General features: G+C 50.5%; 5 protein-coding genes and 3 non-coding genes across 11 annotated transcripts; 3 read left to right on the top strand and 5 right to left on the bottom strand.

The window, feature by feature from the left end:
* Window positions 1-17335: 17335 nt before the first annotated feature.
* On the bottom strand, window positions 17336-35081 carry DUOX2 (dual oxidase 2). Its single transcript, XM_087814682.1, has 33 exons — window positions 35012-35081; window positions 34650-34739; window positions 34285-34449; window positions 33577-33764; window positions 33211-33412; window positions 32902-33068; window positions 32450-32510; window positions 32207-32303; window positions 31674-31764; window positions 31289-31391; window positions 30576-30739; window positions 29859-30034; window positions 29529-29647; window positions 29032-29169; window positions 28702-28815; window positions 28322-28524; window positions 27854-28039; window positions 26757-26982; window positions 26584-26677; window positions 24512-24693; window positions 23588-23657; window positions 23068-23148; window positions 22378-22556; window positions 22059-22289; window positions 21781-21880; window positions 21035-21084; window positions 20612-20739; window positions 20230-20383; window positions 18876-19105; window positions 18488-18646; window positions 17990-18145; window positions 17754-17882; window positions 17336-17458 (listed from the first exon to the last, which is right to left on the bottom strand). The coding sequence occupies exons 1-33, from the start codon at window positions 35079-35081 to the stop codon at window positions 17336-17338; spliced, it is 4626 nt and encodes a 1541-aa protein (XP_087670808.1).
* A 1155-nt stretch (window positions 35082-36236) lies between these two features.
* Window positions 36237-39275, top strand: DUOXA2 (dual oxidase maturation factor 2). The gene is made up of 6 exons (XM_016211795.2): window positions 36237-36383; window positions 37325-37382; window positions 37665-37799; window positions 38049-38262; window positions 38572-38786; window positions 39082-39275. The coding sequence occupies exons 1-6, from the start codon at window positions 36237-36239 to the stop codon at window positions 39273-39275; spliced, it is 963 nt and encodes a 320-aa protein (XP_016067281.2).
* A 1435-nt stretch (window positions 39276-40710) lies between these two features.
* On the bottom strand, window positions 40711-43944 carry DUOXA1 (dual oxidase maturation factor 1). 2 transcript variants are annotated; one of them, XM_087814686.1, is made up of 6 exons: window positions 43798-43944; window positions 43308-43468; window positions 42604-42740; window positions 42139-42352; window positions 41677-41894; window positions 40711-40967 (listed from the first exon to the last, which is right to left on the bottom strand). In XM_087814686.1, exons 1-6 carry the CDS (start codon window positions 43942-43944, stop codon window positions 40711-40713), a joined length of 1134 nt encoding a protein of 377 aa, XP_087670812.1. The 2 variants fall into 2 exon arrangements, with proteins under 2 accessions (XP_087670812.1, XP_016067381.2); XM_016211895.2 differs by having other exon boundaries at window positions 42604-42738; window positions 43411-43468.
* Window positions 43945-53489: 9545 nt separating this feature from the next.
* DUOX1 (dual oxidase 1) lies at window positions 53490-83931 on the top strand. The gene is made up of 33 exons (XM_087814258.1): window positions 53490-53547; window positions 55892-55975; window positions 56173-56337; window positions 57112-57299; window positions 57464-57665; window positions 57810-57976; window positions 58368-58428; window positions 58575-58671; window positions 59587-59677; window positions 60935-61037; window positions 61296-61468; window positions 62590-62765; window positions 62972-63090; window positions 63688-63825; window positions 64480-64593; window positions 65318-65517; window positions 66128-66313; window positions 68407-68632; window positions 68903-68996; window positions 69263-69438; window positions 71585-71654; window positions 72049-72174; window positions 72759-72937; window positions 73191-73421; window positions 73948-74047; window positions 74290-74339; window positions 75755-75882; window positions 79759-79912; window positions 80323-80552; window positions 80799-80957; window positions 82046-82201; window positions 82309-82437; window positions 83115-83931. The coding sequence occupies exons 1-33, from the start codon at window positions 53490-53492 to the stop codon at window positions 83235-83237; spliced, it is 4653 nt and encodes a 1550-aa protein (XP_087670384.1). The 3' UTR covers window positions 83238-83931.
* A 1259-nt stretch (window positions 83932-85190) lies between these two features.
* On the bottom strand, window positions 85191-105097 carry SHF (Src homology 2 domain containing F). 3 transcript variants are annotated; one of them, XM_016211370.2, is made up of 6 exons: window positions 104600-105097; window positions 95679-95820; window positions 93261-93467; window positions 90078-90249; window positions 89814-89933; window positions 85191-86318 (listed from the first exon to the last, which is right to left on the bottom strand). In XM_016211370.2, exons 1-6 carry the CDS (start codon window positions 105095-105097, stop codon window positions 86132-86134), a joined length of 1326 nt encoding a protein of 441 aa, XP_016066856.2. In that variant the 3' UTR covers window positions 85191-86131. The 3 variants fall into 3 exon arrangements, with proteins under 3 accessions (XP_016066856.2, XP_087677886.1, XP_087677883.1); XM_087821760.1 differs by lacking the exon at window positions 90078-90249 and having other exon boundaries at window positions 85219-86318; window positions 89814-90009; XM_087821757.1 differs by lacking the exons at window positions 85191-86318; window positions 89814-89933; window positions 90078-90249 and adding an exon at window positions 92193-92430.
* Window positions 105098-109771: 4674 nt separating this feature from the next.
* Window positions 109772-109843, bottom strand: TRNAH-GUG (transfer RNA histidin (anticodon GUG)). The gene has a single exon. It is a non-coding gene; the product is annotated as a tRNA-His (tRNA).
* Window positions 109844-111293: 1450 nt separating this feature from the next.
* TRNAH-GUG (transfer RNA histidin (anticodon GUG)) lies at window positions 111294-111365 on the bottom strand. Its single transcript has one exon. It is a non-coding gene; the product is annotated as a tRNA-His (tRNA).
* Window positions 111366-111998: 633 nt separating this feature from the next.
* On the top strand, window positions 111999-112070 carry TRNAH-GUG (transfer RNA histidin (anticodon GUG)). Its single transcript has one exon. It is a non-coding gene; the product is annotated as a tRNA-His (tRNA).
* Window positions 112071-131212: the final 19142 nt, after the last annotated feature.

Raw genomic sequence — 131212 nt, 5'->3', positions numbered from 1 at the left:
GTTACAGTTCTCCCTCCATTTTAGTTAAAATACCATTACCATGTTGAAGAAACTGGGTCATCTGTCCTCCACATACGGTTTTGCATTTGCTTTCATTTAATAAAGTCTTAAATTTGGATGCCAATAGTTACAGGATGGGGAAAATGTAGGTTTACAGTTGTTCCTATAGGAAATAATACAATAATAAATAATAATACAAGAATTAATTCTGTATTTTGTGTACTCACAACTGTAAGTCTACTTTTGCCCCCTGTATATACACTATCACTTTTAACTACTACATCCTATGTACTATCATTTTAAAAATATATATATATCTTTATTAATTTCAGAGAGAGGAAGGGAGAGGGGGAGAGAGAGAGAAACATCAATGATGAGAGAGTCATTGGTCGGCTGCCTCTTGCACGCCCTGGACTGGGGATTGAGCCCGCAACCCCGGCATGTGCCCTGACCGGGAATTGAACCCCGATCATCTGGATCCTAGGTCGATGCTCAACCGCTGAGCCACGCCTGGCTGGGCTATGTACTATCATTTATAAAGCAAATAAAAATATTTGGTTATTTGGATAGTGTACAGGCCTTGGTCTTACGATAAAGTTGTGATGACTGTCCTTGTGCATACATCTTTGTATTCCTGACTTCCTATTTCCTCAAGCTTTGTTTTAGAATGAAAATAGTTGGATTGAAGGATATACATATTTTTTTTAAGTGACCTAGTTAGACAAGAAAACAAAATATTGATATTGAGGCTATGTAAGAAAATCTGAGATTGTGGGTGCCCCATGACATGTACAATATGGGAGGACTCTGGAGTCCAGGCCACCTTTCAGGGGTGCCATGAAGCCACTGACTCTCTGGCTTTGGGCCAACCTTGGGAGGGCTGGAGTCTTGGGCCTCACCACCTATAAACTTGGGCAGGTCACCACTTCTTCAGGCCTCAGTTTCCCTATCAGTAAACTCAGTAGTCCCTTCCAGCTCTTGGACTACTACCAGGACATGACAACAAACATCCCTCGTTAAGGGTGGCATAGGATTCATAGGGAACTGTGGCTCGGGTACTGTGGAGCAGTGAACCCCATTAATGAACTTGTACTGAAAGAAATGAACTTTTGTATTGGAAGAAATGAACTTGTACTAGAAGACTCTCCCCACTGTGCCAAACCTCAATGCCAGGGGACTTTGGGTACCATTCACCAAACTTTAATAAGTCACTAAGGAAGTGAAGGTGGCGCGTGTAGAATGTTCCTTTTTGGCTCTGCCCTCTCAAGTAGATGCAAATCCATGTGGCATAGAATAAATTGGAGTAGTTATTAAGATGCAAATTTTGGATTCTCCCGGACCTCAAGAGATTGGCAACTTGTAGGACTATTGAGGAATTTTGTCTTCTGAGTGAGTGATTCAACTACAATGGTTAGGTTCTTTTTATTTATTTATTTATTTATTTATTTATTTATTTATTTATTTATTAAATATATATTTATTGATTTCAAAGAGAGGAAAGGAGAGGGAGAGAGAGAGATAGAAACACCAATGATGAGAGAGTCATTGATCAGCTGCAGCCCGCACCCCGGGCATGTGCCCTAACTGGGAATCGAACCCCAATCTCCTGGATCCTAGGTCGACGCTCAACCGCTGAGCCACGCCCGGCTGGGCTGGTTAGGTTCTTTTTAAATCTCTTGTCACATATATATTAATGCTGTGCTTATGTAGCCTGACAATATAGCTTTTGAGAGTGTTTGCATATCTGTGCTGTGTGCTTTCAGGAACCCTAAAGTAAATTATCTCCTTTGTCACCTATTTATTATGTGGGATGGAATGAGACTGCCAGCATCAACAGCATCAATGGTGATTCTAAAGAACTTTTGGAAAAAACTGTTATCAGTAATCAGAATGAAGGACAACACATTACCTGAGAGAGAGGAATACGGAAAAGCCAAAAAGAAAAGGAACTAGGAGCGTATTCAGGGCAAGGTGAAGAAAGCGACTCAGCTAGGGCCTTTGGAGACTGGAGACTGGTTCTGGGAAGCAGCTGGGGTTTCAGCACAGGAACAGAGAGGCTTTACCAGAGCTCTTCTTGGCTTACCCCAGGCTTGGCTTCTCCTGGTACTACATACAAAAGTCCCACACCTTGCCCTGACTGCTGTGGCTCAGTTGATTGAGCATCATTTCATGCACCAGAAAGTCGCTGGTTCGATTCCTGGTCAAGGCACATACCTAGGTTGCGTTTTCAATCCCCAGTCAGAGAGCATACGGGAGACAACTGATTGATGTTTCTCTCTCCCTCTCTGTTTCAAATCAATAAAAACATATATTTTTAAGAAGTCCCACCTGAAACTAGAGCCTGGGGAACACGTATTGCCCTGTTCAGTGGTCCCTTAGAACCATGCTGCCTCCTCCCAGAACAGGGCTCCAGGGGGAGGTGAGCTTCCAAGGGGAAGTCAGACGTTGCTGGGGTGGTTGGCTGCAGAAGAGTTTGTGCCATCCCATACACGTCTTGTCATGCGCCAGACTACAGGAAAAGCTTTCCTGCATTTGGAAGAGGCGGTGAAGAGGCCAATGGGGGGTTTGGATGTCTTGGGCAGCCTCTAGTAGGAAAGCAGTAGGTACACATGAGGCTACTCTATTTCCTTATGGCCTTGAGCAACTCAAGTTCTTCAAACCTCAGGTTCCTCAGCCTTTAAGTGGGAAAAATAATACCTACCTCAGGGTTGTCATAGGCACAGAACGAAGCAGTTTTGAAGTCCTTAGCTTAGTGAATGGCACCATGATTGTGCTTAATGAGTGCATGTGTCTCTGCCTCCCCACCCAAACCTTATCTCTTCATCTGGTAAAAGAGCAGGGTGGGTGATCCCCAAGACTTTTCCAGCTCTGAGCCTGGAGTCTGCAGAGGTGCTTGGAAATATGTGAGAAGTTCCCAGGGTGGCAGAAAAGGCCTCGGCCTGGCCATGACCCAGCATCCCCTACTCTCCCGTAAACCTGCCAGGCAAGGAAGGGCACTAGAAGTAGATCTGGAGGCCAGGCAGGCAGGAAGAGTGAGAACCAGGTAACTGCATTCAGGAGCTGCCTCCTACCTGCCTGCCCTGTTCTGCCTCTGTGACCACCCGGAGGAGCCCCTGTGCCTAGGAGCGCAGAGGACAGGGACTCCCAGAAGCCATGGCCCTGCCTCACACCCACATTATGGCGGCATCTCTCACTGGCTGCTCCAGCACTTAGCATACACAGAGGAGCTCTGGAAATGTCTGTAGCCTGATAAGCAGCCAGACCTCACTCTTAACTCTGAGCCATTGCCATCCTGATAATTAGCCTGAGCTCACCCCAGGGTGATGAGCGTCCTCAGGGTGACTTATTGAGTAGAAGGGAAAACCAAGCCCCATGGACCAGGAGGGACATGTCCAGAGACCACAGCAAGGGGAGAGCTCACCTAGGCCTAAAGCCCCCCTTGCCCCAGAGACCTATCAAAGACGGTCGGGGGTCTAAATAAGAGGTGCAACTGAGCTAGATCTACTGAGGGACAAGGAGTGGGACCAGCTGCCCCCTCCAGACCTCTTTGGCTTTAAAGGAGGCTGTGGGGGACCCTGTGGTGTCATAAGAACAATCGTAAGCAGAGTCTGGGGTTCTGGACTCAGTCCCCCACTAGTTTTAGGAGAGCCATTTAATTTTCGTATGTGTTCTGGGGCATCTGTGATGCGGTCAGTAAAACCTCTCTGGGTATCGTCACCTATGCAATAGAATACTAAGCTGCTGTGAAAAACTGAGGAAATAATAACAGCTAACCCCAGGTGCTCACTATGGGCCAGACGCTTTTCTAAGAATGTCAGACATCTTGACACATTTTACCCTCACAATAACCTTATGGGGTTAATATTCCCCCATTTTAAAGCTGAGGAAACTGAGGTACAGAGATTAAAGAATTTGCCAAGATTCCTACCCATACATACATACATACATATGTGTGAGGGGAAATGCCTAGAAGGATAGACACCAAGCTGTTACTAGTAGTTAATTCTGGAGATTTGGGGATTTTGTGTTGTCTGAGGAGAAGGTAAGAGGAGGCCTTTCATTTTTTAAAATTATTTTTTCTTTTTTATTGAATTTATTGGGGGGACATTGGTTAATAAAATTATGTAGGTTTCAGGTACACAATTCTGTAATGCATCATCTGTATACTGTATTGTGTGTTCACCACCCCAAGTCAAGCCTCTTTCCATCACCATTTACCCCCCCTCTTCTTCCTCCCCACCCCCCTTTTCTTCTGATAATGATCATACTGTTGTCTGTGGGACTTTTTTTTTTTTACTGTATAAATTCCTCTATTGATTATTACTATTTTATTTTATTTTTTTTACCATGATCCTATATCACTTTTGGAATTTAAGAAAATGACTAAAGATGTCACAACTCACTGTGACTTTCATTTAGACCCAAACACCGAAGAGCATAAGTGGTGGCCGGGCGCCCAGGGCAGAGCACACTCTCCATCACCGGAAAGACTTCGGCTGCAGCCCATTCGCAGGAGCAAGGAGACAGAGGGGCCAGCCACTTTCAAGCAATCACAGCCTCACCCCCTGACCCCTAGCAGGCCCCTGGGCAGCCTGGGCAGGGTGGTGTGTTACATCACGGGCCCAAGGGTCACTGTGAGGCCTGAAGGACTGTGGCGTGAAACCGCTGGTTCTGAGATGTCAGCTGTTTTCATGCTTCAACCCAGAAACTGCATTCTTATGCTGTTTTTTGGTCTTTTAAATGAATCATCTCCTTTATCTGATGACAAGCTGAGTAACTGCCCAGAGCGGGGGCCAGTCCTTGGTACCTCCCTTTAGTTCTTGCACGCTAGCATCTTTGGTCTTAGCCATGTTTGTAAACTCCACGGCACTGGGCTTTAGTTTTGAATGAGTTAATGACCCTCCCATTTTCAGAGGAACTGAGTTAGTGCTCCTTTATGGCTGCAATTATGGTTCTGTGTTTCTCTCATGCCTCAGGCTTGCCTTGGTTGCTTCCTTCTTTTGTTCCACAACCTTGTGGTTTCTGTGGACTTTGGGTTTCCTGAGTCTTTTTAAATTAAAGAGAACATTACTTCATCTTTCTAGTTTTTTAAATTTATTTTTACCCTAAGAAGCTCCAACAATATTTTTATTGTTCTATGAACAATTAAGTCATATTTTAGTCTTGCTATTAAGAAATGTGAATTTAAGTGTTTCCTCTGGCCTTACTCAGCCTTTGGTAGTATATTACTATCTAAAAAGCCCTGTCAAATATTTATTACCCAGTAGTTCTCCCACTATTGTACCCAATACACGGTTTACTTAGACCTCATGCCATTAGATGTGACTTCTTTCAGACTTCTCTTTGTCCACGTCTCCACTGTTTCTAATGATTGCTTCTACAGCTGGCCACCTCTCTTTAAAATGTTTTTAATGTGTTTTTTAGAGAGAGAGGAAGAACGAGGGAAACATCGATGACAGAGAAACATGGATGGGCTGCCTCCTGCACTCCCCCACCAGGGACCGAGCCCGCTGAGCCACGCTGGCCAGGCTGGCCATCTCTCTTGATGAATTCTCTCGAGGCTTCCTTTTCTTAAAATCTTCTATCAAAGGGGGAAAGTTGATTGAGATCCTCACCTGAAATTGCTCATTCCTTTTCCTTTAGGTTGCGAGTCCTTTCCTTCAGGCCCTTTTCTTTCCCCAGGTTGAAAAATGAGGTTCACAAATATTTCATTCTAACTTTTTTCAAAAATCTTTTCCCAGAGTCCGCTCACTACTCACCAAGTACTGCATCCACATTTATATAGTCTTATTTGTTCTCATCTCTGAATTTACAGATTTGGCAAGTTGACAACTTAGGGAAATGTCATGAAGGGTCATATTGCTCTGAGCTTTACCACATTATCTCATTTCACTTTCACATTTGGCAGAAAATTGAAACTCAGGGCAGTGACTGGAACCTCAATGCACGTAACTGACACATGGGGGTTTGAGGTCCAAAGACAATTATTCCCTAACCACAGTGATGCTGCATTTTCTTCATGGTACTCATGGTAACAGTGTGGCCCTTGTACTTTGTTATTTTCTTTGTTTAGTCCCTAAGCTGATCAACTGGTTATTTAATTTGGCCGTATTTAGGCTTTCCACGCTAGTGTTCTTGGCATTGCTGATGATTTGCTCTCCCGTGTAATGGAGATTTAACTCAGCTGATAAACAAATGTCCCTTCCTTACCCCAGCCCCCATTTTCCTAGAAGCCTCCGTGGTTAATGATTTGGAGTAATCCTTGCAGATACATATCCACTATAGATATTATACACATGTAGATTTAATTTCACAAAAGTGGGATCACATCCTGGTTATAGACATTGTCATGTCAGTACATGTGGATCATGTTCAATCTTTTTAATGCCAAGATTATTCCACACATGGACGTATGATGTATCAGCATATATCCTTATCATTCTCCTGTTAGTGGGCGTTTAGGTTTCTTCTAACACGTTGCTATTCTAAACACAACTAATTTCCTGTACACATATCTTTCCACATAAATACATAAAATATTTCTGTAGGATTCTCAGAATTAGAGTTTCCAGGCAGAAGCACATTAACACCTTTTTAAGGCATCACCCTCAGGGAGGCAGACATATTTTCCTCTTTTCTTTCTTTCAGAATAAATACTGTCTAATCAATTGGATATTTGTAACTCTTCAGCATTTCTCCCATTATTTCTTTCTTCTTCGGGTTCCTATTAATCACCTTTTCCCTTTTGGTGGTGAAGCATTTACTTTTTTTTTTTTTAACTAAGCATTCTTCTATTCCAGTAATCATAGAAATAGATAAGATGGACATAGGGGTCACATTTAGTTGAGGGTGCTGACTGGGAGGAAAGAGATGATAAACTTGGCCCTTGCAGATTGAGATGTTACATAAAGTAAATTAAATAGCACGTACAGGAGGCAACTGGTCAATGTTTCTCACATTGATATTTCTCTCTCTCTCTCTCCACCCCCCTTCCTTTCTCTAAAATCAATAAAAGTAAAATAAAATAATAAAATAAACAGGATAATGTGTTAGAGGGTGTTCCAGTTTTCTGTTGCTGCACAAAAAAACCAACCCACAATTAGTGAGTTAAAACAGAAACATCGAAATTTTTAAAATTTTCTTTTGACACCATCAGCTATAATAATAATTTTGATTTGACAACAATCACTGTAACACATCAGCTTTGAATGTTTCTGTGCTGGCTGCCAGTCCTTGCATATAAGGGGTGGTCAAAAGTAGGTTTACAGTTGTAATACAAATAAATAATACAATAATTAGTAAATAATAGTACAAGAATAAATGCTGTTTCACATACAACTGTAAACCTACTTTTGACCACTCCTGTAAGTAATTATGATGTTAAAATATTTCTATTTTTATGATTATGAAAGTAATATACACTTGTTATAAAAAATCACAGAAATGTGAAGATAGGAAATGAAAATCACTCTTAGTTCAATTCCATCCCCAAGAATAATCGCTGTCAACAATTTATAAATAAATATTTTCATAGTCACCATAAAAGAGCAGCTACAATTTACTTTCACTTAATAAATCTTAACCACTTTATATGTTTAGCAAATCTTTATAATTGTAGTTTTTCCAAAAATACTTTTGTCTGGATTGGTTTTCTTAAATTTTCTTAATGGTTAATTTTTAATGTTTCTTCCCCTCTTATTACAAATATTTTGCATTTTTGAACAATGCACACAATTATAAGGAAAAAAATAAGATCAATCATAATGTCCTCACCTAGAAATAACCACTGTTAATGTTTTGGTGCATTTTCCTCTATAAAATGTAAACCTTTGTCCATATTTCTAATTATTTTCCTGGGATAGGTTCGTATAAGAGAAATTAATGAAAAAGGGGGCTTAAATATTTTAAAATTCTTGAGCTATTTTGCCAAATTTCCTCATTATGAGATTGCCCATCTAATAACTTTCACAGAAAATGGTTCATAATATTCTATGTGGCTGGGTAGTTTGCTTAACTGTTCTCTTACTGTTGGGCATCCTGGTGATTCTGGCTGCCTCATAGTGCTGCCGAGAGAATTAAATGACAGAGCATGTTAGGGAACCCAGCCCTGGGCCTGACTCAGAGGGAACTCCATTACTTGGTATGCCTAGTTTCCCCTTCAAACACTTCAGGTGATGGCATTCTTGTCCCCTAAAACTCAGCCCTAAACTGCCTCCCCTCCCATTTTAGGGTCACTCCAGTTCATTCCCTAAGGACTGTACCTTTCAAAGGTGCCAACCTCTCCTGCACCTGGACTGGGCAAGCCTCTTGTTTTCCCTAACGTGACGTGCTAAGGTGACAACCCTCCGTCGAAGTCACCAACAATCACACTGGGTGTCGGGAGATCCAAAGGTAGTAGGAATTCTGAGATGTTCTTTCCTTCCGAGGCACTTTAGGGCTGAGTTTTCTGGGGGGCAGGAATGCTGTCTTCAGGTTGTGGAAGAAGAACACAGCTAAGGTCTGAACAGGTAGAATGTGGGCTCCAACCCAGAATGAGTTTGTACAGTTGACCTTAATCCCTCAGGTTTAGTTCGCAATCTCCCTTCTCCAGAGACCTTTCTGAATTCCTTGGGTCCTCACAGCTCTCTGATTCATCTTGGTGCTTAATCAATCACTTATTGTGTAATGTAGTTCATTCATCAAATACCCCATGAGAATCTCCTCTGTGCCCAGCACTGTGCTAGGCAGCTGGTTAACGACAGTAATCAGCAAAAGCATAAGTCCTACCCTCTAGGAGCTCACAGCGTAGCAGAAAAGAGGGACCCTGAACCAGCACTGTGCTTGCAAGTGTGATGAAGGGCTGAGCTTTCTTCCCAGAGATGGGCTGAGTCCTCCCGGAGGGCTGGGAGTGGGCCTTGCATTCCTTTTGGGTTCCGTGGGTCTATGATCCGTGTTCACTGTAGTTGCTCAATAGATATCATTTGAACAATTAACAATGGGAAACAATGAAAACATTTGTCTGCTTCTTGATTATCTCCTCTTTCTATACATTTAGAGGCATCAGGATGGAAAGAGGGAGCAGAGATTCTGAGATTTCATGGGACTTGGGTTCAGATCCTGATTTTGCCTGTTACTAGCTGGATGGTTGTGGGAAATTTTCTCTCTGATCCTCAGGTGCCTCCTCTGTAAAATGGGGGCAAGCAAATATACCTGCTCCAAAGAGTTATCGTGATGATTAAATGAGGCAATTTGCATAAATGTGGTATAAGATCTAACACATATAAACCCTGACATGTTAGTTCCCTTCCCCTAGCTAATTGAACCTCAGATGAGAGACAGAGAAAGCTGTTTCCTTAATATAGACCTTTCATTCATTTGGGACAATGAGTGCAGAAGAACACAGTGAAATTTTGGGTCTGGGAGGAGTCTTATTTATCCCTTTATTTTTTTGATGAAAAGATTGAGGCCCAGAGAACTCAGGTAACTTACCTAAGGTCACACAGTGATTTTGCTTATTTATTTATTTATTTATTTGTTTGTTTGTTTATTTATTTATTTATATTTTTCTCTTACAACTAGACAATTAAAATAATAATGTTTTAAATTGGGAAAAGGATTTTTGTTTTGTTTTGTTTATTTTTGTTTAAAATATTACAGATGTCCCTTTTTCTCCCCAATGGCCCATTCCACCTGGTCCCTTCCCCCTCCCCAGTCCCTCTCCCCACCATTGTCCGTGTCCTTGGGTTGTGCATATGTGCATATAAGTTCTTTGGTTACTCTCTCCCCCTCCACCCACCTGCCCTCCTCCATCCCTTTGACATTCGTCAGTCTCATCTATGCTTCCATGTCATTGAATCTATTCTGTTCAGGTTATTAAGTTCTTTAGATTCCACATATAAGCAAGATCATGTGATGTTTGTCTTTCTCTGCCTGGCTTTTTTCACTTAGCATAATTTTCTCCAGGTCCATCCATACTGTCCCAAAGGTACGAGGTCCTTCTTCTTTACAGCTGCGTAGTATTCCATGGTGTGAATGTCCCACAGCTTTTTATCCACTCATCTGCTGCTGGGCACTTGGGCTGTTTCCAGACCTTAGCTATTGTAAACTGTGCTGCTATGAATATGGGGGTGCATATATTCTTTCTGATTAGTGTTTCAGGATTCTTAGGATACATTCCTAGGAGTGGGATCACTGGGTCAAACGGCAGCTCCATTTTTAATTTTTTGAGGAACCTCCATACTGTTTTCCATAGTGGCTGCACCAGTCTGCGTTCCCACCAGCAGTGTACTAGGGTTCCCCTTTCTCCACATCTTCGCCAGCACAAGTCATTTGTTGATTTGTTGATGGCAGCCATTCTCACAGGCGTGAAGTGAGACCTCACTGTGGTTTTAATTTGCATCTCTCTGATGATTAGCGATGTTGAGCATTTTCTCATGTGTCTCTTGGCCATCTGTGTGTCCTCTTTGGAGAAGTGTCTATTCAGGTCCTTTGCCCATTTTTTAATTGGGTTGTTTGTCTTCCTCTTGCTAATTACTATGGGTTCTTTTTATACTTTGGAAATTAGCCCCTTATCAGATACATCCTTGGCAAATATGTTTTCCCAGACCGTGGGGTTCCTTTGTATTTTCAGGCTGTTTTCTTTTGCTGTGCAGAAGCTTTTTAGTTTGATGTAGTCCCATATGTTTATCTTTTCTTTTGTTTCTCTTGCCCTAGGAGATGTATCAGTGAACATTCCACTACATGGGATAGGGGGAAAGGATTTTAAAGAAATTTTTGATTTATTAATATTGTTTTAGAGAGAGAGAAACATCGATTTGTTGTTCCACTTATTTATACATTCATTGATTGACTCTTGTATGTGCTCTAATGGGATCGAAATGCAACCTTGGTGTATCAGGACAATGCTCTAACCAACTCAGCTACCTGGCCATATTTGCCAAGGATGTATCTGATAAGGGGCTAATTTCCAAAGTGTAAAAAGAACTCATAGTAATTAAATAGGAAAAATATTTGAAAAGGCCAATTTGTATATATTGACCAAGATATACAAATGGCCAATAAATACATAAAAGAACACTCAACATTATTTTATGGAAATGCAAATCAGTAGCACAATGAGATATCACTTCACAGTGCCTGGGACAGCTATAGTGAAAAAAACTGTTGACAAGGATGTGGAGAAACTGGAACACTCGTACATTGTTGGTAGGAATACAAACTAGTATAATGACCTTGGAAAATTTTTTCAGTTCCTCAAAAAAGTTAAACATAAAGTTACCATATGACCCAACAATTCCATTCCTAGATCTATACCCAAAAGAAATGAAAACTCATGTCCATAGAAATATTTGTACATGAATGTCCATAGCAGTATTGTTCATAATAGCCCAAAAGGTGGAAACAACCCAAATTTCCAACAATTGATGAAAGGGTAAACAAAATATAGTACATCCATACAAGGGAATATTATTCAGTGGTAAAAAGAAATGAAGTATTGATACATGCTACAACACGAACTTGAAAAACATTATGCTTAGTGAAAAAAATCTACAGAGATAAAAAGTAGATTAGTGGCTGCCTAGGGGAAGGGGACAGGAGTGATTGCTAATGAATCTGGATTTTCTTTTTGGAGTGATAAAAATGTTCTAAAATTGATTGTTGTGAAGGTTACACAATTCTGTGCATATATTAAAAGCCATTGAAGCCCTGGCCAGTATAGTCAGTGGTTAGAGAATCGACCCTGGGCACCAAAGGGTCTTGGGTTTGATTCCTGGTTAAGGGCACATGCCTGGGTTGCAGGTTAGATCCCCGGCCCCAGTGGGGGAGCGTGTGGGAGGCAACCAACAGATGTGTCTTTCTCACATCGATGTCTCTCTCTCCCCCCTCCCCTACCTCCCTTCCACTCTAAAAATCAATGGAAAAAATATCCTCAGGTGAGGATTAACAAAAGAAAAAAATTAATACAATAAATAAAAGACATTGAATTGTACACTTTAAAAGGTCAATTTTGTCAAGGACAATGGTGTGAAGAGGGACTGGGGAGGGGGGATGGGACAGAGTGGAATGGGTCATTGGGGAGAAAAATGGATATCTGTAATATTTTGAACCAAAAAAATTAATTAAAAAAATAAAAGGTCAATTTTATAGTATGTGAGTTACATCTCAATATAGCTATTTTAAAAAAGGAAGTAACACAAATTCTCGTTTCACCTGGTAAATACCTAGGAATAAGAATGCTGGGTTGTCTGGTAAGTTCATGCTTGTTTGCCCTTATAAAGAACTGCCAAATGTTTTTCCAAAGTCACTATACCACCTGCATTGCCATCAGCAATGGAAGAAAGCACCAACTGCTCCACATTCTCATTAGCATTTGGTATTGTCATTTTTCTCTTTTCTCTTCTTTTTTCTTAATTTATTAATTAATTTTCTTGCTAGGTATACAGGTCACACAGTGATTTTAGTAGTAGGGCTGGGAACAGAACCCAGTTTCCCATTCTAGCATGCATGTTGAACAGCTGCTCCTAGAACCTTTCTGCCAACCTGTCACTCTCAGGAAAGGGAGGGCTTAGTGTTAGAGTTCATCTGAGATTGTTCTCCAGGGAAGTTAAGGATTCCTGTGAAGTCAGCTGGAGAGATTCTCTGGCCTTTTACAGCTTCCTGGAATCTGGGTGGGGAACTTATGGCTTGCCTGTCAGAGTCCAATCCAGGCAAGGCCAAGATGGAGTGTCTTCCAGGTGTCTGGGGGCTTGGTGTTTCCCTAGACTAGAGGGGAGGGCAGGTCTCCTTTCCTTCTTCTCGGGAAGTGAGAAGGGGAGAGTGTTGTGATCAGCAGAGGGCAGGGCTGGACTAGGAACAAGTCACTTAACATCAAGGCCCACATACTCCAAACTCCTTAGAATATGGAGCTCTGCCTTCCAGAGCCTCAACGTCTGTTAGTAGTAGGAATAATGATAATAATATTACTAGGTGCCAGGCACAGTTAAGGACTCTCCATACATTATCTGCCTGAACACTTGCAACCTGCTTTTGAGAGGCAAGATAAACCGCTAGTTAAGGACGTGGTGTTAAAACTTTCTGGGCTCAGGTCTAGTCATCTCACTTTCTGGTGTCTTTGAGCAAGTTGTTTAAGACTCTTTGTCCTGCAGCTTCTGAGATATTGTGATATGTAATAAGAAACAGATATTTGGTCTTCATCCCAGGTTTGGGTTCTGGCTAATAGATCCCAAAACCTTGGAATTTACGGTCATGACAGCAACAATGGTGTCTTACTATGTTAATGAAGTGACTTTTGGACCCCACCTACCTGTAGGGCTGGTTTCCAGGAGAACCATCTTGTGATTAGAAGTTTGGAACATATAGTTTCACTCCCCACTTCTGATTCCTGACCTCCAGGGATGGGAGAAGGGCTGAAGATTGAGTTCAATGACCAATGGTCAATAACTTAATCAATTATGACGATGTAATGAAGCTTTCATAAAAACCAAGGAGGACAATTCATCACTGCCCCTTTTTATTAGAGAGCTTCCACGTTCGCCAATGAGAATGATTCCAGTGTCACCTTGCTGGCCCAAGTTCCATGAAGACAGCCAATCTTTTTTTTTTTTTTTAATCCTCACACGAGGATATATATTTTTTCCATTGCTTTTCAGAGAGAGTGGAAGGCAGAAACAGAGAGAGAGAGAGAGAGAGAGAGAGATCAATGTGAAAGAGCCACATCAATTGTTTGCCTGCCTCACAAGCCCCAATCAGGGCCAGGGATAGAACCCACAACCCAGGCTCATGCCCTTGACCCTTTGGTTCAAGGGCCGATGCTCTAACCACTGAGCTAAACCGGTGAGGGCAATAGTCCTTACTTTTAACTACTATGTTAGATTGGCTCCTTCTACTAAAAAAATTCTTAGCAATGGGTGGGAAGATTGACACATCTTGTCAACTTCCTCCCTTCTCATTTGGTACCGAAGCTGGATCTGGAAAGTTGGAAAAAAAGGCAGAAAGGTAGCCTTTATTCCTCTCCTACAGAGCTCAGCCTCAGCACCTCCCTGTCCTTGCCCACAGCCTTCCCACCCATTCATCGAAGCCCTTCCACCCAGTCTCATCTTCACCTTCTCCATCCCCAAACCCGTCACCATCCAATCCCACGTCATCTCCTCTCCACCCCTGTTCCATTGTCATCTTCCTCCCTATCTCTGTGAGGCAGGTCTTGGGTTGGGCTTGGTCCCAGGACCTGAGACCAACATCTGTGAACTGAGGTAGGGAAAGTTTGTTTTCTCTTATAGTGTCAATATAAAAATACCCATGAATTTCCTGAGTCATTCTTTCCCAATCCTCTTTCTCTGACATATTTTGGAGTCTCACTTGTTTACATACTTTCCAGAGTCTAACTAACCTCTCCCCTACACCCACTTGTGCAGTCAGTGACCTCATATTCTCAACTCCCAAACACATCATTTGACCCTGCAGTCTAGTTCACTTCCCAAGAAGAGTTAGTCACAAAGGGTGGGGCCAGGAGATGGTCCTGGTGTATGCCCAGTCTGAAGATAATTTTACTCTCTCTGCAAGTCCTTGACTTTCATCCCAGCAACGAGTGGGAATGTGGGCAAGGTTAGATAGAGCAGCCAGATAGCATGAATAAATGCCTCCATCTAGAACCTGGCTGGCGTGTGGAGTCAGGACTGAGTCAGGCAGGCCAAGTGCCACCTGAGGCTACTCAAGATTGTGATGGCACATCCCTCTCTCCAACTGGAATGCACTTGGCATTGTCTGGCATCTGGGCAAGAGTGATCATGGAGTCTTTAAGAGACTCTCACTCAGGCCCTAGCAGGGCAGAGAGGGGAGAGTTGAGTAGAGCGTGTTACAGATAATCATTACAGTCATGGTAACAATATCCTCTAGCCTAACACGGAGAGATGAATTAGGATGGGGCAGATAAATATTTTAAGTGGTCTTTAGAAGGAATAAGGAAGGCACTGATGGGCCAGATTTGGGCCACTTGTTTTTTCTCTTCCAGTGTTTTAAATTCTCCCTCTCCCTTCCTCTTTCTCTAAAATCAATAAAAACATGTACAATAAATTAATTAATAAATTCCTACTCTTTAAAGTTCACCAAATGTGAGCCTGTGAAACCCTGAGCTTTCTCCTCCCACACTCCCCCAACCCTAATAAAAACAACCCCAGGCCCTCCTCTCTCTACCCATGACGTCACCGGGTGGCCCCAAGTGTGCCATGTAATTTCCAGGGCCTGTAAGTACTGACCGTTGTTTCTTTCAAAGTTTCCTGATAGTTATTGCTGAGGGCATCTTACAATCACAGTAAGAACCACGAGAGCTGGTCCAGCCACAACAGTGATTATCAATAGGCTGAGATCAGCACACAACACATACATTTTCTCATCTGTATAATTTCCTGGGCCAGTATCATTATCTGACTTTCTAATACCCACACAGACAATTTAATAGATGAGGAAACAGACTCCAAGAAGGTAAGGAATTTTTCTCTGTAGCTACATAGAGGTAAAATTGACACTAGAATCCAGGTGTCTTAGCTCCTGATCCAGTGCCCTTTCAGTTCTGGCAGAGATTCCTTCAATACAGAGGGTTGGGAGCCAAAGGTGTTTGGCTGGTCAGAAGAGGTAGGGTAAGACCAACAAGGAGGGGGCCCGGAGCAGGGATGTGGAGATGGCCTGAAACTCCCTGCCACAGGTTTTGTTGGCTGGAGAACTCCATGACTCAGCAATTTCACTCTTAGATATAGACCCAAGAGGAATGAGTGCATCATTTTCACCAAAAGACAGGTACAAGAATGTACATAGCAACTTTATTCTTAATTTTAAAGAATGAAAAACCACCCAGATGTCCAGCAACAGAAGAATGGATAAACAAACTGTGGTATATCTCTAGAATGGAATACAACTAGGCGGTAAAAATGAACAAACTATGGATACATACAACGACATGGGTGAATCACAAAGACACTGTGTTGTGTGAAATGAGCCAGTCTCAAAAGAGTACATTCAGTATGAGCAAAACTAACCTGGAGAAATCACAGCAGTGATTGCTTCTAGGGGCTGAGGGAGACTGACTGGAAGGGGGACTTACGAGGGAAGTTTCTGGGATGATGTCAATGTGGTAACACATATACATGGTAACTTTGAGATTTATACACTTTGCTGAATGCAAATTATACTTATATTTAAAAAAATTTGAAGCTCGGCTTTTTAGGAAAGAGCCAGTTGAAGAAGGGAAAGGAAGGGTCTTAAAGAGCCAAAATTGTAGGTGACATCCCAGGTTGACTACTGTGTTAGGTGACCAACTGTCCTGATTTGCCTGGGAGTAAGGGGTTTCCTAAGACAAGAGACTTTCGGTGCTAAAACTGGGAGAGTCCTGGGTAAACCAAGACCGCTGGTCACCCAGCTGCTGTGGAAGTGGGGAACTGAGAAGAAGTTTTGGATGTTTGGCCCACAACCTGAACTCTCTTGGTCTCAGAGTCCCAGGTCAGGACAGTGGGCACTGCTAGCTGACACCGGGGACATCAGGTTGAGGAGGCATCTTTGTTCCCGGGAGACACTCTAGGAACAGCTTCCTGACCCTCTGTGGGGGGAGGGAAAAGGCCTCAGAGCTTGAGTCGAGGCACTTGCACTGACCAGGCTCTAAGCTTCACAGCTGCACTGGGCTCTCAGGAGATTCTCACTCAGCCCCATTTTCACGCCCTCATTCCTCAAATGCCTTGGCCAAGAAAATACCGCAGCAATACATTGCTTCTGTGGAAGATAACCAAGCTTGGGAACCTAGCAGAGGCAAATGCTATTGCATCTCTTCACCTCCACGGCTGTCGCAAGGCAGGGGCTCTCCCCTCCCCACTTGGTCTGCCACAGCCTGTGGTGACGTGAGCTGGAAGGGTCTCCTCTAACTTCTTTTTTAAAAAACAAACTCAAACTCAGGTCACAAAAATAGTAAATAGTAAAGCAGACAAGTTTGAATCTAGGTGTATCGTGATTCTACAGATGATTTTTTTTAAAAATATGCTTTTATTAATTTTGAGAGAGAGAGGAAAGGAGAAGGGGAGAGAGAGAGAACCATCCATGGGCTGCCTCCTGCACACCCCGTACTGGGGATGGAGCCTGCAACCCAGGCACGTGCCCTGACCGGAATCCAACCAGCAACCTTTCGGTGTTCAGGATGACGCTCAGCCAACGGAGCCACACAGGCCAGGACTCCTCTGCCTTCTCAGACCATGGGACATGGGGGTAATGAGGGAGAGGCTCTTCCAGCTCTCTAACTGAGGCCAGAGGTGAATTCTGACAAAGAAACTGCCAACAGGGCTGGTCCACAGGGGGGAAGCAGGCACCAGGGTGGGCGGGCTCAGAAGTTCTCGTAGTGGTGCATGAAGAGGGCCTGGTCCTGCCTGTTGATGAGCTGACAGGCCTTCTCTACATTCTTGGTCATTCCTGGAGGGCCGCAGCTGAATACTCCAAACTTTCGTACCTGTCAAGTGTGTGTGGGGAGAGCGGTTGCAGAGAAGAGGCCTGCAGACTTGAGAGGCTCTCTTCTCAAGCCTGGCTGGAATGACCAGGGCATCAATCCCAGACCCCAAGGAGGAGACTTGAGCTGGGGGTGGGAAAGTGGATAGGGGTTGAAGCCTTCCTCCAACACTTGACCTTATCCTGGGGCCAGGTCTGGGGGGGTGGTTCTCCACTCAAGACAGAGCCACAGGGTGCTTGCAGGCCAGAGTCCTGGTGGGGAAGGCCAGAGTCCCAAGATGGGTGGGGGTGGGACTAACCTTTGGGTGAACCTCCTGCAGGGAGTTAAAGAAGGGCTCGAAAGGGGGGCGACCAAAGTGGGTGACAGAGCGCAGGCCTGTGAACAGACTCCTGTTCAGCACCTTCTGGAAGTGCCGCTCGCAGATGTACTGGTGGAGAAACAAATGGAGGAGGAAGGTCAGAGCCAGCCAGAGCCAGGGTCGGCTCCTAGCCTAGGTGGTGACCTACCCACCCTGCTTAGCCAGCCCTGGCGTACCAGCATGGTGGTCCTGAGGTCGAACTTCTCAGCCAGCTGGGTGATGTAGATGTGCACGGACACCAGGTCCTGGTGGTCATTCTCCTCCACCTCCCGGATGATGTCAGCCAGCCACTCGAACTGCCGCTGGGTCCGTGTCACCCAGATGAAGTAGATCTGGGGAGGGAGCTGAGCTCAGGACCCAGCTCAAGGTTCCTCCACTCCAGATGCCTTCACTTGAGAGGCTGGGGAGCTAGACCACCCACAGACACTGACCCTCTGTCAGGACCCACAAGCTTGATCCAAGGCTCCTAACTGACAGGTCCCAGCAGAGGTCTTTCTGGCTACACTTCTAACCCTCCTTCAAAACATTTGGCATCTGGAAAAGTGGGTATAAGTCGCCTTGGCAGACTTAGTGCCTATGAGCCAGGGGCTTTTTCTAACAGAATTCTGTTGTGATGTGGGAACACAATTAGTCCATCTATTCCCATTCCTTTGAGGAATGGGAAAGACACGCACCTTTTTACAGAGCATTTGGCTGCCCAAGGATGACTTGAAGACCAGGTCTTTGAGGATAGAAGCAAAGGGGGTGACCCCAATGCCTCCTCCCACCAGCACTGACACCTCAAACTTATGCCACTCCTGGTGGCCCTCTCCAAATGGTCCATCGAGGTACAGCTGCCAACAGAAGGGGGGATAGATGAGACTGGCCCTGCCCCAGCTCTGAAGCTAGAAATGGGGGGTGGACAAGAAGAAGGAGACAGGTACACCCTAGCCTCTTCCAAGTCGCCAGGCCCCCTCCCAGCCTGGCCTTGAGGTGTCTGGTGCTTCTAGTTTCAGAGTGGGGTAGGGTAGAGAAACTTCTGCTAATGCCAGAGCCCCAAAAGTGGTTCCCAATGATGGGTACCTTCGGGTATTTGGCACAGCTGTCAGCTGGGGGTGAGTAGATCTCCCTGAGGCGAATGGTCCAGGGCCCGGCCGCCCGGATGTGCAGGCTGAGCGTGTCCTCATGGGGCGCGGAAGTCAGTGTGAAGGGGTGGTACTCGTTGGTGCCCAGAGCCAGGCAGGCGATCCGCACCCACTGTCCTGACTTGTACTCAAAGCCTTGGGGTCGTTGGAACTGCAGGTGAGTTACTCCTGGGGGTCACGGACAGAGAAAGGCAGGGATCAGAAGGCTTGCTTCTGTTACCTGAAGGCTGGCAGGTACCCTGCCTTTTCCACACGCCTGAGGCACAGGGAACAGTCACATGGTCTGAAGAAGTTGGGCTCCTGGGGCTGGGAGTTGGAGGACTCCTTCCCCTGTTTCCTGGGTAACCTGAGAGCTAGACTTTTCTGCTCTCCTGTTCTAGCCTCTCTCCTCTCCGCTCTCTTCCCACAAAGGGTCCAAGTCCCATACCACTGTCCTAGATACAAACCTACATGGTCAAGGAACCTCGGGTTCCCCAGGGACCATCTCAGCTCTTACCAAACCTCCACTCATAGCCATATCTGCACACCTCCTGCACTAACATTTATGTTTTTCTTTGAATTGACTTACTTTTTCAGTTTGATCTACCTTAACAAGAAGCTTTAGATCACTAAAGTAGGTGGGAAACCAGTATCATGTGCTCTAAATAGAAGGCATCATGTTTTATCAAATTTTTTCTGGATACTCTTTGGGGCCTGACTACAGATGAGTTTCAGGCCTGTTCTCTCTGTTGAAAAAGGAAATTTGCAAGTATTAGAGAGTGCAAAAGCCATATGACACTATGCTGAGACTTTGTCCTTAAGTAATCTTGATTGAAATAAAGTGGAAATGAGGTTAATATTCTTACTATGTGAGTCTTAAAGGTTGGATGGTTCCTGGACACCTAAAATCATCTATCACCTTCTACAGTGATGCAAATGCCCACTTTAGCAAGCACTGGCTCTCAACAACACTCTCGTAATCAGGCCATTGGCCTGTCTCTGAAAGGGGGTTGTTCTGCAAAATGGGGAAGAAGAGGGATATATGGTTCTCTACCCTGCCCCCAGGCCACCCATGTGGGGGTCTTTCTTGTCCTTAAACCCTTTAGTCTGCACTTTCAGCTGTATCTTCTCATAGTTACTTCTCACTGTCTACGAGTCCTCCTGGGGCTGTATTTGTATCAGGAAAGCTGCAGGGGTTCCAGAGAGGCTGTCAGGAGCCAAGACGGGGGTCAGGAGGCCAGGGACGCTGTCTCCCCATGGCCCCTGAGTTGACTTCCAGTGCTCCCCGGCCAGGGTCAGGCCAGGCCTGGTACCTGAGGGCAGCAGCTCCGCCTTCACCACGCTGATCTCCACCTTCTTCCGGCTCAGGCTCACCAGCTTGTCCCCGCCATAGATTAGTGCCGGGACCAGGAAGTAGATGTGGAAACGGGGCAGCTGGATCAGGCCGAAGCTGCCGTGGATGATGATCTGGAGACATGGCCAGTTAGTCTAGCTCGGGCCCAGTCGGGCCCCCTCCCTGCCCGCCCCTGGCCCAGACGTTTTCTGCCAGGGCTCCGGGCCTGAGCTGGGGAATGGGGATGGCATTAGCTTCAGAGACTGGGGTCTCAGACCTCAAGGTCTCAGTTTGAGATCTTGTGTCCAGTGCAGCCTGCTCATCCCTGCCCCATGGCCCGGCCCGCCTGGAGAAGCCCTCACCAGGATGTAGAGCAGGATGTAGAGGTGGTGGGTCAGCCAGAAGCCCCGGAAGCTGCGGCGCCGGAAGTGGTGGGAGGCGAAGACGTACATGATGGCCAGGACCAGGAGCAGAAGCACCCCTGTCATACCTGGGGGCACGGCATGCAGGGAGAGCGAAGCGTGTCAGGACCTCGGCCTGGACTAAGAATACAACAGAACATTCCCCCCATTCTGCCCTCCTTCCCTGGCTGCCCTCATCCCCCCCCCCCCCCCCCGGCCCCCAGGACAGCCTGCCGGAGAGGGTTGAGGCTGGGGCTTGTCCCGGAGGCTAGAAATCCCTTCCTATGACCATTATGCACAAGTGTGTATTCACGAGAAGATGATGACAAAAGTGGAAGTCCTCAGACACTACCCTCAGACCCCTCGCACGGCCCTGCTCCCTACCTGGGACTGTCTGAAAGAACCACCAGTAGAACTTCTGGGGAAACTGCGACCTGTGGGGCAAAAGCACGTGGAGCCTCTGGCTGGGGCAGGAGGGGCTCCACCACTGTCACAACGTAATTCTGTTCCTGCCAGCCCTGGTGGGTGAGCTCACTGGGCCTCCACCCAGATGGCCCGCCATCCTTCCAAGGAACATGACACCCAGCCTCCCACAGTTCTAGTCTCTGTTCTCTCAGGAATTCTTCCTCCTGTGTTGTCCTGAACCCTCCTACTGTGGCTGATCTTTGCTTCCTTCAGTGCTTGGTTCATGTTCTATAAACTCCATGTGGGCAGGGATATGTTTTGCTCAGTGCCCTATCCCTATGCTCAAACAGTACCCAACACATAGTAAGTGCCCAGTAAGTATTCGCTGAGTGATTGCATGTATCTTGGCATCCCTACTCTCTGGCTCTTGGATGGACACATAAAATGTGCTCCATAAGTGTTTGCCCAGTGAATGGATAATAGGCTGACATGTGTGTCAGGTACATGTGGGAAAGAGTCTCCAACTTCATCTCCCAAGCTCCTTTCCTGACCAGTCATGGCCAGTTTCCTTCCTGAGGGTGAGGAAGACACCTCTCAGCTTCCCCAAGGAGGCTGGCATCTCACCCTCACTCAGTGAGGGAGAGTGTCTAGGACCATCTATTTCTTTTCTGTTATATCCTTAGACTTGCCCAGGTGTCCCTAGGGGGACCCTCCCCAGAACTGACCCATCATTCACAAAGACGCTGGGGAAGATGCAGGCCAGCAGGCTGAGGGGACTGACTGAGAAGATGTAGACATTGACCGCGTGGCCAGCACTGTGCAGAACTGAAAGAGGCAGACCGTTAGAGATGCCACCACCCGGGGCCCACCCTATGTCCAACCCCAATGGAGAGAGGAAAAGGGGGAATGATGGAAGTAAAAGTAGCTCAGTCACCTCATTATGTTTCCCACAGCTAGTCCCAGGGGGCTGCAGAAATGAGGAGATCCCCCGGGAGCCACATACTAGCCAGGATAACAGCAGCCATGGCGATCCAGCGATGGAAGTCCACGGCCGCGTCGAAGGGCACGTAGCGGTTGAGGAAGGTCTCGCGCAGGAAGGTGATGAGGTTGCGGCACATGGTGAGCAGGATGTAGGAGAACATGAAGGAGATGCTGGCGGCCGTGCCCCGCGACAGGATGATGCCCACATAGGTGGTCTGGGCAATGCCCGAGGATGGCGAGGCAAAGGCATAGACTGGGGACAGAGTAGGACTGTGAGGAGCGGAACACAACCAGAGGGCTTCCCTTTGCCCTTCCCACTGCCCCAAACCCAGAGCTCGTACAGTAAGCACGCTCTGCAAACAGGCCTGCACAGATGGCCGAGAAGACCGCGATGCACACGATGTGGCGCCGGTAGTTCTCCACGAAGCGCTTGTACTGCCGCAGCTTCTGCGCCAGGAGGCCCCGACGCATCTTCTCCTGCAGCGCCTCCGTGTACAGCCGGGGAGGGGTCACCACTACCCTGCAGCCGTGGGAGGCAAGGTGGCTGTAAGCTCAAGGCACCCTAGCCTCCCCTAAATGCCACCCTGTGAAGGAGATCTGATGACTTCCTGGGGGTCAGGATGGGCCACAACAGAGAAAGGAAAAAGCATTTGGGGGACAGACTCTCAATCTCCCAAAACTTTACCTTTCATCTTTATTTGTTTCATCCACCCATCCTCTGCCTCCCCACTACTCTACTTCCCCTTCCTCCTGTCTATTCTGTCCTTCCTTCTCCCTGCTCCCTGAATAGGCCCCACTGCTGTGCCCATAGCGGGCAGGAGCCAGGAGACTTAGGGTGGCATCGGAGTGCCATACTCTAGCTCAAAGATTAGGATGTTGATCACTTGACTCTACAACCGCCAGTCATGTTAGGTACAAGTGGAATGAGACTCGGGATGGTCTCTTGTGTGTCAAGGTGGTGTGGGCAGGGCCCAGAGACCCTGAGATCTCTCCCCACGTACCCTGGGTCCAGGGGTCTAGGAAACACTCACTTTTTGCCAAACCTCTTCTTCAGCACAGGGCCTCCCAGTTCTGGGGCTTCTAAGGCAGGAACCCCCACCCCTTGGGAGGAGCTGAAAAAGGAAAATGGGGCTAGTTCTTCCCCTTGTCCTTGCAGCCAGGAGAAGAACTGCCAGGTCAGAGCTTGAGGGGTGGGGGGGATGGGATAGGGAAGGGGTGAATCCTAGGAGCTGTCCCTGCCCACACAGCCTGCCCATAAAGCTGGTCAGAGAGGAGCAGGCAGAGGCAAGGCAGAACGAATAATATGATCTGGTCATCTGTTTTGTGGGGTGGCTCTTGGTTCCGTCCTGGAGTGGCAGGGAGAGAGCCAGGCTCCTGAACAGCATGGGGCGTGGGAGGCAGCTGGAATTCGGGCTAGGACTGGCCACCCACTAAGTGCAACTTTCAGAGGTCAGTGTCTGACCCCAGGGTCTGATTCAGCCAGCCCTACTTTTTCATTCCTTTGCAGCAGACCTGGCCAAAGGGATTTCCCAATGCTTCTTTCCTTCTCACCGTTCCCTAGGAGTCCGAGCAATGAATGAGACTCGACAGTTGATTTGTGGTTTAAAGATGTCTTCAACACCTGGAGGGGAGAACAAAACACTGGACAGGCTTCCCCATGAGGGCAACAGCGTGGGGTGGGGGATTGGAGACTGCCTGCCCCCCCCGCAGCCCTCTGGGAAGGCTGCCGTGGCACTTGCCGGTGACTTTGTCATGTCCTCATCTCCTGCTTCAGCTTTGTTTCCCTCACTCCCCACACTGAGTGCCCACTGCACAGGGCAGCAACTGCCAGACACTGCGGTAATCCTGTGCAGTGTAGAAAAAGGAACCCACTCCAGGTAGACGCCTGCCTGGGCCTGCAGATACTTTGTGTAAAGAAAGTAGTGTAATCTTTTCCTCTTAACCTGCACCTGACACTAAGCTGGGTGGGGTGGCCACGGGCTCAAAAGGCAGAACAAAACTGAAAATGACCTTGACCGATTAAAGATAGCAACCTTCAAACAGGGGGACATCTACAGCTGGGTTGAGTGTCCCCTTAGTGTGGGGACTTGTCCAGGTATGCCATGGTCTTCTCGCATGACAGGGTCTCTGCCCACTCTCTTGTGTTGATGTCTCCCACGCCAGTGCTGGGCTCCCCTTTCACAGCCCAGTGGATGTATAGACAGTGGGGAGGTGGGAGTAGCACAGACCAATGCACATGGCTTGGTGAGGAGAATGTCAGCTGGATTTCAGCTCACTCTGAAACCCTTAGTGGACATTTTTGTGCAGCATGCAAATTGCACAGCTGTGTGTGATGCCCTTGATTACACATGCCTGGCTCCGTGCTATGTGCCAAGAATTAAGACAGAAATGAGATCTGGGTCTTATCCACCAGGAACTCTCATTTCGAGGGCACACCCTTCCTTGACTCTGACCATTCCTTACATACTCACACACCTCCACCTTTGATGCAGAGCTGCGTGCGACGAAGCTCACTGTCATGGTCCCTCAACATAAAGTGGAAGTCCTCCCATGTCAGCTCCTCCTTGTTCTGGAAGCCTGACTCCCGGAACATGGACTCCACCACCTCGGCCAACTGGGCCTTGGACAGGCAGTTGTTGGAGATCTCGATGAAGGACCTGAGGGAGGACCAGAGACAGAGCAGCCTGTCACCCGGTGAGGTCAGGCTCAGGCAGGTGCAGAGTGGGCAGGCCCTGGATGATCTAATGCTCTTACCAGTGACCCGGGAAATAACACTGAGAAGGTGTTCATCCAGCCTGCACCTGACACTAAGCTGGGTGGGGTGGCCACGGGCTTAAAAGGGAGAACAAAACTGAAAATGACCTTGACCTATTAAAGATAGCAACCCTCAAACAGCGGGACATCTACAGCTGGGATGAGTGTCCCCTTAGTGTGGGGACGTGTCCAGGTATGCCATGGTCTTCTCGCATGACAGGGTCTCTGCCCACTCTCTTGTGTTGATGTCTCCCACACCAGTGCTGGGCTCCCCTTTCACAGCCCAGTGGCTGTACAGACAGCGGGGGGGGGGGGGGGGGGGGATGTAGCTGCAATGCCTTGTGCCAGAACCCCAGGGCACGGCCAGGAGTGTTTCCACACCCAATCTGATAGCACTCGTAGTGGCAGCAGCAGTGGCCAGACTCTTTTCTTAGGCTGTGCTTTGGGGTGAAACAAACTAACTATGCAAGTTTGTGTGAGTCCAGAAGAAAAGGAGCTTTTCCCACACGGCACAGAAAGGACTGCCATCGTATTAAAAAAGTACATCAGCCCTAGCCAGGTTAGCTCAGTGGTTAGAGCATCGGCCTGTGCACGGAAGGGTTGTAGGCTCAGTCCCTGGCCCTGGTCAGGGTGAGTGCATGAGGCAACCGATCAATGTCTCTCTCTCTCTCTCTCACATCAATGTTTCTCTCTCTCTCTCTCTCCCACTCTCTCTGAAAAACAATGGAAAAAATATCCTCAGGTGAGGATATTTAAAAAATGTCAACACATATTTTAAAATATCAATATTTTAAAAACAACAACACATCATCCACTGAGACTGAGGAAGCCACTCACTGAGTATTGGATCAGAAGGTAGAAGCTCGTGCCTTGGATACAGGGACCCTCTCGTAAATTCCCTAGGCCCTGATGGGCCTGCGACAGCACACCCAGTGAGATGCAGACTACAGTCAGCTCACTTCACCCTACCTCTTCTAGAAGCCCATGTTCAGTTGTGGTATGTGGATTGTAAGAGGGATGTGGCAGTCAAGGGGAATGCAGAAGTCAATGGAGAGGCTTAAAGGAGCAGAAGAGTTGAAAGGATCTGGGCTGCGTAGGCATTCTATTCACTCGTTTGTTTATTTACCTCGTCTTAGTTAACTATGTGTTGAATGCCTGTTATGTGCCGGTCACAGTGTGGGGGAGGTGCCTTCCGCAGGAAACAGAGAAGATGTGAACCCTGTCTTTATGGACCTGAAGGGGCCTGTGTGGCTTGAGGATCACTGTCTTCAGAAATAAGAAGTCTCAAAGCTGAGACTGTCATTATCAGGACACTACAACCTGAAATGGCTTACGAAGCAGTAAGAGAGAAGGGTTGGAAAATAGAGGAAAACTTTCCGTGTTTCTCCTGCCTATCATCGTGATTAATATTGGAAGAGTGACCAAGGCCATTGGTCCTCCATCCGTCCAGGATTTCACTGTGTAGAGCAGTGTTAGGCATGCTGTAGACGTCACAAAAATCCAAAGGCATCTGGAAGGGGTTAGTGGACTTTTGTTAGTGGTCATATTGGTGTTGGTTGTGGTTTTGTTGTTGTTTTAATTAGGGAGGGGGGGATTTTCTGGCTGGTATTGACCCTCCTGGAGACAGGGGCCTGGCCAGGTAAACGTTTGAAGCTGGCTGCTGTGAGAGGCTAGGATGCACTGAGGGTCATCTCTCAGTGCAGACTGCTTCCTCACCTACCCTCCTCTGACCTGACTTGTTTTCTTGTTAAAAACATCAGAAAGTCTCAGGACTGGAAGGGCCCAGCTCGTACCGCATCATGGTGAAGAATTCCTCCTTGGAGAGAAAGCCATTTCCATCAAGGTCGTACATGTTGAACATCAAGCGGGACTTGTCCTCTGGGGAGCCTGGGAAGAGAAAGGGGAATTCAGGTCACCTCTCTACTGAAAGACCCCTGGCTCCTGGGATGGCCCACCATCTCCCTACCTTTCATAAAGACCACAAGGATGTCCAGGAACTCCCGGAAGGACAGGTAGCCATTGCCATCTTTGTCAGCCAGAGAGAACATGTACTCCACAAACATGTCCTGGGGCTTGAGGCCAAGGGACTCAGCAAACTCAGCCCTACTCAGCTCACACGTCAGGGCCTCTCGCACCTTCTGTGATGAGTCCAGGGGCATGGCTCCTGCATCTGCCTGGTTGATGTCCAGCACCTGCACCCGGGCAGCAGTAGAAGGAGGGAGAAAAGAAAGTGAGGCCTGGCTGGACCCAGTAAAGTGACCCTTGACATCTCTCCAAAGTCCAACTCAGAAAAGGTAAGCCCCAGGGTCTACTCCTGGTCCTCAGATATACTTCTGATTTGGACCTCTGCTCTCTTAGAGGGGGTGACTTGAATCTCTAGCATTCAGCCCATTTTCTCCCTGGACCCAAGATTCAGGAAATTTATACAGTGGGAACAGTGCTGGGGGCAGAGGGTGGGAGCGGGAGGAGCAAAGTTTGGGAATGTTAAGTGAGAGAGCCTATACTGGGGACAGAGGTGTAGTAGACAGGGGTGGACAGGCAGGAAGAGGCTAGGGGTATGTTCTCTTTCCAATTCAGACAGGCTGCCATGTGCCTGATGTGGTCTCTGCACATTATGCAAAGATTTTAAAAGTCATAAACATGCAACAACCATTTGTTAAATGCCTACAATGTCCAGTTAAGTCCTCACTTAATGCTGTCAATAGGTTCTGTGACTTTCAGCAAAATGAGGTATAATGAAACCAGTTTTACCATATGCTCGTTGATATAAGCTTGAGTTAAGTCCTATGTCATCTCATCGATGTTATGTTATTAGAAGACCTGCTGTAGCAAGCATTTGGACTAAACACTACATAGAACAGTGATGGGGGAGCTAAAATCCAGAGCAAGGTGATGCGATTTGCCTAAGGTCACACAGATAGTGAGTGGCAGGCTAGGATTCAAACAAGGCTGTCTCCAGCCTGCAGAGCAGAAGCTTAGTTCACCCCACAAAGCGTCCTGTCAAGCCAAGGTTCCCTCCAGCTCCTGGGTTGGTTCTATCTTCAAAAAGCACAGCCATGGCACCTGGGCAAAAAGGTGCCTGAAGAAGATCTCCAGGATGCGTCCCCGCTGCTGCTTGGTCACAGCCTTCCTGAACAGCTCATTCTCGCCCATCTCAGCTGTGGGGAGGCTGAGATTCCAGCGCACACAGAAGTCTCGCAGCTGCTGCACAAAGGTGTTTCGCTCCTCCTCAGAGTTAAACAGCAGCACCTGGGTGGGAGGAAGGCTGAGCCAATGCTCAGAGCTCAAGCTTCTGATTCGGCCTCCCTCAAAGGCCCTTAGGTTGGGGGAAGGAGAAAAAAGCTGCCCCTATCTGTCCAGGTTGGGGACAGCTGAGTGGCCCAAGAGGGTCAGAAGGAGGGTCAGGTTGAGTCTGGGGACCTCTGAAAGGAGTGCCTCTCCCAGCATCAGCCTTCACAGGTGAGCTCTGTAGCTAAGAGGAGGGGGACCTGAGAGGACTCGCTGTGAGAGGGGAGGCAGGATGGGCCATACCAGGTCATACTCCTTGGGGATCTTGAGCAGCAGGGTGCGACGTCTGCGGTTGCTGGACAGAATGAGGTTGACCTGCTGCAGGGGCTGCAGCTGGATGGTGCGGAGCACAGAGAGATGCCCATCCAGAATCTGGAGACACCTGTCTGGCAGCAGCTGAATGGTGATGGGGTAGCTCCCCTCTCTAGGGCCTGGCCACTCCATTGCTGTGGAGGAGATGATTGGGCAGCGCAGTTCAGCAGAGGTCCTCAGGCCCCTGCCCTCAGGCCCATTCTGTTCTACTGGTCTGAGCAGGCATCCCCAAGCCAGGCTTTCTCCCCACATCTGGAGCCCGGTTCTTTCTTCCAGGGCCCCCCTCTCCTTTCCCCTCAGCCCCAACCTACCTGGAACTCCGACTTTGGCTGCCTCCTTCTTCATACTCTCTTTGTTTTTCTTTTGTAACTTCTTGCGTTCTCGGCTCCGGAAATGGGCCACCACCCCAGAGATAAGCAGACTCACTGAAAGGGATCAGGAAACAGTGGGTAGGGGAGCTCCTCACCTGAAATTTTACTGAGGCCTGGCTGCCACCCCTCCCTTCCCAACACCCACTGTGCCTGACTTCAACTGTACCAAGAAACTAGCCCTGCAAGCCAGTAGGTAATGAGGGGCAGGGACAGTCTGTGGGAAGCGGGGAGACGAGAGAAGAGAGGTGGGCGGCTGGGTGAAGGGCACACCTAGTGGAAGACAGCAGAGAGCCACAATGGTGATACCAAAACCAGGACCACTGCCCTTAAAGTAGTCAAACACGGTCATGCGCACACAGGATGGCAAACCAACAGTTGTGATCTGCTGGGGCTGCGGGCATGGTGCACCTGAGGGAGAGAGCACAAAATATCTCAAAGCCTAAGGATCCCACTTCTTGGCCAGTCATCCTCTCTCTCCTGTTAAGAACCAGGTACCCTCCTCTCTCCCAGGCTCACCTCCCTGGAACATGCTCCCCTCAAAAAGTCCCCTTGCATATCCCACCTCTCAGCACTCACTGCAGGTTGACCACTGGGTGCAGCCTGCAAACTAGTCCAATCCCTAGTGGAGGAGATGGCCTAATGCAGGCCTTCCAGACTGACACAGAAGGCTCTGCTTGGCGCCTGGCTCCCTGGATAGCACCAAGTGATCCCCCAAACCTTGGTCCTTTCTCCAGTAGTCATCGCTTGTGTTCTCACAGGCCACCCACCTTCATGCCAGATAAAGACATTGGGCTGCAGGGTACTGGGGTCCACATTGGTGACAGCCACCAGCACATCCCGCAGAGTGGTGTTTCTGATTTCTGCAATTTCCTCCCTGGAGAACAGCCTAAGTTGGAGAAAGTCAAGAATTGTTGGAATAAGGAGTTGCAGCCCTCCAGCAACCTCAGTTCCAGGGATCCAAGTGAGGAGAGACCCAGAGGGGCTGAGGACGGGGCAGAGCCAGCTGGGAATCAAGGGCCCATGGGGGTTGTTTACAGGCAGGGGGTCTGGGCCCAGGCCAAGGTGGAGTCTGAGGTGGGAGCCCAGGCAGGCCTTACCCATTCCTGGTGTTCTCAAACCAGTAACGGTCACCATCCCGCAGCCTCACAAACTGGTCAAGGACTATGGCGCTGAAGAGAGGTCCAGGGTCCCCGTGACTCTCCAGAAGCCCCCCAGGGAGTAGCTCCAGCAGGGACAGGTCCTGGTTGTACAGGGCAGCTGTGGCCTCCAGCACCTGGGGCACCATAGGAGGTGAGGAGTGTGTATACACGTGTGTGTCTGTGTGTTGGGGAGGGCAGCCACTCTTGCCCCTCCCCTCAAACACAAGACGCCATCTGCTACTTGGCTTGCTGCTCAGGCCTGAGGAACTCTCCTCTTCCTAGGCAGCCTCCTTGGTTGGTGGCTAATCTTGTGGGAGGATGAGTGTGTCCCTGCCCATGGTAAGACCACTGTCAGATGCCTAAGGACCATATCTTGTGACCATCGCTACCCAGACTGCCCAGCCCCAATGATTAGCAGCTTCAGAGTCACCCAACTCATGGGGAGGAACCCTGCAGGAATAGGGCAACATAGTGGTGAGGAACATCCTCTGGAATCAGGAGGCTGAATTTAAATCCTGCCTCTAAGACTGGCTTCACAACTATGTCATTGATAAAATGGGGATAATGGTAGTATCTACCCTACAACATTCCCGACATAGATTAAATAAATTACATGTGTAAAGGACGTGGAACAGTAAGGCTTTAGTTGCTATTATTATCATTACTACTCCTGACCTGGGGGTCCACATTGGGGTTGAGGTGACTCCAGTTCTTCGGGATCTCTAACCCCAAGGCTAGAAGAGCTTGGCTATAGCTGGGCAGCCCCATATCCCGGCCACGTTGGATGCTGCTGGCCACGTAGTCTGTGCGGGTGAACTTGCCAGAGCCAGGCCAATAATCTAAGGAGGGGAGAGGACTAGACTAGAAGCTCATTCGCCTCAACCTTCCTTGCCCAATAGCCTCGAATTGGGCTCTTGACACTAACTACTGCCCCCCCTCCCCCAGCACTTGTCTACATGTGACCCATATCCATATCAACCTGGCCTTGATGTGGAGTCAATGTCGCCATGTGTGATCATGGGCAATTTTTCTGGCAAGACTCTTCCCCTAAGACCCAAAACTGTTTTAGTTATCAAGCAGAAAATTCCCTGGCCTTTACCTCCTTAACCTCAAGACAGGGCTGGATGAAAACCTTTAGAGATCTAAGCACCAAAGAGATTGTGGTGCCGCCCCTTCCCTGCATACTCAGACATATTTAGAATGAAAACAACAGTAAACTGTAAGTTGAGGGGAAATTTTCAAAGCTTATTTTCTTCTAATGGCTATTTGCAGTGCGTGTATCTGTTCCTGCACTATAGGTACCCATAGGTCTGCCTGCTGATTAACTCGAAAGAGCCCCCAGGCTGCCCAGCCTCTGGGCCCCCATCCCTTCTGGCTCCAGAGCTCACCCCTCAGATCTTCAACCACTATCCTGTCCTCCAGCTCTGAAATCTGGGAGGCCATTCCCAGCAGCAGATGATTCACTGCTTGGGCGCTGTTCAGGTAGGGGTTCTGGAAGTAAACAACACACCCAGTCAAGGTAGGCTTTCAAGTTCCTTCCCAAAGCCCAGTCTCTCTCACCTTGGACCACTGCAGTACCTCAGGACAAAGGTCCCTTGGCCAGTCCCAGACTCTCTTGAGCTGTTGTCCCCAGATAATTTTCTGATCACTCTATCCTTCATCTCCCACCACCCTGGAGCAGCAACACCCAAGGACTGGAATTGTTGCTTTCCCCAGCCTGTGTAATGAGACTGACCTTGAGCCACCTTCCCTTGACCCTGACCCCACGCTGACCTCCCGAATCCAGTAGCTGTTGCAGACTCTGAGGGCTGGGGAGCTGCCAAAATCCTTGATTGTGATCTTCTGAAAATAACAGCTGGCATTTCTAAAATGGGGAATCAAAAATGTGGTAAGGGAATCCAGGAAGAAGCTGAGATGGGGTTGAGGGAGGTGAGGGACTCAGAGGGGGTTGGCCAGGTCTGAGGGATCGCCTCTGAACTTCCTTGAAGAGATCTGGCAGTGTATGTGGATTGAAGGTAGAGGTTGCTCTTTGTCCACACAGGGTGGGAGGGGAAGGAGGGAAGAGGGTTACTCAGCTGCTGGATAAATCCTACTCCCAACAACTGAAGTTCAGCCATTAGGAGGAGCTGGGGAGATTCCCCTGTTAAGACTGAACCTCCTATCCCAGGGTCCTGTTTCAAGACCCCAAATTCTGCTTTCCCCATGATACTGTGGAGGTATATAAAAGGCTCTGGGATCCCAGGCCCTCTGATTCACCACCTCTGCCAGTGCTGTGCCTTCTTTCCCACCACCGGCCCCTCCCTCACCTCATGTAGACGCCAGGGGGTACCATGGTGGAAAAGAACTGCTCAGAGGCCACCAGGAACTCTGGAGAGATGCTGGGGTCCAGGAAAGGGCGGTACCCTGCCCCATGGGAGTAAGAGCAGAAATTAGATCCTTAACCCCCACTCCCCCCACCCCCTATAACCTGCACCCACCTGTCTTCTTCCCCTTATGGGTCCTAACCACGACTTCCCCTCAGCCCAGGTGCTACCCCATGATGCCCTCACCTGTATATTCTGGGGGTGTTTTCTGCAAGAAGCTGGGCAGCCACTCATACAGAGCAATGTTCTGAGGGTCAAGAAAGAGGAAAGGGGAGGTGAGTGCTCCAGCTGCCAGGCCACGAGGGATCTGAGCCCAAGGAAAGCTTAAGTGGGGGAGGGCCACCAGGCACGGGCAGCCATGGGAAAGACAATTCGAACAGGAGAGGTGCTGAGGCCTGTCCTCCCAAGGAACAAGGGGTTTCGGGGGTGCGGGTGCAGCTAAGCCTCTTGTGTAAGCCGCACTTTGCCTCCTTATAATTTCAGGGTCTGTTCCTAGACCTCAGCTCTCCGGGAGGGCTGGACTCCCAGTAGAGGGTGTTTCTGGGTGGCGCATGCCCAAGGATGGAGGGCTCTGCAGGGGGCAGAGTCTCCCGGGGACCAGGGCGTGAGGGTGGGGTGGGGAGGGCCGTGTCCCCGACCTGGTAAGTGGCGATGACCCTCTTGCGCGCGTGCTGGAACAGCTCCTCGTCGCCCCAGTGCGGGTGCTCGCGGGCCAGCCGCTGCGCCCACAGGTTGTGGTAGCGGAACCAGAGCAGGCCCAGCGCCTGCAGGAAGGGCTCGCGGTTCCCTCGCTCTGCCCCGAAGGCTGCGTCCGGCCAAGCGGGGTCACAGGGGACGAGAGGAGCGGCGCTGTGACCCAGGGAGCGCCACCTGGCCGCCCCAGCCCGCCCCCCAACCCGCCCTGGACGCTCGCCCCCCCCCCCCCCCGCCGCGCCCCGTGGCCTCACCGTACAGCCCCCGCGGCCCGCGCTGTTCCGTGGCGGGGTCGGGCGCGGTCCACATGAGCAGGGGGGCCTGCGTGTCCCGGGGGAAGGCGGGGTCGGGCCCGGACGCCAGCTGTCCCCCCGAGAAGCTCCGCAGTGCGTCGCTCCAGGAGTGAGAGGAGCCATAGATGGCGCTGCCGTCCAGCCAGCCGGTCACCTCGTTGGTCTGCGGGGCAGGGGACAGGTGAGCAGGGGTCGGGTAGTGGAGGCGGGTATGGGGGCGCCAGGCCTGGCGGCTGCCTGTGGGTGGGCTGGGAACGTCTCCACCCCTGACCCTGAGCCCCACCTCCCTCGGACCCCGCCCCTGCCCCGCAGTCCGCCTAGTCTCACCAGGTCCCGGGGGTTGCTGGGGCTCTGTCCGGTCTTGGGGTCCCAGCGGCTCCTCTGGAAGGGCAGCACCACGTCCCCGCGCCGTTGCGGGTCGAACACGGGGTCCCCGGGCGGGATGCGGATGTTGAGGAACTCGGCGGGGCAGCCAGGTCTCTCCACGCTGACCAGGTCCGAGAGCACGTGGTAGCCTGCGGGGAGGGGTGCGAACTGGTGAGAATGGCCACTCGTCACGGCCAAGTTTCTCAAGAGCCCAAAGACAGACGTTCTTGTGCAAGCTCTGCCACAAGCTCTGCGGCTTTTATCTAATCTGCAAAGTTGTTGTGAGAATCAATATAATTAATATAAGTGCCGCCTCCCCCGGCAGCCAGTCCCCATCTCCTCCTAATAGATCCTTCCACCTCCCTTTCCTCTTTTTTTTTTGGGGGGGGGGGGGAGAAAGTATAATCATATCCAGAGGAGACGTGGCAGGGACTCAGCTCCTAAGAGCTGTAAGGGGGTCAAGTGGCACTCCTGGATTTGGAGTAAGAGGTAAAAGAAAATTTAGGGAGCAAAGATTCCTGAATCCAAACCCCAGAACCCTCTGAGATGAAAACAGGCTGGAGTGCTGCTTAGTGGGGGAGTGGTGGCTGGGGTCTCAGATCTGTCTCCTGTGGGCTTGCAGAGGGGCTTCAGTGGGCCAACCCCCGTGTGTTCCCACATTGCTCTCACCAAAGAAGACCCCCAGCACCGTGCGGTTGCGGCGGGATGCCAGTCCCGGGCTGCCCCGCGTGGCAGCGAGGCTGAGCTGGCGCGGGTTGGGCAGCAGCGGCTCTCCCAGGGCTTGATACACGCCGTCCGCGTAATTGGCTGGTACTAGGCGTTGCAATCGGCAGCCTGCGGGAAGCAGGAGGGAGACGGTCTGTGTTAGAGCATTCGGTCCCCAACAAGCCCACGAACCTTGCTCTACTCTTCTCTCACCAGTGACGACACCCCTCTCCCTAATCTCCTGGCCCCAGGAATGCCTAGGCGTTCGCTGCGCAGGCAGGCGGGAGGCTGACGGCGCGCTCGCCCCTCTTCTCCGCGCCTGGACGCACCTGCAGCGCCGCGCTCGTGGTGCCTCAGGTTGTTGAACCAGCCGTCATAGCGCTGCACTTCCCAGGACAGTGGGAGTGTGTCCTGGCCGCCTGCGGGGCAGAGAACAGTCCCCTCAGTGCTAGCCTCCCCGTTACCCGACGACCTCAGCCTGTGCTTCTAGCGCTCGCCGAGAGTCCCCAAACCCACCCAAGCGGCTTTACCTGCGCAGCGTGAAGGATGCCCTGGGACGTTTCCCATCCCTCTGAGCCGCGCGGCGATCTGACCGGATCTTCCAGCCTCAGGGAGCCGCTGGACTGCAACCCTCCCTTCCCTCATCCCCAGGGGGTACTGAGTGCCATCCCGAAGGGCACCCGATGCTTACCTGCTGGAATTAGCGACCCAGTCAGTAGAGCTCCCAGGAACACCACTGCCTCTGGTCTTGCGCCGAGCATGCTGAGCCTGCAGCCCGGGCAATAGGAGGTGGTAAGCGAGGGATAAAAATTTGGCGTCCCCAACGCCTGCTGCCGGCACTGGCGGAGGAGGCGCCAGCTGTTTCCACCTCCGGAGCGAAGCTTTTAGAAGCACTACCAAAAACCCCCAGCCGCACCTGCATGCCGCTCTTTTGGGGGCACCTGGCAGCCCTATAGGCACTGACGCTGGTCCCCACTCTCTAACCCCGACCACAGAAACCCACCGGGCACAAATCTCCTGGGGCATGTCTGTCCGGGGCAGGACTTTACCTCCTGCCCGCCCAAAACCTCGAATCCCCTCTCCCAACCCCCTTACCCCAGCCCCAAGAACTGCTTCTCCTAGAAAAAACAGGGGAGGGAAAGCGGGTCATAAGCTGGTAAGCTGAGGGCCCGGACGTGCAGCCCCTCATACTCCGAAATGAATGTCTGTGCCAGGACAGGAGGGATGGGAAGATCAGGCTCCAAGCCCGGGTCCCCCCCCTCTGGTTTAGGGCCCCCGTCGGAATCAGAAGTCTTCTTTCCTCTTGGAATCTTTGCTCTTTTGCTCTGCCTCCCCCCTCCCCCCCCCCACTCCCACCCCCACTCCCCAGCTTCGCCTCCCTGTAGCACTCTCACCCTACTACTCTGCGTCCTCTGACGCCCGTTGCGCAGGTGTCCACTCTGGCTGGACCAGTGACAGTCGTGACCATATGAACTTGGCTCGCTCCCTACGGAGGAAGCAAGTCTCCTCTCATTTGCATAGCGACCGCCGCCTCTTATTTGCATAATCTCTTCCGGGAAAGACCCCGTAGCCAAGCCGTGACCACAGCTTGGCACGCTGCCCACGCAGTTATAAAAGGGGCCCGGGGTGGGAGTGACTTTCAAACGCAGAGCGAACCCGCTGAGGAAGGTAACCGTAAGGAATAGTTGCGTTCTCCCGCCTCCCCGACTCCTCCCCGGCCAACCCAGGGCGCTTGAGGGCAGCCAGCCGTGGCGCTTCCTTAGAGGGGAGCCTGGGAGCTCGGACTTGACCGACGCTTTGGGTCAAGCCTAGCACGCTAGGGGCGGGGAAAGGAGACGTGGGACCCAGGCTCCCACGCCACGGACGCGCTCTCCCGGCTCCCGCAGGCGCAGCTCCCGGCTCGGCCGCCTTTCAGCATGACTCTCTGGGACGGCGAGCTGCCTTTCTACCCCCAGTCCCGGCGAGCCGCGGGCTTCAGCGTCCCGCTGCTCATCGTCATTGTGGTGTTCTTGTCGCTGGCTGCCAGCTTCTTGCTCATCTTGCCTGGGATCCGTGGCCACTCGGTAAGGGGGTGCTAGAAGCTGCGGCCTGGGGATGGAAGACCTCATGGACAGCTTGTCCCTGGAGGACCCAGGACAGGTTAAGACTGCAGCAGGGACCTCCACTGAATAGTCCAACCCGCATAGGTGGAGTAGACCCAGAGGTCTAGTGCAGCAAGCACCCCTTCCCCAGGACAGGGAGAGGTCGGGTTCGAGACACCCTAGAGACTGACCCAGCTGGATCATTCAGGAGGCTGCTGTAAAGAGTAGGTACCCACCTGGTCCAGTAGTGCTGGGGCCCACAAGCATTCTAGTCTTCAGGCGCTGTGGTGCCTCCCTCCTCTCCCCATACTTCAGCTCCATTCCCATCCCCACTCTGGGCCAAGAGGACAGAAACAAGCAGCTCAGACGGCTGCGGGTCACTTGTGCGATGAGTGGAGACACAGGTATATGGATGCCCCCATCTTAAAGATTCAGCCACTTTGGCACAGGATTCAAGTTTTTAAAGTCTAAGAGGACCTAGCCTCCCTGAGTCTTGACCTGTGTTGGTTTCCTGGGAAACCGATGCACCTAGGAATATCTGAGGGGCTGTGTTCCCACCTCCACTACTTGGCCACCAAACTCAGGGCCTCCTTCTCTTGGGGGAGGTGACTCCTGCCTGCCTAGCACTTCTGGACTCACTGAGCTTACCATAGCAGTGACCTGAGCAGGAGGCAGAGCCAGAACCGGGAGCCAGATACCTGGGGGCAGGGAAGGTTGTGAGAGCACCAGGCAGAGAGAGACAGCCTCATTGCAAGCTGGACTGGGAAATGGGGTTGGTGGGGCACAAGTACGTGGTCAGAAAACATCAGAAATGCCAATGACTCAGAAGGAGCACTAAATATCCAGGTGGCATGGGGTCGAGGGAGGTCTTGGGGACTCTGGTTGAACAGTACCCAGGCCTGACCTGTTGCCTGTTCCTGCAGCGCTGGTTCTGGTTGGTGAGAGTTCTCCTCAGTCTGTTCATAGGCACAGAAATCGTGGGTGAGTGTGTGGTTCATCAGATGGGGAGAGGACCTGGGGTGAGGAAGGGTGCTGGCAGAGGGCACCGGGGAAAATGGAGAACTGGGGTTGGTTTCCCTCTCACTCTCCATTCTCCATCTCTTTCTGGTGCCCACTCTTCTGCCCTTACCATGTATACCATATAGGACCCCTAGACCTCCATCCCCATCTCTCTACAGTGTCCCACCCTCCGTCACCACTCTCCCAATTCCATCTCCCCCATTTTTTCCCTAACCACCCCCCACCGTGTGCCTCTCCTCACAGCGGTGAACTTCAGCGCAGAATGGTCAGTGGGTAGCGTGAACACCAACACCTCCTACAAGGCCTTCAGCGCAGCCCGTGTCGGAGCCTACGTAGGTCTGCACGTGGGCCTGGAGGGAGTTAATATTACACTCACAGGTGAGGGGACTGGGCGAAGGGAGCTTCTGGGACGAGCGGGCTCCATGGTGGGGGGCGTGTGGCAGGGGCAACCGCAGGCCCTCTCAGATCTCGCAGAGCCGTAGAGCCTTTGGTCCTCCTGAATTTGTATTTTCCCCAACCACTGCCGAGTAAAGCCATTTCTCTCGCGCCTCCGTTTCACTATCGGAATCCACTTCGTTGCGGGATCCCCGGCTGTGCGCAGCCCCATGACCCCGCCGCCCTCCGCAGGGACCCCAGTGCAGCAGCTGAACGAGACTATCGACTACAACGAGCAGTTCACGTGGCGTCTGGGCGAGGACTACGCGGAGGAGTACAGGGAGGCGCTGGAGAGGGGGCTGCCGGATCCAGTCCTCTACTTGGCGGAGAAGTTCACGCCGAGCAGCCCTTGCGGACTCTACCGCCAGTACCGCATGGCGGGGCACTACGCTTCAGCCATGCTGTGGTGAGCGCTGCGGGAAGGCACCGCGCGCGCGCGCGCGTGTGTGTGTGTGTGTGAACGTAAGCTGCGGTTACAGCCCGATACACTCGGGCGAGTATGGCCGCCCCTCGGGTCAGAGGTCATGAGGTCCGCACAGACCGTCGGAATCCCGGGGACACCTGGGATCCAGCTACACCCTTTGCGGGTTCCCGCCGCACTTCAGCCACCCGACCCCGGGCTTGCGTTCTGGGGTAGGGACGCGGAGGACGCGAGGCTGCGGGAGCCGGGGCGGACCGGGAGGAGCCGGCTCAGGGCGCGGCGCTGTCCCCGCAGGGTGGCGTTCTGCCTCTGGCTCCTCTCCAACGTGCTGCTCTCCATGCCGGTCCCGCTCTACGGGGGCCTGGCGCTCCTGGCCACCGGCGCCTTCGCGCTCTTCTCTGTGCTGGCCTTCGTCTCCATCTCCAGCGCGCCGCTCTGCCCGCTCCACTTCGGCTCCTCCGCGCTCACCAGTCACTACGGCGCCGCCTTTTGGGTCACGCTGGCCACAGGTGAGGACCGGGCGCTGGGCCGGGGCGGCTGGGGTTAGGGGCCGGATTCATTGGAGCGCGCGCCTCCCAGTTTACAAAGGGAGTTCACCTGTGCTGCTGTTCTGCCCCTCGCGATAGCTCATAGGGGCAGGCGCTCGAACCCTTCCTCGTGTCGTGTAATCCACATCAGAGGCCCTTCTCTGTGTGTGTGTGTGGGGGGGGGGGCGGAGTGAGGGGTGGCCTCCAATAGATGAAGGGGCAGGCGGGGTTCTGTCCCGGAGCCTGACCGCGCCTCTCTTCCGTCTGCGCCGCCCAGGCGTCCTGTGCCTCCTTCTGGGAGGGGCGGTGGTGGGTCTCCACTACGCTCGGCCCAGGGCTCTTCGCACCTTCTTGGACCGAAGCGACAAGAACTGCGGTAACCAAGCGAGAGGGGACTCGCCTCTCAACCTCAACCACCCACTATACAAGCAGTTCGGGGTCTCGGAATCAACGATCAGCACTAAACTGTGAAAGGGACTCGACCTCGGACTCCTACTCCGCCTCGGTCCCCCTCGGGCCGGGAGCAGTGCCCGCCAGAGCTGGGCCGGGAGAGCTCAGTAAGGCGAGCTGCGCTGCCAGCGGGCGCCCAAAGAAAGGCGGGCTGCCTCAGGCGTGCTCCGTGCACCCTAGACTCTCCCCCGGTGAGCTGTGAATAAATTTCTCCCCTTTTGTTTTTTAAAAACGTTTTCTCCATTAATTTCCATGGCTTCTCCAGGCTTTTGGGGTACACGCGCCTTCGGGAGACTTCACTGGGCTGGAGGCGGCCATAGAACATTCTCTTTGCTTAGCCACGAACCTCGATTCTCTCAGTCTGGAGAATCCAAAGTAATCCGGGAAAAGATCTGGAAGACAGACTCCCTCTAGTGAGCTCAAAGGGGAACCAACCCGAGCCAGCATAGCCTCTTCCTGAGCTGTCCCAGGTGAAGACCAGGCAGCTCACCCTCCCACTGGCCTACCCAGTGGGATCTCCCTCCCCTGCGTTTTGGAGTTTATTCACAAAGTCGTTTGGTTTTGTTTTTTAAAAATATGTTTTTATTGATTTCTGAGAAAGGAAGGGAGAAGGAGAGAGAAACATGGATAAGAGTCGTTGATTGGCTGCCTCCTGCAGGTGTCTGTGGGGTGTGTGTGTGTGTGTGTGTGTGTGTGTCCCACATGTGTCCTGACCGGAATCAAACTGTGATCTTCTGGATCATAGGTTGATGCTCAACCCATGAGTCACCCAAGTGGGCAACAAACTCCAGTTTATTCACTACAGAATGGTGCCTGAGGCTCAAGGTAGATGTCAGCAAGGCAAAAAAAGTTAAATCCTGGGATTTTTGTTTTGTTAGGTCCTTGGCAAATCTTACAATTTTATTTGGCAAATTAGAGAACTGAAGCTCAAAGAGAATGTGGTACAGTTGATTAATATTAGACCTGGGGTGATACGTTTGGTTTCTTCTCCCTCTGAGTGCTCTCTTTCATTGTACCAAGAGGTCACACAAACTGGGGAAGTAAATGAAGAACAAAGGGGACCCAGGAAAACTGAAAACAAGAGTTGTAGAGGGATGAGAGGGACCACAGAACCACACTGCAACTGGGCCCCGCCCCACATCATTGTGTGGGTGAGGCTAGGTTTCAATAAATGGAAACTCGAACAGGCAAAGCATTAAAGAAAGGCAGAGGTGCTGTGTGGAAACATTTGGTCTTACCATTGCGACAGGGTTTATGGGCAGTCCCAACTTCTGTTCAACACCTTAGGTGTTTTGTTTTGTTAACATTGATAGAGTCTCCTTTTTCTACTCCACATAAAGACAGGGTCTGGAGGGCTGACACATCCCATCCTGTGGGCAGTTCTTGTGGCTTTATGGGGCTCAAAGGACGTTTGGAACCAGATTGGAAGTCTGGGTAGCCACCAGGAAGGGGAACCTTATAGGGCAGGGTCAGGTACTCTGGGGTGCTCCTCCTTATAGCATGCCTGGGAGGAAGCCTCTGACAGAGGAATGTCTTGGGGCTCAGAACTCTCAGCTGTGGACTGGTATCGGGGACTCAGGAGTCCTCCTTCTTCAGGATTCCACTCCAGCCCAGGGTCCTCCCCGACACTCAGATTGAAGAATGCCTTCAGTCTGTGTGGCTGCATCCTGTGGGCCACCACCATGGCCAGGCCCAGCAGCACACAAAGCAATCCTGGGAATGAGGCAATAGGTGTCTTGCTTAGTGATGGTGACACCCTCCCAAGGACATTTTCTCCTAAGAGCATCAGAACAACTCTAAGGGAGGCCTGGCATCCTCACTTCAAGGCATCTTGGGCTCAGGGAGATGGTTGTGTTTTGGACTCTAAGTCCAATAGTCTTTCAATTACATCCCAGGAGAGAGGGGGAAGGGAGGGAGGGAGGGGGGAGGGGGGAGGGAGGGGGGAGAGCGAGAATGAAAACAGAAAAACCCTGAGGGAAGGGCAGGGCACAAAGGAGGAGGCATGGGAAGGGGCATGAGGGACAGATGCAGTGGGACAGGAGAAGACATTAAAACTGCTTGAAGGCTATGTGAGGCAGGAACAGAGAAGCGTTCTAGGAATGGGCGACACAGAGAAGAGTGTTTGGGGGAAGTGGGAGGAGACATGAGATGCAAAGATTTGGGAAAGTGTTGGCTGAAGAGAGAGTTAGGGGATGAGGAACATGACAGAGAAAGAGAGAAGACACAGGGGAATAGGCATATACAAAAAGAGAGGGGGAATGGAACTGGGGAGAGAAAACCCAGAGATGAGGGATATAAAAGGCATGGGGCTTTAAAGAAGGCATCCTGGCCCCCAGCCCCTCAACCCCACCAACATCATGGTCTCTGACCCTCTCTCCCTGGCCCTGAGCTCTCCAGTGCCTGTCTCCATGGTGGGCCTCACCTGTGGTCAGAGTGATCCAGAAGGCAGGCCCATGGTGAAAGTGTAGTGCAGCGGTGCCCAGGCGCAGAGGACAGGGTGGGGTGAGTGACGTGGCCATGGAGAAGAAGAGCAGTCCCAACAGTTGGAAGATGCCCGTGGCAAGCAGCATGTAGCAACCGTAGACCAGCACAGGCATGGACAGCATCACGTTGGCCAGCAGCCAGCAGAGGAATGCCACCCTGGAGGGCCAGCACCCTGTGAAGGCTGGCCCAGGTGCCTCTACCTGGAGGTCTCCAAGTGGAGGCTCAGGGACCCCAGGATCCCCCAGGATGTGAGGTAGGGATTTCTGCTTTGGGCTTCCCAACTGAGGACTGTGGTGACTGGTGTCAGCCCGCTTCATAGGGGTCTTCCCATGAGAGGAGGAGAGATGGCTAGAAACCCTGTTCCTGGGTCTGGGCTAACAGGGCCCCATTCCATCCTCACCACAGAATGGCCGAGGTGTAGTGTCCTGCCAGGCGGTACTGGCCATGCAGGCCACATGGGCTGGTCTGGGTGAACTTCTCAGCCAGGTAGAGCACAGGGTCTGGCAGCCCCTTCTCCAGGGCTCTTGAATACTCCTCAGCATAGTTCTTCCCTAGGCGCCAGGTGAACTCCTCATTGTAATTGATGGTCTCATTCAACTGCTGCACTGGGGTCCCTGGGAAATGGGGCAGCTGTACTCAGCAGGGACCCAAGGGCCAGAGTGGGGTATTTGGGTGGGTAACAGGCTCACCACAATGGGCAGAGGGACAGGAGCTGGTCTCAATGGAGAGAAAGCAGCTTTCAAGACCTTAGAATTCCCCCTCCTACCATCCCTCTATCTTGTAGCTCTTTACACCATACCAAACTAGAGCCCAAAGACACAGAGTGGAGCTTTCCCCTCCCTCACCAGTAAGAGCCCTCTCTCACCTGTGAGCGTGATGTTGACTCCTCCCAGCCCAACCTGGAGCCCAACGTCAGCGCTGATCCACTGGGAACTGAAGGCCTTGTATGACGTGTTGGTGCTGACCTGGGCCACAGACCACTCAGAACTGAAATTCACAGCTAGGGTTGGGGAGTTGGACATACGGGAACTCAGGGAGTTCTGGGCATTGCTGAGTTAGAGTCAGAGGGAGAGCTACAAGGGGACCATGTCTGTTTTGCTCGTAATTGTATATCCATTAACTAGCCTAGGGTCTGGCTCATGGTTGGTTTGCCAACAATGTGTAAGATGAACAAATGAGTCAGAATCCTAGATTTCCTTTGGTCATGATCCTCTTACCCATGCTTGGCTTCCTTTCCCCATTTAGGGAGAGCTACTCAAGCAGCTTGAGGAGGAAAACATTAACATAACAAACCATGCTGGGCAAACACAGCTTCAACTTAGAGACTTTTCATTTCTCCTATTTGCCTAACTCTCAAAGCAAAGCAGGCAGCCCTCCCTCTATTCTCCAAAAGCCCTCTCCCCACAGATTCATTTTGACCTTCTTTCCTCTGAATAAAAAGGTTAGGAAGGCTGGAGAGATGCATCCAGGTCAGTTTCCCAGGGCCAGCACCCCTCTGAGCAAGGGTAAAAGTGAGGAGATACAGTCACAATGAGGGAGGCATGTGGGCAGGGTCTGGAAGGCCACCCTGAAGCAGAGGCTGCTGTGGGGAAACAAGGAGAGGCCAGACCAGCCGCTAAGGGAGCCAGGTGGGACGGAGGCACTGCCTGAGACAGCTGTGCTTCACACTCACCCAGGATCACAGCCCCGATGAATAAGCTGGTCACCACCCGCAACAGCCAGAACAGCCTCTGAGCCATAACAGGGGGAGTGGGTTTAGGAAGGACCCTAAACCCACTCCTCTTCCTAAACCCACTCCCCCTGTTATGGGGAGTGTCCTCCTTCCAAGTCCACCCTCCCTCTTTCCAGCCTTGGCGTCACTCGGTCAATTGAGATCAGAGTGCCTGGCACATAACAGGTACTCAATAATCATCTGTTGAATCAATGAGTGGGAGGGCTCTCTGCTGGGGGGTAGGGTGTTGCTTTCTCAGGACTGGAGCCTCTTTCCTGAGTCTGCTTGTGGTGAGAGAGTATGGCCCCCTCTGGGGGTGGGGACCCCAGGGCTGGGTTTGTTTCTTACCATTTTGCCCCGAATGCCAGGTAGGATGATGATGAAAGTGACAAGTGCAGTCAGAAAGATGGTGACGATGATGGCCAAGGTGGTGTCCATCGGGAAGGTTGGCTTGGGGCCAGCATAGAAGGGGAATGTCTGTCCAAAAGCAGCCATTTTTGGAGGTGTGTGCAGGGGAGGCAGATGCTGTACAACAGGAATAGATATTTATTGAGTGCCCTGGGTGCCAGGTACTGTTCTTGGCTCTGGAGATACACCTGAGAATAAATGAGATCAGGCCCCTCTTCTCTGGAGCTCACCAGACTCCACTGTTAACTGCCATTCCACTGCCCCTGAGCCATCCATCTTCCCACGTTTTGGCTGTGAGAAAATGAGGGTCTTGGCAATCGGTCTCTGTGGCCCCATGCTCCCTTCCTAACCTCCAGGTCCCCTAAATCAGTGCCACCACTACCCTGGAGACTTCTCTGCTTCCTTTGGGACTGTCTTAAGAAATATAATTTTTTTTTATCTCCCTCAGGCCTCCAGCACAAGCAGACAGATTGTAGAACATAAAAAGAGCTACATTTACTATCAAGTGAAAGCATAAGGATGAAAGATAGTACAGATTACAAAAAGGTTGGCTTTCCTCCTCAGTCCCCAAAGGAACAAAGGCCAGACAGCTCTGCTAAGTATATGATCCAACTACATCATCAGAAGGCTGATTTCCATACGTGGCACTGTCCACACTGGTCTGTCCAGCTTTCTCAAGTGCCTGGCTCCTGCTCTGGCAACTCCAGAACAATTGAGCTGAATTGAGTTCACCTCAATAAGCACTGAAGGAGCACCTGCTCTCCACCAAGCATGGCGCCGGGGCCAGATGTCCTTCTACCGCACACATCGTCAACCACAGCCTTCCTCCTTGACTTAAATTCCCAGGCCTCATTTCAGCTTAAACACTGGCCAGCTCTTCTCTGCTTGTTCCCTGATCTCAGAGCTAGATTGACTCTAGTTTGTCCCTTTGCAGACAGATACTGTGTTTTGTTAAATCTAGACAGAATGGATTACAAGACAAGCTCTTATTTTATGTAAAAGAAAGAAAGAGGAGAGAGAGAGAGAGGGAGGGAGGGAGGGAGAGAGAGAGAGAGAGGGAAGGAAGGAAGGAAGGAAGGAAGGAAGGAAGGAAGGAAGGAAGGAAGGAAGGAAAGAAAGAAAGAAAGAAAGAAAGAAAGAAAGAAAGAAAGAAAGAAAGAAAGAAAGAAAGAAAGAAAGAAACCACAAATTAAACTATGACAGCCACTGCTGATAAGATACACCTTAATTTCAGAAATGTCAAAAATGTGAGGAAAAAAAATACATTTTACAATTAGTGACTCCAGCTCTGCTCATTTCCCTGGGTGTGATCTATACTGGGGCCTTGGTTTGCCCAGGATGTTCCATGCTTTATAGTCTGAAGAGGTAGTGTCTTGTTAAGTGATGTAGTGAAAGAATTAAGTAGCTGTGTGTTTGATTTCAGAGTTAAGTAGCTGTGTGTTTGATTTCCACCTCTGTCTCTTGCAAGTTACTTGACCTCTACAGAGAGCTTTATTAAAAAATGGTGATGTGCTCAACCAGCTGGGCGTGGCTCAGCAGTTGAGCACTGACTTAGGATCCAGAAGACTGCAGATCGATTTCTGATCAGGGCACATACCTGGGTTGGGGGCTTGATCCCCAGTCTGGGGCGTGCAGGAGGCAGTCGGTCAATGACTCTCATCATTGATGTTTTTATCTCTGTCCCTTTCCCTTCCTCTCTCTGAAATCAGTAAAGATATATTTTTTTAAATGGTGATGATAATGTTTACCTCATAGGGTCACTGTGAGTATGAAATGAGACTGTGTATGTAAAGTGCTAAGAATAGTACCTGGAATGGAATATCAATAAATGGAAGCTACCAGCTTGGGTAGGAGGGGGCATTTCATTATTCCATTTATCTCCAGTCCTTCTTGAAGAGAACTGGGCTGCAAACAGTTCTGGGTCTGGTTCCAGTTCTTCAACAAATAATTTAACATTAGGAGGGCAAATGACAGCTTCCCTGGTCCTTGGTTTCCTTATCTGCAATTAGATATGATGATTTGCGGGTCCCTTCTACTAGTTCTAAATACTGCGATTCTCCTACAAAACATCATAGCTCCCAGCCTTCCCCTCTCCTTCTAGGCTGGATATTTTCTTAACTGTCAACTCTCCCATCCTGGAGGAAGGAGCATCTTGTTTTCTTCTGGGCTCTGACACCAATCCAGCCTGCCTTCACCACCATCTTTCTCATCAGTTATCCCCCTTTCTCTTTGCCACCTTGCAGCTTCTCTTTCTCTGCTGGCTCCTTCTCTCAAGGATATGCTTAAAGGTCTCCCATCTTAAGAACCCAAAGAAAAAGGACTCTCTCCATTGACCTCTGGGTCCCCGCCAGCTAGCATCATCCCATTCTCTTCCTTGTACAGCCAGGCTATGTTGGTATTTCCACTGCTTTATCTCCTCAGCTCATTGCAATCTGGCTTCTCTCTATCCCCAACTTCTCCATTAGGTCACCCAGTGCTAAATCCAAAAGGAAGTTTTCACTCTTCATCTTTCTTGACCTCGCTGTAGTATCTGACTGTGGACCATTCCCTCTTTCTTCAAACATTTCCTCCTTGGACCTCCATGACACTATGTTCTCTTTGGCTTTTTCTTCTGTGGCTCCTCAGAACTTTGCTAGTTGTTTCTCCCTCTTAAATGTTTTGCTCTCCAGTATTCTGTCTTCACTTTCTTATTTTAGCACTCTTCCTGATTCCCTGGGCAAGCTCATCCATTTCCATAGCTTATGCTTCTCAAATCTATGTTTCCAGGTAGACTTCCTACCTGGGCTCCAAACACAAAAGGGTCAGAAAATGGGCATTTTCACTTCGATGCTCCATGGATGCCTCAAATTTAACAGGTCCCTGCCTGGCCGGCATGGCTCAGCGGGTGAACATCGACCTATGATCTAGGAGATCGTGGTTCCATTCCCGGTCAGGGCAAATGTTTGGGTTGCGGGCTCGATCCCCAGTGCGGGGGGGGGGGGGGGGCATGCAGGAAGCAGCCGATCAATGACTCTCATCATTGATGTTTCTCTCTCTCTCTCCCTCTCTCTGAAATCAATAAAGACATTTTTAAAAAAAGAAAAGAAAATTTAACAGGTCCCAAACTGAATTCACTGTCTCTATTTTGCTTTTGATTTTTTTGGTCACCACTCCATTAATCAAATAAGCCAGGGACCTGGAATATCTTACTACTAAAATATTTCTTGAAACCATCCATGCATTTCCTTCCCTACTGCCTCTGTCCTCATTCAGCCTCATCCTGTCTTGCCTGGTGTTGAAACAATTTTTCTAACAAGTATAATTATTTCATTTTTTTTGCTCTGGGTAAAATCTAATCTTTTCAACATCACATAGGAAGTCCTTTGTAGCCTGGTCTCACCTACTCTTCCATCTCCATCTTTTGCACGGCCTAACCTCTAGCCACACTGAACTACTGCCTCTCCCAGAACCTGACAAACTCTTTCAAGCTTTCGTGCCTTTGTATATGCTATTTCCTCTGCCTGAAATACTCTTATCTTCTTGGTAAACTCTTTTTCACTCTTCAAGTCTCAGCTTGTGTTAACTCCTCTGTGAAGTTTCCTCTGATGCCATCAGGTCTATGTGGATGTCCCTACCTCTAATGCTCTGATTGCATTTTGAACATACCCCCATGATCCCAATAATCACCTTATGGTCTAATTGTTTGAACATCTCTCTCCCCTTTAGCTTCTGATCTCCTTATTCCATCTTTGCATCTCCTGCACATAGCATATGCTAATCACTCTGTGGATCAAATGAATGAATATATGAATGGGTTCTTCTCCATGCAGGTAGCATCTTCTATTTGGAACACAAGAGGGAGCTATCCTCTCTCATTGCCCTATACTAGACTGTCATTCAACATTGACTTGAGTTATCCCCAATACAGGGCTAAGGACTGGTCAGGAAGGAATTTAACCAACCTGTCAATTTTTAACGCTTTCATAAAATTTTCAGAAAGTCTCTTCCAATGGTTGGATTCTCCAAACCATGAATGTTCATGTTTAATTGAATCTGAAACACACGTTTTAACTCTAGCTGAATATGAGTAACTAAGAATTTATGGAATAAATTATTTTGTAAAATATTTGATAATGATATTTATTTTAAGCAGATGTATATTGGTCTAAGAATTTTAAATTTGTGATGCCTAGAGTGAAGCCATTATAATTTCGATGAAAAGTTATTTTTTTAAGAAAGTCTATAAGATGTAGACTATCTTGGTTAGTAAGAGGAAAATGAAGCAAGTTTGCTAATAGTAAGAATACATGTTACATTCTGGAACTTCAAAAACAAATATTTTCAGTATAAGCAAATAATAGTGTAATGCATTTTGGTGAGGGTCACATTATTCCTGCATTTATTTGAAAGGGAGGTTATAAAATATTTTACAAGAATGGCTCATCTCTATTAGCATGGTTCTTCAAAGAAACACTAACAAAAGGCTTTTTGTATCTTAAGGACAGAAGAACAATGTTAACTTATTTCCAGTTTTCCAAAATATTTATTAAAGATGACTAAAGCAAAAAAGATAGCTGGTGAGTGAAATTTGCCTTGATTAATTTCTTCCTGTTCAACTTAACGAATTAGGTCTTCCTAATCTACATTGCCAAGTTTAAAGTTAATTTTTCATGACCTGACCTTAATTTGATTGTAATTACTAAGCTAACAGGCCTTCTGCATGAAGAGGTGGGATTAAAATGAAAAGTCCCCACATTCAGCAATCCTGCTTTTCCTATGAAGCTTGTAGTTTCCCTCAGGAACACCTTCCTCCCTGGTTTGCCAAGGAGGGTCTGATAGTAGAATTTCTTCTAATCTGAGAAAAATCTCATGCCAGTCTTTACTTGACCCACTTCTCCCTGAGCTCACCACCATGATTGGGATATATACACAATGTATGTTGATATTAACAAGCACTAGATACAGACACACACCGACAAGTTCATATAAACAGAAATACAGGCACAAGAAGGAAGGAGTTCTCAGTAACAGACATCTAAACACAAAAACCCTGCATCAGAGGACCTTGTGACAAAACTGGGATGCTTTCTCACTGGGGCAGGCCAATCCTCACACTTTGGGGCCCTCCTTTATCACCTTACCTGGAAAGGTGAGGAACACCTTTTCCCTTTCTGAAGTCCCTTAAAATACTGACACATTTTCATACTAAGTTGCATTCCAGACAGAGTTGCCCAATCCTACCTACCATAGGATGAAATGGGGCTCCCATGTATGTAGGTGGGGGGCAAGAAATAGTTTCTATCTTTAAGAAAATGCATCCTAGTACAAGCTACAGTCTTCAGCAGCCAAAGTTCTTGTGCACTTTCTTACTGCTCTGTGGCCTTATAGCTTGACAGGAATTTCTGCTTGAAATCTCCTGCCCACCTCCCCCCATCTCCAGAACCCATAGAGTAAGGAATATTAATACTCTCAACAAAGGGGGAGTGGGTCACATGCCTGGAGTTGCCAAGAGCTCTGGATGGTGATACACAGCTACTAGAATGTGACTGATGTTTTATTTCTCTGATTGGAGTTGATCTCATTAAAAGTTTACAGCCCTGGCTGGCTAAGGGGACCCTGTCAGAAACTCCTGTCCCCGTCTCTCCTGTGGGCATGTGTATGTGCGTTGTTGCACTAAAGGAAAAATTAAGTGGAGATTCAGAACAAGATCTGAAAAGTAGGTGGAGGCAAGAATCTCCAGTAAGGGCTGAGGTAAGTAAGGATCCCAGGGGTGCTGAATCATACAAACCGAACTATCCAGAATCCAGCTAAGCCGGGGTAAGGATTGGACGCCCATGAGCCTTGTGGCGTTTATGGCCTTACGAGGTTTTTCTTGCCTCCTCTTAGTCTCTTACCGAACTTTTTCTTTGATCTGATTTTGATCAGGCGGGACACAAGAAGTGCGCCCCTAGGGGCCCTGGGGAGGGCGGCACTTCCAGGACCCCTCCAAACCCCCCCCCCCCCCTACGGCAACGACCCGGCAGCCACACCCCGACCACACCCCGACCACTCAAGGTTCCCCACTTTCACTTCTTCCAAACAATGCGTGCGCGGCAGCTCGCCCCGCTGGCCTCCTCCTTGTGGAATCAGGGGACCGGGTCCCGGTTCCGTCACGAAGGCGCGCGTGCCCTCTCTCTCGTCCTCCACTCTTCTCATTCACTTAGGGACCAAGCTATGACGGGACAACCCGGGTCCCGGCTGCTTCTCCACCTCCCACTCTAAGTTACCCTCGACCTTCTCAGATTGCACCCCAGCCTGGCACGGAGACGGGTCGGTGCCAGTCTCCTCCGCGGCCATCCCTCAGACTCCCCCCCCCTCCCGTGCCCAACACCCTGGGCAGCTCCCGCACAAACCTAGCGAAGCAGTCGAGGGTGCGTCGGGGCGCGGGTGCGGTGAGACCTCCGCGATCTCCCGATGAACTCCCCGGGGGTCTCCCACTGAGCCTGAGGGTGGGCGCTTTGCTTTGACGCCTGGCCAAGGTCTTCGGGGCTTGGTCTTACAGCCCAGAACCAACGGCGTGGAGAGTATCTGGGGAGCGCCTCTCGGTCCCCCCACACCCCACACTCCCTCCGTCTTCCTTCCACTCCCAGCCTCAACAGACCGGTGGAAGCGGACTTGCCCTTTTCGCTCTCCACGTGGCCGCACCAGCACAGCCCTAGCCACGGACGGGAACTTTTCCCTCCACCTGCGTCCGCAGAGCGCGTGGCACCTCACCTTGCGCGCTCGGGTCCCCTGGGAGCACCTCGGCGGGTCCCCGGAACGCGGGCTTGGATCCTGCCCCACTCCGTCCCGCCCCGCCCCGCCCCGCTGTAGAAATGGGGCGCGCCACCTCCTCTTCACCCCCCAGCCGCGCCCGCCCGGGCGCAGAACTGGAGAGGGAGCTGGACCCGAGCGGCCGTCGCGGGCGCAGCTTCGAGCCTGGCGGGAGCCACGTCGCAGTCCCTGCTCCCGGGACGCCGCAGCCGCAGGTCAGGTCCCCGAGGGCTTCTCTGCGCCGCGGATCTGGGCGCTGGGGAGGCAGGGCGGGGAGGAGCTCCAGCGGCTCGACTGCTGCAGAGTGTGCCCCAGCTCCGCCACATTTTTGAGGGAAGGGGAATTCAGCCTGACCCTCCTGCGCCTCCCTTCCTAGCCTGAGGCTACAGTGGGCCCCTGTTAGGGCCTATCCTCCACCCCACCAAGGTTTCGGAAGACGGGATGCTTTGGGATCTGGGATGTTGGAAGGCCTGGTTTGCTTGGGCCTGGGGGAATCTCTCTGGAGCTCCTCCTGGCACCAGCACATCATGCCAGGGAGGGAATTTGGAGACTTCTAGAGACCAGGCTTTCCTCTTCAGTCTCTTCCCTTGGGACCAAGTTGGAATCCCTAGGGCCTTGATTCATCTTTCCTCACCCCAGAATCACCACTGTGGGACTTTGCCGGAGCCCTCTGGCAGAGTCAAATGGTCCTGAGGAAGCGGTGAGGATAGAGAAAAGACAGACACAAAAAAGATGGGATCAGGAGGACTGCAGCTCACGACTGCTGCAGCCTCGAGTTTATTTTCCAAGCTCAGTTTTTACCTGCGCTGTTGTTTTTGCTGAATAGCACCCCTCCCCGCATTCCTTCCCCTTGCGAGATACACAGTAGTTCTTTCCAGGCTGCACAAACACACCTTCAGCGTAGACATCCTGTGTCCTGCAGGAGCTCAGACCTTGGTAACTACCTTTGTCTCGGCTTCTAATGGGAACTTTTTGGGGAGGATTGAGTCCTTGGCTTGGTATGTGGCTTGACTGTCCCTTAACCCTTCAGGCTGGGGCCAGCTTCCTAATAAGCCTTTCTAGAATTTACGGCCGCAAGCTAAATTAGTATCACCTTGGTGCCTCAAGGTTTGGGTCAGGGAGCAGGAGAGCAGATCTGCAGCTCACCCAGGCAGCTCCTCTGTGCCTGGGGCCACAGCAGCTCACCCACATCTCCCAGGGAGCAGGGGAGCACATCTGCAGCTCACCCAGGCAGCTCCTCTGTGCCTGGGGCCACAGCGGCTCCCCACAGGACTTCATGGCTGGAAAAGTTGCCATGTCGGCCCAAGAATGAGGCAGGCCTGGTTCTGCCACCCCCTGAGGCTTTGCAGCCCTTTCCTGAGTTGTGCCTTCCTTTCGAGGTTGGTGAGAAGTTACGGAACCAATGTTGCTGTGTAAATCCTTGTGGCTACCCACCCACAAGGAGTGTCTACCTTCTACTTCAGGCTGTCCCCACAGCCTGGCCTGGGGGCTCACTGCATGCTTTTCCAGGTTGAGTGGTACACTGGTGGACATTGGTGTACCAAGGGTCCAGAAGTCAGAGTGGTAAGGGGGAAGGACATCGTAGATCAGGAAAGGACCACTGTGGCCACTTCAGCACCAGCCTTATGGCTTCCACCACCCAGAGCTCTGAGCTTCACAAACTATCAAAGGCCAGCCTCTGGACAGTCTCTGGGATGGAGTGGGTAGAACACTAAGCTTTTGAGTTATGACAAGACCTAGGTTTTTTCATTTCTTTAATGTGAGATGGCGAGTGGGGATGAGGTCACCCTCTGGGTTCCCTCCTCTGTGACCAGGCAACCTGTCCAGGATCGCTGAGGGTTTGACTAGAGAAGAGGCTTTCCATGAGCTCCCACCTTCCTCCATTAGATAGTCCCCCAGCCCCCTCCACCCCCATCTCCACATTGCCTTTAGGAGGTCTTAACTGGCCTTGGGTACTCCCTGTGCCACTCAGGAGTTCCAACCTGAGTCCACTATTGCCTCTGTTTCCTTGTTATCCCTGGGTGATTTGTTGGCTTGGGGAGAGAGAGCAGGAAGTCTGCGTGGCTCAGTGGTTGAGCATCAACCTATGATCCAGGAGATCTTCGTTAGATTCCAGTCAGGGCACATGCCTAGGCTTGATCCCAGCAGGGGGCATGCAGGAGGCAACCAATCAATGACTTTCTCATCACTGATGTTTCTCTTTCTCTCCTCCCTTCCTCTCTCTGAAATCAATAAAAACATATTTTTTAAAAGAAAAACCCAGGAACCCCTTTGAGTGGACTCAGAGGAGCCAAGCTCCAGGCCACCCTCTCTATATCATATTTACATAACACTTGCCACTTTTCAATTTCACATTTGATTCTTGCAACCATGCTAGGAGGTAGACAGTTTAGATACGTTTACTCCCATAGCTGGAAGAGGAAACCAAGGTCCAGACCAGATAAGTGACCTAAGATCCACACAGTGGACTGGCAGTGGCACCATATCCTGGCCTCCAAACAAGGCTCTTTCCAAGGAAAACACACTGCAGTCAGCAAGGTTTTCCAATTACTCTTAGACAGTAAAGTCCAGGAAGGTGGGGATTTCTGTTTGCTTTGTTCATCACTTAATCTCCAGTGCCTAGGTCCATGCCCACTATGCAGGGGGTGCTCATCAAGTATTTGTTAAATAAATGAAAGATTCTTGGGAAGGAGGGAGTCTCCTGTTCTTTGCTTCTAACTATGGCCTTGGCCCAGCCCCATGCCTTGATTCACAGGGACCTGCAGAGGCCCTGGCCTGACTTCCCTCAATTGCTGGGGCTCATTCGCTCTATGCTCTGTCTTTTTCTAAGGTCTCCATTTTAACTATTCACCATTTTCATCATGGACTTCCACCTGGCTCTGGTATGGACACTCCTGGTTGGTCCATGGATGCCCACGGGTGAGTATAGATTGGAGGAGAACCATAGATAGGAGCAGAGGAACCCACCATCTTCTGGGCTTCCCCAAGGACAGAAGCTGCATCACATTAATCTCTGTCCCTACTCCCTAGCTAACACAGTAGCCTGCACATGGCAGGTGCTCATTTCCAGCTTATTGACTAGATGGATGGAAAATGAAATATTTCCCCAAATATAGAGAATTAGGGAGCCTCGAATGCTGTGGAAGCACTTCCTATTTCATTACTTATGGTCTGGGGACCCCTCTGTCTCTCCCCTACCTTCTCTCTTTCTTCATAAAGTAAGGACCCCTGACCGCAAATAGGGAAAGATTGATTAGACACAGAGAATAAAGGATCTTGGGGTCAGATTGGACTGAAAGCTGACTTCCCCAAAGGGAAGTCACCAATGTTCCAAAACAATATGATTTAAAAAAACAAAAAACAATCCAGAAGAGTTTCATCTTGTTACCTTTGGCTTTGAACAGTCTCTTACTGGAATCTGAGGCCATTCCCTGTAGTCTGGGTCTTTTAGGGAAGTGGGCTTAAGGTTGCCACAAGTTAGGCTAAAAAGAGCAAGTCCCTGATCATCAAGGGTGGAGGGTGCAAGAACAGGGGGCAAAGAAAAACTGTGGAGTGATCTGTCTTGGCTGGAGAAATACGGTGGTGAGCCAGCCCCTGCAGCTTCTCCCTTGCCAGAGCTGCTCACATTCACATTCCTTCTAGCTTTCTCTATGCCTTGGCCTTAGATCTTCCTTTTCTCTCACCTCTTATTCCCAAAAGGCATTCTTCCCCACACTCTCCCCAACAGCCTTCACCCCTTGTTCTGCCACCTGTTCATCTCATTTTAGAGATCACATGTATGTGGCTGCCCTATTTCTGCCCTAAGTTCTGATCCTTAGTTGGGTTCTGCAGGGGTGGAAAAATTTTCCCTTTTTCCCTTCTAGGTTCTTTGGCTGATCTAATAATTAAATTGACATAAGACAGATTAACAGGAGAAACAAATTGAATTTCATAAAAACAGGGGGCCCACAGGCAAATTGGATAGTTGAGGCTTCTTTACCATCCTAGGCTGAGGAATGGGAAAGGGGCCTGGGGCATCTAACAGGAGAAGGGAAATTCACAGAACAGTAGGAAGAGCAGAAGTTTGGTTAGATATTTGCCCTGCCAGACAGATAAAAAGTTATCTCTGGTATTAGCCTTCTTTCTGGGCCAGGCCCCCTATCTAATATTTTTTAGGTGGTTGAGAGAAAGGTAGTTTTTTCTTGAGTCTGCTGTGTCTTGGTTGCCTTCAGCTCAAAATAATCTGGTGTGTGTGTGTGTGTGTGTGTGTGTGTGTGTCGGGTATGGGGCAGAAGGGTAGCTCTGAGATCCTGTTCTTCGTCTGAGTGGGAAGATGATCAGAGGAGTGAGTCTCTTTCTGGCTGATGAGAATCCTTTTCTTTGCTCTGTTCTCTGAGGTGAAGAGAGAGAGAGACTCAGCCCTGTAGCCTCCTAGTTTGGGGAAACTAATCTAATCTAGTTACCAGAAGGACCCCCATTATATTTCTGGTTCTGGATCCTGCCCTCTGCTCCCATTGCCTGAGTTCTTCCCTCAACAGCTGAGTGTGCCCCCCCCCCCAAGCCCTAGATTTTGGAGTACAAAGGGAGGGAGTACAAGGGTCAAGGGGAGGAATTATATGGGGGTCATGATGCCCCCAAAGAGGAGGAGGGCAAGGTTATCCACATGCCTGCCAGTCCCTGGTCCCACCCAGGAAGCTGAAATAAGGACCAAACCCACAGCTCTGTGGCCCACACCCTTGCACGGGGCTCTGCTCGGCAGGAGAGGGCCAAGACCCTCTCCACACTGCCCTTGCCTGGGGATGGATCACAGAGTGACATGTCCTTCCCTGGGTGGAAGAGTAGCTGGCTCTTTGGGGGTGACTGGCTCTTGCTCTGTATGATGTCTTAAGGCTTGAAATGGCTTCTATCCTGCTGTGTCCCCCAGGGAGGACAGTCAAAGTCTGCATCGCCTTCCCCATGGCCACTGTTCCCTTCTGTTTCCTCTTCCTCTCTGAGGCCATTTGTCAGCACACTGCACATGGCTACCTGGCTACAATCCTTCAGTGCTCCCTGCCATATCTCTCCCCACCCCCACCCTACCCCCCAACAACTTAAAGATTCGGCTTGAATTTGAACGTCACTTTGCTCTGATGATCTCCCTCTGTACCCTACCTCCCACATCTGTGCTGGGTGTCCACTTTCTACCGACCCAAGTGCCAGGCTCACAGGATGCATATCCTGCAGGCCTACCCATCCTCTCATGTACTGACTTGTCCAGCTGCCCCTTCCCTCCATCCTCACACAGGAGCTCAGAACCCCATTTCGTGGGAGGTGCAGCGATTTGATGGGTGGTACAACAACCTTATGGAGCACAGATGGGGCAGCAAAGGTAAGTGAGAGCCAAGTGGATACAGGGGCCCAGGGTCAGGGTGGTACCCACTGCTAAGGGGCAAGGGCTGGCAGGCACCAGCTAAGCCTCACCCATTGCTAAGGTTTTAAGATCTGTGGTATGGAGGAAGCCTGGGAGAGGGGAGGTCAGGGAACTCCTCTGAGGATTGGTCCGTGTCCCTACCCATCCCACCCCAGGCTATCGGCTGCAGCGCCTGGTCCCAGCCACCTATGCAGATGGTGTGTACCAGCCCTTGGGAGAACCCTACCTGCCCAATCCCCGAGACCTCAGCAACACTGCCATGAGGGGCCCTGCAGGGCAGGCCTCCCTGCAAAACCGCACAGTGCTTGGGGTCTTCTTTGGTAAGGACCTCAACCTGTAGGGGATGGAGGCCAGTGGGGTCAGCTAGACGCCTCTATGTCTGCAGGCGGACTCAGGGAGTGAGGGAGAGAAGTATTGGAGGATCAGAGAGGGGGTGGAGAAAGATGGAAGGGTAGGCAATGGGGTAGGGTAGAGGTGGGAGCAGAGGAAAAAAGTCTGGTTGGAAAAGGTATAAATGTGCCCCAGGTTGAGCTGTTGATGGGGGTGGGGAGTAGAAGCAGGAGCATGAAAATAATCTGTTAGGGACTCTTGGTGGGATGCTAGTCTCACTCTTGGCCTCTGTGGTTCCTAGGACAGGCTCAGGGCAGGGATCTTATCCTGTCAGGGTGGCTGGGGGGTATTGAAATGGGGGTGCTAAGGCCGGCTGACCCCAGTGACTAGTTGTTGGCTTCCAGCAGGAATGCTAGGCTCCTGCTGGCCATTCAGGGAGCCACCCAGGCTGGCAGGCCTTCTGGGCAGGCTGCTCCCAGCTGTTTGCTGGAGCCCATGTGGCCAGCCTGAGTGCCTAGGCACACTCACTGGGCACCTCCCAGTTACCAAGGTGAAGGCCAAACTGGCAATGAAAACAGTTGGACCAGGGTGTAACAAAGTATTGGGAAGGGATGGGCGAGGTCATGGCTGGGACTTGCCCATAATGGCTGTTAAGTCTTTTGAAGCTCTGGGCTGGGGGTGGGGGAACTAGATACCTGGGGAACAAAGAGTGGCCTTAGCTGGCCCTAGCTCGCCCTCCCCCATCGCCCCCCCATTGCCCGCAGGCTACCACGTGCTCTCGGACCTGGTCAGCGTGGAGAGACCTGGCTGCCCCGCCGAGTTCCTCAACATCCGCATCCCGCCCGGGGACCCCGTGTTCGACCCGCAACGGCGCGGGGACGTGGTGCTGCCCTTCCAGAGGAGCCGCTGGGACCCCAAGACCGGACAGAGCCCCAGCAACCCCCGGGACCTGGTGAGACTTGGCGGACTGCGGGGCAGGGGCGGGGTCCGAGGGAGGTGGGGCTCAGGGTCAGGGGTGGAGACGTTCCCAGCCCACCCACAGGCAGCCGCCAGGCCTGGCGCCCCCATACCCGCCTCCACTACCCGACCCCTGCTCACCTGTCCCCTGCCCCGCAGACCAACGAGGTGACCGGCTGGCTGGACGGCAGCGCCATCTATGGCTCCTCTCACTCCTGGAGCGACGCACTGCGGAGCTTCTCGGGGGGACAGCTGGCGTCCGGGCCCGACCCCGCCTTCCCCCGGGACACGCAGGCCCCCCTGCTCATGTGGACCGCGCCCGACCCCGCCACGGAACAGCGCGGGCCGCGGGGGCTGTACGGTGAGGCCACGGGGCGCGGCGGGGGGGGGGGGGGGCCGGAGCGTCCAGGGCGGGTTGGGGGGCGGGCTGGGGCGGCCAGGTGGCGCTCCCTGGGTCACAGCGCCGCTCCTCTCGTCCCCTGTGACCCCGCTTGGCCGGACGCAGCCTTCGGGGCAGAGCGAGGGAACCGCGAGCCCTTCCTGCAGGCGCTGGGCCTGCTCTGGTTCCGCTACCACAACCTGTGGGCGCAGCGGCTGGCCCGCGAGCACCCGCACTGGGGCGACGAGGAGCTGTTCCAGCACGCGCGCAAGAGGGTCATCGCCACTTACCAGGTCGGGGACACGGCCCTCCCCACCCCACCCTCACGCCCTGGTCCCCGGGAGACTCTGCCCCCTGCAGAGCCCTCCATCCTTGGGCATGCGCCACCCAGAAACACCCTCTACTGGGAGCCCAGCCCTCCCGGAGAGCTGAGGTCTAGGAACAGACCCTGAAATTATAAGGAGGCAAAGTGCGGCTTACACAAGGGGCTTAGCTGCACCCGCACCCCCGAAACCCCTTGTTCCTTGGGAGGACAGGCCTCAGCACCTCTCCTGTTCCAATTGTCTTTCCCATGGCTGCCCGTGCCTGGTGGCCCTCCCCCACTTAAGCTTTCCTTGGGCTCAGATCCCTCGTGGCCTGGCAGCTGGAGCACTCACCTCCCCTTTCCTCTTTCTTGACCCTCAGAACATTGCTCTGTATGAGTGGCTGCCCAGCTTCTTGCAGAAAACACCCCCAGAATATACAGGTGAGGGCATCATGGGGTAGCACCTGGGCTGAGGGGAAGTCGTGGTTAGGACCCATAAGGGGAAGAAGACAGGTGGGTGCAGGTTATAGGGGGTGGGGGGAGTGGGGGTTAAGGATCTAATTTCTGCTCTTACTCCCATGGGGCAGGGTACCGCCCTTTCCTGGACCCCAGCATCTCTCCAGAGTTCCTGGTGGCCTCTGAGCAGTTCTTTTCCACCATGGTACCCCCTGGCGTCTACATGAGGTGAGGGAGGGCTCAAATGTGTGTTGGGAGGGGCAAGGGCAGGATGGGGGGGGGGGCTTGTCAATTGCAAAAATTGCACACTTGAGTCTTTAGGACAGGATTATCAGTCTGAAGTTGAGCCCATTCCTTCAGGGAACAGTGAATATGGAGGGTTAGAATAAAAACAATTTTTTACAAAGATACATCATTGTGGTATTTAAGCACTTTTATGCCCATTTTCCTGCAGCTGGTGTAGATATTAATCCCTCAGTTTACAACAGACTAATTGAGGCTCAGAGGGTGAGTCACAAAGCCTGGCGGTCTGAACTTCAAGTCTTGACATTACCCTGGGGGCATTTTTAGCTGTAAACACAGGACCCAGGCCTTAGAAAACTTTGGGGGAAATTATAATAAAAAGGTATGAGAGCTGAAGGAAATACTGGCTCTAAAATAATGAAAAGAGAACTTTAAACTAAAAATATACATTTAATTATATGTATACAAAGCAAAGCACGTTAGTTTATTTTTTACAATTGCATTATAATTTAAAACAGTTCATAGATTACGTTTTCTTACTTTGGAACATTTTCTGGATATGCCTGATGATGGCCAAGGAATCATAGCAATTGAGTTATCCATAGACAAGTAATTTCAAAAGAACAATTAAAAATTCTTTCAAAATGTATATGTATATGTGGAGAGAAAGAGAATGCACAAAAAAGCATGTGCAAGCTCTATGGGTGTATTTTTAGATGCTTGGTCTGATGTGGGGAGAGGGACCTCCCAAAATCAGATTGTTCAGGACCTACCCTGACCACATACCACCTCAGGGAAGCAATGGCCTGGCCCCTAGCTACAGTCTTAGAGAGCAGAGCTGATGCCTGACATTAGGACCCCAGGATCTCAGTCACCACTCCCCTGCTCCTTGCATTTTAGAAATGCCAGCTGCCACTTCCAGAGGATCATCAATTGGGATTCAAGTGTCTCCAGAGCTCTCCGGGTGTGCAACAGCTACTGGAGCCGAGAGGTCAGGGCTGGGATATATATGTGGGTTGGCATATGTGTGTTGTGTGTGCTTGTGCACATGTGTATGTGTGATGAAGATGGGCACTAGGGCTGAGGCAGCCACCTGGGATGGGACGGGGTGGAGGAGGAAGCCTGGGAACCGAAACCATCTCCCCTACCAGTGTCTGAGATGACCAGAGAGCTGTACCTGGTCAAAAGTCAACCCTCATAGAAAGAAAACGTGTTTAGCAAGAGGTTTTCTGAAGGGAATGGAAATTGACTTCTTGCTTGTACATACAGGGGCTATACTGCTATATCATTCAGCCTGTTAACACTACTTCAAAGTTTAGGGTTTTCTCTTCGTTGTAGATTGGCCCAGAATTGCACTCTAAATGAATAAAGATTAAAAAAAAAAAAAGTCAACCCTCTACTCTCACCTCAGGACTGTGTGGGAGACAGTGGGGCCTGTGCAAGTGTGGCTCTACAGGTATTGCTTCCTCTTAGGCTTTTCTTCTCCTTGACAGCTCTGGGTCCCCTAGGCCTTGGAGTACCCCAGCCATCCCAGCCCCCCAGGAAACTTTCCAGTTAGTCACACCCAGGGCTACATGTGAATATGTTTTCATGGGTTGGGGACAAGGAGGAGGGAGGGATTCTGAGAGATTACCAGGGATAGTCTGTCCATCCAAACCAGGTCAGTGTGGGTCAAGGGTATTGATCATTAATTTAAAGCAAACTCAGATGCTTTGTGTAGAGTGTTCATAAGAGGGGAAGGGAGGAGGGAGGAAAAGAGAAGAGGAAGGCATAGGATCAGAGTCATAGATCTGAGTTGAAAAAGACCTCAGTGTCCTCCTAATCCCTCTTTATTACTTTATTAATTTTATTTTATTATTTTATTAATCTCAAATGCCTTTTTTAGTAAGGGGAGTTCAGAGAGATCCTATGACTTGCCCACAATCACACAGCAGGTTAGTAAACAGACCAAGAACCAAGACCTAGATCTTCTGGTGTCTTTGTCAGCCATGCTCTCAAGTCTGGTTCTAAAATAGAAGAAATAAAGTTTTCAGTCCCTTGTGCTTATGGAGACCTGTGTCCCAGCAGCTGGGGCTTTGAATGGGGACATCACGTGCCGGGAGTGGGGAATCGTGTGGCAGAGGAGTGGCCCGCTGGTTTGGAGTGAGCAGCAGGGCTGAGTGGAGGGCACAGACTATGGGGTGAGGGAGCCAGGCTGCCCAAGCTCTGGCCCATTAGCCACACCCTTCTCCTCTCTTCACTTCCATAGCACCCAAACCTACAAAGAGCTGAAGATGTGGATGCGCTGCTACTGGGCATGGCCTCCCAGATTGCTGAGCGAGAGGACCACGTGGTGGTTGAGGATGTGCGAGGTGAGGCCAAGACTGGCCCTGTAGGCTGTGCACCCCCGGCCCCGGGGAGGAGGCTCAGCTGGAGCTCCATAGCCAGGCAGGGAGGGGTATCCAGGGCTGGGAACCTATAGTCTCACTGCTAAGAGAGCTTCTGACCTGATGGCCACAGCTCCCTCTGTATGGCTCAGATCCCCTGGGGCTGGTGGGAGCCTGGGGCATAGTCTGGAGGAGCTATGCTATTGCTGAGCTCCCTGAGATTCTCTGCTATCAAATTCACAGATTTCTGGCCCGGGCCACTGAAGTTTTCCCGCACAGACCACTTGGCCAGCAGCCTGCAGCGGGGCCGGGACCTGGGCCTGCCTTCTTACACCAAGGCCAGGGCAGCACTGGGCCTGCCTCCCATTACCAGATGGCAGGACATCAACCCTGCACTCTTCCAGAGTGATGGCAGGGTGAGGAGGGGTCAGGACCCAGAGGGCAACATGGGAGGGCCAGGGCACACTGGCCTGAGATACAGAAGATGGGCAACAAGACCCAGGCATGAGAGACAAGCACCTGGTGAGAAGGGCAGGGCTCAGCCAGGTTGTTTTTCCCAGTATCACACACCAGGCTGGAAGTTACCAGACCAGCAGAGTTGGCTTTAGACTCTGCGACTGCAGATCCAGTAAATGTTTATTGGGCATCTATTGCATGCCAAGCACTTAAGAGACATTGTCTCATTTACTCTTCCCAATGATTCCCTGAGTGGGTATAGAAGGTCCTTGACTCAGGAACAAGCCGTACTTTCATGCACTGATATCCAAGCTGCCTTTGGGGAGTCAGCTCTCACCCGGGCGAGTGGCATTGCTTGTCAAACAACCGACCAGTTTTAGCTGCCTTACCATCTTGGCACTGCAGTGTTTCTACAATTGCATGACAATTTTATTGTCTTTGTCCTTACTATTTTATAAAAGTGTTGGAAAGTGGAGAATTGAAAGATAGATAAAAAAGTTATATGTGCGTAGGGCGTGTAAACTTTATAAAATCAGTATAAAGATAGAAATCACCAGGCATACCCAAAGTAGCAAATCTTTAGCTTCAATTGCTCCTCGTTGGGATTAAGCTGATCAAGTGCTTATTTACACTGTGAAGGAAAGAACTAAAGTAGAGGTCAGGTAGAACATGCTGCTCATATATTGTTGAAGACTGTCTTTTAAAGGCAATGTATATGTAGGGATTTGATTTTTTAAACATATTTTTTTAGACCTAAAGAATAAAAACCTTTTCTAACACATTATTCTACCATTTAACATTTGCACTGATTTTGATCCTTCAACTTGTATACTTTTTCAAGAATAAGTTATGTAAGGGACTGGCTGCCTGTTTTATTCCAACTTTGTAAAATTGTGAGAGAATTCCCATAATTAGTTACCTTATGTAAAGCACTCAGAGCAGTGCCTGGGGCATAATCAGTGAGCTATTGTTACTGTCATTTATTATTATTAGCCTTGAGCCTGATTCCTGGAAACCACCTCTTTGCCTGAGGGTGAGTGCCAGGTGCTTACACTCAACTCCCTTCCCTTCTTGGCCCCAGGTGCTGGAAGCCACAGCTGCTCTGTACAACCAGGACCTGTCCCTGCTGGAGCTACTCCCTGGGGGGCTTCTGGAAAGCCATGGGGACCCCGGACCCCTCTTCAGCGCCATAGTCCTTGACCAGTTTGTGCGACTGCGGGATGGTGACCGTTACTGGTTTGAGAACACCAGGAATGGGTAAGGCCTGCCTGGGCTCCCACCTCAGACTCCACCTTGGCCTGGGCCCAGACCCCCTGCCTGTAAACAACCCCCAGGGGCCCTTGATTCCCAGCTGGCCCTGCCCCTCCCCACCCCCTCTGGGTCTCTTTCCTCACCTGGATCCCTGGGCCTGGGGCCTGCATCTCTCTCCCACTGTGAGAACTCCCCACCTCTCTCACCCTCAGGCTATTCTCTGGGGAAGAGATTGCAGAGATCAGAAACACATCCCTATGGGATGTTCTCATGGCTGTCACCAATGTGGACCCCAGTGCCCTGCAGCCCAATGTCTTTTTTTGGCATGCTGGTGAGTGGCCAGGGGGTGCTTGGAGGGGTTTGGGGTCTGGTGTCTCCTTCTTCCTCAACCATGGGTTTGGTTCAGCTGGACAGTAGACTCCAAAAGACAAGTGAGCTATGGTTGTGCCCTTGGGAACTTTGGATCTGGGCATCAAGGTTGACAACACACAGCTGTGTAGGTTCCCCTCTTCACAACTCCAGGAGGTGCCCAAGTGCGGGCAGGGCTGAGACTCAGAGAAATCTGGTAAGGAGACTCACATTCAGCTGGGATAGGACTGGAGGTGGGTGGAACATTAGGAGGGCTGAGTGTAGTGAGGAAATCCCAACCCCATGGCAGTGATGAGGGAAGGTGTGTGTGTGTGTACACACGTGCATATGAGGGAGAGACAGAGGTTGAGGTTCATTTTGGACCCCACTTGTTACCCAAGTAGGAAAACATCACATTCTTGGGACAATGGCAGGGACAATGGCAGGAGTAAGCAGCCCCTTCCCTCTGGTACCCAGAGCCACCCCCTGTTTCTGTCACCCTAACCTCCTCAGTGATGCTGCACCTGAGCCTGTGGCCGAGCACCGCCTCCCAGGACTCTAACTTTCTCTGTCTTCCCAGGGGACCCCTGCCCACAGCCAAGACAACTCAGCACCGAGGGCCTGCCAGCCTGTGTCCCCCCTGTCATGCGGGACTATTTCAAAGGCAGTGGATTTGGCTTCGGGGTCACCATCGGGACCCTCTGCTGCTTCCCCCTGGGTAAAAATGATGGGCAGCGTGGGGTTGGGTGAGAGATGCAAGCTGGGGGGTGGGTTTGGGTCCATCTCTGGCAACCAACCATTTTCCTCTGGGCTGATGACAAAAATATCAGAGCAGGAGGGGACACAGAACTGTCTGACCTGTAGATAAGTTGGCACCAGGGAAAACTGACCCCCCCTATTCTCCTGGGATCCCCTTGGGGCCCAGATTGATCAGGGACCACAGAAAATCCACACTGCACAGCTATCTGTAGGAGTCTGGGCCTGGGAAACTGTCAGGGGCAAATCCCTGCTAGAGAACAAGGGCTGGGAGGTAGCTGCTGGGGCAGAGGCTTTGGACTTGGTCTTTGGCATGGCTGTGTGTGGGTCGATGAGCAGCCTGGCAGAGTGGGTCCAGCCTCCGACTGGGAAAGGACCTGAGTGCTCGAAGCAGGGGAGGAGGCTGCACAGGCATCTTAGATGCTACCCAAAGCTCCTCATAGGATGCAAAGCAGCCCCCTCCCTCCCTGAAGGGAGCTTCACAATTTGAGAATGGACAGAACTAGGAGTTGGGGAAAGCAGGGCCCTTGCCAAAGAAAGGAGTCTGGCAAAGGAGCCACTGCTCTCCCTAGACCCTCACCTTCCTCTGAGCATCCTATTGCCTCTGCCCTGCCAGTGAGCCTGCTTGTTGCCTGGATTGTTGCCCGGCTCCGAAGGAGAAATTTCAAGAGGCTCCAGGGCCAGAATTGCCAGAGCATCAGGTCTGAGAAGTTCGTGGAGGGTGTGGAAGGTAGGCCTGGGGCTGGCCAGGGTGGTGATGAGGACATGACTCAGCGTGACAGCCCCTACCTCCACCTCAGCAACCTAAGGAAAAGGCCTCCTTTTTCTCGGCCTCCAGGCAGCCAGGGCAGGTGGGAAGAGCCACAGGGGCATCGGGTGGAAATTGGACCTGGAATCCTCCCACCTCCGTAGCTCCTCCCAATGGTCCCCAAAATAGAAAATGTGATAGATGCATGGGGAGGAGTCACAGGACCCCCGACTACATTTCACAGGGTTACTGTGACTCACAAATTCCCAAGAACTGCTGCTATGTGCATCTCCCACTGGAATTTCAGGCCACAGAGAAGTAATTAATGAAGGTCTAGAGTCAGACTGACTGAGGATTGGAATCTTGGTTCTAGCAGTTGGGCGTTAGGCAGATTTTTTAATTTCTCTAAATTTATTTTTATCTGTAAAATAGGAATAATAATAACACCTCATGGATTTATGAAGATTAAATGAAGTCGTTCATACAAAGCACATCGTAAACACTCAGGAAACAGTAGTTATTCTCATGGGAAAGAGGCACAGCAGGATTGCCAGGGAGGGGGATGACCCTCAGTCCCCACGAAGAGGCTTGGAGCTTCGGAGGCCTTGATCTAACTCCAGCTCTGAGCTGGCCTCCTTCCTTTGGATGTGCCTTAGGCAGGGCAGGCCCGGAGGGCCCCAGCTGACCCAGCCCTGTCTCTCCCCAGCGTTGGAATGGCAGGGCCACAAGGAGCCCTGCCGGCCTGTGCTTGTGCACCTGCAGCCTGGGCAGGTCCGTGTCATGGATGGCAGGCTCTCTGTGCTCCGCATCATCCAGCTGAGGCCCCTGCAGCAGGTCAACCTCATCCTGTCCAGCAACCGTGGACGCCACACCCTGTTGCTCAAGATTCCCAAGGAGTATGACCTGGTATGGCCCAGCTGGCCCTGGGCTCCTTGTCCACAGCCATAGCCAGCCAGGTGGAGGGAAAGGAGCACTGGGCCAGACAGGGCTCTGGTTACCAGCTGCAGTACCTGATGGAGAGATGAACTTGAGCATATCTGTCCCACTCTGGGCCTGCTGGATTACATGATCACCACAGTCCCTTATTCCTCTTGCAGACACAGTCTGCCCCCTCCCTTTCTAAGAACACCATCAGATCCTAGTTGGGATTTCTTGGAAGAAGCTCTTCCCCGTCCCTGATTTCAGGCTGTAGTGATTTGTTAAAGATTTTGGAGGGTAGCTCAGAGGCTGATCTTCAGCTCTGACCATCTGGCTCATGGTCCCCTCAGTCCTCTGGCCTCCCTGCCTCCCCTCTCCAGTATGGAATAGAGAGGGAAGAACGGCTTTATATGTGTATGCGACTTTGAATGCTACCTCTGCACACATAAGAAAACCACTTCGCCCCTAAGACCAGCAAATAACAGACTCTCTTTTGCAGGGGCTCTTTTTCCAGTGGCCCCCTGACAAAATTCATGTAAAGCTCCTAGACCCAAGACGCCTTGACACATGGTTGCCCTCCCTACTGCTGCCTCCATAGGTGCTGCTGTTTAACCTGGAGGAAGAGCGGCGGGCACTGGTGGAAAACCTTCGGGTGGCTCTGAAGGAGAGTGGGCTGAGATTCCAGGAGTGGGAGCTGCGGGAGCAGGAGCTGATGAGGGCAGCGGTGACGCGGGAGCAGCGGAGCCACATCCTGGAGACCTTTTTCAGGCACCTTTTCTCCCAGGTGTGTACGTGGGATCGGATCTGTCCTTGCATGTCTGCCTATGTAAGCTTACCTGTGTAAGGCCATGGGGTGACTCCAGGGAAAGTCAGAAACCCCGAGATCACAGCCAAGAATCAACTTCACTGGGATTTTGGCCAAGTCACCTGACCTTACTATTAAGGAGATGCTCCTATCCCCATTCCAATGCTGCCCACCTGTGAGGCTCCAGAGAGGCATTCCCTAGGAAGGGGCTCATCTGCATGTATCACTCTCTCTTTCTCCTCAGGCTGCCCAGGGCCTCTGCCCTCACTTAAAGGCTGCAGAATCCTAGGGCGAGACAGGCAGTTTGGGGAGTGAGAGCCCTTAGCGCCCCCCTTGGGGGAGTGCAGCTGCCAGAGGCCTCCAGGGGGTGTTAGTGCCCATCTTGTGGACTTCTGAGAGCCATTGAGAGGATGTGGGGAAATAAGAGGAAGAGAAATGCATGGACTGGGGTCCTTATCTGGCATGAAAATAAAGGCAGCCTGAGAGCAGAACAGTGGAGAGGAGAAGCTTGGGAGATAATACAGCATGCCGCCCACTGAAGGAGTTCATCATCCCACTGGGAAGATGGGGTACACACAGAAAGGAACATAACTGGCAAAGAATGACAGGTATAAAAGTGGCCCGGGAAATAAGTGGTCTAGGAGTTTTTCTGTGAGGCTTCAGGTGGGTGTAAAGTTATGGTGGAGGTGAGATTTGGCAAGGACTCAAAGTTGGAAAAGTTTTGGCTCAGAAGAAAGGAGCAGAAAGGACTGAGCAGAAGGGCTGGTAGAAGGGCAAAGAATCAGTTTTTGAGAGGGAGGAGCAGGGTTGTGTAGCTGGAGAGGGGATTCATGAGGGAAGCTACCACTTAATGGTCATTGACTGTGTGCCCATGACTAGGTCACTTACTCCTCCAACAAGTTGAACCTGAGTATTTACTAGAATGGAAGGTCCCCCTGCAGGGGTGACTCATTGACAGGGCCTGGGCCCGACCTGGGCACCTCCACTCTGTTCAGGATCTGCCAGGGCTACGAAAGAGAACTTCCTGTGTTGAGAGGTGAGGCTGTGCTACTGTTTCCCGGGGTAGCTGCCAGCCCTTTCTATTTACCTGCACAGTGCTTTCAGCTTTCAGATATTTTCATAAGCCTCTCTTATTGATTCTCACAATAACCCTGTGAGGTTATTGGGTAGGGCAGGTGAGGAAATGAATGCCAGACAACTGAACAGACTTGCCTGAGGCCGCACAGTGAGACAATGGCACAGTTGGGACATGAACCTAGGTCTCTTGCCTCTGTCCCCAGGTTCTTTCCACTAAAGCACCTTGTTTCAAGAAACAAGGTTTACCTCATGAAACCACAGCCAGGCTTGAAGAAGGGGGTCTGGTTAACAGGCAGGAAGCACAGGTGTTATGGTTTGCAGCCTGCTTGCTTCCCTCGTCGTCTGTTCTTCTGAAGCTGGGGTAGCCCCTTGGGTGGACCGAAGATGGCTCATGATGAGAATTTCCCCTTCCCAAGCCCAGCTTTTTCTCAACCCAGCTGAAGTTTTTTCTCAGTTAAAACTCTGGATATAAGAACAACCCGCTCAGGCTAGTATTGACAAGGCGTCAGTTGACTCTGAGGATATAGTGGTGTCTCAGGAATTCCAAAGGGAGGACTGTGACCTGGCCTGGAAAGGACCAGGAAAGGGAAAGCTCTCAGCAAACAAGGCCACTCCTCTTTTAGGCTGCCTCGTTTTTCTCTGTGCCATTGCTTTGCTCTGTCTCTGTGTCTCCGAGCACTTGGAAGAACAGGGTGGTCCACAACTTCTGAGTTTTCCTGTGCTCAGGTCAAAACAGACCTAAGACCTCTCAGTCCCAATTCCAGGTCTCCTGTTTGGCTCAAGTGTGCATCCTTTGTTCAGTCAGCTAACACACAGGGCCAGGGTTCTATAGAATAAATGGCCACAGGAACCACCCACAGGGCTTATGGGGCAGTGCTTGGTGGGGGGTGCTGGGTAGGCACCTTAAAAGGTGGCTCCTACAAACCTCAACTGGCCTTCAAGTCAAGGAATCCCTGTCTCCTTCTCTTCCTCCCTCTGCTGCTGCCCGGGTGCAGGTGCTAGACATCGACCAGGCGGACGCAGGGACCCTGCCCCTGGACTCATCACAGAAGGTGCAGGAGGCCCTGACATGCGAGCTCAGCAGGGCTGAGTTTGCCAACTCTCTGGGCCTCAAGCCCCAGGACATGTTTGTGGAGTCCATGTTCTCTCTGGCCGACAAAGATGGCAATGGCTACCTGTCCTTCCGGGAGTTCCTGGACATCCTGGTGGTCTTCATGAAAGGTAGTGGAGGAGGGAGTGATTGTTCAGATAGGAGAAGATGGAAGGGGCTAGAGACTGAGGCTGGAGTGTAGCTGACCTGTTGGAGATGGGGAAGCACTGGGGCCAGATCTCTAGCCTTGGCAGGCATCTGGGAGCACCCAGGTAGGGTCGGGAAGCAGAGCGGCCCCTCACTGTGTCCAGCAGTGGGTCACACTAGTGGAAGCCCCCTTCTGGCCACCCTGGGGTTTAGGCAGGTGATCTGGGCCTCTCATAGGGTCCTTCTTCTCCCAGGCTCCCCTGAGGAGAAGTCTCGCCTTATGTTCCGCATGTACGACTTTGATGGGAATGGTCTCATTTCCAAGGATGAGTTCATCAGGATGCTGAGGTTGGTCCAGTGGGACAGCCAGGAGAGTGGGCCAGAGCAGGGACTGCCAGGGGAAAGAGGTGGGACATGGAGGAAGCAGGAGGGTAAAGAGCAGGGGCCTCCTCCTTCTCACCCATAAGCTTATAGCTAGGAGGGGGCTTGGGATTTGGCCAGTTGGGGTCCTTCCATGTGGGCTGTGAAGGCCTGATGGGATGGACAGTGGGCCCTTGTGTCTAGGCCCCGGGCCCCTTGTCAGGGCCTGATGGCTCCTCTCCCCTGATCCCCAGGTCCTTCATCGAGATCTCCAACAACTGCCTGTCCAAGGCCCAGCTGGCCGAGGTGGTAGAGTCCATGTTCCGGGAGTCAGGCTTCCAGGACAAGGAGGAGCTGACATGGGAGGACTTCCACTTCATGCTGCGGGACCACGACAGCGAGCTCCGCTTCACACAGCTCTGTGTCAAAGGTGAGGGAGCCTGGGGGCAGAGCTGACTTATCCATTAGGCACAGCAGGCACAGTACACAGGGCCCACATATTTTGGGAGTCCACAGGAATGTTTTCATTTCATTTAAAATCAGAAGAAAAGAATGAGTATAGTAATAACAAATAGATAATAATGTATCCATCCTGGATTATATTCTTTACACCAACACAATTATGATATAGAATTTTTAATTCATTTTTTTAATGGAGGAAGGGGTCCAGGAAGACAAACAGTGCCTAAGACCCACAAAAGTCATAATGCAGCCCTGCTGGTGGGGTGGGCAGGGTCAGGATGGGGTGGGAGATGGCAGCTGGAGTTCCTCTTTTTTGTCAAAGACCCCTGTGCCTGGAACCCAGTGCAGGGGGGAAACAGTGTCTCCTCGTTACAACCCTACCCTGGCCATACCCACCTCAGCTGGGGTTTCTGGTGGTGGTGGGTGCTCTGGTTTTGTTTGCCACTTTATCCCCTGGAGGAGTGCTCAGTAAATGTTTGCTGAGTGCATGGAGACCCACTTCTGTTGTTCTTCCCCCTACTTCCTGCCCCACCTGTGTCTGACTCAGGTGGGTGGGGCTAGAATCAGGGTGAGGAGTGGGCAGAGAGCAAGCAGAGGGACTGCCTGTGGCCTGCTCTGAGCTGTTACGGTGTCTTCACAGCCTGGGATTCTTACTGGGGCATGTTGAAACCAAACCCAGCCCCTCCCAGGATTATGAGAGCCTGGGGGAGCTGAGCAGTCCAGATGGGGGAGAGGGGAAAGTTAGACAAGGCACAGCCGGGCCTCTGGTCAGGGATTCCCATGCCCAGGGTGGGAGGAGAGTTGGTAGAGTGCAGACCCAGCATTCTTGATTCTGCAGCTTTTCACTTTTCCCAGGTAGCCAGGGCAGCAGGCGCCCAGGCCTGAGGGCAGAGCAAGGGCAGGTGTGCACCCTCAAGTGAGCCTAGGCCTGAGTCCCAGGGATATCCAATCCCTGGGGTGGGGGAAGGTCCAGGCTTGGGAAAGGAAGATTAAGTAGAAGGTTAGCAATGAGTATTATTTTGTTTGGCATTTACAAAAAAAAAAAAAATTATTTTTACTTGGGAGAGAGAGCTTTGTTTTTACACTTATTTATGCATTCATTGTTTGCTTCTTGTATGTGCTCTGAGATTGAACCCGCAACCTTGGCGTATCTTGATGATGCTCTAATCAACTGAACTACCCAGTCAGTCCTGTTTGGCTTTTAATTGTTGTGCTTTACTGTTTCCTCCAAATTTTACTTTGAAACATTTTAAACCTACAGAAAAGGTACAAGAATAGTACAAGGAGCATCCCTTTCCTCCTCACCTAGATTTGTCAAGGCACAGCCGGGCCTCTGGTCAGGGATTCCCATGCCCAGGGTGGGAGGAGAGTTGGTAGAATGCAGACCCAGCATTCTTTGTTACTGTTTTTACCACATTTGCTATTTGCTAAAGCATTTGAGAGGATAGACATCTATACTTTGTTTTAAACACTCTGATTTCATTAAATTCACTGTAATCACTTTTGCCTCTGGCCTATAGACCAGGGTAATATTCAGGATTGGTTTAGCACTTGGAAGTGACGTGCAGATTCCCAGGCCTCCTGTGAGAACCTCTGCTCAGTCCTGCCCTGCCCCTAAGCACTCAGCCCAGACAGGAAACAACAGGCAGCTCCTGGAAAGGTTGTTTCCCCCCAACATTTTCTTATGAACAAACACAGAAGAGTGGAAAGAATTTTATAGTGATCTTCCATATATGTACCACCTAGATTCTACACTTAACTTTTGGGAGATTTTAAGCTGGAGGGTCATAAGCAGGGTTTTGTGACAGAATGATCTTAGCAGACAGGTTGCATACAGTTCCTGAACTCTACCCCATGAGCCTGATTCTAGTCCCAGGAGTGAGACTGAAGGTGGACGCACACTCAGGGGAGCCTGCTTGGCCAACTTTGCTCCAGGCCTTCTCTCTGCCCACCCTTGGTTGAGTCTAGTTCCCTTTGGGGACACAGGCTGAGACTGGGGCACCCAGTGGCAGGGTATTGGCCAGGGACCCTCTACAGTGTCCAGACATTTGAGCCAGGTCCTCCTGAGGCTCTGGGTCTTGAGCTGCTCCCTAGGCCCGCTCTGCATTTTGCAGGGGTGGAAGTGCCTGAAGTCATCAAGGACCTCTGCCGGAGAGCCTCCTACGTCAGCCAGGATAAGCTCTGGTGAGCCCTCGTCTGGGAATGCTGGAGTGAGGGCTGGGGTCAGGGAGTTGCCCTTTCTCTCCCCAAAATGACTGGGATCACAGCCTCCACTAGCCCACATCAAGCCTTCATGTAAATTATAAAAAAGCACTTTTTACTCTGCAGACACAGCCCTGCACTCACCTGTAGCCTGGGTCAGATGCCCTTGTAAAGGGCATAGCTATATATGACAGCCTTGGCTAGGCCCCCCAGCATGTGACTCATTCTCTATCTAGGTCTCTTTGGGAATCCTGCTGTCCCCTGACTGAGAGCTCTGACCCTTCCTCAACAGAGTGGGTATGGAGGCAGACCAGGGGCAACAGAGCACCAAGTGGCTTAGGTAACCAAGATCCTGTCTCCTGCATTCCTGTCCTAGTCCCTCTCCCAGAGTGAGTGCTCGCTGTTCAGGCAGTGATGTCGAGGTGGAGCTGACACCACAGAGACTGCAATGCCCCATGGACACAGATCCTCCCCAGGAGATTCGACGGAGGTTTGGCAAGAAGTAAGCCTGCTCCTCCCCCTAAGCCCAGGCAGTTCATCCATCCTTTCAGCATGCATACATTGATTACTTGGTGCCAGGCACTGTGCTAAGCATGGCCTCAGAATATCACAGTCTGATGAGATAGCCTGGTACACTGAAAATTGCAATGTTCCACTGATGAACGGTATAATGGTGCTAAGAGCAAGGGGCCTCAGAGCTCAAGGAAATGCTCATCTCCGACTGGGAGGACAGGGAAGGCTTCCTGGAGGAGGCGTCCTTTGAGACTCTCAGTATAGTAAGACTAGAGCCTTGGGAGTTGGGAGCTACAGACTGGGAGGGCAGGGGGCTGTCTGAGTGTGAGTGAGAACTGGGGTAGATGCAGCGCCTCCCCTGGGATGAACGGACCCGGTGACCACTTGTGAGGCCCCGGTGACCACTTGTGAGGCGTCCTTACATCGACAGCTCGCTTGAGGAGTGTGGTAATAGCCTTGGGACTCTCGACCATGCTTAGCTTGAGTAACTCGGGGCCCTTTTCTCCCCTCTGGGGAGCGAGGCTGCACTAGTGTTGGGTCCCCACCTGAGAGCCAAGACTCCCTGTCTCCCAGGGTCACGTTGTTTCAGCCCCTGCTGTTCACTGAGGCTCACCGACAAAAGTTTCAACGGAGCCGTCGTCACCAGACCGTGCAGCAGTTCAAGCGCTTCATCGAGAACTACCGGCGCCACATCGGCTGCGTGGCCGTGTTCTACGCCGTGGCCGCGGGCCTCTTCCTCGAGAGGGCCTACTGTGAGCGCCGCCTGGGAGGGGGGGGGGGGGGGGGCTGGGGGCGGGGCCTGCTTGGGGGCGGGGCGGGCGGGGCGGGGCGAGCGGTGAGTGACAGCCCGGGGGCGGGGCCTCCTGAGGGTGCTCCGCCCAGCTTGAGTGAAGACTTGGGGAGGCGACAGCCGGCCACGGCTGGCGGGGGCTGCGGTCCACCTCCCTCAGTGGCGCGCTCTCTCCTCGGCACTGCTCCTCCCTTACCCACCCGGCCCCTCCGCAGACTACGCCTTTGCCTCGCCACCCTCGGGCATTGCCCAGACCACCTATGTGGGCATCATCCTGTCGCGGGGCACAGCCGCCAGCATCTCCTTCATGTTCTCCTACATCCTGCTCACCATGTGCCGCAACCTCATCACCTTCCTGCGCGAGACCTTCCTCAACCGCTACGTGCCCTTCGACGCGGCCGTGGACTTCCATCGCCTCATTGCCTCCACTGCCATCGTGCTCACAGGCAGGGCCTGGGGTCCCGGGGTCCTCTCCACGCCCTCCCGCCGCCGACTGGCTTCCCCTCCTCTGAGAGCCCTGCACTTAGCTTGAGTGTGTAAGGATGGAGGTGGCTCCAGCCAGATGTGAAATAAGCCCAGGAGCCCCCACTGGCCTCCCCCGCTCCCTGCGCGGTGCCTCTTCCACGCTTTCAGGGTCACCTTACCAGCCTCCAGCTGACAAGTTACCAACAGCCCAGAATGAGTGCGCGTAATGTGCTATCTCACGTTTATGTTTTAAAACATAATTCCGTGGGAGGAACCAAAGGAGTGAACTTATAATGCATAATTTGGACTCATGGTTGTGTTCATGGATGGTGTGTGTAGGGGACATGGAGAGGAACAGGAAGGTGATCAGAGAGCAGAAATCCAACCCCCTAGGGTCCTTCCTCAGGCCCCCAAGTCTGGCTGGTTGGAGTTCTCCACTTTGGGCTGAATGGGTTGAGCACCCCCACCCCGCTGCCCCCAGGCTCACCCCACCCTGTCTGGTCTTAGTCTTACACAGTGCAGGCCATGTGGTGAACGTGTACCTGTTCTCCATCAGCCCGCTCAGCATCCTGTCCTGCCTCTTCCCTGGCCTCTTCCATGATGATGGGTGAGTAGTGAATGAGGGGAAGGGGTGTATTATTTGTGAGTAGAAAGAAGCAAATTACCTTGGCTCAGAGGAGAGTGTCACCTTCTAGGTTATAGGACAGACAATGACCAGCCTGAACCCCCAGCTCCAAGTCAGCAGAAAGGGAGACTAGTAGCTGGGTTGGGGTGCCTCATCTGTTGGGGTCCTTTCTGGAAGTCCCAGACATCTCTCAGGATCCTTCCTTGCATTCCCCTTCCCCACAGGTCCGAGTTTCCCCAGAAGTATTACTGGTGGTTCTTCCAGACTGTGCCAGGTGAGAACCCTTCCTGCTCCGTGAATTTCTGGGCTTGGTTCCAAGCTCCAGGTTCTGGGTTCTGTTTACCACAGAGCAGCCCAGTTGTGCTCACTGGGCTCTCATGGTGAGTCAGGCTCTGCCCTCTGGCCCCGAGGACTCTCCTGGGCAGTAGGAGACTGCTTTCCAGTACTTCTCTCAGGAGCTTGACTGGGCTCCCACCCCGACTCTGAACTAGTTCCTCCTTCTGTGGAATGGGCATGTCCCCCTCCACTCTCCCAACGCACACACCTACCAGGACAGTGGCTCTGAGAAATACTGTGCCCCAGCGTCGTGGGGGAAGGACCAGGCTTTTTGTCAAGCCAGGCAGACACCTCCCCCCCCCACCTCCTTTTAGTCTGTCTTGACAAGGGCTGTTTAGAGCATATTCCTAACTCCCCATAATCACCCGTTTTAGGGCTATTAGCTGTGAATCTATTCAAACACTTCTTGAACCCATTTATATTTTCAGTCTGTTCCTTCCTTGGGGTAACACGTTTTCTACACTCACTCCTCTGTGATACAAAGCACAGTTTTAAACTTTTTATTTTTTTTAATCCTAAAATGATATGCTTTGAACTTCAAAGAGTGCTTGCTAATTCCTGCACACTGGGGTTTTGGGGATAAGGCTGTGTTTATGTTCTCCTCTCCGTTCTGTACTTCACAGTCTTCAGTTAGATCCCTTCTTAACCTCTGCTTTGCCGTACTTTAGGGCTCTAATCTTCCTAATTTCTGCCTCTCTCCTCCTTGATCACTTGAGGGGCCATCCTCTGGCCTCTGCACTCCCATCCTGGCTCCAGTATCTCCCTCCTGGGTAGCCCAGCTCTAGGCTTCCCTGTGAAGTGGAGCCTCCCATCAATTCAGGACTGAACCCAGTGGGGCTCTGCTGTGCCAGTGCTCATGCTGTGTGCTATGGCACCTAAGTGGAGTGCTGCAGGTATGTGGGCCAAGCCTTCACTCCATGAGGCAGGGCCTGCAATGTTGAGTCCGGCTCAGGGCCCAGAGCCCCATGCATGCATGCATTCATTCATTCATTCAGCATCATTTATATAAGGCCCACGGTGTGCCAGGCCCTACACTAGGCACTAGGATTCAGTAGTGAACTAGTCTAACCTGGTCCCTGTTCTTGTGAACCTAGGAGTCAGGAAAGTGATGGACATAAAACAAATAATGACATAGGTACTTGAAAAATATCAAGACAAGGTCTCTAATGGATGAGTAGGGTCTGTAGAATGAAAGTCCCTGTTATCAGGGGTGTGAGGGGAGAGGAACAGAGGAAGAGGCTGGGGCTTTCCCCACCCCCTCCCCAGGACAGTGGTGTGGAAAAGGGATCCAGATCCTTGGCAGGCTCAGAGCAGCCCTACTCCTTTGCCCTTCACCCCCTGTTCATTTTGCAGGCCTCACGGGGGTCATAATGCTCCTGGTCCTGGCCATCATGTATGTCTTCGCCTCCCACCACTTCCGGCGCCGCAGCTTCCGGGGCTTCTGGCTGACCCACCACCTCTACATCCTGCTCTACGTCCTGGTGAGGGCTTCTGCCTCTGAGCCAGGCTAGTGGGGTCTGGGCAAGATGTTCCCAGGGAGGCAGTGAGGGCTGAGACATCGGTTCTTTATCCTCTTAGTTATTTCAAGTATCCTCTTCATTTGTCATTTAAAAGAGGGAGATGATAGTAGGAGGCTCTCGAGTAGACCAACCCCAATATGCAGCACTTGGGAGATGGACTTGCCGGCGTGGGTTTTGTAGTAGCAGCTCTAGCAGACTGATCTGCATTCCTTGCAGACACTCCCACATCATTTTGCTCAGCTAGTCTTTGTCTACTTTGAGTGGCCTGTTTGGGCTCCTAGGTAGACTGCCTACACTCCAGGGAGAATCACCCTTTTTTAGAGAAACTTACCTTAATTGGGTTTTACCCTTTTGTTCTGATCCTGTTTTCTAAGATGTTAGCCACCCCACCCAGCTAAGTGCCACCTATAAAGTTAATGACCTTGCTCCAAATGTCTTCACTTGGACTGTTGATAAAATGGATTTTTAGGACTCCACCTGTCCCCTTTCCTTCTCTTTAATCTGGGCTCCTGCCTGACCTCCTTCACATTCCTTCCTTTCTCCTGTCCTGTTTTCTTCACCCTTCCCTGGGTTTATCATCAGCTGCTTCAACTGTTTCAGAGGTGACTTTGATCTGTGCCCGTGTCATGGTTCTTCTTGGCCTGCCTTGCTCACGGACACAGGTAGTTCCCCAAAGGGCATCCTGAGGGCCTTGTTGAGAAGCTAAACAAAGTTCCAAGTCCCCTGTGTCCCACTGATGATAGTTTGGCTGCGAGCATTGAAGAAAGGCATAGTCCATATGGCTCCCCTCTCTATCACCTGGCTCCGGGCAGAACTGCACACAGGGGCCTCCCATTGCCTGGGTCAGGTTGGCACCTGTGGTCGGCCCTGCCTTCTCCAGGTCCAGTTCTATCCTCACTGATAGGTAGGAGGTCTGTTTCCATCTTACGTGAGGCTTGGCACTTCACAGTCCTGAAGATGATTACCCAGCCTCGGCTTAGGTTGTTTCCTAGAATTGTTGATGTTTCTTTCCAAAGAAATCTCTCTCTGGCTAATTCAACCCTTCATCTCCATCTTGTCAGTAATGAGTGGAGCCCTAGCACCCTGGGTTACTGTTTCTGGTAGGGGCAGAGATAATGTTCTTGTTCCTGGTGATAGAGCAGCTTCTTTGAACTAATGGGAGACTGGCTCCTTGAGACCAAGATCCCTTTCTGATTTATCTCTGGTTTGGGGGATCACTGGAGTTCAGAGCCACCCTTCCTGCCAGCAGGGAAGTCAGCATCTCAGAAAGATGTAGTCCCCTCTGCTGGGCAGTCCTAGCCCTGGCCGCTTGGGAGCATCTCCCCTGGGGGTAGATCAGGGCCAGAACACCTGCTTCCTTCCCATTTATCACAGGTGTGGACACTTGACCTCAGGCAGAAAGAGAAGTTACAAGTAAAGGATCCATTGTGGAGTAATCCCTGAGAAGGCTGTACAGGCTCCTAATCCAGGCTGGAGAGGGCCGGGCTAGCACAGCCAAAGCTGAGCTGGCAGGCTGCTCCCCCATCTCCTCAGTCAACCATGAGTCTGCCGCAGCTTTGTGATTTAAAAGTAGAGCCAACACCAAACAGGGTGTATAAGCATGAGATCACCCTGACATTGTTCTCAGCCTGGTTGGATGCTCAGAAAGCCTTGGGGGTGGGCGTGGGCTCCACAATGAAAGAGGAACTTGGGGGACTGGAGCCAGTTCAGAGGAGAGCTCAGAGAGGTTCAAGTAAATCCTGTGGGGGAAGGACTCAAGAATTCAGGAACAGTCAACTGGGAGAAGGAAGAGCTGAATGAGGAACCAGAGTCCAGTTTCATAGTTACGTGTTCAGAGTCTGTTATGTCCTAGCTCAGTGCTAAGCCCTGCAGAGGAAGGGGAAACTCTAAGCTCTGCCCTCAGGAATTTAGGATTTGCCTCAGAGATAAATGTAAAATGCATGTAAAATGATCAAAACGAGCAGACAATACAAGATTAATTGCTGAGCTGAGTGTTCCAAAAAGTAAGCTACAGGAGCTCATTGAAAGGAGTTTCACTTGAGCCAAACTGGTTAGAGAAGACTTCAGGGAGAAGATGGGACTTGGGCCAAGCCTTAAGGAGAGATAAGCTAAGGTTTAACAGGGCAGAGTGGAAACTGAAGAGCATTTCAGGTAGAAGGAAGGGCATGAGCACAAGTGCGGAGGTGTGAATGATGACAGAATATTCCGGGCACAGAGGAGATAGGCCTGGCTGTGGATAGCCATAGGGTGTTAGGTGGTGGCAGGACATGGTGGACCTGTGTGAGTTGCGCTGAAGCTGAGGGGCTGTGGCTCAGCTGAGAGGCCGCACCACGTGGGAAAGCATAGAAAGGCAAAAGCAGAGGGTGAGGAAATCAGGCTTGGGCAACACACAGGGTTGGGGGTGGAGAAGGAACAGAGTGAGTGCAGGAGATGTAAAGTGAGTGGCCTGAGAGGAGCGAGACCCAGTAGAGCATTGTTGCAGAAGTGTTGAGGAGGGGGTGGTCACTGTGCCACAGGCTGCCAAGGACGGGAACAAAAGTGGTCTGAAAGAAAGCCTCAGGCCTGGCCAGTGTGGCTCAGTGGTTGAGCATCCACCCATGGACCGGGAGATGATGGTTGAATTCTCTGTCAGGGCACATGCCCGAGTTGTAGGCTCAATCCCCAGCAGGGGGCGTGCAGGAGGCAGCCAATTGATGATTCTCTTTCATCATTGATGTTTCTATCTCTCTCTCCCTCTCCCTTCCTCTCTGTGAAATCAATTTTTTTTAAAAAATTAATAATAATAAAAAAGACCTCAGGGTTTGGCCATTCATTAGCCCTCAGTGAGCAGATCCTGAGGAAAGGTGGAGAGGGAAGCCAGACTGACCAGACTCAGGAGCAAGCAAGTGGGAGGAATGGGGCAAGGAGTGTCTGACCAGCTTATTGGAGAAAGGGCTAGAGCTGGACAATGCCTGCGTTATTTCACGGGAAAGGGAGACCAGTTAGGTGTTCTTAGGCTCCAAAGGGAGAGGCTAAATTGAGGAAACCCCTTTCATTGACTCGACAGTTATTGAGTGCCTACCGTGTTCCAGGCAGAAACTGCTAGAAGCTGAGAGAATAGCTGCAAACACAATGGATAGAGTACCTACTCTAACATTCCCCTGGGGAAAACAACAGTAAACACGTCAACGAATGAAGAAACAAAATTATTGTGGATGACAAGTGACTTGAAGGGAGTTAACAGGGAGCTGTGACAGAGAGGACTGGGGGAAGGCCTGAGGAGGTAGTGTTTCTGCTTAGGCCTGAAAAATGAGATGGAGGTAATCATAGCAAAAACCAGGGGGAGGGCATTCCTGGCAGAGGGAACAGCAGGCGCAAAGGTCCCGAAGCAGAAAGGACTTGCCGTGTTGGAAGAACAGGAAGAAGGAAACACTGGCAGGCAGGAATCAGAGCATCACAAGGCCTGAGGTGCAATGGGAAGGCCACTAGGGCTTTAAAAGCTGGGGATGACATGATAAAATGAACTTTAAAAAGTCACACTGGCTGCCTTGAGGAGAATCCATCACAGTGGGGCAACCCAGTAGAAAACCAGTTAGGAGACTACTGCATGAGTATAGGTGAGTTGACGAGGCTTGGTCTAGGATGGTGTCAGAGAGCCTCAGTAGTCTTATTTATTGTGGATGCTTTGGAGGATGGGCTTGGGAATGGCTAGGTTTTGGAACCTTGAAGGAGCATGGCACACGGTGAGGTGGGATTGGATGTGCCAGTGGGGGAAGGATGCAGGAGTCAGCCCTGAGCTGGCCTCAGGTCCTGTTGTGGGTGCATCTGGGTCTGAGCTGTATTCTTCACTCTATTCAGATCATCATCCACGGCAGCTTCGGCCTGATCCAGCTGCCCCGTTTCCACATCTTCTTCCTGGTCCCGGCACTAATCTATGGCGGGGACAAGCTGGTGAGCCTGAGCAGGAAGAAGGTGGAGATCAGCGTGGTGAAGGCAGAGCTGCTGCCCTCAGGTACAAGCCTAGGCTGTCAGGGGACCAGCTCGGTGGTACTGAGGAAGCAGAACAGATCCTGGACCTTGCAATCTCCTAGCCTGGCCCCGTGGAGTTGGCAGGGGCCTTGGAGTGGAAGGGATGAGGGAGCTGGTAAAAGCAGCTCTTTGCCAGGGGTCCTGAGCCTCTTTCATAACAGAGAGGAGGAGCCCAGGTCAGGTTGCCCCTTGCCCTGCTGACCACCAGCCCCAGTGTTGCCCAACCCCTCCTCAGGACAGACATGGCCTGAGGAGAGTAAGGACTACTGATGGGGTGAGGTCCCCCTGGCATATTCCCGAAGCAGAGCTGAGGCTGCAGGTCGGGGAACTCTCTGGAGACCACATTGTTGCTGGGTTTAGGACAGTAGCCCCTCACCTACCTTCCTTCCTCAGGAGTGACCCACCTGCAGTTTCAGCGGCCCCAAGGCTTTGAGTACAAGTCAGGACAGTGGGTGCGGATTGCTTGCCTGGCTCTGGGCACCACCGAGTACCACCCCTTCACACTGACTTCCGCGCCCCATGAGGACACTCTCAGTCTGCACATCCGGGCGGCCGGGCCCTGGACCACTCGCCTCAGAGAGATTTATTCACCCCCGACTGATGGCTGTGCCAGATACCCGAAGGTGCCCAGACCCAGACCAGATGTGCCACATGCTCCCACAACCCCTTAACAGGCCTTAACTGCAGCACTAGATGCCCATTGTGTCCCTCCCTCCCCCATCTGGAGACTGGCTGTTCCAGTTAAAGCCATAGTCCCCCACTCCCCCCTCACTCCATAAGCCTACCTGCCTTTTCTTGCCTCTCATTTCTGGCTTCAGAACTACGGTGATAGCTGAGAGCTTAACTCAAACCCACTCCCTTCCCTGTAGCTGTACCTCGATGGACCATTTGGAGAGGGCCACCAGGAGTGGCATAAGTTTGAGGTGTCAGTGCTGGTAGGAGGGGGCATTGGGGTCACCCCCTTTGCCTCCATCCTTAAAGACCTGGTCTTCAAGTCATCAGTCAGCTACCAAGTGTTCTGCAAGAAGGTAAGCCCCCACTCCTCTGGCCAGCCCATGGCCCTTGCTCCCAATCACTGAGTCCATCTGTGCCTGTCTCTCCTGCCTCTGTTCTTGATCTCCCTGGTGTAGGAAAGGCCAAGCTGGCCTGGTCCTGGGGGTTGGGGTGGTCAATAGATCCCCAGATCCTAAAGGACAGAGTTAGTTTGTTGATACCCCCAGGCTCCTTCCTTCAGTTATGAAGCACCCCACATAGGGTTTGCTTCTGAGATCCCTCCAAGCAGGATTGGAGAGTGATGAAGAAACCCATTCCACCTTTCAAAGGAGGCTAGCACTTGAGGCAGTGTCAGGCTGGGAGAAGGAAGGGCACTCTTGGGGTAGGGCACAAGTGAAACTGGCTTTGCTCTCAAGAGGAAGAGGACAGGAGGTGGCAGGCAGGGCTGATGGGCATGGCTGGTCCAGGAACACAGCGCAGGCCCTAAGGACCCCTCCATGCAAGGCTCCTTCACCCCAGCCTGCACCTGGTGGCAGGCCCCTGCTTGTCTCTTTAGGCCTGGCAGGTGAATCAGGAACACAGGAATGCAGCAGGCAGAGGCCCGGCCCGTATGCTGTCAGCATTCAGAGGGTGACAGACAGTTCCCTGCTCCTCTGTCCAAGCCAGCTCTGCTGCTGCTGCTTAATCCACACAGCCCTACTTCTCCCCATCAGAAGCTGGAGATGGGTCCCCCCAAGGAAGCTTCCATCCCCCTGGTCTCCTTTTGAGTCCATTCCCATCTCTGCCATGCAGCCAGCTGTGTCTTCCCTGAAGACGTTCTGTGACAAGCCCCTTAGTGGGACCCTCTCCTGGGCTTAGGTTGGTTGGGAGCCCAGCAGCCATCAGAGAGAGTGACAGGACAGGCTCAGCATGAAAAAGCTGCTTCCCACCTGATCAGACCTTCAGATGCCCTACACTGTCACTCACTTGCACCTCTCCATGTCCTGTGGCCCCATATACCCCATCCCCCCAGGGTGTCTGGGGAGAGGCACAAGCTAGCCAGAAGAGTTCTATTGGTGTGTCAATCCCTGGGATATAGGGAACCTGAGCTGAGCTGGGTCCTGAGCTCCAGCCCTGTCCCCAGATCTACTTCATCTGGGTGACACGGACCCAGCGGCAGTTCGAGTGGCTGGCTGACATCATCCGGGAGGTGGAGGAGAATGACCACCAGGACCTGGTGTCCGTGCACATCTACATCACCCAGCTGGCTGAGAAGTTCGACCTCAGGACCACCATGCTGGTACGCCAGGGCTGGCCAAGCAGGGTGGGTAGGTCACCACCTGGGCTAGGAGTCGACCCTGGCTCTGGCTGGCTCTGACCTTCCTCCTCCATTTGTTTCTCCACCAGTACATCTGTGAGCGTCACTTCCAGAAGGTGCTGAACCGGAGTCTGTTCACAGGCCTGCGCTCTGTCACCCACTTTGGTCGCCCCCCCTTCGAGCCCTTCTTTAACTCCCTGCAGGAGGTTCACCCACAGGTCAGTCCCCATCCCGTATCTAGGTTCTCTTCAGTTTATTATCTGGGGTTTGAGCAAAGCTCCCAAACCTGCTCCATCAGGGAAGAAACTGACTGCTTATGAGAACTCATCATCCCATGAGGTTGGTGGGGTAATAAAATGGGAAGAAGGGGGGGTCACCCTGAGGGGCTAATGGGGGAGGCAGGTGACAGGAACTTGCCACCTTCTGAAGCCATGATGCCTTGTTCAGAAGGAATAGCTCAGTGATTGAGCTAGTAGTCACCATAAACTCAGAGCTACCCTTGCCACTAATAGTGAGCTAGTGAGCCTGGCCTCACCCTAGCCACTGAGCTAATATTCACCATCAACTCTGGGCAAGGCACTGCTCTCATAAACACTGGATTAGTCTGTCATGAGACACTAAGCTATCCCTCAACTTGAAACTGATTAACCCAGCCGCTATCAGAAACACTGATCTTGCTTGCACTTGAAGCTGGCAAATGCCTTGGAAAGGGTAGAGGCGGGACCCACAGAGGGCAGGTCTCTCAAAATTGAGTTAGATTTTAAAACACTGAGCTGGCCTCAGTGCATGGTAGAAGCAAACTTTCTTCAGCAGCATGGAATGAGTCCTCATCAAGGACTCTTCCTGGCTTTAACATGGACACTGAGCTAGCCTTCACTTCTTCCTCCCCCAACAGGTCCGGAAGATTGGGGTGTTTAGTTGTGGCCCTCCCGGCATGACAAAGAATGTAGAAAAGGCCTGTCAGCTCATCAACAGGCAGGACCGGACTCATTTCTCCCACCATTACGAGAACTTCTAGGCCTCCTGCCCAGAGGCCCCACCCACTGCCCTGCTGAGCAGAGGTTTGGGTCACACCTCACCTCACCTCTGTATTTCCTATTTCTGGCTCCCTCAGCCTTCTCACCATTCCCACCTCCTCCTTGGTCCAGGTGACTATGGTCAGTCACCCCATATGGGTTCAGGGACCCCCAGGCTCATAATGTTTCAGCCTGGAGAAGTGGGAGGTGCTGTCTGAGGACTAGAGGTTGGGAGTTATTATTATAGCTCAGCAAAGTGACATCACTTCTTCCAAACTAAGGAAAAATTCAAAATTTTTAAAATTTTGCTGACAAGTAGTGTGTGTGTGTGTGTGTGTGTGTGTGTGTGTGTGTGTGTGTGTATGTGTAGGGGGCTGTGAGTCCAAAGATGAAGTGGGTGCATAGATACTGGAATCTTAGAGCTCCTCCCCCAAATCCTCCCTCTCCAACGGGCTCCCCAGTGTCAAAAGGGCTGGCAAATGCCTTGAAGAGGGTAGAGGCTGGACCCACAGAGAGAAATTTATAGGAACCCCCTCAGTATCCCACTCTAATAGCACGATTGATCTTAAACAGGTACTGTAGTCAGAACCTGGCCCAATATCTCTCTACATAGTGCTCTCCAGCCCTTCTCTTGTTCTGTAGTCTTTTTTACAAATAAACCACTTTTCTGCCCTCTGGGTTTCTTCTTTTTAAAAATTTTTTTTTATTGATTTTTAGAGAGAGAGGAAGGGAGAGGGAGAGAAACATTAATGAGAAACATCACTGGGCTGCCTCCTGCACAGCCCCGGCTGGGGATCTAGCCCACAACCCGGGGCATGTGCCCTAATCAAGAATCAAACCAGTCACCTCTTGGATCATGAGTCGATGCTCAACCGCTGAGCCACACCAGCCAGACCCTCTGGGTTTCTTTATTCTGCCCCAGGATGGGGTAGGTACTGGCAGAAGCAGCCACCCAACCAGCCAGCTAACTTATGCTGATGCAGACATTTTCTGAGTCCACTGAATAAAGGAACCTGCCCAGGTCAAGTGACCCAGCTAGAGACCCCTTTCCTGGCTCAGGGGCACCCTTCCTGACAGAGGGCCTCTCAGTGGCCAGTGTGAGACTTCTGACGCCTGATCAGGAAGGGGGGAGAGAGAAGGTGTGAGGGGTTCTGGAGAAGGTGGGATGGGCACAAGGGGGTGGGGTGGGGGCTGAGACACAGAAGGAGCCCATGGGGAGGCAGAGTAGGCCTGGCCTGCTCCAGGACCTCAGTTACTCCCAGCTCTTCTCTGAGCCGGATGAGCACATCACTTAACCTTTCCGGAACTGTTTTTGCATCTGCAAAATGACTGAATGCCCGCCAAGTCTACTTAAAGACAGGGCAATCCTCTATGAGGGAATTTTCTGAAGCAGTGCCCAATTTCAAGTGATTCTTTCGACGGTCCCCATAGAATTCTTACATTTGTCAGATCACATATCCTGGATTTTGATAAATTAACCACTGGACTAGAAAACCCCAAATCCCATGATTCACATCACGCTTGGGAGTTGCAGATTTAGGTTCTGGAGGAGGCCCTCACACTGCCCTCCCAAGGAAGCCGCCCCAGGGGGTGTGTTCACACCGTTGGGGAGTTTTCATTCAGCTCGCCCGCGGGAGCAGGAGGGCGGGCCTGGATGGCTTGACAGCAGCTCCGCCTGGCGGCCCAGCGGGTACTCCCGGGGGCTGGGCCCATGGGGCTCGGCGGGTTGCAGCCCGCGCGTGCAGGGGCGCCTCCAGCGGGCGTGGTGCCGCGCCCCGGGGCCCAAGGTTAGGGGCGGGGCCGACAGGGGGCGCTCGCGGACGACCCTGACAGCTTCGGCCGCGAGCCGCAGGTCCCTGGGTCCGAACCATCCTTCAGGGAATGGAGGCGGCGGCAGGGCCCCACTTCCCCTGGCAAGGGAACGCAGCAGCTGCGCCAGCTTCCCCGGCTCGGCGGGCGGGCGCGCGGCTTCCGCGTGGCAGGGCCGCCCGCTCCCCGCCTGGGCGCCGCCTCTTTGTCTCCCCGCGGCTCCCTCCTCCCAGACAAATGGCCGTAGGCAGGAAATTGGCCGCGCTCCTGGGGAGCCGCGCGCGTCGGCGAGGCGCGGAGGGGGCGCCGCGAGGCCGGCCGGGGCGGGGGCCCTGGGGGATGTTTTGACATCTCGTCAAAGGAGGGAACTTGATGCTTCGAAAGCGCTTTTCACAGCCGGCCTGTGTCTGCTCCAGAGCTGATTTATAAACAGACCCGTGCTCGCGTCGCCGCTCCCCGCCCCGCCAGCCCGGGTGCGGCGCTGAAGGCAGGGACGCGGCGGTGCCTGGCAGCACTGGGTTTATTTATTGCCTCTGGCCGGGAGCCGGGTCGGCCCGGGACCGCACAAGTTCCCCCCGGCCCCAGTGCCATCTCCACCCTAGGGGCGTGCGCTCCTCAAGCCCCACACCGTACTCTGGACTGAGCCCGGCTGGTGGTTTGGGGAGGGAGGCAAAGAGATGGCCAGGGCGCCCCGCGGGCCCCCGTCCCACTGCACTTCATACTGACCCAGGGGGTGGAGGGTGGAGAGGAAGGGGGTTCCCTCCTCTGCCCCAAAGGCCGAAAGGGTCTGGAGCTGCCCATTGTAAACTCCTCAGGAGGCCTGCGGTTCTGAAGACCTCTTCCTCCAGGGGCTATCCTTTCTCAGGGATTCCTCTCTCCTCAGCCCCAGACCACCCCTTTCTCCAAGGCCGCAGTAGCCTTCCCCTTTAGAATAAGTTAAGGAATCTCCAGCTTCCACTCCATCCCAGGGAGAGGGGAAGAAAGGCTTGCGAGATCATGTCCTGGGGAAGTACTACAGCCCTCAGCCAGGGCCCAGGCCCAGGCCCAGGGCTGGGTGCAGATGGGTCACAGTGCCCAAGCCTCACATCTACAGAGTCCGGATGGCCACAGGGTAGAGCAGGGACATGTGCTCAGCCCCCTTAATGGGCAGCTTGCGGCTGGCGTAGTGGTGCACGATTTCAGGGACGCTGCTGAACGGCGGGCTGTTCTGGCCCAGCACATACTTGTGTTCCTTGGTCCGAGACAGCTTCATGTGCATGAAGCCCTGACTGCTCCTGGGAAGAGGAGAGGAGACCCTGGTGAGTGGGGGCCCTGTCCAATCTCCCTCCCCTCCCCCAACCCTGCAGCAAATGTCTTGTTCCAAACCATTAGAGAGTGGAGGTGACTAGGGGAGATGGAGGTCAGTCCAGAAAGCAGAGAGGGGTGTGTGTGTGTGTGTGTGTGTGCGCGCGTAGGTAGCAATAGGTATTGGCTGTGGTGAGGGCACTGGGTGTGCCAAGAATGTGTGTGTAGTGAATATACAGGGTGTGTTCTAGTGGAAACTGGAGGGATCAACACCTCCCACCCCCACCCCAAACCCTGGTATCTAGGCATTCCTGCCTTCCTCCCTATGTGGCCAGGACCAGTTTACCCTCCCCCTCTCTGAGCTGTGGAGGACACCCGTGAGACTCCTGATCACTCCCGTGGAGACACAGACACCCTTGGCAGGACAGTGGTGGACAGATGTGAGAACCAAGAGAATATTGGTTGGTGCTCTCTCTTGCAGATACTAGGGGAGGGGGTGAGCTGCTCCCCAAATCTGGGAATAGTGAGCCACCTTGTTCTGGGGACATCCCTTCACCCTCCTGCTAATTGGGCCTTGGGCTAAGCCCCCAGCTCATCCATCCAGCCCTTCAGCCTGGGCTGATGTCATGGGTGAGGCTGCAGCTCCATGCCCTCCCTCAGAGAGGATATGCTCCACTAACTGCCTCTCCCATCTCCCTGCCACAATCCAGGAAATCAGCATTAGTGCCTGGCCCTGCCCACAAGGCAAGGACCCTGCTACTAAGAACTCTCTCCATCTCCCAGATGTCTGGGCACCCTCAGCCTTAGAGAGAGTGTGGAGGTGGGGCCCCAGTAAGAACAACGTATGTCCAAACTACCACAGGCGTGGCTGGCTAGGCTCCAGGTCTGAAGCTCGCTCACAGGCAAGTGGTCAGTACTGCTTGGGGGAGCCCTGCTGGTCAGAGCCTACCTGGGAACAAGGACAGGGCTCAGAAGCAGGTGTGGGAGGTAGGACTCATGGTGAGGCCCCCACTCTTGAAGAGGTGAAGCTGACAAACCTCCTCACTTGCTTCCCCTGCCTGGGTACAAAGAAGTCTCAGGACCCATGTCACTAGGCTCACCAGTCAAAAGCGGGGAGAGTGGGGTGACTGACGAGAGGAAAGGGAAAGGAAGAAAACACAGGCCCTTAACTCCATCCTTCCCTCCCCTCCCTTCCCCAGGGTACAGTGCTCTAATGCCTGCTGAAGGCCCCAGTCCAGGGTGTATGTGTCAGGGTGTTGGGCCATCCTTCATCTGTAGGTCTGAGATAACTGCTGAGGTTGACAGTGACCACACGGGCCCTGGGGAAAGGAGCCAAGTGCCTCAGGAAAATGTATAGCCACTGGGGACTGTAGAGAGGGGAGACAGTAAGTGATTTCCTCCCCTGTCTGCCCTATACCTAGGCCCAGGCCCAAGGCTGTGGGCAGCAGCGTGGACCCTGCCTTACCTCACCCTCTTGCAGCTTGCGGATGGCCTCCTTCCCACAGTCCACTAGGGAAAATCACCTCTCCTAAAACCTGTATATTATATCTTCTCCCTGAGGGGCAGATCTGGCCAAAATGGGCAACAAGTAGCCAGAGACCGGAGCTGGAAGCTGAGAGCTCAGCCTCCATCTGGATAACTGACCTCCTGGGACAGTCCCAAGGGTCCATTAGGACACAGCAGAACCCCTGCCAGACCCTCAGGGAGCAGGGGTGGGACTAGCTGGGCCGCAGGGCCAGGTCTGGCTTGACTTTTGGAGGAAGCTGTTTAATTACCAATGAAAGCCCTTCCATTACGGAGAGAAGAGAAACCATAATTGTATTTCAGAGAAGCCATTTATATGCAAACGAGACTCTGGCAGACAGCTGCTGGCGGGGCAAGATCAGCCAGGGCTGGAGCCCAGCATCCAAGCCTGCCTCCCCCTTTACGCCCCAGGCTAGGGCAGGGCTGTGTTCTGCTGTGCTCTGCTCAGGGAGCCAGACCCCTGCAGTCTCCCCTTGCCTCGGACTGTTTCAGACTTGAGGGGAGGAGCTGTGCAATGGAACACTGTGATTAGACTGAGATGGGTTCAAATGCTGCTCTTGGAACTTTATTAGCTGGTGGCCTTGAGCAAGTCACATACCTCTTTGAATCTATTTTTGTTTATAAAGAGATTGATCTTGCAGCAGGATGGCAGTTGATTTAGAGATGCTACTTGGCAATAGTAGATGCTTTATGAGTCTTAACTAATTTTTAAAGCAATACACATTCCTGAAGTTATGTAAATCACATTTTTGACAAAAGAATTTTTCCCAAATACTCCTTTGATTTTATGATAATTTGCAGACTACCATGGTATGAGAGCTGAAAGAAACCTAAGAGGTAACCATCAACACATTTTGCAAGCGGAGAAACCAAGGCTCAGATAGGTTAAGGTTGCCTAGGGTCACATAGCTAGTTTTATTAAAACCAAGAATAAAACTCAGGTTCTGACTATAGTCTGGCCTTTTTTTTCTCATTAACTTTTAGTGAAGCTGAATAATTCTCTTAAAATGTATCTGCTTAGTAGTCCTAAATTTCCATATATTGGACTTGTTTGAAGTAGAGGTATATCTGTACTCTAATGCCCCAGAAAATGTGATAGGAAGTGGAATCGATGCCCCTGTAGTGACAGGGGGATGTGAATGGACACACCACTCTGACAAGCGGCCATGTGGGGTGCACGCTCTGCCAGGTTGGACTCCTTGGTGCCAAGGAGAGGACGTGGCATCCTGCCAAGACAACATGGGAGGCCAATACTGGCCTGTGTATCTTTGCTCCCACGGAAAAAGGCTGATGGAAGGGAGGGTCCTGCCTCCCCCACCTCTTTCAGGATCTTTAAGGCTCAGCAGCAACCAGACTCCTGCCCACTTCTTCACAGTGAACGAGAAAAGCTTTTTGTCCACTGCCCTGCCCTCCTCCCAGGTCCCAGCTTCCATCTCACCCTGTAGATCCTTTCAGGCAAAGTCCCTATCTTCTTGCCTATGCCTCTAGAACATCTCAGACTTCTGTTAATAATGATAATGGTGATAATTTATTGAGCACTTAGAGCCAAGCTAAGTGCTTCCCATACATTATTTCATTTAATCCTTCCCTATAAGGTAGATATTATCACTCCCCGACTTTGTAAGTAAGGAAACTGAGCCTAGAGAGGTTAAAGGGACCCAAGGCCACAAAGCCAGTAAGTGACAGAAGCCTTTTGAACTGGACACTAGCTCAACTATTTCCCCCCAAAAAACTCTGAGCTGCTTGAGAGCAGGGGCTGAGCTCATACCTCTCCAGCTCCTTAAGGCCTGGCCCAGAGTCGGCAAATGTTCATGGTGGATGGGGTTCTCCCAGCTTGGCTGGGCATGGGGGAATATTAAAGTCTCCTCTTGTCCTGGTGGTTGTCCTCCCACTGATTATCCTTGGTGCCATCCTGACAGGCTAATTCTGCCTAGACCTGCCAGCCAGCCCACGCCACTCACTTGAGGGACAGGGAGAAGTCATTCTTGCTGGTCTCACTGTTGCGCACCAGGTAGCTGGCCTCTTTGCACAGCCGGAGCAGGTTCTCGGCATCTGTTCGACTGATGGCCCCATGGTACCAGCTGAGGATGAGAGAGAGGAAAGGGGGCATCTCTGCCGGGTCCCTAGCTGACCAGGCCCACCCATTCTGGGTGTCCCCTGCAGGCAAGCCAGCGCTAGGAAGGGAAGGGAGGGGAAAGAGTCCCCAGTTGGACACAGACACTCACACCTGGTTTTCCAAAGGCAGTGCTGGGTCTGTCCACTCCCCCAGGGGGCTGCTGGGCTCCATGCTTAGGGGCTTGGCTGACTTGGGGTTCCCTGCTGAGAGTCGGGGAGGTAGACGCCCCTTCTCCTCCAGGCCGGGCGACAGGCAGCTCTTCTCGGATCCTTCAAATTGGGCTGTGGGGAACATACCAGTCACAGACACTGAGGACCCCAGAAGTAGAGCCCTATAGAACAGCCAGTGGCCCACCCCTATGTCCTGCCAAAAGGGGTCAGAGCCATGTTCTGGAAGGGCTGGACATGCTCATCGCCTGACTGGCTCTAGGGATGGGATTCTGGGTCCAACCCCCAGGAGGGGGCAGGGGTACACGTGAGGGTGGGGCTCAGCCGTCCTGTGCCACACAGGGCCTCCCAGGCCCCACACTGTTTGAGAGGGGAGAGAGCAACAAGAGAAACCACTTAAGCTTCTCCCTCTGGAGCAGCTGACTGCCTTCCCCTATTCCATTCTCCTCAGGGTGGCTTCAGAGCTGATAATATTGTTTCTTTCTCCTCCTCAGAGTTCATTACTGTTCTCCAAATCACCCTGCCAAGCCATTCTGTAGAAATGACTTATCGATCTGAGAACAATTATCTGATTCCCCTTGGTGCCATCCTGACAGGCTAATCCTGCCCAAAGCCGCCAGCCAGTCCGCCCCTCCCCCGCCCCAAGGTCACAGCCCACAGGCTCCCCTCCCCACCCCCACAGAAGCCCAGTGGAGGTGGCTGTACCCTTCCAGACCACGGCAGACCTGACTGCTGAAGCCAGTGGGCCACACGGGCATAGGCACACATGCACAGGTGACAAAGACCCTCCGTCATCCTGTATGTATAAAATACCCACTCGCACTCAGGCACAAATGTACAAACAAATGCTCAGGTCTGTGTGCACATGCAGAGATGCACACACACCCCCTTGGCTGCCAATTCTGGGTAAACTGAATGTAGATGAATTGTTTAGAGCCTTCTTTCTCCCATTTGGACTATTTTTCTCTCCTTGCAGTACTTTCAAGCCCTTCTCATCTTTCAGACACCAAATGCAAGGATCATATTCTTTCCTTTACTCTCAGGAGTTAGACACTTCCTGTGCTAGCTAGTGTCACCCCCACTGCAGGAGTTATTTGCACTGCTGAAGATCCGGTCAGGCACAGCTCTACCCAAAGTGAATTTAGAATAGTGGATTTCTGTGTCATGGTGGGGAAAATATTTGGAAGGGATTTTCCCCTTAGGAGATACCTTCCCCATACCTTTGTGTGTGTGTGTGTGTGTGTGTGTGTGTGTGTGTGTGTGTGTGTGTGTGTGTACTCTGTCCCCTCCTTCCTCCAGGAAGAAGGGGATTCTTCCTGGATTCTTCAAACCATACCCCACCTCTTAGCTCCTCCAACCTAAGCCCACAGGGCCTGAGGGATGAGAGGACACATCACCCTGGCCAGAAGCCCCGACAGGACCCACCGCTGCCATCCTCCAGGCTGGGCTCGGGGAGGGGTGAGGCTGGACCGGAGATGTCCCTGTCCCCGTCGGGCAGGGAGGGGCTGCTGTCCAGCTGTCCCACCGGTGGAGGCCAAGGAAGGTCTTTGATGACCTTAATGTCAACTGGAGCCAGTAGCAGCAGGGAGAAGAGAGACAGACAGTGACAGGGACAGAGACAGAGAGAGGCAGAGGTTGAGACACCAAAACCCAGAGCCAGGACACAGGACAGCCTAGAAAGGAGAAGGGTCAGAATAGAGGCAGGGGCGACTTCTGGATGGGGAACAGGACTCTCAGAGGGCTGGGTGGAGCCACACTGACCACACTGGGTTGGCCTGGTCAAAGGGTGGGAGGCCCGGGTGGCAAACCGCAGGACATAGGGGCTTGCTCTGCCAGCCCCGTGGATCCCCTTCATTTGACCCCTCACAGGCCTCCAGGGACCAGAGGGACCAGGAATGGAGGAAAAGAGAGAAGGAGCTACCCATACCTCCCAGCACCACACCCAGGTTCCCTCAGCCTCCTAGCACCCCAAACTGGCCTCCTTTCCACCTTTTCCCACAGCCTAACAGAGACAGCCCAGCTTCAGGCCACCAGGAATACTCAGATGTGGGGGCAGATGTTTTAGTGAAATTTGCCCCCACACCCTAAATCCCAAGCCTTGACAAATTAGAAGACTGATGCCACTGGTGGCTCCAGGGCTGCTAACAAGGTTTCCTAATGACGAGCATAGATTTTCCCATTAAGCAATCCAAACAGTATTGATTCTCCAGGGAGGCTTCTGGAGATAAACGGCCCATCCTCAATGGTGCTCGCTTTACAGGAAACAAATTAGAAACCTGTGGTTTCTCAGTCTGGCTGCCGGGGTGGGGAGGGCAGAGCCAAGAGCTGGGCCCAGCTCCAGGGTGAGACTCTTGCCCAAGGAGGAGTGAGGGGGACATGGGAATGGGAACAAAGTCTAATGGCATTAAAGTCCTTTTTGTTCTCACTGAATCAAGGAACCAGGAGTTAAAGCTGGGTTTATACTCCAGGCTCTCATGCTCAACCCCCCCCCCCAACCCCACCCCACTCAAATGACCAACACACACCTCTCCATGTCAGGTTCCAGGCCTGGGATGGCTTCTGGGGTGCTCGGTACGAAAACCTATCCTCGATCAGCAAAGGGGATTTCTTATAGTGTCCCTCCCCACTGGTTCCTGCTTCCCTGAAGTCCCTCTGAGAGTAGGCACCCCTTGTCTGGCAAGGCTTACTGCCAGGAGACACAGCCCTCTAATTTGGGGCTGGTATCTCTTAACAGTTATACAGGCAGCTGTTTTCATTGTCTGGAGTGTTAAATGCCTTCTTTTGTTAAGGGTAAGTATTTAACATATGCCACAAGTTTTAGAATTTTGTTTGGAACTTCTTTATTTTTAAATATACCCAGCCCCCCAAAAGATGGAAGCAGACCAAGCCTCTTGGCCTCTGAGAGGTGGTGGTTCGGGGAGATGACTTCACCCTTCTCTTGTGCCCATTCCCTGACCCTGCACACAGTGCTGCGTCCACAGGGCCAACTCATAGCTCCATGGTGCGGACTCAACCATGCTTCCCTCCTGTACCTCCCCGGTCCCAGGGCTCCACTCCTTCCATTCCCGAGCCCGGACAGCTGCTGAGAGGCCCCAGCAGACATGCCCTCTCCATCCAGGACTCACCAGCAAAGGCTTTAGAAATCCGCTCTTTTTTCCACTCCCAGGGCTGGTCATACTCCTCGGGGGGCCTCTCATCATCCTCAGGCAAGCGGGACTCCCGGGGCCAGGGGGCCCCCTCACCCTCGGGGGTGGCCCCCTCCTCCTCTGGCTCATAGGGCGTGTCGTACAGAGGCAGGGGCTGAGCTGCAGTCTCCTTGGAACCCCGGATCTCTGCCGGAGAAAGGTAGGAGGGAGGTGTGAGAGAGCCCTGGCTGCCTGGCTCAGCCCCTCCAGCAGTACTCCCCAGCAACCGAGACAGGCCTCCTTCAGAGATGCTGCTGGCTCTGGGGCATATATCCAGGGTCCCACTCCCTCAAAACACCTCTGGGGTTCCAAAAGCATGGGACCCAACAGAAGCAGGGACAGAGAGGTGCCAGAGTGAAAGACAGAAGAAAGATCCTGCAATGGCCAGCAAGGGCTGGGGAGCTGAGCTTACACATTTAGGAAACCAAGGCAGGGTCCTTTCCTAGTCTATCTCCTTGCTGTCCAACTCCATTTATTTCCTTGTGTCCTAAGTAATACCATTTCACAATCTAAAAAAATCCTTCTTTGTTGTTCAGATACTGCTGACCACCCCGTCCTTGAAAATGTCCCCTTCATGGACTGTCTTCCTCTTTGATCACCCTGTTTGGTCTCTTTTCCTGGATCCTCTTTTGGTCTCTGTTTCTCACGGCAACATCTTACTCATTTCTCCCAGCCCTCACTCCTTGAACTACTTGCCCAGTCTCATGGAACCCTTTGCATCTGTATGTTTCCAGCGGCCATAAAGATGTTTCAGTTTGATGTTTCAAACTCACCACTTTCCTCAAAAGTTCTTCTAGTCTGCTCTGCGGTTCTCTTTTGGGGATGTCTGACCCCAGTGAAACGCTCATAAAAACTATGGAGCTCCCCAGAAAAATGTGCAAATTTTCGCATCAATACCAGGGTACTCATGGACCTCCTCGGGGCCACACCCCTCTGATCCAAATATGGTAGCCACCCTCTCACTTTCTCCATTTCTTCCCACTACACTGCTCTCCTTGGTGCTGGTCCTCCTTCATTGTGAGTCCCATGTGTTCACTGCAAATGCCTGATGAGTCTCACCCTCATCTCTCCACATCTAGATTACTGCTAGGGCAAATCTCCATTCTTCAGGCTCTTGTTTTATGGGCTCCAGGGAATAACACTCCTGACTGCTCTCTGCCTCCTCACCCACCTTGCCCAAGGAGGGAGAGCAGCTTATCTGATCTGTCTTCTTGCAGAGAGAGAACATTCTGGTTCTTTCTCCTCCTGCCCTGTGCAGGGTCCTACAGCTGTGCTATGTTGCTCAAGCCTGAGTGGGCAAGTTTAATTCTGTGGTGAAGCACTAAGAAACCCATTATGATGACATAGTTAAGGAATGTTCTTCAATCACCTTTATCAGTAATAAAACTGACATTGTTATCTCCATCTTTCTGTTTCCTTGATCTTATTTCTCAATTATTTCCAAACTCCAGAGGGGAAAAAAAGGGTGTTAATTATTGGTTCTGTAAAGCCTTAGTAATTTCCACAATAGCCTACTAACTCATCTTTCTGATGCCCAGTTCTTCAAGTCTGTTCTGTACACCAAAGCCTCTGTAATCCTCCTAAAATGCCTTATTTGTCCTGTTCCTTTCTTGCTCAAGAATCCATAATGGCTCCCCTTCCCCTTTTGGAGCAAGTCCAAATGCCTCATTCCAGCCTTCAAGGCCCTTCACTGCCCCTCTTGGCCTCTCTCATCTTGCCTCTCCTGTATGCCCAGCACTAAGATTACTTGCCCCTGAACAAATCTTCCTTTCATCCTGCCTTGGGACCTTGGCGTAGACTGACTCACTGTCCTCCTCTCTGATCGCCCCCATTTGATCTTTACCTGGATCTTTTCTTGGTCTCTGTTCCCCAGGACCAGGTCTTACTCATTTCTTCCTGCCCTCACTCCTTGAACTACTTGCCCCGTATCATGGGCATTGCATCAGCATTTATAGCCATGCGCTTCCAACTGCTGTAAAGAAATTTCACTTTGACATCACATTGTTTCAAATTCACCACCTTCCCTAAAGGTAAGGGAAGCACTAAGGGGACCAATGACTCTGAGCCCTCACCACTATCCGACTATGCCAAATGCTTCCATCTGTCTGACCTTTGGTTGTATGACCTTCTCTACCTCCTCAGGTCTCCAGCACCACAAATCACAGCTCCTTCTCCAAAGTGACTATCTTGAAAGCAGTGGTCACCTTCCCTGAGGACCCAGCAAAGGCATTCTCCATATTTTTTAGAGACCAAGGAATCAGTTCTTAGACTTCTGGGTCCCAGAGCTTGTTTTGCAGATACCCAAGCCTCAGGGAACAACCTCCTTTCCCCAACCCTCTCCCTTACTCTATCACTCACCAGCCATCATCTTTTGGGCCTCATAGGGCTCCATGTAGCCATCATTTTCCGGGACCTTTTCTGGGGCTCCTGAAGCTCCTACTGGGCCGTCACCAGTCTCCTGGACATCGAACGGGTCCGCATAGTCTTCTAGGATTGCCAACTGTGGGAAGAGAGCAGGCTTCAGACATCTGAGAGACAGCTCTGCTTCTCCCAAGATGCTCTATCCATGGGAGCAAGAGTCCTGGAAGGCTGTCTTAGACCTGGAGCCCCAGGTCCCCAAGGGCAGGCTCTGAGCTTAGTTGGGGACAAACTCTGGCTCTTCCTTTGTAGGGGTCTTCCACTAGGCTGCCAAAGAGTGGAACTTTCTTTTCTGCTAATTTTATGCCTCTGGGCCATCCCCTGGGCTAAATGACCAGGATGAGTCTCTAGGTCTTAAGGCCTGTCTCAACCAGGGTCCAGGCAGGGTGAGAGCTCACACCAGCTGGTTCAACAGAGGGAATTAATTTAGAGAACTGGTTACAAAGGTGTTGGAAGAGTTCAAAGAGTGGGCAGGGCACAGCAGGCAACTTGGAGTTAGCTTGGTCCACACCTACTGGTGTGTTACCGGATGCTGAACAAATATTATTTGCTGACCATCAGGAACAGAAAGACTGAGTACTCACTTATGCCACAGTTCTGCTGGTTTAACATCCATCCTAGCATCATGTGGGTATTATTAGCCCCATCTTAAGGAAATGAAGGCTCAGAGCAGGTAGGGAACAGCATGCCCAAGACCATTCCGTGTAAGTGGCAGAACCAGGATTGGAACCTGTGCCCTTTGTACAAAATCATGCTGCCAACCTGCCACCTGTGGGCATCTTTGCTGTCCCAGGAGAAAGAAAACCTTAGGACAGCCATGAGGAAAGCCACGATTTGGGCTCTGCTGAAATCCCCTGGGTTCCCGGAGGACAGAAACAGGAAAGGCCTGGCCTTCGCCCTCCACATCCCACGCTTTCTCCCACACAAGTGGCTCATGGCCACCCCTCTGTCCCTGTTCCCAGTCCAGGCAGAGGGAACCACACGCCACACACCCTGCAGAGGAGTTCAAGGTGCTCAGGGTGGGGCACAGCAGAGGACAATAGAGCCTTTCTCCAAGCTGGGCCCAGGCTGGGGGGGGGGGCAGGGAGGGAAGGACTGGCTGAGGCAGAGACAGAGCCCAGCCCACCCAGCCCCTTGGGAGAGCACTGCACTAACAAGAGGTGGCTCTGGGGCCAGCCCCACAGGGAGGGACCCCTCCTGCCTCTCCCCCATTCTTGGTCTAGCTTTTGGTCTTGGGCCAAGATCCCACAGATCAGGACTATGGGAGCCAGTTGAGCAGGGAGGCTGTAGGGGTGACCTCCCTGTCTTGGGTTAGAGGATCTGGGACACCTAGCAAGGCAGAGATGGAAAAAGGAATCTTCCCACCTCGGGGACCCCTTCTTCATGTTCCTTGGACTGCTGCAAGCCCCTCTAAGGGTCTCTACAGAACATTCCAAAGGCTCCTACCATGCCATCCTTCAATTCTTCAGCTCCAACCTTATTCCACTTTGTTCCAGTCAAGCTGCCCAGCAACTTTCCTGCCTCAGACTTCTGCCTGCTTCCGAGAAGATCACCATCTCAGATCTTCCTAACCCACCACCAGATCACCCATGAGCCTGGAGCTCTTTGTCATTTCTGTTTCTCCAGCTCCAATAAGCACCTGGCTCACAGTAAGTACTAGAGAAATGTTTCTACTAGATCACCACCTATCTTCCTTGGAGTCCACCACCCCTCATACTCTATCATTCAAAAGTAAAGAAAAGAAATCCACTCACCCCTCCCACCTAGGCTGCTTCCTCCCAGGCCACCTGGCACTCCCCCCTGCCCCCCACAACTGGCCCTACCCACTTGACCAGGGGGCTCTGGAGCCAGCCTGTTGGGTACCCAGCCCAATTGGCACCCAGCCTCACACTCACACATGGCAGCTACTCAACAGTAACTGAATCAACAGACATGCTATCCTTAAACCTTGCAATGGCTCTCAAGTGGCTACAAGAAAAAGTCCATAGTTAAAGAGATTTAAAGATTCCATTTTCCTCTTTGGTTTCTCTTTACCCATCTCAGATCACATTGTTACCTGAAAGCTCTACATTCTCTTTCCCACCTCAAAAGCTTTCCCTATGCCTGGATCAGATTCTTTTCTTTCTTCAGAAAGCCCTTCCATTCTCCCCCCAGGTCAAGTTAGGTGCCTCATCAGGTCAGGAGCTGGGCTATCATCACATGTGCAGTAAATACTTGTTTTATTATCTGTCTTCCTACAGACTGTGAGCTTCCTGAGGGCAGGAATCATGTTTACTGCTGAATTCCCAGTGCCTGAAAGTGCTCAGTAAATATTTGTTAAATCAGTTCACATAAAACAGGAAGAATGGGCAAAGGAAGCACCTTTTCTTGTTCAGTCAGAAGAAGGAGGAAGCACGAATCTGGGTGGGGTGGGGATCAGACAGGGGGATTGAGACCCTGGAAGCTGCTCAGTGAGCAGAAGCACCTGGTCCAAGCACCAGCTGCCCCCCCAGCTCCACAGGACCCCTAGCCCTTCCCTCACCAAGCCTGGTCAGAGCTCATGCAGCACCCTTCCCACCAGAGTCCTGGGCCAGTGCCTAGAGCCACGACCCTTCCCAGACCAGCGTGGGCCTCCCTAGCGCCAGCCCTTGGTGCCTGTGGGCGCCCAGGTGGCATCACTGTGGGAAGCTCAATGGCTCCTCTGTTCCACTTCTGGCTCCACACCCTGTTCCAGGAAGCCTCAGCCCCCTGCCCTGGGCTGGGGTGCCCAGAGGAGCCACCCATGGGGCTGGGAGACAGCAGCAGCAGCAGAGATGCCTACTGGGAAGCCAGGCAGGACAGACACCTGCCCTGGGCACAGAGGACCCCTGTCATAGGCCCTGCCTGCTTTCCCAGGGGCTTCTAGGTCATGCAAGGAGATAAAACTGCTCAGTGGGGGGAAGCTGCCCCTGTAGACTTCTGACACCTTTGTCCTATCATGACTTGTTTTGTGGATGGGTCCTTTACTGGACTCTGATGTGCTCAGTGTTATACACCATGTCCATCTCAGAGCCTGGCACCCAGTGGGTGCTCAGTGCACATTTTCTGGAAGCTCAACAGGCCTCCTTCTCCCCAGACCCACAGACTCTCAGATCCCCATTCATCTGAACTCTGACGAACCAGCAGCAGCTGCAGGAGCAGGCTGTCAAGAGAATCAACATCAGGATGGAGATCAAAGCCTCTGGCTCAGGGCAGAAGGGGGAAACTCGGGGGGGGGGGGGGGGGGGGGGAAGGCAGGGAAGACTGATATTCAGGCAAGCCCTCTGATAGTCACAATGCTGTTTAAATGCTGACCATTTCCAAACCAGTAGGTAGGTAGCTGCTGCCCAGAGGGCCTCCGTGTCCCCATACTTCCTGCCAACCAGATCCCTTCCTTTCTATCATCCAGCAGGGTGCCTCCAGGAGCTGGCTCTTGTGCCTGTTCCAACTGGGCAGTGCCCCTCCCAGGGCAGCTGTCAGGCTTTGGCTCTCCTTCCGCCCGAGCCTCTCCTGAGGTGGCCCGCAGGCCCACCATCTGGTTGGACCTTCCACTCTGCAGCTGGGCCCTGCTATGAGTCCCTGACCTCCGCCCCCCATGGGGCTTGTGAATCCAGGGGTAGCAAGGGGGCAGAAGTCACAGGATTTGGCTCTGCAAGGTCCCCCAAATCTACCACTGCTTTTCTTCATTTCTTTAGTTTACATTTAATGCCTTGCAGCCTCTGTTTTTTTATCTGTAAAATGGGGACAGTATTAGTACCTATCTCATAGGCTTGGGAAAAGGATGTTGAATGTAGAAGTCCTTAGCCCGGAGGCTGGCCCAGGAGTCAGTGCTCAATAAATGTTAGCCTCGATGATAATCTCTTATATTCAGGCATTAAGGCCCCAGAGTTTAGGTACTTGTCCAGGGTTCACAGCTTGTAGCAGCAGAGACAAGACTGGGACCTAGGTCTCCTGGCTCTCAGTGCCGTTCCACAGATTTTCCAGAAAAATCAGGAAATGTAGCAACAAATACGTTAGCATGTTAAAGGCTCTGAGAAGTCCTGCAGCAAATAGAGTAGTCTAATTTTATTTAATTCAGCATTTGTCCAAAGTATTTAACTATGAAATCCTTTCAACTGAAAGTCTGTCAATTTGGGGAATGGTATACTATTTACCTTCCCTGAGATCGAACTTTTTGCATCCTCTGCTCCTGCTTATTGGAATGCCTGTCCCAATTTTATCTGCCAGGGAAACTCCTTCACGTGAAACAAATTTGTTATTATCCTTTCTAATTACAAAGCAATGCCGTGCTTATAAAACATTCAAACATCACAGACATGCAATCAATGCTGCCAATCTTTATAACGTGTGTCTGTGGCTACCTTGAGACTGGGTGGCAAGTGTTGGCCTTCATCATTCAGAAATTGGTGAACTCAGTCCAGAATGCACTCCTCATTCCTTCTCTTAGTCTCCTTCCCCTTGTTCACTGGCAAATGCTTAGTGCACACCTCTGTGCTACAGGGCTCCTCTCCATAAGTGCAAGGGTCCCCTGGCACGGTGCTGGCAGCCAGTCTGGAGTCAGGCTGTCAACCTCGGTCCTACCAGGCAAGTGTGACCCAGCATTCCATGCTTCAGTCTCCCTGTATATAACCCGGGATAATAACTGAATTTCCTCATAAGGTTATGGTAAGGATCAACTGGCCTAGTCCGTGTCTGCTGCTTCAAAATGGAACCAGGCACACAGTAGGTGCTCAGTAAATGTCCACTATTATATTAAAGATGAAGAGATCAAATTCCTGGGTCCTCCAGGGGCTCACAGTAACAGACACAGAACAAGCTCCAAAAGACTGAAGCATCTTGAGGTGCCGTGAAGCTCCACATCTGGGACCCAGGCTCTGGAGGCACCACAGGCTCACTGCACATGGGGATGGGGCCTGGCCTCTGCTGTCACATAGTATCACACTGGTTCTGTGGTGAGGACAGCTGGAGAGGGCAGCAGGTACCCTCCAAAACCAAGCCCCAGCTAGCTGCTCTCATCTCACTCCTGGTCCACAGGGTCCCAGCTGTTCCTGACTCCCAATGGGCAGAGTGCCAGGACTGAGGTGTCACTGAGTCACTGGCCAAGCCAATAAGGAGAAGATGTCTTCTAGAGGGAGTGGGTGCTGCAGTGTGAGGAGGTGTTACTGGGTCGAGTGGACAGGCCTGCCATACTCTCCCACAGGCTTCAGACCTCAGCTTACCCTGAAGCACCAACAGCAGTGCAGACCGTCAGCTCAGGCCACAAAGGGTTAAGAGGTCTAACCAGTCCACAAAGGTCCCTGATCTGGAAGCCTGTCTTCTCCTCCCTCTACTTCCACTGGAGGCCATGTGCAAGATAAACAGATCAGACCTCCAGACTCTGTGGAAGTCATAACAAGGAAAATTAGAGTGAACAAGCAAACTCAAAAAAGTCAAGGACCAGGTCTTCTGGGTGGTGGGTCCCTTTCAGCACCTAGGTGTCAGTTAATAATACATAAACACTCAATGAACAGTGGGTAAGGGAGGACTCCTACCTGCTCCCCGGTTAAACCCCAGGGCAGGCATGTCTTGTTTCATTCCAGACACCCAAATATCTCCTTCACTTTACTGTGATCTTCCTACCTGTCTGTTCACTCATTCTGTATTTGGGCCTGGAGGGTCCAAGTCCATGTGGATACCATCTATGAGGTACATCTATTTGTTTAAGTTCCTAATATTTTGGGCCCTGTGAACCCCTGTGAGAATCTGAGAGCTGTGAGATTTTTCCCAGAAAAATGCTCAAATATCTGCACGATTTCTGGAGGTTCCTGAGCGCCAGAAACGCCTCCATGAGCTAAGAATAAGAGGCCTAGTTTTGCTTCATACAGGGTGCCTATCTTATTGTTCCCATCACATCCATCTCTCTCTCTCTCTCTCTCTCTCTCTCTCTCTCTCTCTCTCTCTCACACACACACACACACACACACACCTATATCTTGGCATGATGGAGGCAAAGGACACATTGTGCAGATGGTCACAGACAGCTCAAAGCTTCATCCAATCAGGGCCCCTTTTCCATATCCACCCCCTTTCCTAGACCAGGTTTTTCCTGTAGAAGGTCTGAGAAAAGGGGGCAAAACAAGGGAAGGCCTAGCTCTCTAAACCCTCTGTCAACCTGGCAGCCAGAAAGGGCCCAACACCATGAAGGAGCTTTTCCTACGGCCAGATGGTGAGTCTCTGCCTTCCCATCCCATGCAGGGGGAGGTTCCTGCTGCTCCCACACCTGTCCTGCCAGGCCTGCCCAGATGGCCACTCTTGTACCCCTGCCAACTGTAGCAGTGGGTCTCAGGGTGGGCCAACAGCCAGAGCCCTGCCTGGGGAGAAGGCTAATGGTCCTGAGCCCCCTGGGCCTCTCAGGGTTCTGTCTAAGTCCCCATTCTCTCCTACCCCATACTCAATGAATTCATTTCCCCTCAATCTCTCTGGCCCACCACAGAGGCATTTCCATCCATTTCATCAAACCTCACAACTCAGGCTCTCTCACAGGGTTCTGACCCACCCAGCATCAGTCACTGGGCTCCAGGAGGAGAGAAACTGGACAGCCCCAGGCACATCCTGGTCCTCAGTGCCCCCCTCAGCTCAGGAAGTGACCCAAAAGCAACAAGCCAAGAGGATCTGCAGGGCTGAGAGGAGGGAGAGCAGGGAGTAGGGATAAAGCAGCCACACAGAACAGAAAAACTGGCTCAGTTCTGCCGCAAGGGCCAGAGCCAGGGCTGCTCACCGTCCAGGGGCAGCAACTCTGGGAGCTCCACAGGTCATGTGCTGGCACTTGGATTTAGGGTAAAGGGTTCAGGTACCTTGTCTGGGCTGTTCCTAAGGGAAGACTCTAGGGTCCTTCGAACCCTGCTCCCAAAGGGGTGGAGCTGCTCTCTCTGAATGGTGGGAGGCTCCAGGTCAGGGCACATGGAGACAGCATCCCTGCCCCTGGGCCACACTGGATGGCATCCTGGGTTCTTCTCATCACACCCAGTAAAGAAGCTACAGATTGTGTGGCTCCTGGGAGATCCTGTTGGATTTCATTCCTGTCCCTGTAGCTGACAAAGGAGTCAGACACCTCTTGGGCCCCAAAGTCTGAATAGCCCACAGATCACAGAGCTGGCCCAGGGTGAGGCATGGATGTCCTCAGTGAGAGGAGGCTGTAGGTCTCTGCATGATTATATGGGCACAGTCCCCTCATTGTGGGGTCTTTGTGGCAAAATGTACAAGAGGAGTCTCTGACCCTTGGCTCACCCTGGCAATGGACAGTCACCATTCAGAACAAATTTATGCACCCTTCTTTATGCCAAAAATTGTGTCAATCACTTGAAAGACACAGACATGAGGTGAACACGGTCCTTGTCCTGGAGGAGCCCACAGCTTGGCGGGCAGGCTGTTAAGCCATTGTAAGAGGCAGAGGTCCAGGAACAGCTCAGGCCCAGGTGCCAGTGGGTTGTGGACAGCGGGGAGGAGACTAACTGGTCATTAGTAAGAACAAGGCCCAGTGCTCCCCATGCCTTACTGCCACCACCACCATCACATCGCCCAACAGTGGGGGACAATTAGGAAAAAGAGAAGACTAAGGACATGTGAAGAAAGCACAGCCCCCTTCTGCAGGCTAAGAATCCTAACCCAGGATGGGCAGCCATGCCCCATGGCAGGGACTAGGGGGGGAAATAATTCACATTCCTGAGGCTTCTGCTCTGACCCTGACACATCTCTCTTATCCAGGAAATCAGGCAGGACGGTGCCCTCTCCGCTGAAAGCCTCAACCCTGGAGCCAGTGGATTCTAACAGCAACTGTTCTCTGACGAGGAGAGGGGAATAAGCCACGGAGCTGAGATCCCAGGGGCAAGTGAAGAGGGACAACAGAGCCTGAGCGGCCCAGTCAGTCATAGAATTTAGGGCTAGAGCGACCTGGGGGCGGCTTTCAGCTGTCAAGGAGCGATAGGTCAAACTGAGGTTGGGGAGGGGGGTGGCTTCTCCACCGGGGCCCCTGAGACACAACGGGTGTTCTCCGGAACAGTGAATGCCCAGCTCTCCTCTCTATCCCAAGCTTGCAGACTCATGAAAGGTTCTAGACACCCTCAGAATAGACCCAGGGGAGGGGCGGCCAAGAGAAGAGGAGTGGTCTCTGCTAAGCCCCTTCTGGGCAACAGGTTCTGAGCACTGACGGTCCCTACACCTGGGGGGACAAGGGAAGGAGGGCAGTAGTAGAGCCCGAGGGGTCAGCATCCTTAGCACAGAGCTGCACACTGCCCTTTCTAGCTTCCCGAGACAACAGTCCACCCGCCTCCAGTCCGACTGGGTGAAGCAAAGGCCAGCTCCGGCCGTGTCCGCAGGGAGAAACCCAGCCTTCACTTTCTTCCTGGGGCTTCAGCACCTGCAAGGATGTTGGGCTACCGCGGGAGGAGGAGTGGAGCTTTGTGCTGGCTCTGCCCTGGGGGGAGGGGTCAGAGATCAAAGGGCAGCGAGCTGCTGCTCCCAGTGGGCAGAAAGGCCATGGGGGGGGGGGGGTGCGGGGGTGACTCCAATCCCGTTAGAAAAAAGCTGGCTGATGAGGCTCCAGGGGACTGAGATGAAGAGAGAAGCACCCCAGAGGGGGAGGGTCACCGTCCTGGGGCCATAACAGTGGACAGAGGCAGAGTTTGGGGCACACGTCCCGGATTAGTAGGTCGAGAATCCGAACAAAGGTAGATGAAGGCTCCCAGCCCCGGGGTCAGGGACTAAGATCGCGCACGACGCGAACCGCGACGCCGAGGGGCCCGGCCCCGGCCCGGCCACCTTTGTCCCTCTCGAAAGCCCCAGACCACCGACCGCCTCCTGCCACCCCCGCCCGTCCCGGCACTCACCCTGTCGCTGCCGGCTGGGGGTCCAGGGATCCGCTCCTCGGGCGGCGGCGCCGGGGGGCCAGGGGTCTCGACCCGAATAAGGCGGTGGGGGGGCGAGCCGTGGCGCGGGGGCGGCGCGGGGCCGGGGACCACGGGGGTGGCTAGGGCAGCGGAGCCGGACGGCCCCCCGGAGTAGGGGTCTTCGAAGTCACGCTCCCTCTGCAGCCGGTAGGCGGCCAGGATGTCCGGGGGCGGCGCGGGGGGTGCGGCCGGGGAGGGTACGGGGGGCCGGTAGTCGGGCTCCGGGGGCGCCGGCTTGCCCCCGCCTCCGCCGCCGCTCCCCCCACGGAAGCCCAGGTGCTCCCGGAGCCACTTGGCCACTCCGCCGCTGCCGCCCCCTCCCGGGCCGGCTCCCGCGCCCCCCGCGCCCCGGCGCGCCCCCCCCGGGCCGCCGCCCGCGCTGCCCTGCGCCCGCGGCCCCGGGCCGGAGCCCGCGGGAGGAGCTCCGCTCAGCAGCATGGGGCCGGCCCGACTGAGCCCGGGGCGCGCCGTGGTCTCGCGGGGGGCGGGGGCGGGAGGGGGCGGAGCTCCGCCGGGCTGCGGGAGGGGGCGGGGCTCCTCGGTAACAAGGGAGGGGCGGGGTTCCGCTCCCTAACGGGGTCCACCTCCCCCCGCCCCGCGGAGAGGAGGGGCGCGGGCTTCCAGCCGTGTGGACTCCGCCGAAGTGAAGCGGGCGACCCCAGGGCAGGGGGCGATGCCCCGGGCTGAGGTTGAATCCTTCGCGGGTCGCCACGGTGCCCCTGTGGGGGCGCACCTGTCCCCCTTGCCCTGGCCGGCGCGCGCGCCACGCCAGGAGAGCCCTCGGGCACCTTCGGCTCCTCCCAAACGGTCCCCAAAGGCCCCCTAACTGGGAAATAATGTCCTCGGAGGAAAACCTGGGGAGGGCGAGAAAGGGGGCTGTTCCTAAGGTGTGTCGGTAACCACCCCCTCCCGCGCGGAGCCCCACCTACCTCCTCCCATCCAACTGCTCGCACCGCACTTACTCGAACCCACGTTGCTTCCCAAGCCAGACAGACACTTCTCCCGTCACAGACAGTCAACTTCCTGGAGTACCCACTTCTCCCGTGTCGTTCCCACACAGCGAGCAGCCCCTGCCCACATGCCTTTCACCCACGGGAGCGCCCGCGTGGAGCAGGCCCACCGAGCGCGCACACACAAATCACTTTGTGTCACATCCCAGGTTTCATTGTCAATCAGATGAGTGACAGGCTAGAAACAGACAAGTCAATAAATCAAGTCTAGAAACAGTTCCACTGCTGTCTGTCACATACCTCTTATCTTGAGGCTCGGATGCTGGAGAGAGGGGCGTTTTTGTCTTAGAAGTAAAGCCAATTTCTCCCCAGAAATGTTGTAGCCCTGAAGCAGATGCCAACATTTGCTTTTGGCTCTGCTGGGCAGGTAGAAGTTTCATCCCACCATCACCCTCTGGGCACTGCCTCAGTGACTCCCTCACTCTTAGGCTCATATCTGCCTTCTGAGGGAGCAAGGAACCGCCCGTGGTCCCAAAGGGAACGGGGTTCAAAGCTGGGAGTGTAGAGAATGATGGGATGGCAAAACTGAGAATCCCCTAGGATTCCCAGGGGCTCAGGTCTCAAAATATTTGAGTTTCTGCTTTATGTGTATTCTAGTTAGTGTTATAGGACAGTGCCTCTCAAACTTTAGTGTGAACATGAATCTCCCAGGGAACTTGTTCAATTGCAGTTTCTGATTCTGTAGGTGTAGCTGGGTAGGGTCCCAGCTGGGACAGATGCTGCTGGTTCCCCCACCACACTGATTAGCAGGGCTCTAGGAAATGCTGAAATATCTGATATTCTGACTGGCTTCATGAACTATAATAGGGGGAAAAAACATGTGCATATTGTAAAAATAGACCTGAGCTGGGTAGGATTTGGACAAGTGAAGCAAAGGAATGAAAGGTCATTCCAAGCTGGGAGGTCAGCATGAGCTGAGCGAAGGCATTGGGATGGGAAACAGAATGCCGTAAAGAAGGGGAGGATTCATAGCAGGGAAGAGTAGGAAATGAAGTTAGATGAGGAGGGGGGAGGATATCATAAAGGTGGGGTTTAAATGATAATTAAAATGCTGTAATACTTAATCTTATTTTAAATTATCCCTTAAAGCAGTTTCCTCCCTCACCAGTGTGGAATCCTGGAAGCAGGCACTGTTGAGCGCCTCATGGGGTCAGGCAGCTTGCTAGGAACCAAGGATACAGAGGTGAGGCTGTCACAGCAAGAATCCTCTGAGACTTGGGGGGAATTGGCCAAATCCCAAGTCTTGCATGTTAAGTATGTTAAGCATGACACCGTAAAATCAGGTTTCTAAGGGGAACAGTGTTCCCATCATTTAGTGCAGAGCCTGTCATGTGGCAGGAGCTTAACAAATGTTGAAATGAATAAACATTTCTCTTGTTCTTATTTTATAGAGCTATAATTGTGGTATACACAATTTTATGTTCTTATTTTTTACTTAACACAGCATAATTTCCCTATTTGTGTTGTGTTTTATTTTCTTCCAACTCCTTTTTTGAAAAATTTCAAACCTACAGAAAAGCTCAAAGAAAGTATAGTGGAAATCTTGCATACCCTTCTCCCAGATTCGCTCTTTTTTAACATTTTGCCACATTTGCTCTATCCCTTCTTCTTTGTTGAAAAAAATTTTCAGTTTTAAAAAGATCACCACATAGGGGATGTTGTGTCACACTGGGAGGCCAATAGTGCACATTTGTCTCTTTATTGGTGGTGCTAGGCTTGATCACTTGATTAGAGTTCATCAGACCTTTCTATAAGTTAAAGTAAATTCTCGTGTGATTTCCTAAGACCTTTTAACTATTTGCTCCCAACAATGTTTTACCCAGTGGTTTTAGCTTCCATGATGACCTATGCTTGCATTTGTTACTACACTGGGGATTGCAAAATGGTGACTCTAATTCTGTTGTTTCTTCTGTGTTTATTATCTGGAATTCTTCCGTAAAGAGTTCTCTTCCTCTTCTTCTTTCTTTCTCTCTCTTCCCATGGTCTCGAAAATTCTTTATTAAAAAATTCAATGTGATATAATCCATTACTATCAATATTCTTTTTGATGCTCAAATTGCCCCAAATTTGTCCAATAGGAGCCCTTTCAGAAGGCTTCTGTGCCCTTTTGACTTGGTCCTATCAATCTTTAAGCACTTATTTGTTTTTTTACACAAAATATTCCAGACTCAACTTGTACTTCCTCTGTTGAAGACCTATAATCAGTCATTTCTTTAAGGGAATCTTACTCTTTTTAGTTGGAAATAATATTTAAAAGTTGACTTTATACTTTAAAAATGACCATTTAATATATCACCAAATGAACATAACTTAGTTTAGTTCAGCACTTTATTTGTTGAGCATTTATGCTATTTTCATTCTCTTCCCTTCTAAATAACTCTGTAACAAACATCTTTATGCAGATAACTTTTCCAAGTTTAGGATTATTTTCTTTGGCAATAATTCCCAAATTATTGGAGCAAAGAGTATATATATTTTTTTCTGGCTCTTGATACATATTATTCAGTGGTTGTTATGGAAAGTTTTTAAAGTTAACAATGACTTCTAAGGGTCAAACCCAATGATTTCGTCTCATTCCTTTTTCTCGTTTGTAGCATCTGAGTTTGCTGACCTTCTCTGTGCTTGAAATCTTCTCTCAAACTTTTCTTAAAATGACACTGTTCTGGCTCTCCTTTCTCTCAGGCCACATCCTCTCTTACTCCCTTAACCTCCTAAATTTGTACATGTCCCAAGGCCTAGTCCTTAGCCCTCACTTTTCTTACTGGGTACTGACTGAGTGGAGTGTCATCACTTCTGTTTGCACCTGATTTTGGATGCTCATTCTGTCCTGAGCTCTGCTCCCTTCTGGGTTTTGCCTTCTTCTAAGTCTGGTCCTTGCCTTGCCTTGGGGCTATCTCTGTCCATAACCTTGAGAGGACTAACATATCCTAGTACACTCACATATGCACTCTGTTCTTTGAGATTCTAGATGTAGATGGACTTCATTTGGGCCAAGTTTTCTATTTGTCTGATATGAAAATAACATGGTTCTGTGTTTACAGAATATAACTTAAGATACAACCAAAAAGCAAACTAGGCCCCTTCCCTCATTTATGGACTCCATAAGATACCCTTGTTCAAATATTTATGGAGAAGGTGCATGCTTGCAACACAAACATAGTAAGATTTTGTTCTGTATTCAAGAAACTTGAGTTTTCTAATTTCACTGGTTTGTGACTTAAGATTGGGGAGAGATGGATGTAGAGGGTCTTCAAACAGATTAACAAGTCAAGTCTCTCTACCAGTTCTAAACCCAGGATACTTCCCTGCCCTTCCAGCCCGAAATCAAAGTACGGCTGCTTCCCAACAGAGTCTAGGCTCCCATCCAACAGTTTTTATGGGCACAGCAATGTATCACTTTCCCCTCTCTTACCAACCCAAACATCTCCCACCCTTTCCAGCCAGGAACCAAGCTTGGCCTGGGGAGAGAAAAGGACAGGATGAGTGGGTGGAGATAATCTTCCTGGTATGTGTACTATTCTTCACTGTAAAGGGAGATTGCTTACCAGTGCAAATCTATCATCTCAAGTTCTGACTTCTGGAGGTGAGGGGGAGGAAGGGAAGAAGAGGTCATTTGTATTTTGCAAGAAGCAAAGGGGAATATATTTGCATACATATATACATACATACATACATATATGTGTTTATACAAGGACTGTCATAGAAGATACACTGGAAACTGACAATAATTAGTGGACGAGGTGAAGAACGGGGAGACTTACTTTTCACCGGACTTGTGCACCACTCTCTATTTGAAAAAGAGCCAACCAAATTTTAAAAAATGCACGAAAAGGAAAAAAATCGCAGGGTCATGGGGACGCTGTTTTGCTGCTGTAGGAGAATGATTTAAACACCGTTGTTCGAACTGTTTGATCTGAAGCGTTAAATCAGAATTACTGGAGGTGGCGATTTTCGATGTGGCTCAGTAATCAAGGTAGGGAGATGCAGTGGTTAATTTCAAGAAAAGAGTGATTTATGATATATACAAAACATATCGGCTGTGGACAAAAAGAAAGAGGAAAACTAAAAGGACAGGCTCCTTGCCGTGCCATTGTTCCCACAATGCCGTGACTCGGATTCGAACCGAGGTTGCTGCGGCCACAACGCAGAGTACTAACCACTATACGATCACGGCGAGCTACCAGAGCCTTGGGACCGCAGCGTTTTGATTACCCTTTTCAATAGTTATAGGCCTTCCCAGCCTGCACGTCACTAAAAGCCCCGCCCATTGGGGCGGGTTCTTGCCTAAGGCGGAATCGGAGAATGCGCAGGCGCATTGCGGCCCGCCAGTTGCTTGGGTTCTCTCCTGTTTTGGTCCTTTACCACCGGAGGTGGTGGTCGTGCAGCGGGAAGGCTGGGATCCGTGTGAGATGTGGGAGCTTAGAGGGGACCATCTGGGCACCCAGGTTCGGGACTCGCCGGAAATCAGAGTGTTCACAAGCTGTGTAATTCCCATTCCTTGGAGGACACCCATCTTCTGTGCCCGGGAGACCAGTCCAGCGACCCTGGGCATGCAGGGGCGCTCCTCAGGGGCTCTCTTCCCGGCGCCGCCTCTGCGGAGGATGTGGACACCCCCACAACCCGGCTGGCCACACAGAAGGGTCTTAATTAACGCATCTCACCATGCTTTCCCCTCCCCCCAACACCCACTTCCTTGCGGCTTCTCGTGCTTCCCCGACGACCCTGATTCCTCCCCCGTAGCTCTCCCGCCCGGCCGGCGTCCACCTCCGTTGTGCCCCTGGGCGGCAGCAAGGGCCTGGGCCGGGTTTTTCTCCTCCATCAGTGTTCCCGCCCCCATTGCGCCTAGAACCAGGCCGAGTCCTCGGTAGGCAGTGGCTTTCTGCTAAACTGAGGACATGCCCCTGGTTTTAAAAAGTGAATCTACAATGACCACCCGTCTCTTTACTGTCATCTACTCTAATCACCTCCCCACACACTCTATAGAATCGCCAGAGGGACCTTGCTAAACACGAATCATTTGACCGCTCCACCTCTCACTCCCACCCTCCAGACTGCAAGAAATTCATCTACCTTTTCCAGTTCATCTCTTGGCCTTCCCTCAGTGTCGTTTCCCATTTCCCTAATTACTTGCATTCATTTACTCAACAGGTCCCTGAGAAGCGCCTACCTGTCAGGCCAGGGTCTTTGGGAGTCCTAGGGGTGGGGAAGAGAGAAAATTTACAAAGAGGAATTACGATAGTTCTTTAAGCCTTTGCACAAGATATTATTTTGGCTGATTGACAAATTTCCTTTCTGCCTTCCAGAGCTACTTCAAAGGACACCTGCTCTGCGATGCTTTCTCTTCCTATTTTTGGGAGTCCTCTTCCAGTGCTGCCATAGAAATTAGACAAGTCTGGTATAAAAACAGCCTTGGGAGGGCTTTGTGCTTCTTTCCCCGAGAACGGTAACGCGCACGGATCTGGCGATACTAACTGGATTTGTCGGAAACCCAACGTAGCCAGAGCTGGCGAAAGCGATGTTTCCCCAGGGAATTGGGATCCATTTTCCATTATGTCGTTAAAAACTCGAAAGGGAACGAGGAGCTATAAAACATAAGTCCCCTGCCGTGTCATTGCTTCACGCAATGCCGTGACTCGGATTCGAACCGAGGTTGCTGCGGCCACAACGCAGAGTACTAACCACTATACGATCACGGCGAGCTACTGAGGACCTGGGGCTTAAGCTACTCTCCTGAGGTCTTCTGTGTTATAAGCCCCGCCCCTCAAGACGTCACCGTTTTGTCATCGCTTGTTCCCGCCCCTCTCCAACTCCTCCCTTCGGAAAGGACGCGGGCTTCCCAGTTTTCTCGCGGTCTTGGTTGTGGCCGTCCTCCTCCGCGGGCCGGATGCCCCGCTTCACCTGCTGGGAGTCAGCGCTCGGGCGTCCCCTTCCCGGCCTCTCCAAGGAAGTGGGGCGCTGGGTCGGAACTGATTTTCTCGTAGAATTTAAGAGACAGCCCCCATCCGAACCGGAGTGCGTTCGGATAGCGTGAGCGCCACGGCACCGCGGGCGTGAGGACGACCCAGCGCCACCGTTTGGGCGACTCCGGGGCCTCCCACTCGTACCGGCTGCGTCTGCCTGGCCTCCTTTAGTTTGCTGAGCACTTTTATTTCCTTTCTTTTACGGTTTGTGCGAACGACCGGAGGAGACGGGCCGGGGAGTTCACCCGCGCTCTGCTTCAGGGTCAGCGCGGGCGCCAGGGCGGCAGTGGTCAGTTTCAGACTGGAATGGCGGCCTTATAAACGAAGGCGGCCCTGGGCGGCCGCGTCCCCGTGGCGTCCCGGTAGCTCGCCGTGATCGTATAGTGGTTAGTACTCTGCGTTGTGGCCGCAGCAACCTCGGTTCGAATCCGAGTCACGGCATTGTGGGAACAATGGCACGGCAAGGGCGCCCTTTTGTGTTCGGGAAGCTACAGGCCTCTGTGATTGTTCCCAGTCTCCTTCTTGACTTTAGGCCGGATCCCAAATTATAAAATAAACTCTGGGACTTGACTCCTCTTTCTAGTTGTCCACCTTCGTATTTCTTGTTGCGTGATTGTTTTAGCAAGGCTGGTTCAAGCTTCAGTACTTTGGAATGTAGGGGTTATAAGAACAATGTGCGAACTTTCTAAGGGTTAGAGGAGTGTAGAGGAGACAATGCACTGTGGCAAGTGGAAAATATGAGGGCACTGGCGGGACTGATTTCCACAGTTACAATGAGTAGTGCCAATTAAGAGTTAGTTTGTGATCAGAAAGAACTTATGTGTCCCTATGTTCATAGCAGCGCAGTTTACAATAGCTAAGATCTGGAAACAGCCCAGGTGCCCATCAGTAGATGAGTGGATAAAAAAGCTGTGGGACATGTACAGGGTGGAACACTATGCAGTTGTAAAAAAGAAGGATCTCATACCCTTGGGACAGCATGGATGGACCTGGAGAGTATTATGCTAAACGAAATAAGCCAGTCAGAGAAAGACAAGTATCACATGACCTCACTCATATGTGGAATATAATGAACAAAATAAACTGATGAACAAAATAGATCCAGAGAAACAGAAGCATGGAACAGACTGAGGAATCTCAGAGGGAGGGCGGGGGTGAGGGAGTGAGTGGGGAGAGATTAATCAAAGAACTTACATGCTTATATGTATAACCCATGGACACAGACATTGGTGTGGCGAAGGCCTGGGGGTGGGGTGGATGCTGGGCGGAGGGGATCAATGGGGGGAAAAATGGGGACAGCTGTAATACTTCCAACAGTAAGGATAAATTAAAAAGAAAAAAAACTCATAAACACAGACATCAGTTCAGTGTTTACCAAAGGGAAAGGAGGTGGAGGGGGTTTGGTAGGGGCAGGTGGAAGACGGTAAAGGGAGGAATAAATGGTAATGGAAGGAGACTTGATTTGGGATGGTGAGCACACAATACAGTGTACAGATGATGTATTATAGAATTGTACACTTGAAACCTATATAATTTTATTAACCATTATCACCCCAATAAATTCAATTAAAAAAAAGTTAGTTTGTGGCCTCCACCTCCACAACTTCCTAGTTGATACGGTGCTTTCTCCTTGAGGATTTTTTCCTAATCTACCTCAGGTTTAAAGCAAATTTTATTTGTTTGTTTTATGAGCACTTAAAAAGTCCAAATTCAACAAATTTAGCACCAGGCAAAATGGAAGTTTTGGATTTGGCTTTCAGATGGCTGACAGCAGGCTGTGTCACTGTCAAGGAAGGAATGAGGTAGGACTTAGTGAGGAATGAGCCTCTCTAGCTGCTCCCAGGGGACCTGGGGGTTGGCAAAGCAAGTCAGGAAGCATTCCTGGGAGAGGTGGGCATTGCAATGGGGTCGTAGCCCCTTTACTGACAATTTATCAGCAAGGACTTACTGAACAGTGAGTATGAGTAAGACACTGTTGAGGGTTGTAATTTTCCCAGGCCTCCCCACTGTCAGTTTCCTAAACTTGATGAGTTTAAAGACACACAACAGGACAGCACAGACCATGAGAGAACAGAATGGGAGAAGGTGAGCCTGGGAAACTGCCAAACTTAAGAGTTTCATAAATACATATTCATATATATGAAATATATGAATATATAGATATGAAATATATATATATGAATATATATATATGAAATCAACATCACATGAAAAAACAGAACTGGCCAACAGAAATGTGACAACTTTTATTCCTCTGACCCCTTACCAAATAGCTACATTGAAGGTTTTTAAATCCACAGGCTGGAGTGAGGTGTCAGGGAGGGAAGCAAGGAAAGGCTCCGTTTTTTCCTTGATGGTCCTGCCACCATCCTTCCACTCCTTTCCTCCACCTGCTTCAATACTGGACAGTGAGCTACTCCCAGACTCTGTTAGTCTCCCTCTAACAGTATTACGAGTAAAAACAGTCAACCAAGAAAATAAAAACCACAAACATGTACTATCCGAGATGAGATAACCCACTCTAGCCATTCACATTCATCCAAGGTGACTGAAGTGTATTCTGAGGGCAGGAATACTCTAAAGAAAGCTAAACAGCAAGTTCCTGGTTGTAGGAAGAGTAACAAAAGGGGAAGGTGTTCTCTTGCACTTCTGACTGCTGACCTTCTTAGCAGGCATACAGTTATCCTGGAGATGGGTGCATCCAGCTATCAAAATTTTGTAATATCCTTTTCTGAGGTTGCTCACTTGATTTCCCTTGCCCCAATTTCAGGCCTACAAAACAGACTTTTGTTAATGATTTGACTGCCCATGTAGATGTTCCTGCAGAGAAGAGCATTGTTCTGAACAAGCTCATTTGTTATTATTATTGCTTTTTTACTTAGATTTTTAAGAATTTGGTTGATATGATTCATTTCCCTTGAGTCTCCTTATTTCGGGGTGCACTGATAAAAGGAGTTTCTGGGCTGGCAAAGCTGAGAGCTAGAGACACTGACCTTGGATGACCTCACCTGCTGCTCTGGAATGCCCTCTTCTGAGCAGTCAGACAACACCCTCTTCCCCTTGACCTCTTGCTTTAAACCCACATTTTGTAGTTTATGATTCTGGGAATGTGGCCCTTCCTCCCACTCCTTCCAACTTGAAGTCTAAGCTCTCCTTTACGTCTCAGCACTAGGAAAGAGGCAGGGAAACCTTCAAGGGGCCAACCTTGAAGATGACAATTGCAATTTATAAGCTTTCCCACATTATTCATCTACACTTTGGTTTGAGAAGTGCTGCTTTCACCTAGGATAACTACCTGGCTCTAATGGAACCCTTTTTTGTTCATCTGGTGAGTACTTGGGGTTACTAAAAGGGACCTGCTTGAGTCTACTGGGCCTCTCGATGAGGGTGACATTGAGGTTTTGAGAAGGACAAGATGGAGATCTGGGGGGAGTCTTGTGGAGTCATCTAGGGAGGAGGCAGCAGCCCTGGACTTCCACTAGGAGGCACTGCATCCCAGGAAGTGGATATCGAACACTGAGGCTGGAAGCTCTGTCCAACACGGGCGGCCCACAGATCCATAGCCCAGGGCCAAGAGGTGTGAAATTTTACAGCCTCAAGAACCCCCTGGCCTCCAAAATTTATTCATTCAACAAAGTTTAAGGAACCAGTCACTAATCTAGGCACCGGGGAATTAATTCTGAACAAGACAAAGCCCACCTCCCTGACTTGCTCTCTGATTCTTAAAAGCCTTTAACAGGGCACAGGAAACACATGGGTACTTCCTGACTTTGTTCGCAGTAAAATAGCTGATCTCAGTTTCTTTCCCAAAGACAGATTTTGATCAGGACAGAGAGAGGAAGACAGAGGGTGGAGAAAAGGGAAAAGAAAGAGGAGGCTTCGGCTCCAAAGACTCTTTGCTGGCTTCCCATTTATCTGTGCTGTGCTTCTTCAATACATGTCTCAGGCATGGCCCCTCTCCCCTCTTTATGTTCCCATCTGACCCAGGTTGGACCCCATTTCCCTCTGCTACTCTCAAAAAGGTGATAGGGACAGTGATTTCCTTGGAAGGGATCAGATTGGGACTGCTTGTGGAGGTGGAAGGAATAGGAGCGAAGCAAGGAGGTGGCAGCAACCACTCCATTCCATCTTTGTCGCAAGCAGGTTCCACTCTTTTAGGCCACAGAGTCAGCAGACCCTCCACCTGGAAAAGTTCTTGAGAACACAGCCTGTAGACTGTTTCGTCGGTGGAGTCTATAGACTTCAAAGCTGGTGCCAGCCTGGCAGCCCTTCCCCATTATTAGAGTTATCTTAATTCATTTTAGTAGAACTCAGAATTACACTTATCTTCATTGCAAGGCTGCTTGCAGAAGGCTTTTTCAGGAACTGGAGCAGCTTCCTGAGAAGATATGAACTGAGGGGCTGAATCAGTCTCCAAACTATTCAATACCCCATCAGTGCCCTCTGGGGCTTTAGGGGAGTCAGCGGCCAAGTTTGGTACCTACCACTGGGGGTTTGTGACTCTACTTGATAAAATACCCAACTTTTCAGATTCATGTCTAAGATTTCCACTTAACAGCAGTTGGGCAAGTTGCTTAACTTCTCTAAGCCCCCGTAAAATATGAGCTTAACAAAGCAGTAACTACCTCGTAGGGAGTTGGGAGGATTCAGCAAAATAGTGCATGAAAGGCCCTTGGCTCAGAGTTTTGCACCAAGTAAGCTCTCCATAAAGTTTACTACTATTATTCTTATTAATAATTGAGTTTATTGATGATGATGCTAGCCATGGTTTCTGTTAACAATTTCTCCTTCTCCCTGTAGGCCTTTGTAAAATTTTAATGAGCCCATTCAGTTGTCTGACATAGAGAGAGCTTGACAAAAGCTCATCAATGTCTAGGCTGGGCCCATGGTGCCTGGGCACCAAGCTCAAGCAGGGCTTCCTCTGCAGGTGGCATTCACTTGCCCTGTCATCTAGTGTTCTTCTTTTACAAAAATACAACTCCTTGCCCAAACTGGTTTGGCTCAGTGGTTAGAGTGTCGACGTGCGGACTGAAGGGTCCTGAGTTAGATTCCAGTGACAGTACATACCTCATTTGCAGGCTTAATCCCTGGCTCTGGTCGGGGCGTGTGAGGGAGGCAGCCCATTGACGCATCTCTCTCACATTGATGTTTCTCTCTCTCTTTCTCTCTCTCTTCCACTTTCTCTGAAAAGCAATGGAAAAAATATCTTTGGGTGAGGGTTAAAATAATAATAATAATAATAATAAAGAGAATGCTAGTATACAGTTGTTGGGGTAGATACAAAATTGCTTGATGTCCTACCCTTGGGGTTATCTTAAATAAAATACAACTCTTTAGAGTGTCTAGCATTTCTTTATCATTTTCTGCAGTGTTCTTAAAAACAAAATCTAATACTTTTAAAGGGCTACTATGTATTGCAGCACTTATTAAAGGTCAGGGATATTTGGAAGATTTATTTGTTGAAAACCTAAATATCTCAACTGGGAAAATGTAGCATTTATTTTAGCTATATAATTATTAAGGGATTATATATATATATATATATATATATATATATATATATACACACACACATATAATTGACTTTAGAGAGGGGAAGGGAGAGAAACATCGATGTGTGAGAGAAACATCAAGCCCACCCTGACCAAGATCAAACCCACAACCTAGGTATGTGCCTTGACCAGGAATTGAATCTGCCACTTTTCAGTGTACGGGATGATGCTCCAACCAACTGAGCCACACTGGCCAGGACAATATATATATTTAATTTATCTTTATTGTTGAGAGTATTACAGGTGTCCCATTTCCCCCCCAATTGTCCCCCTTCACTTTGTTCCCACCCCCTCCCCAGGTCTTCACCCTGTTATTGACTGTGTCCATGGGTTTTGCATACATGCATATAACTTCTCTGGTTAATCTTTTCCCACCCTCCACCCCTCCTCCCTCTTTCCTCTGAAATATGATTGTCTGTTGCCTGCGTCAATGTCTCTGGATCTGTTTAGTTCATCAGATTCTTTTGTTCATTAGCTTCTTCTTAAAGAAGACTCTTCAACTTTTCCTGTAGTGCTGGTCTGGTGGTGATGAACTCCTTTAGCTTTTTCTTATCTGTGAAGCTTTTTATCTGACCTTCAATTCTAAATGATAGCTTTGCTGGGTAGAGCAATCTTGGTTGTAGTTCCATGTTTTTCATCACTTTGAATATTTCTTGCCACTCCCTTCTGGCCTGCAGAGTTTCTGATGAGAAATCAGCTGACAGTCATATAGGTGCTCCCTTGTAGGTAACTAAGTGCTTTTCTCTTGCTGCTTTTAAGATTCTCTCTTTGTCTTTAACCTTTGGCATTTTAATGATGATGTGTCTTGCAGTGGGCCTCTTTGGGTTCCTCTTGTTTGGGACCCTCTGTGCTTCCTAGACTTGTAAGTCTATTTCTTTCCTCAGGTAGGGGAAGTTTTCTGTAATTATTTTTTCAAATAGGTTTTCAATTTCTTGGTTTGTTTCTTCCCCTTCTAGCACCCCAATAATATGAATGTTGGGCCTCTTGAAGTTGTCCCAGAGGCTCCTTTTACTATCTTTATATTTCTGGATTCTTTTTTCTTTTTTCTCTTCTCGTTGGGTGTTTTTTGTTTCCTCATGTTCCAAATTGCTGATTTGATTCTCAGTGTCCTCTCCTCTACTGTTGATTCCCTGTAAATTATTCTTCATTTCAGTTTGTGTAGCTTTCATTTCAAATTGGTACTTTATTATGTTATTGATTTTCTCAGTTATTTCCCTAATAGTCTGCTTAAACATCCTTATAAACAAAATTTTGAACTTTGTATCTATTAACTTGCTTGGCTCCATCTCATTTAGTTCCTCTTCTAGAGATTTCTTCTGTTCTTTCCTTTGTGACATGTTTCTTTGCCTCCACATTTTGGCTGCTTCTAGGTATTTGTTTCTATGTATTAGGTAGAGCTGCTGTGTCTCCTGGACTTTGTAGAGTGGCTTTGTGTAGTAGGTGTCCTGTAGAGTCCAGGTGCTCAGTCTCACCAGTCACCTGAGCTGGGCCTTCTAGGTGCTCCCCTGTGTGGGCTGTGTGCACTGTCCTGTTGTAGTTGAGCCTTGGTTGCTGTTGGTGTCACTGGGAGGAACTGACCCCCAGGCCAATCAGCTGTGAGGACCAGCTGCAACTACAGCCAAAGAGCTGCTGTGCTGGAGACACCCCTATGGAGCAGGATTTACTTCAGTGGAGCTTTGGTGTTCATCAAATGTGCCCCTTGAGTGTCACTCGTGGATGTGGTAGGGTTGTAATCCAGCGTGGTCGAGTCTGACCACCAGGTGCACTGTCTCTGGGGCCTCCCGGGAGGTGCAAAGTCAGCCTGTGCCAGTGCCTTGCCCAGGGCCACCCAGCATGAGCTGCACAGCAAACCGTGGTTGGGTGCTACTTGTGCTGGGCTTGGCGGTGTCCAGGAGAGGCCAAGCTATGAGCCAATGCAGCTGCTGCTAGTGCCAGGCCTGGGGCCGCTTATCAAGCCGTATGGGCCCGGCTGCTGCTTGTTTGAGAGATTTTAGGAAAGTCCTAAGCATGAGGCTTGAGAGGCCCCTTGCACAGAAAAGCCCCTGGAAATGGCCTGATGAGCTGCAGGTGGGGAGGGGAGGGGCCTCCGGGAATCATGGGGCGGGGCCAAAGGTGAGAGTCAGGTGCTGGCGATTCAAACATGGCGCCTGCCTGCCGGCTGTGTGCGGGGAGGATTCGCCAAAGGAGCCATGGCCTCTGCCAGCTCCTCTACCTGGGAGGAAGCCGCCCTCCAGCTCTCGCCCGGATCTCAGGCAGGTTAGTTCCTCCCCGAGTGTCCCAGGTCCTTTCAGGCTGCTGCCCGGCGCTGGGCTCAGAGGGAGCGCGTCCGAGTGAGTCCGTGCGTGGGCCCTTTAGGAGGAGCTGCTGGGGCTCCCGCAGCCTCCGCGACCCTCAGCCACAGTCCCGCTGGTTTCATAGCCCGGAGTTGTGGGGACGTCTCTTCCCGGCCCTGGAGCCCTGGGCTGGGGGCCTGCTGTGGGGCTGGGACCCCTCCCTCCTCCGGGAAACCCCCACCACCGAGATTCCCTCCCGGGTTTCAACCACGGCACCGGGTGTGGGCCCGCGGCCACGCATCCGAGATTCAGCCCCATTCACCCTCGTCTCCGCCCCTCCTACCGGTCTCGGTGCTTCTTCAGTTCCCTGGTTTTAGGGCTTCTGTTCAGCCAGATTTCAGGAGGCTCTGAGTGAGATAGAAACATCAATGATGAGAGAGTCATTGATGGGCTGTAGCCCGCAACCCAGGCATGTGCCCTGACCGGGAATCGAACCCTGACCTCCTGAATCCTAGCTTGATGCTCAGCCACTGAGCCACACCTGGCTGGGCACAAAGAGATCTTTTGACAAAGAGTTTAAACCTAGAGCATATAACAGGAGTAAAGGAGCTCCCTCTAATTTTTCTTTATAAGAAAGTCAATGTTGTAGACATAATGTTCACTTCCCTTAAAGGAACAATGGCTCTTGACAAGAAGAAATTTGGTTTTGGCAAAGAGCTTGCTGTTCAAAATTTGTTAAAAAACAGACTTACTACTCTCTTTCAATTCCTACATCAAATATATGGAAAGATATTTATAAGGAAATCTGTAAACTGATGAGTGAAGTATCCTTGAGCCCGTGTCAGTAAAAAAGCAAACTTTGTCTTTTCAAAGGTATGCATTTCACTTGTTTAGAAAGTTGTTTCTGAAAGGTCTCTCTCTTTTTTTTTTTATATCTTTATTGATTTCAGAGAGAGGAAAGGAGAGGGAGAGAGAGCTAGAAACATCAATGATGAGAGAGTCATTGATCGAGCCCGCAACCCGGGCATGTGCACTGACCGGGAATCGAACCCCGATCTCCTGGATCCCAGGTCGATGCTCAACCGCTCAGCCACGCCCGGCCGGGCTGAAAGGTCTCTTTTTAACAATCAAGATTATACAGGCTAAAGTAAAATAAAAGCTGTATTGTGATAGTTGCTTATTGTTATGGGTTGCATGTTTGTATCTCCCCACCCTGATGTTGAAGCCCTAACCCCCACTGTCATGGTATTTGGAGAGGAGGCCTTTGGGAGGTAATTAGGTTAGATGAGGTCATGAGAGTAGAGTTCTCCTGGTAAGAAAAAACCCAAGAGAGCTCACTTGCTCTCTCTGCCGTGTGTGGACACAGCAATAAGGAGGCTGTCTGCAAGCCAGGAAGAGAGCTCTCAGCAGAGCCCAGCCATGCTGCACCCTGATCTTGGACTTCCAATCTACAGAACTGTGAGCAATAAATTTAAATTTCTGTGGTTTAAGCTACTCACTCTATTGTATTTTGTTGTGAAAACCCAAGCCGACTGATAGCACCAATAGTTTCCAGACCATGTTTCTCTTTCATTGACAGATATTTTCACATGGACTAGTATTTGTGTTGAAACCATCCAACAACCAGGTTGCCCTCTGTTCCTAGTTCTGAAATCATCTCTTGGACCTGAGCACAGATTTGGCCCTGCCACTTTGCGTCTCTGCCCTTGTACCTTAAACATGGCCTGGGGCTAGCTATCTGGCTTTCTTATCCCACACCTAAGCCCATCCCAGCCCCTGTTCCCACTCTGCGGGGTTATCCCCACATGAAGGGCAAGATGATTAGTTATGTGCCAGGAAGCATCAAAGGTACAATAAAACATAAGGAGCATAGCATGGTAGAACAAACATTGGACCTAAATGTAGAGACAGAGAAAGAAGAGAGAGCCACAGAAGGGAGGAGAGAACATTTATTGAACACCTCTATGTGCCATGCACTGTGTCAAAGACTTTATTTAATTAAATGAATTATTTGTTTAATTCCACAGCTCTGTGAAGATGCCACCATTATCACCCTTTTAAATATTAAATAGCTTGTCTAAAGGTTTTGCCTTAGGTGGTAAAAGTGATTGTGGGGTGACAGACAACTTCTGTGGGGTTAGAGAGGACATGAATTGTTGCTTGAGTGGCTCTAGATGGTAAGAGAGAGAACAGAGATGGAAAGCCAGATTTTGTGCTGACACCCAGGTTCACTCTCATGCATCTAGGCTCTTCCCACTGCCCCAGGCTGGCTTGGCTCATTGTTGACTTTATAACCCAGGGAATAGGATGTCACCACACTGAGGCTGTACTTTCTTATATTGAAAATAGGGGAAATACACTGGCACTTGCCATACTATTTCAGAGGGTTATTGCCAGGATCTGGTGTGACAATGCACAGGAATGAAATTTATGTAGGGACAAAAAGCCATACAGTTTCAGTTCAACACCTTGTCATAGTTGCTACTCCAAAGAGGTTATAATACAGCTAAGGGGGCATGACATGAACCATGTGATAACAGTATACATGTGACTGAAATGTTCATCACTTGGATGTCCCCAAAGTTCTATGGCCTGCTGGGACCCACTCCCAACCTCCCCCCACCCTTTATTATTTAAATAAAATTGTCTTGACCGCCCCCTCCTCCATCTTCTGTAGAATGAGAATAATCACCATCACTCCCAATATTTCTGAAAATCCTTGTGGCCTCTCTCCCTGTTGTCTCTGGCTCTGTTTGTACACTGTGGCTGAATTCTCTAAATTTGCTTCTGCTCCCTGACAGTCCCGAACACCACCTGGCTTCCTGAATTCTCCAAGTATTACACCAAGCTGTACATGTAGCAGATTTTACTAAAGACTTGAGGGAAGGAAGGTAAAGTTTTAGCTCAGCACAGAAAATGTTAAATGTCCTTTTCTTTCATTGCCCCTTGGCCACTGCCACCCCTGAAAAGAGCTCACTGGCCTGCTCTTTGCATGGAGCCCTGCTACCACCACATTGCTCCATTTGTCTCCCTCCTCTCCTGCCCGTTTCTACTGGCTCCTCCTAAGATGCTCCAATAATTCCTGCTCTGTTACTAATGTAGGACAAGATAGCCACCACCTATTGAATGCTTACTTTGTAAGCAGGCACTATGCTAAGTGCTGTACACTTCTCAAATAACAGACCTCACTTTCTTCTGCTTTAGATATCAGGGCACATACCTAGGAGTTTCTGTTTTTTCAACAAATAATTTTTACACAATCTCTGTGTGCTAGAGGCTGGGGTCTCTGCTCTAAAAAGGTTCATAGCCAAAAAAGCCAATCAAGATAATTTGCTAAAAAACAAACAAACAAAAAACTACAATTCTCAGTGAGGCATTGCACTGCCACTTTTATACAAATTTTCCCCCTCCAGAATGCAATATGACAACGTTACAACAAACAGAAACATTAGAGAAAAATATAAAAGATGCCCAATGTTTGGCACATGAGTAGCTCAGGCAATAAAAGAGGACAGTGGGCTCATTGGAGGCCGAAATGGAGCCCAAAGGCTTTCAGAAAAAGAGGAAGTCATCTGAGTTGGATCTTGAAGGATGGGTATTATGAGAACAGAAAGAGGAGAGGGAGGCGTAGGAGGCTGGGCCAGTATGGACAGTAGAGAGTTGTGGTTGAGAGCAAGGACTTCGGGCTCAGACTTAGTTCTGTCATTTGCTTACTTTGCTATTTGGCAGATTGCTTCATGTCTCTAAGCCTGAGTGTCCTTGTCTGGAAAGCTGGGATAGCAATATACCTTCCTCTAAGGTATATGGTCAGGACTAAATGAGAAAATGTGCGAATTGCATTTCAGTGACCAAAATATGATTAGTGAACAATATAGCTTTAAAAAGCAAAGGATATATATTAGGAACTTAACACTTTAGCTATTACATTTTTGGGAGCACCTTATCATTTTTATAAATTTTTTTTTTTCCTTTCACTTTTGTTCTAATTTCATCATTTGGGAATAAAGTCACTATGCCCATGGAATCTCTGACTCCAAATCCTTTCAATCCTGCCTTGAAAGTAAAAAAAAAACCAGGAGAGATCAACCCTGAAATGCTTAAATAACAAATAGGATTGCTTCCTTATCACTTGTTTCCCAAACAAGGGTAGACTTTCACCAACGGGATATAGTTAGAGCATCTAGGGGGAGGGTCAGGAGCGGGACACTAACATCAACTTACTTAGACTTTGTCCACCTAGCCATTTAGCCATGGAAAATAATTAGTCATCTATAAGTCAATAAGAAATACTAGAGGTCAGGCTTTTAAAATTAGAACATGAGTCAAAAGTCTCTCAAGAAGTTCAGCAAATAGAGCATAAAGATTCTAATCCACGGTGTGACTAATTGTGGGAGGTGGTTGTTGATGCTAAGTCTCTAGAACACAAGCCTCATCCATTTCCATCTTGAAGCCCAGACTGCTCACCTGACACCAGGCCCTTAGCATTGTCAGCCTCCATCACCAGCTCTACTCTGCAAGGACTAAAGCAGCCCCCACAAGTGTCCCGGGGCCTATTTTCCTGGAGCTCTCTATCACAACCTTCTCAGGCGGAGCAGTGTGAAGTTAAACAGAAGGAGAGGTGGGAAACAGAGAGGAAGGGGTTTGAGGGAGAGACAGAGTAAAGAGAGGGAGGGAGGGAGGGAGGGTCAGAGAGAGAGAGAAATTGAAAGTAGGATGTAAAAGCAGAGGTCAGGAAAGACGATAGAAATCCCTAATGGCAGGGCAAACAGGTTATGACTCCTTAGAACTTACCATATTCTTGCTCTGCTTTCTGTGGTTAGATATATTTGGTTGACCTTTCAACTGGGATTTTTAGAAACTCTGCTGAGTAAGTAGGTTGTCTAGCACATGACCACTGAATTGGCCAAGCCCAGTGCTGCAATGTGGAGGGGTATTTATCATCTCCTTTCTCTATTTCCGCACCCTTCACGCGTTCCTTGTCTCATTACTGTAAAAGGAACCTGCTTGAGAGACAAAGCTAGAGAGGAAAAGACCTTAAGCTTCTTGAAGACAAAATTCGAAAAGCATCAGGATTCCATGAGAAATGGCAAACATTTCAAAAAATAAACTATAATTGGATACCTAAGGCATTATAAAAATAATGGGGTTTTGGGGAAACACTTGTTATCAACAGCCCTTTAAACCATTACAAATGCCCCCACTACTTCATGGCTTGGTATTCAGGGTCGGTCCTATCCAAAATTATGACATTGGAAGAAATGTATCTTTTAAATGCTTCCCTTTGCATTCTACTCCATCCAGGTCCTTTTTTCCTCCTTCATAAGCTCTTCCCTCAAGGAACTTCCCCTCTGGTGAGTAGAAACAAAGGCCTTAGCTCTAACTCACACTTAACTCCAACACAAAGCCAAGTGAGGGAAAGTACAAATGGGAGGGGGAACGTCAGTGAGAGAAAGAGGGGAGTTCTCTGGCTGGTGTGGCTCAGTTAGTTGAGCGTTGTCTGTCTGGTGCACCAAAAGGCCACCAGTTCAATTCTGGGTCAGGGCATATACCCAGGTTGCAGGTTTAATCCAGTGCTTACGGGAGGCAACCAATTGATGTTTCTCTCTCACATTGATGTTTTTCTCTCTCTCCCCGTCTCCCTTCCTCTCTCTTTCTAAAAGCAATAAAAACATATATAAAAAAAAAAGAATGAAGAGGGAAGTAAGTATAAGGAATGCTTTACCTAGGGGAGGAGGTGGCATCTGGGAAGATAGCAGAAATTTCTTGTTTAGAATAAATTGGTGCTGAGACACCAGTGAGTCATCTAAGTGGAAATAAACTTCAGGTTTCTGGGAAGACAGGAGTGTAGGAGGAGACTTCTCAAGGTCAGGGTTAGAGAGAGGGACTGGACATCATCTCTATAAAGTGGGAGGTGTGTAATAGGCTGTTGGGTTCACTGAGGGCCTGAGTGCATGACCAGCAGAGCAGGGTCCTTATACCATGCCCACCAGGCAACTGCCGGAGACTTGATGACTTACAGTACCTATAGTCAGTGCAGTTGTGGCGAATGGGAAGACTTTAAAGGTCCATTTTGCTCTAAAAGTCTACAAGATAACCTGCTCCACACCCCCAGATAAAGGTATTTTATGACCCTGGCTGGTGCCAAGGCAAGATGAAATTGAGCAAGGGAGGAACAGGAGGGCCTCCAAGTACTCCTCCTTAGTGCTTTGATTTCTTGTCATCCTTTTGGAAGAAGGGTAATTTCCAAACCTGTGCTCTTGCTTAGCAGATAACAATATAATGTAACATAGCCATTCAACATTAGCTCAGCCAGTGATGAGAAAGTTGGAATTTTCAGTTTGTTGGTTCTCTGCCTTTCCTTTTTTTTTTTTTTTAATGTTTTTATTGATTTCAGAGAGAGAAAGGGAGAAGGAGAGAGAGATAGAAACATCAGTGATGAGAGAGGCTAATTGATTGGCTGCCTCCTGCACACCCCCTCCTGGGGATTGAGCCTGAAACCTGGATATGTGCCCTGACCAGGAATCTAATGAAGACCTACTGGTTCATGGGTTTACGCTCAACCACTTAGCCACACCGGCCAGGCTCTGCCTTTCCTCTTAATACAGTTTCCTCAAGGAACTTTCCTCTGGCAAGAGGAACAAACGTCTTAACTCTAACATAAGCTCTGTACCTAGCTTTAACACATACTCAGCTTCATTTTAAACAAATTTTCAGTAGTTTCCCTAGAGGAAGCTAAATGACATTGGCACTGCATTAACCCTGTGGACCCAACCAGTGTTAAGACCTTCCAAAAGCTTGCCTGACTGGTGTGGCTCAGTGGATTTAATGCTGTCCCATGCACAAAGAGGCCTGGTTCGATTCCCAGCCAGGGCACGTGCCTGGGTTGGGGGAGTGCAGGTGGCAGCCAACTGATGTTTCACTCTCACATCGATGTTTCTCTCTCTCTCTCCCTCTCTATCTAAAAATCAATAAAAACATATTAAAAAAAAAAAAAAAGACCTTCCTAAAGCTCAAGATGGGGTCACATGTGAGAAGATGTCAGAGGTATCAGAAAGATTCTGGTGTTCAAAGCTATCTAGGTCCTTTCTTTAGAGCATGTCTTCTGTCTTAGATAATAGATATTAGACCTTCTAAAATATGAGTACTGCTTCTGTGGTAGACAGACAGACATGAGCAGAGCAATAACAATGGGCCAGGTACAGAAGGTCACTAGGGCAGAAAGCCCTGGTCACCTAGCAAAGGACAATTGTAGGGTGGGACCTCACTCCCAGGGTGACCTTTCCTCCCCTAGCATATCACTTATCATGCAGTTTGGACCCCCTGACCTTTCCTCCCTAGAGACAACATCTAGGCCTCAGTTGTGTTTCAGCTCCAGGCCCAGAAAAGCAGAAAAGCCAGACAAGCGACACCAAAGCTGACCTCAGGACCAGCTGCATTGAATAATGATCCCCTGCCCTGGCACAGACCAATAAGTCAGTAGAGACGCTGACCCCGAAAGGACACACCTGGAAAGCTGCTGAATATTCTATTGAGATATTCCTCTGGGACCTCCCCTAAAATCTCCACCCTTAAAACCCTTAGGACAGAGGACCCAGCATGTTCTCCCTCCTGGGAGCATGCTCTCACCTTTTTCTCTTCTCTCCCTTTCCATTATTTTCCTCAATATCAAGCTCCAAGGGCCCTTTCTTTACCTCTATAACTTGTTTCCTAAGCCCATTTCTTCTATGAATTACTTCTTCTATCTCTGTGATTTTCCAAATAAATATTCTCTTATAGTTTGAGTCTTGGCTCTGAATTCTTTCCTAGCCAGAACTCAAGTACCAAGTTTGCTGAACTCAGGTCCAGTCAGACCACACCAATGTAACCCCTGGTGCCATTCCTGCCACCTACAATACTTCAGTTGCATTTCATAGATTTTGATGTTTTCATTTCCATTCAATTAAAATATTTTCTAATTTCCCTTATGACTTCTTTGACTCATGGGTTATTTATAAATATCTTGTTTAATTTCCAAATATTTGGGGGACTTCCAAGATATCTTTTTGTTAATGATTCCTAGCTTAATATCTTTGTTGTCTTAGAGTATATTTTGTACAATTTCAACTATTTTAAATATTTTAAGTTATTGTGATTTTTTGGGCCCAGAATATGTTTTATCTTGGTGAATGTTCTGTATATACCTAAAGCCAATGTATATTCTCTCTTGTTAGATAAAATGTTTCAAAAATGTCAGTTATGTCAAGTAAATTAATAGTGTTGTTCAGGTCTTCTATTTCCTCATGCATTTTCTGCCTACTTATTCTGTTAATTATTGAGAGAAGAGTATTAAACTCTCTAAACATAAATGTATATTTGTCTATTTCTCCTTTCAACTTTATTGGAGCTTTGCCTTATATCCTTTGAAGTTACATTGTTTAGTACAAATACATTTAAGATTGTTAAATATTCTTGATGAATTCACTCCTTTTCATTAAAATAGCATTTCTCTTAATCTCTAGCAATATTCTTTTTTCTAAAGCTTAATTTTTCTGATATTAATATAGATACTCCCGCTTTGTGTGTGTTTCCATAAAATCTCATTTTCCATTCTTTTACTTTCATTTTATATTTTTATATTTAAAATTAGTTCCTTACAGACAGCATACAATTAAGTCTGTCTTGCTTTAATTTTTTTTATACATTGCTCATTAACTTTTTTAAAAAGTAAGTTTTTATATTATTTATTTTAGAGAGAGAGGACAGGAGAGGGAAAGAAAGAGAGAGAGGAACATCAATGTGAGAGAGAAACATCAATCCCCATGCATACCAACTTGGGATTAAACCCACAACCTGGGTATGTGCCCTGACCAGGAACTGAACCAGTAACCTCTCTGTGCACTGGGAAATGCTCAACCACCTGAGCCACACTGGCCAGGGCCTTGCTTTTATTTTTAAATTCAATCTGGCAATCTCTGTATTTTTTGCTGTGTTTAGACTGCTTATATTTAATGTAATTATTGACATGGCTGGCTTAAAATCTACCATCTTGCTAGGTGTTTTCTATTTGTTTCATTTGTTCTTTATTTTCTGCCTTTTTTTGGATTAACCGAGTATTTTTATGATTTTATTTAATTTCCACTTTTGACTGATTCTTTAACCACTAAAGTTTTTTTAGTGGTTGCGTATACATCGTTAAAGATCAGATTCTATGTCTAGATAATATCATACAGCTCCTCAGGTGGTAAAAAGACTTTACAACAGTATACTCCCAGTTTGTTCTTCTGACTCTGATTGACTTGCAAATGTTAAACCACCCTTGTATCCTTGAAATAAATCACATTTGATCATGGTGGATGATCCTTTTAATGTACTGTTGAATTTGGTTTGCTAATCATTTGTTGAGAATTTTTGCATCTATGTAAATCAGAGATGTTTGCCTATAATTTTCTTTTTTTGTGTTGCAATTGTCTGGTTTTGGTATCAGGATAATAATTGGCTTCATAAATGAGTTTGGAAGGCATGGGCCCTTTAAGAGATATTCCTCAGTTCACCACAGCCCTGCAAGTCTCGTGGGCTTGAGCCTCATTGTTTTTTAAGGCCAGATGTTAGGGGGCTTCTCTCTCAGGTACTGGTCTTTTTTTTTTTTTATTGTTGACAATATTACAGATGCCCCCAATTTCCCCTGCCTTTGCCCCCTGTCACCCAGACCCCGCCCTCCCCTTTCTTGGGCTCAGGTGCTGGTCTTAAAAGTTGGGGTGCCCAATGTGAAGTACAAACCCTTCACTCCTCAGGGAGAGCCTTCAGGTTTCGAGTCCGTTCCTGATTGCAGGCTGCCATGTGGGGGGCAGGGAGTAGGGGACTGGAGGGGGGCTGGCAAGGATATTTGTGATGGGATTGTGTCTCAGCCGTTCCTACCCACTTCCATGTGGTTTCCCTCTCGTTTGCCTGATGTGGAAGGACTGCTCCACCAGTTTTTAGTGTTTTGGTTTTTGTTTTTTTTTCCAGGGGAAATTGTTCCATGTATAGCTATAGATTTGGTGTGTCTGTGGGAGGTGAATTGAGGTTCTTCCTATGTGGATAGACAGGAGCAGTGTGTTAAAGGCAGAAAGAACAGCATCCACAAACTTGCACAGGCACAAGGGAACGCTGTGTGTTTAGGGAACAACATGCAGCTAAGTATTACTGGAGGGTAGGCAGAAACTAGATCATTTTGAACAAGTTTGAAGAATTCTTTCTCCTTCTATACATTCTTCCCTTGGCCAACCAAGTCCTATAGACTTGTTTCCTTCTATCCAACTCTGCTACTGCTTTGGTTAGAGCCTCACCATGTCTGACCTGGACTAATGTTTTTGTCTCCTGGCTGGTCTCCCTGTGCTCAGTGTGCATCCTACCAAGCCGTCCTCGTGCCTCCCAATTTGGTTCAGAATAAGCCCAAATTTTTAGCCTGGTTTATAGGATCCACCTCCATCTGGTACTTGACTGCATCTCCAGACTTATTTCTGGATAGATCACCCCCATTCCACTCACATTTCTCTCCCTTCATTCCTTAACTAATTTCTCTATTTTGTCCTTAATTTCTTGAAAATTTCTCTCCATTCTTCAGCTAATTTTTGCAGCCTCCTTAGCATGTCTATGCCTTTGTTCAAGTTTCTCTCTCGGCTGGTATATCTTTCCCCTTCTCCATCATTGATCCCCTACTTACCTTTCAAGACTTTCCAGACTCAGGGCAAATGTTACCAACTCCGTGAACCTTTCTGACACATCTGTCTTCCCTTAATGATTTGTAAAGTTCCTTCATGGCAGAAACAATATTTCATTCATCTTTGAATCTTCAGCACCCAAAACAGTGAGTACTCAATAAACATTTGTTGAATGGATTAATAAAAGACCTCCTAGTGATCGTTTCGCATTGAATCCTGCATAGTCCTGTTTTCTGTTTTTTTGTTGTTGTTTTCCCCCCCTAGTAATTGTCTTTCCCGTACAAAATGATAAGTTTTCTGAGTGCAGAGAACCTTCTCGTAGTTCAATGCTGGGCAACGCTTCTGCTGATATGCCTGTTAGGAGTTCCTGCAGAACTTTTAGACCTGACCCTGTAAAACAGTCTTAAAAACATGTAAATGTTTAACTTGAGAATTGCACTCCTCCTCTACAGGGGCGGAGAGGCACAGGAAAAGAGGGCCCAAGACAAAAAGAGCCACAGGAAAGCCAGTCCCAGCCTGTCCCTTCAGAGTCCGGATCTCTTAGAGCTGAGTTTTTCTTTCGGTCCTTTATTGAGGAAACAGAAGGAATCCTGCAAGCTGGTGTAAGAAAGGGTATTTGGGGAGGGAAGGAACCTGATTTGCCAAATTTCTTAACTAATTGAGTTTAGATCAAATTCAGGTTGTTCTCTGCCTATATAGGAAGGTCTTAATTTACACAACAAAAATTTGTCAGGAGTGTTTAATGAAATTATACTTTAAATGACCAAAGAGATTACATTTAAAAAAACAACAACAATTCCATGGGGAAGTAAATTTTCTGCAAAGTAAAGAAACATCCCAGAATGAGTTAATAAATTTGAATGTTTGTCTATTAGGGTTGCTTACAGTGAGGCTCAAATATTGCTTTAGTTTCTTGATTCATTTTGTTTTAAAACTTTCTTTATTGGGATCATTAACATTTATACTGACTATTCTAAGTGCAGGTTTCTTTTATTTAATTAATGAGGAGCTCTCTTAGATGCTCCAAAAACAATTTTTGTACTACAATATAGTCAGGAAGTTGAAAGCCTGCTAATTTT

Source organism: Miniopterus natalensis, chromosome 1 (genome assembly GCF_054644295.1).
Source record: "Miniopterus natalensis isolate mMinNat1 chromosome 1, mMinNat1.hap1, whole genome shotgun sequence".
NCBI lineage: Eukaryota > Metazoa > Chordata > Mammalia > Chiroptera > Miniopteridae > Miniopterus > Miniopterus natalensis.
The sequence above is the reverse complement of the archived record's forward strand: the minus strand, read 5'-3'. Positions and strand labels throughout refer to the sequence as shown.

What these genes read in the sequence shown, in the direction of transcription:
- DUOX2 (XM_087814682.1), bottom strand. Translation starts at nt 35,081, where the DNA reads ATGCTCGGCGCAAGACCAGAGGCAGTGGTGTTCCTGGGAGCTCTACTG. An exon ending in AGTGGTTGAAGATCTGAGGG is followed by an intron (nt 30,740 to 31,288) that starts GTGAGCTCTGGA and finishes TCCCCTCCTTAG; the next exon opens with ATTATTGGCCTGGCTCTGGC. An exon ending in GTTCTTTCAGACAGTCCCAG is followed by an intron (nt 20,740 to 21,034) that starts GTAGGGAGCAGG and finishes CCGTGCCCCCAG; the next exon opens with GTATGACAGGGGTGCTTCTG.
- DUOXA2 (XM_016211795.2), top strand. Translation starts at nt 36,237, where the DNA reads ATGACTCTCTGGGACGGCGAGCTGCCTTTCTACCCCCAGTCCCGGCGA. An exon ending in CTGGGATCCGTGGCCACTCG is followed by an intron (nt 36,384 to 37,324) that starts GTAAGGGGGTGC and finishes CTGTTCCTGCAG; the next exon opens with CGCTGGTTCTGGTTGGTGAG. An exon ending in AGTTAATATTACACTCACAG is followed by an intron (nt 37,800 to 38,048) that starts GTGAGGGGACTG and finishes CGCCCTCCGCAG; the next exon opens with GGACCCCAGTGCAGCAGCTG.
- DUOXA1 (XM_087814686.1), bottom strand. Translation starts at nt 43,944, where the DNA reads ATGGCTGCTTTTGGACAGACATTCCCCTTCTATGCTGGCCCCAAGCCA. An exon ending in TACACCTCGGCCATTCTGTG is followed by an intron (nt 41,895 to 42,138) that starts GTGAGGATGGAA and finishes CTGGCCCTCCAG; the next exon opens with GGTGGCATTCCTCTGCTGGC. An exon ending in CTGGATCACTCTGACCACAG is followed by an intron (nt 40,968 to 41,676) that starts GTGAGGCCCACC and finishes CCTCATTCCCAG; the next exon opens with GATTGCTTTGTGTGCTGCTG.
- DUOX1 (XM_087814258.1), top strand. Translation starts at nt 53,490, where the DNA reads ATGGACTTCCACCTGGCTCTGGTATGGACACTCCTGGTTGGTCCATGG. An exon ending in GTCAGCCAGGATAAGCTCTG is followed by an intron (nt 71,655 to 72,048) that starts GTGAGCCCTCGT and finishes TTCCTGTCCTAG; the next exon opens with TCCCTCTCCCAGAGTGAGTG. An exon ending in CGACGGAGGTTTGGCAAGAA is followed by an intron (nt 72,175 to 72,758) that starts GTAAGCCTGCTC and finishes CCTGTCTCCCAG; the next exon opens with GGTCACGTTGTTTCAGCCCC.
- SHF (XM_016211370.2), bottom strand. Translation starts at nt 105,097, where the DNA reads ATGCTGCTGAGCGGAGCTCCTCCCGCGGGCTCCGGCCCGGGGCCGCGG. An exon ending in GATTTCTAAAGCCTTTGCTG is followed by an intron (nt 90,250 to 93,260) that starts GTGAGTCCTGGA and finishes TGTTCCCCACAG; the next exon opens with CCCAATTTGAAGGATCCGAG. An exon ending in CTGCCTTTGGAAAACCAGGT is followed by an intron (nt 89,934 to 90,077) that starts GTGAGTGTCTGT and finishes TCTCATCCTCAG; the next exon opens with CTGGTACCATGGGGCCATCA.